This window comes from Mustela erminea, chromosome 17 (assembly GCF_009829155.1).
Source record: "Mustela erminea isolate mMusErm1 chromosome 17, mMusErm1.Pri, whole genome shotgun sequence".
In the NCBI taxonomy this organism is placed as follows: Eukaryota; Metazoa; Chordata; class Mammalia; order Carnivora; family Mustelidae; genus Mustela; species Mustela erminea.
In genome coordinates this window covers 42,639,125-42,759,980 of record NC_045630.1, presented here as the reverse complement: position 1 = coordinate 42,759,980, position 120,856 = coordinate 42,639,125, and the positions used below count along the sequence as shown (strand labels likewise).

The window sequence follows — 120,856 nt, the reverse complement described above, 5'->3', positions numbered from 1 at the left end:
TCCGTTATCCTGCCCCTTAGACATCTTTGCCTGTTAGACATCCTTGGATCTCCTGACCCCTTGCGCCGCCCCAAGCCTGTCTCCGCCACCATCACCATCACTCTGGTCTTCACCCCATCAATCTACACCCTCCACCACCCTCACCGTCCTCAACCCCCTTCGCGGGATGTTTTCCTAAAGCAATTACGACTCTGTCATTACATTACCAATACCTCAACCCCCTCCGTGGGTACCATTCCCCTCAGGACCTGACAAAGCATTTCATGGTCTACAAACCCTTGGCTCAATTTTTTTTTTTTTTTTTTTTTTTTGCCACTGCTGCCCGGAATGCTATGCTCACCCTCCTACTCAATCTCCTACCATTCTCTGTACAAACGGGACCACTTTGTGCATCTTTACCTTTGGACGTGATGTTCTCTCAGCCTGGATGAGCCTCATCTCTGTGCCCTGGCAAGTTTCCGCTCATCTTCCCACCCACACCTCATTCCAGATTCCCTGCTCTGCTCTGTGGTTTCAATATCACTTGGTAACTACTTTCATCACACGAGGAATCCCAGTGTGTGGTAAACACCTGCTTACTCATATGACTTCGTGACGGGAGTAGAGCGCCAGCCTTGTCCTTCCTTCCTATCATCAACGTCTGGCACACAGCAGAGTCTTCAGTGAATCATCATTTTTAATGGAGGCGTAATATTCTAGATTGTAAATAGATGAGTCATACTTTAGTGAACTTATCCCAAATATGAGAGGTATTGTTTGTTTTACTTTTTTTTTCGTTACTAATGTTTATTTTTCAAAATAGAAAAGGCAACTGTCTACTTTTTAAAGAGCACTACAAGGGGTGCCTGGGTGGCTCAGTGGGTTAAAGCCTCTGCCTTCAGCTCAGGTCATGATCTCAGGGTCCTGGAATCGAGCCCCGCATCGGGCTCTCTGCTCAGCGGGGAGCCTGCTTCCCCCTGTCTCTCTTTCTGCCTGCCTCTCTACCTGCTTGTGATCTCTGTCTGTCAAATAAATAAATAAAATCTTTTAAAAAAAATTAAAAAAAAATAATAAAGAGCACTACAAGGTTATTGTAAAAGAAAATTCAAAAACAAACAAAATTTGGGTGGTACAGAAAGGCATGGAAACAAAAGGAAAAATCATACCTAATCTAAACATCCATAGATGGCCTTGGTTATCAGGCTCATGTACATCTTTCCAAGCTGTTTTCTATGCATACATACCCTACAGTTATCTTTACATTTAAAAACCAAATTCAAGACATACTGTCCATACTATTTTATAACGAAGTTTCTTTTTTTAAACAATTTTATTAATTTATTTGACAGAGAGTGAGCACAAGAAGGGGGAGCAACAGAGAGAGGGTGTGAGGGAGAAGTAAACTCAATGTAAGTAAAGAAGTAAACTCAGGGGGGCGCCTGGGTGGCTCAGTGGTTTAAGCCGCTGCCTTCGGCTCAGGTCATGATCTTGGGGTCCTGGGATCTAGTCCCGCATCGGGCTCTCTGCTTGGCGGGGAGCCTGTTTCTCTCTCTCTCTCTCTCTCTGCCTGCCTGCCTCTCCATCTACTTGTGATCTCTCTCTGTCAAATAAATAAATAAAATCTTAAAAAAAAAAAAAAAAAAAAAGAAGTAAACTCAGGGAGCTCAATGCAGGGTTCGACCCCAGGACCCTGGGACCATGACCTGAGGCAAAGGCAGATGCTTTACCAGCTGAGCCACCCAGGCACCATTATAATGAACCTTCTTAACAGTTGAACACGAACAAAATGAATGAAATTCCACGTTGTTAAATAGTCATATATCATTTTTGATGACTGCATAGTGTTTCATTATATGCCTATGGCAATTTATTTAACAAATTCCCTTTCTTGGGACATTTTGGTTGTTATCAAGATGCCATGAGCCTCCTTGTAGAAACATCTTTGAACACTTATCTGATGATTTGCTTAAAACATATTCCTTGAAGTTAAATTGTTGTTTGTACCTTTCTAATGCCTTGGCCCGACTGTTCTCCAGGAGGACTGCACAATGTTGTACTTCGACATACAGCTGCTATGTATGGGGATGCCAATCTCCATACCCTGGCCAACAGTGCAGATTACTGTAAGTTTTCTCTGTGTTAACCTGGGATGAGGGGAGAAATGTTTATGTATCTATTCTCTTTGAGAATATTAATCAGCTTTGAAGCCAGGAAATCCCCCAGATAATCACATTGTAGGTGCTCAATAAGTATTTTAGGGTGAAGGAATGGGTGAGTGAAGACGGAGGCATGGAGATAATACCATACAAGATAAGCTCTGGACTTGGATCCAACACACTGGGTTCAAATCCTGATTCTGTTACCTAATATTTGTATAATCACGGACTGGTTACTTAACTTTGTTAAATCTTGCTTTACTCAATTGTGAATTGGAAATCCTAATTCCTACTTCGTAGGACTACTGTAAGGTTAATGAGATACTGTTTTTTTTTTAAGATTTTATTTATTTTATTTGATAGAGATCACAAGTAGGCAGAGAGGCAGTCAGAGAGAGAGGGAGGAGGAAGCAGGCTCCCCGCCAAGCAGAGAGCCGGATGCGGGGCTCGATCCCAGGACCCTGAGATCATGACCCGAGCTGAAGGCAGAGGCTTTAACCCACTGAGCCACTCAGGCACCCCAAGAGATACTGTGTTTTAAAACGATGCTAAAGGGTGCCTCGCTAGCTCAGTCAGAACGACACGTGACTCTTGATCTCTGGTCATGAGTTCAAGCTCCATGTTGGGTGTAGAGATCACTAAAAACAAAATAAACAAAAACAGTGCTAAACACAAAACACTTATATACAATAATGTATTCAAATTGTGCTCAAGAGTACTCAAAAGTATTCAATACTACTCAGTTTTATTTGAGACTTATAAAAAGTCTCCTTCTCATCCATACTGAGTCCCATTCCTATTCTGGAAGTAACACAAGTTACCGGTTCCTTTTGTGTCCTTCTAGAGATTCTTTCTGTCATTCTTTCTTTCTTGCCACCCACCCCCCAACATGTCGGCACATGTGATAACAAATTATGTACGTTGCTATTATCTGCTTTTTCCATGTAATCTGTTTTGGAGATTGGTCTACATACATTTATGCATTCTTTTTAATTCAATTGAGATTATCCAACCAGTACTCTATTACCAGACATTTCGCACACGCTTAAGAGCATCAGCTCCGGAATCAGAGTGCATGGGTGTGAGCACTAGTTTCAAACTGACTGGCTGTGAAACCTCGGAATGGGCCTTTAAGCTCTGCAAGTTTTCTCATCAGTAAACTGGGGGATGATGTAGACGCACCTCAAAAGGTGGTCGTGAAGGTGGAGAGTTTGCACGTGTAGAACACTAACAACACCTGACACGTAATAACCCACTCAAGAAAGCGACTTACATTTTTTCTTTCCAGCATTTTGTTATTCTCCCCCAAATTCTGCAGTGGTTACCCCTGTACCAACAGGAACATTTTTTCTGGAGGATGAGTCATTAAAAATGGGATAAAGATGCTCTTGGGCCCAGAGAAAGATTCACTGGGAGGAGAAATTACACACATGTGTGTATTTGCGGGTGGGGTCAGGGAAAGGATTTTTTTTTTCCTGAAAGCACTCAAAGAAATCTAGAACTACCCCCTCAAAGAACCAATATGCACAGCGTGTAAGAGAGGGCCAGCTCCATGTGGATGAAAAATGAGTGAAGGGTACATTTCCACTCGGGATGTAGCAAGCTGAAAAGGGCGTCACTCCCACCCTAGTAACAGTCAGATGATCTACAAGACCAGAGCTTTCCTTGAGCCTATCAGAGAGCTGCGGGCATGGGGCAACCGAGTAACACAGAACCCGAGGACAGACAGGCCCGTCTAAGGAGAGGTGGGACGCAGGAGCAGGCTGGCCCAAGGCAAGCAAGCGGGAGCACTCAGTAGGCCATACCGGTAGGGAAGAGCTTTGTTGATGTTTTTAACAAATTGCTGAAGGCTGAGTGAGGGCTGGAGTGACAGAGTGACAGAGTGACAGAGCTGCACATTCACAGGTGGACTCAGACCTGCCTGGGGCTCAGGGGTGAGAGTGGGGGCAGGCCGGAGACTGCAGAGAGCCTCCCTCGGTGGTGGAAGGAAGCCTGTTAAAAGCAGCCGTTCTGGGGATGGGGAATTTTGCCTCCCAGGGGACATTTGCTAAGTCTAGAGATGGTTTTGGTTGTCACAGCTGGGGGAAAAGGTTGTGCTCTGTGTATTTGGTAAGTAGAGGTCCAAGATGCTGCTGAACATCTTACAACGCCCAAGACCAGCCCCATCAGCAAAGAATTATCCAACGTACAATGTCAATAGTGTCAACTTGAAGTGGGGCTACTGGTGGGGGTTACAGGTCTCCCACAGCTGAAAGAGTGGCAGGAAAGTCTTCCCCATACAGGATCTGCCATAGACACAAGGCAGTTTGGCTGCCACAGGAAGGAGTGACGATCATTGAAAAATTCCCACCTTCGAGACCCAAACACACAGGGCCTGCCAAAAATGGAGTCTGGACCAGAATAACAGAACCCTCCTGACCCGAGGCCCTGTGCCACCAGGCTAACAAGACTGACATAGCCAGCAATAGCCATCCACCCATAGGGGTGATAGGAGAGCATGGAGAGAACCCTCCTGGGCACAGGCACACAGGGGAGGCAGGACACTGAGGGCAGAGCAGGAGCAGTGAGAAAACCCAGCACCGAGCCCAAGGTGATGCTGTAGGAACAGGAAGCCAGAGGCATCCTGAAGACTAACCAACCACAGCAACAGCAAAGCTGAAGCTAAACCAGGCTCCTCACCAGACTGGCTCCATGCCCCTAGATAGACAGACAGAAAGACACACACACCCTAATGACCTAACAGAGAAGGTTAGGTCAGTCATATGTACTATTTATCTCAATCATTACTCTTCTACACAGATGTCCAGCATTTAATAAAAAATTAGGAGACAGGGTTCCTGGGTGGCTCTGTCGGTTGGGTGTCCAACTCTTGATTTTGGTTCAGGTCGTGATCTCAGAGTCCTTGGATCGGGCCCCAAGTCAGGCTCTGTGCTCAACATGGAGTCTGCTTGTCCTTTTGCCTCCCCTGCTTGTGCTCTCTCTTTCTCTCTCTCTCCTTTTCAAATAAATAAATAAATAGTCTTTTAAAAATAATCAAATGAAAATCATGAGACTTACAAAAATAATCAAAGGGGAAAAAAAGCCCCACTGCCAAGAAACAATGTGACCAGGAGAACCAGAGTCATAATGACCCAAATGTTAAAACCTCTAGCAGAAAAGGTAGACGACACGCAGGAACAGACGGGGAATTTCAGCAGAGGCAGGAAAATTGTAAGAACCAAAGAGGAATGCTGGAATTGAAAAATGGACACAGAAATGAAGAATGGCTTCAACGGGCTCATCAGAAGACAATACAGCTGAGGAAAGAAAGAATCAATAAAAGAGCACCGTAATGTGCTGTGAATCTCTGGACAGTCTTAATCTCTCAGAGCCAAAGTTTTCTCACCATATTGAATGGAATCATTCTTGCCTCTGAGTGACTGAAAGGAAGAAACACCCTGGAGACATTTTTTTTTTAAGATTCTATTTATTTGAGAAAGAGAGATCATGGGGGCGGGGAGCGGGGCGGGGGCGGGGTAGAGGGTGAGAGAGAAGCAGAATCCTGCTGAGAAGGGGGCCTGACCAATGAACTGTGGGGCTCCATCCCAGAACCCTGGGATCATGACCTGAGCCAAAGGCAGACGCTTAACCCACTGAGCCACCCGCAGGCACCCACCACCTTCCCCCACCCTAAGACATTTTTTTTTAATGTCTAAAGAGATGTAAATAACAGCCCCTGAATTCTTTCTCCAATCCCATTGATACCTAAATTTCTTTTTCAAAAGGATAAATGGTTTAAATTCCTTCATAGCAATATATACATAATCTAACTTTTTTCAGAAAACACGAAGTGATTTCTCATCATGCCACCCAGAGAGAGCCATAACATTTTACAAAGGTGAGATCACTCTGTACACGATGAACGTAAACCTGCCTCTTCCCCTCCACTTCATAATATATCCAGGACAAGTCTATATGTCTATAATTATAACTCTGAAACGTCACTTTAATGGCTGCCTAGTATTTGAATTAAATCTCTCTCCTGCTGTTAATTTCGCCGGTCCTCTTTCAAGTGACACTTGGGTCACTGCTGTCTGTCTGCAATTATGACACCATGAGAGTCCTTGTACATATATATCTTTGTGAACCTATCCAGCTATTTTCTTTGGAAAAATTCTCAGACGTGAAATTGCTGTGTGAAGTGGGTAGGCATGTTTTTTTAAGGCTTTTAGACAATTTGTCAAATTGCTCTTCAGAAAGTGTCTCCTAATTCACACCTAGACCAACAGTTCATGGCATGTTTGAGTTTATCTTTACATTGTCCACAGCTCTAGACATCAGGAATGTTCTTATTATTCTTTTTCCAGTTTGTTATGTGAAAGGTAGCATCTCCCATGGTTGTAAGTTTCTCTCATATCAAACCATGGTAGAGAAGAATAGATGCTTCTGTCTGCATTCTCCATAGAGATTTCAGTTTTCTGAACCTCAGTATTGGCCCTGCCTGGACCATTTTGTCTAGCTAGACATCAGCCAAGAACCCAAGCTTGTGCTATAAGGACTCTAAACCCCAGCATGCTTTGCAAACCCTTGTTATAGGTGAGGGATGGACCAAAGGATGCTGGGACTTTCCCCTGAGTGTTGTGGCCTGGGTCACTGAGGCTGGCGCAGGTGTAGAGGTGGGCAGGTGGGGCTGAGTCATGTGGGACACTGGGCATGGTTTCCTGGATCAGCTCCAGAGTTGACACAAAGGTTCCAGTAACGGGCAGCTGAGCTGGGCTAATTGCTGCTGCTGCCCCAGACCAGCCCTTCCTGTAGGAGAAGAGGGAGGAGGGGCCCAAGGGAAGAGGAGGAGAGGGAGAAGGGGCGCAGCACTCCCAAGGGATGGCCCCATGAGGATCTCAAAAACTAAAAACTCACTCTCCATCCTTCCTGTAGGATCAGGAAGTCCCTGAAAAGCATTTTTAAGTGAATCCACGCACCCCCTCATCCCAGGTGGGTTTGTAGATTGTAGAGCCCTTCTTTTTTTTTTTTTTTTTTTTTTAAAGATTTTATTTATTTATTTGACAGACAGAGATCACAAGTAGGCAGAGAGGCAGGCAGAGAGAGAGAGAGAGGGAAGCAGGCTCCCCGCTGAGCAGAGAGCCCGATGCAGGACTTGATCCCAGGACCCTGAGATCATGACCTGAGCCGAAGGCAGTGGCTTAACCCACTGAGCCACCCAGGCACCCTGTAGAGCCCTTCTCAAAGCACACATCTAATGGTGGTATTTCAGGCACTGGTCAGCAACATCGGTGTTGCTTGGTGCCTCTCAAAACAGAGTCGGTTGTGGGGTTGAGAGAAGGTCAGGAAGCCAGGGTTCAAATCCTGATTTCTTCAACTCACTGGCTCTGGAAACTTGAACTGTTTCTGAATCTCTCTAAAGCCTCAGTTTCTCATCTATGAAACGAGGCCTCATCCTACCCTGCAGACTTGCTGGGGCGCTCATGTCCATGACTTTGGAATTTCTTGGGCTCCAGCCCCAGCTCTCTACAATCCCTGGGTGACTTCTTCCCAGCCAGGTCCCCTGCACCCTGCATGGAGCCAGGCACTCAGCAGACCCTCCTTGAACACTCACTGAGAGCGTAAATGAATGTGGTACATTAAGCACTCACTTGGCATATGGCTTGGGGCCAGTTGTCGACATTAATCTCGGGTTCTGCACTGTCATGCTGTGTGACTTTGAGCAAGTCGCCTTCCTTCTCTGAGCCTCCACTTCTTCACCTATAAAATGGGCTTGTTCATCTGGATCTTGTGCTCTATTTTACAAATCACAGGGAGATGGTTATTTTGTAGGGACTAAGGGCATTGTTCTTCCTGAAAAGAGGTGGGTTGAGAGAAGAAATACTAGAGATATAATAATAGATAGTAATAGATAGGTATAATAATAGAGCTATTACATAGATGAATGAGGTCATGCCAACTCTCCTTCCCCCTCAGCAGGGAGAGAGCTACCTAGATGAGTGAGGTTGCTGGGCAGACCTGGTATCTTTGGGCGCTCTGGGTTAGTTAGGCAGCCGTGCCCAGCCCAGAAGGCCATCGCTGATACTCCAGTGTGCACGAGTGCCTATTATATCCATGCGCTTAACTGGACTAAAAAAAAATGTTCTTGGAGGTAAAAAAAAAAATGTGAGACTTCTAGTGAGTATCAGAGAACTCTGGTCCCCATCCCAGACCCTTATAGTAGAAGGAGCTGGCTGGGTTTCTATATTGTTTTTGTTTTTAAAGATTTTATTTATTTATTTTGGGAGAGAGAGAGAGAGAGAGAAAGAATGAGTGTTGGTGGGGGGAGGCAGAGGGAGAGCAAGAATCCTCAAGCAGACTCCCTGCTGAGTGCAGAGCCCAACGCAGGGGCTCTATTTCAAGACCCAGAGATCATGACCTGAGCTGAAATCAAGAGCTGGTTGCCTAACCGACTGAGCCACCCAGATGTCCTGGGTTTCCACACCTGTGAGCACGACTATTCCTTGTGCCCACCCCCCGCCCACACACTGCCGTCATGCATTTACTTACTGACATCCTTAATAACCATCATTTTGCTGGGTGGAAGGGGTACACAATGAGCTCCCAGTCTGGGAGCAGCAGGTAGGGGGTTAGGTGTAGATATTTTCAACCAGCGGTTAAAGGGGTTGAAGACTTCCTGCCTCTGAGGCTACCCAGATTTTCTGTGGCGGCTGGGGAATATACAGGGGACAGCCGGATCTTGCTTTTGCAGACTGTGGTCCAGTTGGAGAGCTGACTCAGTTCTGCCAGATCTTCTGATTTCTGTTTCTTTTTTTCAAAGATTTTATTTATTTATTTGAGAGAAAGAGAGAGCATCCCCGCTGAGCAGGGAGCCTGACGCAGGGCTTGATCCCAGGACCTGAGACCATGACCTGAATTGAAGGCAGATACTTCACCAACTGAGTCACCCAGACACCCCAGCAAGGGCCCAAGTTTTCATTTTGCACGGGCGCTGCAAATTATGCAACTGGCCCGGGGGGAGGGAAAATCTGAGCCCATCTGGTGAGGAGAAAGGGCAGAGCAGAGGGCAGGAAATGCTTCAGAAAGGGGGTCAGCTGGGGAGCCTGGGTGGCTCAGTCAGTCAAGCATCTGACTCTTGATTTCAGCTGAAGTCATGAGATCAAGCCCCAAGATACGCCCAGCTGGGCGTGAGGCCTGCTTAAGATCTCCCCTCCCCTGTGAGCTCCCTCTCTTCCTCTCTAAAGGAAAATGGGGGAGGGGCGCCTGGGTAGCTCAGTGGGTTAAAGCCTCTGCCTTCGGCTCAGGTCATGATCCCAGGGTCCTGGGATGGAGCCCCGCATCAGGCTCTCTGCTCATCGGGGAGCCTGCTTCCTCCTCTCTCTCTGCCTGCCTCTCTGCCTACTTGTGATCTCTCTCTCTGTCAAATAAATAAATAAAATCTTAAAAAAAAAAAAAAAGGAAAGTGGGGGAGGGGGTCAGTTGTTCCAGAGGGAAGAGATGAGCAGTGTGACAGCAGGGCTCAGGCAGGGTGAGCCTGGGGGTTTAATCCACTGGGGGGGATGTTGAGGCTGGGTGTATGAGTGTCACTGACATGTGACTATGACGTGTGTGGGAGTGTGTGTGTAGTTGACATGTGTCAGTTACTGAGTGTGACTAATGAGTGTGTGTGACTGTGATGTGTGTGTGTGATGTGTGTGTGAGAGTGTGTGTACAGTTGACATGTGTCAGTGTGACTAATATGTGAGTGTGTGTGACTGTGATGTGTGAGTGTATGTGATGTGTGAGGGAGTGTGACTGATATGCAACAGTGGGTATGGGTGTGACTGGGATATGTGTGTGTGCACATATGTGGGGTATGGGAGTGGTGTGGCTGTGTGAGACCACGGTGTGTATGAGAATGTGTGGGGTGTGCAACTGTGTATGAGCGTGTGTGAGAATGTGTGTGACGTCTGTGAGTGTGTGGGTGTGAGTGTGTATGTATGTGTGAGTATGTGACAGTGTGTGCCTAGGGGGAGGTGCTGGCCGGGCAGGGAGAGGCAGGGAGAGTCACCGGGCAGTTTAACAAATATTTATTGAGCACCTTCTGTGTGCCAGGTGCTGTGCAAGGTGCTGAGATGAGTAAGCCTGGCCCCTGCCCGGAGGCCCTGTCAGCCCCACAGGGGAGAGAGACTTGGAAACAGGTAAATGGAGTGAAAGAACAGACTGAAATAAATCCTTCACAAAACTACAACAAGTTTACCCAATTCACCCAGGAGGGCAGGGAAAATTAGACTTCCCCAGAACTGGGGGAGGGGTAGGCTGTGGGGAGAATCCGGGAACTCTCTCAGGGAGGCCCAGGGCCAAAGCCTGCCCCCACCACCTGCCCCCAGCAGACACACCCAAACACGGGAGGGGTGACCTCCCTCCGACCTGCCCCGCAGCACACCCGGTTGCAGAAGCAGATAAGAGGTGACCAGCAGCCCCGGGGCAGGACCTAAACAGCCCAGCCCCACCCAAAGAGCCGCACACCCCTGGGCAGAGACGGGGCCCATCTCCGGGGTGGGTGGGTCAACTCTGGTTCCAAGTGGCTCCTGAGCTGGTGAGAGTTGGGGGTGTAGCGGGGGCTGACACCTGACCGAGAGGACAGCAAGGAGGGGGAATGAGAAAGGCCAGGCCTGGGGTCTGTCTGTGTCTGGGCTCTGCAGTGGCCCGAGAGGGAAGAGGGTAGAGAGCGATGCTGGCACAAAAGACATCCTGAATTAGAAACATGTCCCTCAAAAAAAAAAAAAAAAAAAGTCCCTTATAGGGCACAGCAGAGTCCTCTGAGCCTCCCCAAGGCCAGGGCTGCCAGGGCTCCCCAACTGCTCCCAGTTTCCCCTCCCAGAGCCACAGCATGGGGCGACTGCCCTCCGGGCTCCCACAGAGGCAGGAGCCCTCAGATCTGGCTTCCCGCTCACCTGGCGGGGAGGGTGACCTTGGACCAACCACTAGCCTCAACAGGGACACGGGGACGCCCAGTCTCCGCAAAGGGCTATGGTGTGGATAAAAGGAGATAATGGGTGGAGGAAAGCACCTCATAAACAGAAAATGGCAGGACAAAGGTCGGAGTGTAGTGCGGGGCCCAGAGCCATCTCCCAGCCCTTTTCGGCAGAGGATAAAGGGGCCCCGGCCCCAGGGTCCCAGCTCCCCTCCCCCTCAGACCCTCTGGGGCACACCCAGGGCTGGCAATTCCATTTTAGAACTGAAGACACGGACAATGGGGCCGTGTTCTCTGAGTCCCTAAGGTTCGGCCAGCACTCCTGGCTAGGCAACTTCAGGCGACCAGGGTCACCTCTCTTTAGGGTGTAAAGACTCCCCCAAAATAACATGGGCTGGGGCGCCTGGGTGGCTCAGTGGGTTAAGCCGCTGCCTTCGGCTCAGGTCATGATCTCAGGGTCCTGGGATCGAGTCCCGCATTGGGCTCTCTGCTCAGCAGGGAGCCTGCTTCCCTCTCTCTCTGCCTGCCTCTCCATCTACTTGTGATTTCTCTCTGTCAAATAAATATCTTTAAAAAAAAAAAAATAATAACATGGGCTGAGAAATTAGCACAGTGCCTAGCATGTCTTCATTTCCAAGAAATGAGGTCATTCTGAGGCTAAGTCGCCGAAGGCTCCCCGGCTGAGAGGTGGCCTGACGGGCCTGGACGCCAGGGCTGTTTGAGGCTAAACCCTCCCCCCTTATTCTCCTCAACTAACTTGCCAGTACAGCTATACAACACTTTGCCCAAAATGGCTCCAGAAGATTCCAGCATCTGGATGGTAATCCTCTCCAACTTCCCCACTTTCCTTTTTGCCAGTGTTTCTCCAGAGCAAGCCCATCTTCCCCACGTCTGGTTTTCTAAGCTCCCTTCCTTAACCACGTAATCTGCTATTTCTAAGACAATTAAAGAGCATTCCAAACTTAACAACATGCCTTTTTAATGTGCTCTCTGGAATCTGAAGCCTCAAACTTAAGGAGCTTTCCGCTGGAAGATACCCTTCATGAGGAACTGTACACCCCGTTAGCAAAACGTCCTCTCCAAGAACCTGTCTGCAGGGTCACTGGGGAGACAGAGTAATACAGTTCTGGAATGTACTGAGGATTAAGTTGGAAGAGCCCTAACCCTGGGGACACCCTCAGGGAAAAAGCTACTGAGCACCAAGGTGCTGTCCTGGCAGCCTTAGCTGAGTCACTGGCCCTGTTGAACCTCACCTTCTGCATCTGTAGACTGGGAGGGATAAACCTCCCTTTCCCTTTTTGGGAGAAGAGGAGGTGGGCTGAGGGCCCGTCTAGCACAGTGCCTGGTACACTAGGCTGGCAAACGTCTATCCCATCCCCCCTTCTTTCTCACCAAGTACTCATCTCCGTTTATGGCCAACACGACTGGAATCCAAGGTGTCTATTCCACAAGGTTGGGTAGCTAATTCTCGACGTCTTAGAGAGCATCGGATCCAAACCCCAGCCTTACAGCACATAAGCAGGCTGGGAGGGCTGACCTGGCCAAGGTCACAGAGCCAATGTCTGGCGGGAGCAGCAGGGCCGGCCCAGTGTCCGGCTCATGCCCTTGCTTGCACGGAGCCTGGGACACTTTCTCAGTCTCACCTTGTTTCCTTTGCTTGCCCGCCAGCCCCCGGGGCGGCTTGTCTGTGGAGCCAGCTCTCCTGCTCTAGGACACCTGTCCCTACCCTGCAAGCCGGCCTCTGCCTCCCCCCCCCCCAGCCGGGTAACCGGCCTGCTCTGGCCCCTTGCTCCAACCCCGCGGGCCTCATCCAATCTGGAGACCCAAATCTCAGTACACAGGGAACGAAGACGAAGGTTAGAAAAAGTCCCAAAGACACTTTATTGGAGGGTCTCTGCCTCCATTCCCAGGAGAGAGGAGCCAGGAGCCCCATCCTGAGGGTCCCGGCATCTCCCTGCCCCTCACCGGCCCTGCCGAGGGCCTAGAACAGTCTGTTTGACCACGAACACGTGGAGAGGAGCAGGGAGGGGAATGTCTTAGAAAAAATAGATCTCTATGTACATCTGACATATTTATAGCACATAAATTAGGGAGTGCTCCGACCCCTGCCTGCGGAGTCCAAGCACTGAGGTGGAAGCCAGTCCAAGAGCCGGAGGCAGGAGGACCCTGCCCGGCCCCCTCTCTCACGGCGCCTTTGTTGCTTCCCTGGGCCTCCGGGGCTCAGTGCAGGCATCTGGAGGCGGAGGGCACCGTCTGCAGCTGCTGTCTGGGTGGGGTCTGAGGAGGCACCAGGTAAGGGGAGTGACGCTGGCCGCTGTGGTCAGCCGACAAGTCACCTCAAACCCCAGGGCTCGTTATTCCAAGAGCAGGGCGGAGAGTAGAGGCCACCAGCCCCGGATCCCAGGATGACGGCTGAACAAGGTAGCAGAACCTCAGCTTCTCTCTGTGGCCCGGCCCCAGCAATGCCCGAACGGTGAGGGCCTGGTGGTCGTCCCAGGAGGGGCTGCAGGCCTCAAGTCCGTGGGTTCGGTCCCGGGTCCCTTCGGACCCTCAGTTCCGACTCCCAGCAACTTCCTCCTCCTTCCAGCCGCTGGAGTTTTTGCCAAACTTGTAGACCAGCCGCCGGCCATCCACCCGCTCCAGGATCTCCCGTTTGTAGTAGTACCTGCGTGCGGACAGGGGTGGTCAGACGTGCCCAGGTAGGGGGCAGCCCGGACTGCTGACGCCCTCCCCCCACCCCAGCCCCATTATCCTCGCCGGGCCTGGCCCACTGGGTTCCAGCCTGAGCCTGACCCACTTCCGGCAACTTTCCTCTTCTTTCCTCCCGCCCGTCACGGCACCCCAGCCTAGAAGGTGTCCACGGTCCCTGATGCCACCCGTGCTTCTGTGGCGCTTATGGCTCTGCCCTGGGGCTTGATCATGAAACCAAGTGGTTTTAGGGCTGGAAGGGACCTTGGTGATCGTTCAGGGGGACACTGAGGTCAGACAAGCAATCGAATCGATTCAAGAGAGGGAGAGCCAGGTCTCGGTGGAGGCTTTGGCTTACGCTCTTTTCACCACGGAGAACTTTTCTCAGGACAAGCCTTGCAGATAATGCAAAGGAATGTTCTCAGAGGGTCCCCTGTGTTTGCCCTGCCAGCCTACTGCTCTCTCCGTGTCATCCTTCAACCCACGAAGTAGGCAGCCACTGTTCTCAGCAGATGGGACTCAAACCCGTCAGGAGGGCGGCGGTCAGAGGGGGCCGGGGGAACGCGGACGAGCTGTCCCGGCAGCTCCCGTGGGGTCCGGGCGCCCGCTCACCTCATGGCCCTGCTCAGCTTCTCGTAGGTCATGCTGCTGTTCTTCTTCTTTTGGCCCCAAAGCTGGGCCACCGCCTCCGACCGCAGGAACTTGAAGACGCCCTCTTGCCGGTTCTCCCACTTCATGAGGCCTTCATTGAGCTCCGGGTGGATGAGGATGTCCCGGATAAACTCCCACAGGTGGGTGCCTCTGGGGGCTGCAAGGCCGGAGACTTCGGTCAGAGACCAGGGTGGCCGCTCTCTCCTCCGAAGGTGGCGGGGCCCCCGCGGGGCCTAGCACGCGGCCCACGCACAGGTGGCCGTGCCACACCAGGGCTGCTCGCCTCCCGCCTCCCACACCAGACGGGGACTGCCCCTCACACAGCACAGCTGTTTTATGCTCAAATATTGATCCTGTGTCTGGCTGGACTGGACAGTGACTGAGACACACGACTGCCTGAAGGAGCCCATGGTTCGGTGGGTGCCACCGTGAGAAAGCAGACACACCTACAGGTGGTGAGAGCTTGGCAAGTACGGACCAGGGAGCTGGCCCTGGCCTAGGGGACGAGAGGACAGCTTTCTGGAAAAAAGAGCCCCCTGAAGATAAGAAGCAGCCAGGCCCAGTGTTGGGGGGAAGCGAGGCTGCCAGCACAAAACGGAGGCAAGGAGCCGCTCATGACCTGGCGGTTCCCAGTGTCTGGCTGGCGCACACTGGGGCCTGAGGCCTGCCACTGGGGCACGGTCCTCTGCCCAAGCCCCAGCGGCCCCGCAGGCCCTCCCAGCACCCACCAGCTTCCCCCTCACACCACTAAGGGTATCCCAGCAGGCAATACAGAGCAAGTGCAGAGAGTGGGTGGGCTGGGCACCTGGGCTCTAGCCCCTCGGGCCTTCTTCCAGGGCCTCAGTTTCCCCTCATCTCCAGGACCACCGACCCAGGCTCTGCAAGGAGGTGGGTGACCAGTACCACACAGCCTCGGGCCCCATGCGCAGCTGTGATGGCGGGAGGGAGCAGCAGTGTGGACAGCCCGCGAACACAGGAGGAGAAAGCATCAGCGGCGCCCCCAGGAACCCGCCAGGCCTCAGAGTAAAGGGGGTGACCCCAGGAGCTCACCATGTTTGCTCTTCTTGCCCTCCAGACACTCCCGAGACTCTTTGCTCAGTTTTCGGGGCCGACCCCGTTTCCGCTTCCCATGCTTAGGATCCCCCTTCTTATAGTCGGGAAAGCCATCTAAGACAGGGGAGGGGCAAGGTCAGGAAGGGAAGGAATGGGGCAGGGGGGACTCAAGGGGGCAGCTCCTACCCAGGAGGAAAACCCTGCAGGGGAACAGGGATGAGGGGAAGGACCAGCGCCATGGACACTGCCCACTGGGACAACCCACGGGACCAGGAGGCTCCCTGCACTCACCCCTAGAGAAGAGTTTGCTGTCACTGGAATCCAGGTCCACGTCACTTCCACCGGAATCTGAGGAGTGGGGGCTCTGGGAAGTACCGGTCCCTAGGGGATGTGGGGTCCGAGTGAGTCCCCCTGCCAACCCACACCTTCTGGGGAATCGGGTGCTGGGGGTCTCAGGACACACTACCCAGTCTGCTCCTGTTCCTCCCAGAAAGCCTGGGCTCTCCTGCAGGGAACCAAGAGCTGCGGGGCATTTGGGGGGGAAGTGAGGCTGTGGTCCAGACGAGGGAGCTCACCTGCAGTGGAGACATCAGAGCTGCCGGGGGAGGGGGCTCCGGGACCGTAGCTGCCCGGGAAGTAGGGGCTGGCCTGCCGGCACTCCTCCAGCATCTCCTGGCTGAAGGGGCTTCCCTGGTCTGGGAAGAGGAGGTAAGGGTTCATATAGGGCTCAGAGGAACAGGCAGGGGCACTAGGCTCCCCAGAGGGCCAGTGACCTGCTGTTTTTCCAGTTGGGGGAAAGTCTGGAGAGAGAGGGTCAGCTCTAGTGCTCTGGGGAGAGGCAGAGATGGGATAGGACAAGCTAGGGAATGATGGAGGAAATGAATTCTCACCAAAAGGGCCGAGGGGCTCCTGTAAGGCCGTACTGTCCTTCTCCAGCAGCTCAATGATCCAGCTGAGTTCATCAGGAAAGCTGGAAGCTGATAAGGAAGCAAGGAGGGGTCAGAGCCCTGGCAGGCGTCCCACTGCCCCCTCCCCTCAGGACTTCTTTCTCTGTCTGTGCTCACTGGCCTGGGGCTCCAGGTCCTTCCCACAGCCATGTGGCCTCGGCAGGGAGTGTGGGCCGGTCCCTAGGCCAGCCACCCTAACTGAGCGGGAGACGGGCAGGAGGCAGGCCTCCCCCTCCAAGTCCTGGGCTCCCAGGGGCGCCGGACTCACTGAGGTCCCACAGCTGGGAATAGAGTTGGTCCCCTAGAGGCCCGAAGACCAGCCGCAGCTCCTCGGGGGCACAGTTGCAGAGCGTGGCCCCGTCCATGTCACACCGCGAGAAGTCAATGGAGCTTGCGTCGTATTTGTTCTTCTCCACTTGGTAGCTGATCCAGTCCAGAACCTGGGCCTTTGACCAGAACTGGGGTTGCTTCCCCGACCAGCTGGCCTTCTCTGCAAGGGACCGCACAAGTGTCAGTTCAGCCGGAGCCACCCGGATCCTCACTGCCCATCTGGGCTTCCATGTACATCCCATCTGCCCCCACCGGCCCAAGTCTCGGCGACCCTGCCCAGCGGTGGGGGGGGGGGGGCAGGGGCGGCAGTCACAGCGCCCTTGCCCAGCACCTCACCGTCGCTTGCTGCCCCTCAGCCTCAGTACCTCAGCCTCTTACAAGTGACCCCAGCCCCTAGTGCTGGAATTTGCTGGGGAGGGGGGACCCTCGTCCCTGCCTGACTTCCCCATTTATCTAACAGGCTCCTAGAGGGCTGTCTTTCCCTTCCCCAAACACCCCGTCCCACCTGCCGAGACCCACCTGTGCCCTCCAGCGGCATCTGGGGGTTGCCCAGGGTCAGCACCAGGTCATCAGCCCCAAAGGTGGCAGCAGGGGGGACAGAAGCCAGAGCGGGGTCCTCTGCGCTGTACATAGTACTGAAGTAGTTGCTGAAAACGTTGCTAATCTCACAGGCTGCAGCCATGAGGCTACCTGGGGACGGAGGCCAAGGCTGGTGAGGGCCAGGGTCCTCCCCTCACCCTCCAGCTCTTCTGTTCCAGCCAAACCTGGGCCAGGAAGAGCCTCAAGGGGTGGGGGCGGGGCGCATGGTGAAGGTCAATATCTCTTCGGATACCCCCTTCTTCATGAAGGGCTCCAAGACCGCAGAGCCTGCTGTGGGCACCAGGCCTCCTGCTGGGCCCCCTCCTCAGTACTCCCCATCCCTGACCCTTTGAGTCAGACTGGCAGAGTTAGGGCCACTCTGTCCCTCCCTGACATCATGCCTCTACGACCTTCAGGGCACTCCCACCGCCCGACACTCCTGCCCCACAGGCAGAGCTGCAGCGGGTAGGTTGAGAGCTATGCGTCCACTCGACCCCTCTCCGGCTTCCCAGGGCCCAGGCTGGGCAGTACGACAGGTGGTGGTCCTACCTGAGGGGCGGAGCGTGGGTGTGGCAGCAGGCAGGACTAAGGGACAGCAGGCAGGCGAGAAATCCAGGAGGCAAAGAGCTGCGCCAGGTAGCCAGCTCCGAGGAGTCTAGCCCGCACTCCCCTCCCGCCCTAAATAGAGGCCTGTGGGAGCTCCTCCCCGAGCCCAGGCCTTTATAGCGCGCCTGGCGGTAACCGGAGCTGGTGGCTCATTGGACAGAGGGGATTTCCTGGCCTTTAGACTGGGCTTCTGGCCCCAGGTGATTTGCATATTTTGTGCCACTTGGCCCGGATCCTGGCAGGCGGTGCTGGGAAATCAGGCCCGGCTGGTTTAATGATTGTCAGAGTCTGTCATCCCGCACCCTCTGGGGTTGGGCACAGGGCACTGGCCTGGGCGGGTGGCAGGAGTCGCGGGGGTAGGCATCTGTACTTTCGGCCACCCTCTGGTGCAGGAAATTCCTCAGGGGGGCCAGGCCGGGGATGGGCTGGAAGGGGGAAGGGAATGGGGTAGAAGCAGGGAGGAGGACTGCTAGTCCCCAAAAAGGTCTGAGGACCAGGGGGCCTAGCAGGGAGAGCAGAGAGTGGGGTTGAGGGAATTTTCCTACATGCCCGATTCCTGCTGGAAGGATCTCCAGACACTAGGCAATATTCATGGGCTTATACGGTCTAGCCTCGGGGCCCTGGTGTCCCCATTGTCCCCAGTGTCCTCTGTAGCCTGCTTGCTGGCATCTACTCGGTGGTAGTCTTGACACGCTTTGCCTGCCCGGACCCCATGCAACCTGCAGCCGGAGAGACCTGGCTCTTCCTCTGCCCCAGCCGGAGCCCTGGGACCCTGGGGGCGGCTGCAGGTGCTGGGATCCACACAGCGGGGTTTGTCTCCCCTAGTTTCCCCGCCCTCGGCCTAGTTGACCTGTACCTGTCTGCTACCCTCTAGTGGCCAGAAGCCCGACTCAAACTGGGTCCTGGCATTCCACGTAGAAAATGGAACACTCAGTGTTCCCCAGGCACATGTAACACAGTCTCCAAAACAAAACATGTAAAGAATGTGTGATTGCCCCACTTTATTTTATTTTTTTTAAAGATTTTATTTACTTATTTGACACAGTGAGAGAGAGATCCCAAGTAGGCAGAGAGGCAGGCAGAGAGAGAGGGGGAAGCAGGCTCCCTGCTGAGCAGAGAGCCCAATGTGGGACTCGATCCCAGGACCCTGGAATCATGACCTGAGCCGAAGGCAGAGGCTTTAACCCACTGAGCCACCCAGGTGCCCCGATTGTCCCCATTTTAAAACAGAACATCCTAGTTCAGGTTGGGGTGGGGAGGGGGTGGTGACCGTGACTTGCCTAGGCCACCAGAGCTGGTTAAGTGGCGGGGCTGGTGCTCTTTCCTGATAGCAGGCGTGTCCTGGCTTCAGGGTCCTCCCGCTCAGCCACTCAGCCAGCCCCTTGCCCTCCCTCCCCTTGGGCACAGTGAGTCCTTTGTGTGTGAGCACAGACCCCACTGGAGACAGGCAGCCGAGGACGGGGGAAAAGGAGGCAGGAGACCTGTGTTCAGGTGACTCCCCAGCTACGTGATTCTGCTTTTTTCCCCATGGGTAAAAACAAGGTTGTTTGGACCTAATATCCCTAAGGTCTCTTCCAGATCTAGTTTTTTATGCATCTAAGATGTAGGATCTGAGTGTCTCCTTCCACATCTCCTTTGTTAATGCCACAACCCTGGGTGGTTCGTGGCCAGGCTTAGCCTTGGTGGGTGAAATGGCTCCAAACCAAACCAAACAAAATGACTCCCCCTCCAGAGCTGCCCCTTCTTTATCCTCTAGAGCCAGATGACCAAGACGACCATCTCCCGGAACCTTCTCTTTGTCCCTGAAAGTGCTGGGCACCTAAGAGAGGGACTCAGGGTCAGGGCCCCCTCCACTGGGCCAGGGGTGGCCGAAGAGCCTGGGGCTCTGGCGGTAGGATTTTCCCCAGCCCTTCAGGGGGCCTCCCCCAAGGAGCCTGAGGCGGGCACACCCTCCACCCAGTCACTCACCCTGGAATGTGGGAGAACCGGCTTCTAGCCCCAGGACGGCTCACATGCTCCCCTGCCCTGGGGGACACCTGGCTCAGGCTCCAGAGGGTGGGATGAGAAGGATGTTTGCCTTCACGGGGGCTTCACCGAAGAAATGGGGCTGAGATAAGGAATCCCTATATGCTAGCACCTTATCTCTAAATATTAAGGTCCTCAATAGCCCAATAATGGGCGATTTTATGGAGGGTAAGCGGGAAAGATGTCAGTCTGAGGTCAGTGCCTTGGAGGTGGAGTGGGGAGTCCTAGGACAGTGGTAGAGGAGCTGTGGAGTAAGTGTTCCCAATACCCTGCCAATGGCAGGAAGAGCCCGTTGGCCCTCCCCATGAAGCTTGCCCAGACAATGGCGCAGCCTCATCCCTGGGATATGGGATGGCAAGAGCACGGTCTCCCAACCCTATACAGGGACAGGCATACCCAGCAGGACTGTTGGGTGGCAAAGGTGGTGAGCAGGGCAGGCACCACAACTGCAGATACCCAGGCTGTGCACGGTGAGAGGTCCCGAAGTTAGTGGGCTCCGAGAGCAGCGGCCAGAGGAAGAGCTTCCATGGTGACCCTGCGCCATCACCATGACTATTATGCCACAGGTTTTCGTGCAAACAAGGCAAGACAGCCCCTGGTGTCAGAGCTGATAAGCCAGACACCGAGTTGGGGAGTCGGTGAGGCATCTGGGTAGCCCTAAAATCAGCCTTGCATATAGCATATTGACAAAAACATCCCTGAAAGATCTATGGAGACAGTCTGCCATCAAATTGCAAGATGAGATCCTACAACCCTGGGCCTCCAAATCCCTCTCCTCAGACCCCAAGTTCCCTCGCTGCTAGTGAAGCTCCTGGCGTGGCAGGGGATGGAGGCCCTCACCAGCCTGCCACCCGCTCACGGCCGTTCCCTAACTCTTGCTGAGTAAGAGCGAGAACAGATCTATCGAAGCCCCGGTGTGGGGAAGGCAGGAGGCCTGAATGCATAACCTCAAAGCCAAGGACATGGCCACACATGGAGACTTAGTCGGGAGTGCCTTGTACTGAAGAAAGGCAACTTAAATATATTGAAATATCTCTTGGTGACCCTTCCCTCAAATCCAAGCTGCTAACTGCTGAGATTCCCATGCTGAAACCAGGAAATCAGAACGCAGTGCCAAGTTCTAAACCCAGTCTATTCCTTATCCAGGATCAAAAGTAGGTGGGGCCCAGTGAAGGATGGTGAGAAGGGCAGAGAAAAAAACATTAAAGTACACATTTTTAAAGCAATGGAACACATGAAGAGGAATGGCACTACAGGCAGGGAACGTAGCTGCCTTCACAGAACACTGGAATGAGGTTCATTTGCTATAAGTGGGCTTCGACAATGCTGCCCTGTATTTTCCCATCTGCAGGTGTGGGACCCCCATCTCCTATGTCTGGGAGTTCCCTGCAGACAGAGAAGACTGTCAGGGGCACCCCCCGCCCCTTGTAACCTTCTTAGAACATCTGTCCGCACAGAGGACACTTGTGGAAGTGGAAATTTCATGGCCACTCAGGTCGTAACTCCAACTTAAATACTTTTCACTTAAAAATATTTATTAAAATAAAGATTAAACCTGAAAAACATGAGTTACCAGAATACAGCCCTTTGCATAGTACTTCAAGAATCAGGGATGGGGATGAGAGGGGAGGGGAGGGGAAGGAAGAGTAGGAGAGAGTAGGGGAGGGAAGGGGAGGGAAGAGATAAGAAAGTCCTCTCTGCTCTTCCCAGACAACTGGGAGGAGGGAGAAGACTGTTCGCCTCCACCAAAGCTGGCAGCCTATACTGAGAGAGCTGTGGAAGGTTCTCTGGTCTCAGGACTTACTGATCCAGAGAAGTTTCCACCAGAGCAGAGGCCCAAGAGTCACAGACACCATGCCCTGAGAACAGATTTTCTGAAGGGTGTGTAAACTTGAGGAATTTGATCAGAGAACTGGAATTTGGGAACAGTATTCTGAAAGCCTGAAAAGTCAGAAGAGGCAGAAGCCATGCCCAGGAGCCTCTAACTGCCCTTGGGCGCCACGATCTGCTGGACGTAGTTGACAACATTGCTGTGGAGCTGGGGGGCAGTGGCCGCGAAGGTCTCCTTGGCAAGGGTCTGGGCTACCTTGCTGCCAGCCATCATCGCGTGGTACAGCGGAAGAGTGTACTTCTGCTTCCCCTACAAGAGACACACATACCCGCGGCCTGAGCGGCCTGCTCAGTGAGTCGGCACAGCCCCAAACCCAGGGTCGCCCTAACAGCCGGCCTGCTCAGGAGCCAGTTATCAGGGCTAGAACGAGGAGGGCCCCAGACAGGCGAGCTCTTGCTCTGGTACCTTCTTTGGGGCCAAAGATCCCTGCAGGTAGATCTTGGTATCCACTCCAATCCATGCTAGCACAGGGCAGGGGTGTCTACACTTGTCTACACTTTTTTTTTTTTTTTTTAAAGTAGGCTTCTTAGCATGGAGCCCAGCACAGGGCCTAAACTCACGACCGAGATCAAGGCCTGAGCTGACAGCACATTAAAACAGAGGGCCGCGTAAGGCCCAACTGCAGGCAAGCACCGGAAAACCCACAAGTCAAATTTGCACCAGTGTGAGAATGCCATGTCGCAAAGCTCCTCAAGTCCAGAGACTTGGAGAAGACTGAGGAGGGCTCGGAACTCCTCCAGACGGGAACGCAGCTCCCAGCGCCAATAGAGGGGGGCATCTGAGTGCTGCTTTAGGAGCAGCCCTGTCCTGCCCCAGGTTCGGAGGCGCTCCGGCCCTTCCCCAGCAGGACCACTGCTGGCCTCGGAGCCCTCCCGGGTGGTGGGCTTCCCCAGGAAGCAGGCACCTATGGTCTTACCCTCCACTCACCTCTCTTGTCCTTGGGCCCCTCTCCCCAGGTCCAGCCCTCAAGGCCCGCTTTACCCTTCTTCCCAGTGTGGGGTTAGCTCTGACCAGCTTGGGGCCTTCCGGCCTCACCAGGTCATCCGCAAAATGCTTCCAACCCTGGAGGCTTCTCCCTGCCATGGCAATGCCTTCCCTGGCCACACTCAGGAATACGACTGCTGAGTGGGGTCCTCTCCCTTCCCCTCCGCCCACAGGACTATGCCTTACAGGCGGGGTGGCCCACTGTGTGAGCCTGAAGGGGTCGAGGAGCTCGGGGTTCCCTACCTGGCTCTGCAGGAATTCCTTCACCTTCCAGAAATCTTCCTGGTAGTCATTCTTAAGGACGATGTGGCCCCAGCGTAGCCGGAGCTCTGCATTCTGGGAGTTTGAGATCTTTGGGTATGTCTCTCCAAGTTTTTTCACATTCCCTGAAAAAAGAAAATGGGTTTTTAAAGGCTGTGTCATCAGAGCCAAAAGCGCGTGGCTACAGGCCTACAGGCCCTCCCGAAAGCCCCCGCGATGACATCAGGGAGGTTCCCGACCCCCCACTTGACACTTCTCCTGCTCACCTTATGCTCGGGAAGGGAACCACTGCCTGACCCGCAAGTTCACCTTCACGTCTAAGGCTCTTCCACACAACTTGCCTGAATGTGATTACAGACCTCCTGTCGTCATCCCACTTACCTTCCAGGTTATCTCCCTAAAACACGCTGTGACCCCTTTTTCTCCCATCACCGCCCAGCTGCTGAGAACTATCTGGACTCTCACTTTTTCTCTTTCCAGCACCCCTGGAGGAAGGTTATTTCTGGCTGAGCGGCCACACAGCAGTAGTGGTTGAGACCGTCCAGATCCCAAGCCCGCCATCCACTGGCTCTGGGACCTATTTCATCTCCTGTTACCTGCAGGGTCACCGTCACAGCTCCCAGGCATGAGCGGTTAGGAGGACTCAAGACTTCAGAATCATGTGCAGAGCCGGAGGGCACAGTGAGCACTGGGCTGCGGGATTCCCTTCCCCCCACCCGTGTGTGGGACTCCCAGCAGCCGTCGAGGTGCTCCCCGTGACGTGCTTGTGACCACCTGCCAACACCTGGCAGTCGCCTGGGAGTGAGCATTGCAATGGCTTCCTCTGGGTCTCCCTCTCGCCCCGATATCAAGCTCTGTACACACGGAACCTTGATATGCTGCATTCATTTGCCCCACTTTTTCTTACCAGGGGGGAGAGGAGATTTCTGGAGGATCTTATCGAGGAAATAGACCAGCTGGTATGTCTTCCAGGTGGAAATGGCCACAGCTTCAATGGCCTTCATGTCCAGCTCCTTGGTCTCCCACAGCTGGGCCAGCTCTTCAGCGGGCTTCATAAGTGAGTCGCCAGGGGAAAGGTCAGGGAGGTAGGGGGGCCAGCCCGGGACATTCAACCACCGATCAAACTCAAAACCTGTTTGGTGGAAGGAGAGAGGGGGCCATCGGAATTCTCTGGCAGCGTCAAGGTCAACTTGGCTCCAGCAACACCCATACCTCAAGGTCCTGTCTGCCTCTCTTGATCCCAAACTGCTTCTCTGATTTTAACATCCCTTTCCCACATGACTACCTGCTCCAGCCAGGTCCCACTTTCACGGAGGCCCACAGACTGTTAACAGTCAGAGTGGACGGCCCGGCCCCTTTTCCTACTGTGATAGTAGTTCACAGTCCAAATTAACACTGTGCTGCCAGAACCAAGTGGATAAAGGCTTTCCTAGCTTCAGTCAAGTTCATGTTCTCCTTCAGATGAGCAGAACAGCGTGGTGCCAAGGCTCCTGGGCCCTGGGACTGGGCTACCTAGGCTCCTATCCCAGCCTTGCCATTAACTAGCTAGGAGGCCACTGGCACATTACTTCGCCTCCCTGCGCCTCCCTTTTATCTGTAAAATGATAAAAGGCACGGTGAGAGGCCCTGCATTTGTTGGCAGTGGTGAGGATTAAATAAGCAAATACACAGGGTGAGTTTAGCAGGCTGCCTGGTGCGAAGGGAGCACTCAGTAATTATTAACTTTCATCAGCCACGGAGTCTCATGACCTTGAAGTGGGAGCCTCCAAGCAGAGAGTAGGTGCTCCAGGCCTGACCAGCCCCGGCTGTCAGGGGAAGTGACTTTACCAGACGAACTGTGGCCTGACTCAGACTGCCCAGCACGGATCGGGTGTCTCCAGCAGGCAGCCTCGTCCACGACAGGCCACTGTCTACTCTTAGGGAGCAGGGCCTCCCAAGCTGAAATCAGGGCAGCCACGGGGCTTCTCTGGCACTCTGAAGGCCACAGAGGCAACTCCACGCTTGCAAGCTGGGGCGGCTGCTGGTCCTGCGGCCCTGGGTCATAGCTGGGGCGGCTGCAGCTCCCGGGGCAGAGGTGGGGGTTTGGTCGTGTGTGTGTAGGTTTGAGAAAAATGGGGACAGAGAGGAGACACTGAGAGGAGAACAGTGGAGAAAAGGAGGCTGGAAGGAGCTGAGAGAAATCACTCTTGTGGAACAAGGCCTGGGACCCTGAGCGGGTCTGGGCCCCTAGCTGCCACTTAATGGAGGACTCAGATTTCAGGTTTCCGGCCCTGATCTTCGTCTTCCTGGATGGAAATTAGACAGAATTCTCTACTATCTCCTAGTACCCTGTAGGCCAGCTCCTCTGCTCACCTGGAATGGACTCCACTCTCTTTTTCTTCAGCTCGGGGAAGTATTCCAAGTAGAATTCTAGAAAGTCCTCAGCTACGATACTTTGGAATTTGAATTCATTAACATAGGCCTGCAGGGAGGGAGGTATTTTTCAGTCATTCTGGATCCTATGGGGAGAACAGTCCCTCTGTGCCTCGGGTTCTCCTCCAACCCCCTGCCTCTACCCCTGTACTCTGGCCCGGCTGGCTTCTCTGCACCGCCTCCTTCCCCCCTCATCTCTGAGTTGACTATACCTTGAGAAAACTGTCAAACTGATCCTGATCACCCACCAAGTGGGCCAGGTATGAGACAAAGCAGAAGCCTTTCTCGTAGGGAGTCTCGTTATAGGTATCATCCGGGTCGACACCTACAGAGAAAGCAGACACTTGTAACTTGTCACCGTCATTGTTCCTCTCCAGCTCCAGATTCTACAAGTAATTATGGAAGAGATCAGACTTCAGCTTCCTTGGGTTTGGCAAAGGCCAGGAAAGTCTCCAGATCGACCATGGCCTCTCTCAAGCGACTTCAAAGTTGATCTTAAAGGGTCATTAACTATGGACCTAATAAGAGGACAAAGAACCAGCCTTCCAGGGGAACTGGCAAGTTTCCTTATTCCTGGGGTTGCTTTGCTCCAGTGGGTTCCATGGACTCTTAGGACTGAGCACAGGGCTTGGTGCCTCTTCCAGGCCAGTCGGTCACCACCTACACTCAAGCGCCCCTCCCAGAACAACTGGTTGTTTCTACGAATGTTCTAGACCAAAATAAACTAATGACCAGGCTACAAGAAGTTCATTTTCATGGTCATTGGCATCAAGGAACGTAAGTTTAAATCACACAGACAGGTTTTAGATTAGTCATACGTGGAACTAAAGAAAAATGTCAGAAAATAAAAACACGTGACCTTGGACAAGTCAATTGACTTGTTGGGCACTCACTCACGTCTTCTGTAAAATAAGGCTAATGCTCGAGCTACACGACTACAGTTCTCACTTGATAGAAAAATCACGGCAAAGAGTCCTGGAAAACGACAGGGGCCCGTACATGAAACTGGAAGGAACTCCTATCAGACTGGAATGGCTTCGGTTGAGTCTGCCTAGAGGTCAGGGAATGGCTAAAAGGGCTCTGGAGGGCTCCTCCTTCCCAAGGAGAGTACTCAGGGAGTACACTGATTAACTTGAAGCTCAAATAACTTGGGGCTCCAAGCTCAGTGCTGGGAAGTAGGTATTAAGAGAGAGGAGTTTCCCGGACCTGGTTCGATCTTCACGCGGAGCTTGTTGAGTGGGTTCTCCTCGCCAGTGATGTCCATGTGCTGCCGAAGCAGAGCCCGCCCAGTTGCAGCTTCCAAGCAGGTATAAGCAGAGCCTAGGGCAAAAAGAATCCTTAGGCCTCAACTCAAGAACACCACCCCCAAAAATAATTTCCAGACAAAAGAGGGTGTGCTGCCCCCTTGTGGCCACAAGAACCATGACAGATAACTGAAGATTCATATCCTCACCCCCCTGGGGACGCCAGGGCAACCTGGCCACAGAGAACCTGACTCAGCCCCTAGCTTCTGGTTGCTCTGGACTACAAATGACTCACTTTGCTCTGGCTGTCGGTCTCGCCCAGACATGATGAGGGAATCTCACCTTTTCCCATGACTGTTATCTTTCCCTATCTGTATATTTTTATTTTTAGAGATAGTAATTTGATCTATAAAAGCAAACTATTTTTCATTTGATCGTTCCAGCCAGACAAGAGAAACTGTCACCCCAAATTTTTCTAGTGGTCTCTACATCTCATTCTGGCTCTAAAAATGACCGAGGGCATGGTGGAGGGAAGGGGACCAGGTTTTGAACCAGCCACCTCTGCCGCTCATAGGGAGTTCTGCCTCTGGGTGAGGTACTCAATCTCTCTCAGCCTCAACTTCTTCATCTGCACAGTGGGCTGACAACATCTGCTTCGAGGATTCTTAGTGCCTGGGTAAGATATTCACAAACGGTCTCTTGTTCCATATACTCTGGATGAAAGCGTCCACTTGTACCAACTTTCTGGGAGGCAATGGACAATGTGTGCTAAAAAGCCTTTAAAATCTTCCCTAACATTGTCTTAGATATGCATGAACATTTATATGTAAAAATATTTGTCAAAACATTCTCTGATTAGAAAACTGAAACTAACGGGGGCGCCTGAGTGGCTCAGTGGGTTAAGCATCCGACTCCTGATTCCGGATCAGGTCATGATCTCAGGGTCATGAGATGGAGCCCCCGGTTGGGCTCCACGCTGAGCATCGAGCAGGGAGTCTGCTTGAGATTCTCTCTCCCTCTCCCTTAGCCCCTTCCCCTGCTCACACATTCTCTCTCTAAAAAAAAAAGTAAAGAAAAACTAAAGATAACCTAACAACTAGAAACTGAATACGTTAAGAAACATCCATACTATGCAGCTATAGAAGAAAATTTAATGACTTGGGAAAATGTTCATTAACTTCATTAAGTTTTTTTAAAAAAATGCAGCTGGAAGGTTTGAGGATTCACACACATAGGAAAATGTCGGAAAAGACAGACATCGATGATCTCTGAACAGCGAGATTGTGGATAAACCTACTGTGTGTTCTTTCTCAGAGAGATCAAAATAGATTTTCATGTGAGAAATAATAAAAATAATACCTGTTACATTTTTAAAGTCCTGATATATAGCAGGTTTTCAATGACACAATGTTGAGGAAATATTTTAAAAACACACCTGGGCTCCATGTGGGGTTCTGTCCCCACCTGCTAAGTGGCTTGGGCAAATTTCTTGTGCTTTTTGAGTCACGGTGAACTCATACATAAAATGGAAATCCTATCTGTTTCATAGGGCTACTGAGAAATTGTTAAATGAGGTATTTTTAATAAGGTGCCTGTACAAAGCTGGCAGGTAGGTGTTCAAGAGAAGGTAATGATTATAATGATCTTATGATTCATTTGTAAAATTAACTAGCCGTGTGGGTGAATGACCCTGGGCAGCTCTCCCCGAGGGGCTGCCCGGCTGAGCATCGAGTGAGGTTTCAGCTTAGCTGAGGGGTCCTTTCACTGGCGGGCCCCCTATCGGTTCATGCCACCAATACGCAGTTTCTGGGACACCCCCCCCGCCCCGCCACTCACCACCAACGACTCGGTGCCATGTCACTCCGTGAGGATCATCCATTCAGAAGGGACTCGTCTAGAGTCGGTCCTTGCTGGCCTCTCACCAGAGCTTTCTGCACCACTGCCCCATCCTTCATGCCCACCTGTGTCCCACACAGCCTCACAGATGAAAGAATGGGGCGCGGGGTCCCTAGGAGAAGGCCGGCACCGGAGAGCTGGCTTACCAAAGAGGACAGTGGAGATCCTCCTCTGGGCATACATGGTGAAACCTTCATTGAGCCAGAATTCACCCCAGTTGGCATTAGTGACCAGGTTCCCGAACCAACTGTGGGAGATCTCGTGGATGATGACGTCGGCCAAGGAGCGGTCCCCTGCCAGCAGGCAGGGGGTGACAAAGGTCAGACAAGGGTTCTCCATTCCTCCAAATGGAAAGGACGGTGGCATGAAGAGCAGGTCATACCTGCCAAGAGAGCAGGAGGTCACAGACAAGTCTCGGCTCCCCAGGGCAGAGACCCTGCCTCACTTCCTTAGGCAGGGCCCTCAGCCCTGAGAGACACAGCCACTGAAGAGGTGGCACCCAACCCTGGGCCCAGCGCTGAAATGACACTCAGCCTTCCCTATCCTCCAGCCAGGTCGCTGGGACCTCCTTTTCGCCAGGTTTTGCTCTCTCGGAGGCGGCTCTTGGAAAGCTGCTCCCTGTTCTCCTTCCAAGCAGGGTATGGCCGTATCATCAGTTCTGTCACGGTTAGCTCGCTGACGGCTCGCTTGGGGTCGCCAAGATCTAACAGAGCCTTTGATCTGAGGAGGCTAACATGGGAGTGTGTGGCTGCCTCCAGCAATCAGGAAAAGTAAGTCACAAAGGTCCCCTGACAGCGTTTCCCCATCTCCACACTCAGCAGGTAGAAGGCCCATTTTTAACACTTCAAGAACCTTCTCTCAGGGTCCCCTCCTCAGCAACAATGAAGGAGGCCTGGCTTCGCCCTTCCTCCTCTCCTCTACTTCTGGGATTGGGGAACTTGGCTCTAAGAGACAGAGGAGGAGAAGCAACTCCAGAAGGAAGAAGAGGAGGAAACCAGGGACTCAGTTTAGCCAATGACATTGGAGTCAATGTGATACCACACCTTCCCCAAACGTAGGGTCCGAAAAGTTTCTCTCCTGTGGCCAGAAATTCTTCTATCACCCCGTTGTACTCCTCCTTGGCAGCGTCAATCAGGCAGGGCTCGGCCCACACGCGGCTCCTAAAGGCAAGAGCACAGAAAAAGCAGGCTGGTGTTTGGAGACCTATCATGGAGACTCGAGCCCAGAAGCACCTGGAGAAATGTGGCGGTCTCATATTTGAGCCACATGAATGTGACAGCGTGGCCAGAGACAGGAGGTGCAAGGTCAGGTCGCCTGCACGGGTCCGAGGCTGCTCGCCACACCTGATGAATGAGATCCCAGCGCCGTGTCGTGGCGGAGCTGGCTCCCGTGCACAGCAGGCTCTAACTCACAGCACTGTCCTGTTCTGCCTCCAGCAATGAATGTGACCTTGCAAAAGTCACTGACCTGGGCCTCAGTGTGCCCATCTGTAAAGCGGGTGGGGAAGATGAAAGAAAACAGCATGTAAGATAGCAAAGGGGACGGGGTCCAGGTGAGGAGGAGGGAAGGCTTCCTCTCTGCCCCTGTGGAAGCTCAGGAACTGTTCTAGCAGGAGAAGGAGCAGAAGCAGGGGCCTCGGAGTGGAAACTGTACACGCAGGGGAGGAACCACCAAGAGTCTGGACTACTGGCGTGCTCACCGTCAGATCGGGGCTGGGGGCAGGGAGGCAAGGGAGGGTACAGAGCCCTCGACACTCCAGTCACAAAGGGCCCAATACGCCATGTGACACAGCTGGCCCTTCAGAGCCATGACAGTATTTTATTTAAGATTTTTATTTATTTATTTGACAGAGAGAGACACAGCAAAAGAGGGAACACACGCAGGGGGCGTGGGAGAGGGAGAAGCAGGCTTCCTGCCCACAGGGAGCCTTGATGCGGGGCTCGATCCCAGGACCCTGGGACCACAACCGGAGTCAAAGGCAGACGTCTAATGACTGAGCCACCCAGGCCCCCCATGTCAGCATTTTAAACCAATAAGTGGTGGGAGCCTGGGTGGCTCAGTGGGTTAAGCATCTGCCTTCAGCTCAGGTCATGATTCCAGTGTCCTGGGATCGAGTCTCACATTGGACTCCTTGCTCAGCGGGGAGTCTGCTTCTCCCTCTCCCTCTCCCCCTCCCCCCTGCTTGTGCTCTCTCTCTCTCTGTAATAAATAAATAAGTAAACCACTAAGCGGTATTATCAGAGTGAGTCCTGAGAGATTAAATTACAAAAGCGAGTGCATATCCCCAAGAAGAGTACGGAGGAGAGAAGAATGGGCCCAAAACAGAGTCCTGGACAGCACCAGCACACGGGGGCTGCTGGGCAGAGCAAAGCCCACAGAGGAGACCAGAGAGGATGAGCCGAGGTCCTAGAACCAGGACAGAATCGTGTCATGGAAGCCAGAGGAGGGTCGAGAGGCAGAAGGAAAGTGCAGAACACCAAGACAAGGACGGAGGAGAGGGCAACATGCTACACATGTTGAGGCCAGTGGCCTCTCTCACTGCAGGAGGTTCTGTGGCACAACGGGGAAGGTGCTGGATTCCCACAGGTCCAAGCAGTACATGGAGGGTGCGCAGGAGAAATGCTACTCTTGTAAGAAACTCGGCTAAGTAGGGAAGCAGAAGATCCTGTGCTAGGAGGGAGCGTGGAGTCAATGAGCATGTTTTCTGCTTTGTTTTTTTTTAAAGATTTTTATTTATTTCTTTGACAGAGATTACAAGTCAGCAGAGAGGCAGGCAGAAAGAGAGAGAGGAGGAATCAGGCTCCCCGCTGAGCAGAGAGTCCAATGCGGGGCTCGATCCCAGGACGCTGGGCCTCTGACTGAGCCAGGGCATAGGCTTTAACCCACTGAGCCACCCAGGCGCCCCTTCTGCTTTGTTTTTGAACTACGAGAGACAGGAACATGGTTAGGGTTGGAAGGAAAGAGCCAACGGGGGAGATGGCTGCACATCTGAAGAATGAGGGGTAAACAACGAGACAAAGCTCCACCAGATTTGGGGAGGGACCGAACCAATGATGGCTCAAAGGCAGAGATGTGGTTCCAACAGAAGCGCGGACACCCCTCTCTGGAGTTCAGAGGGAGAAAGGGAAGGACGACAGCCGATGAAGGTGACTTTCTACATGGAAAACAGGAAGCTGACATAAGTATCTGACGAATTAAATATTCTCAATAAAGTAGGAGACAAGATCATCTGCTTGGAGGAAGGGTCTGGTGTCCGAATAGGAAATTTGAAGGCAAAAGTCTTCCTTTAAAAAGAGGGAGCCAGGAAGATCAATGAAACGACTAGTGACCAATACTGAAGGCGACCAATACTGAAGGCCTATCTGTAGTTGAAGACAACATTTGTTCTATTTTTTTTGAAAACCACATGAATGTCTATTTCAACTTTTTTGTTTTGTTTTGTTTTGTTTTTTAAAGATTTTACTTATTTATTTGTCAGAGAGAGAGCGAGCGAGAGTGAGCACAGGCAGACAGAGAGGCAGGCAGAGTCAGAGGGAGAAGCAGACTCCCTGCGGAGCAAGGAGCCCGATGTGGGACTCGATCCCAGGACGCTGGGATCATGACCTGAGCCGAAGGCAGCTGCTCAACCAACTGAGCCACCCAGGCGTCCCTATTTCAACTTTTTTTTTAAGATTTTATTTATTTGAGAGAGAGAGCATGAGAGGGGTGAAGGGCAGAGGAAGAAGCAGGCTCGCCGATAAGCAGGGAGCCCAAAGCAGGGCTCTATCCCAGGACCCTGGGATCATGACCTGAGCCCAAGGCAGAGGCTTAACCCACTGAGCCACCCAGGCGCCCCAAGCTACTTTAGCTTGCTACAACTAGAAGGCAAAGCCTAGGCTAGATGGATGGCATCCAAGATACTTCCTCTAGCACAGAGATTTCTCTCAAAAGAAACTGGGATATTCTCAGGCAAGCTGGTATTTTATCACCAGCAGTCTAGCATGGTAAGGACTGGATATGCAATGGAAAAGCCTGGGTTGGCGTTTCAGTTCTGCCAGCGACGTGACTTTGTACAAGCAATGCGACCAGAAGCCTCAGTTTGCTTATCTGCGACACGGAGACAACAGTAACCCCCTCAGTGAGGTTATGTGAGGGTTAGAAGAGATTATACATAAATCAGGACTAGAACATGCCCACTAGCTCTTGTGCCCGGGATTTTCCTCCTGTGTTAACAGGGACTGGGATTGGTGGCCAAGTTTGCCAGAAGAGCCTCTCATCTAACACAGCTTCACAAGACCCTAAGATATTCCCTGTGAGGCGAGGACTGTCTACCTGGGAGGGGGAAGAAGACATCATCACCAGTTAAATGGATTCTATCGCATGGACTAGTATACCGTATTGTCTTTTTATTACAGAAGGCTCAGAAAAAATCAGTATTTTCTGGTGCATTTAGAATATTTTTTTCTTTCATTTCTCATTAATAGGTCACACTCTTGGGCGTCTGGGTGGCTCAATTGGTTGAGCATCTGCCTTCAGCTCAGGTCATGATCCTGGGGTCCTGGGATTGAGTCCCACATCAGACTCCCTGCTTCTCCCTCTGCCCCTCCCCCTGCTCCTGATCTCTCTCTCTCTCAAATAAATAAAAAATAAATAAAATAAATAGTTCATTCTCTTACTAACAGAACCTTAGCAAGAGTAAGTACTCTAAAATCACTTTCCTTTACTTATCTATTTTCCGTCAACGGCAACAATGACGCTCCTCTGCTTCCCTACTCCCCTCTCTATCAGAAAGACTGACTTTCGGGGCACCTGGGTGGCTCAGAGGGTTAAAGCCTCTGCCTTTGGCTCAGGTCATGATCCCAGGGTCCTGGGATCGAGCCCCGCATCGGGCTCTCTGCTCGGCGGGAAGCCTGCTTCCTCCTCTCTCTCTCTGCCTGCCTCTCTGCCTGCTTGTGATCTCTATCTGTCAAATAAATAAATAAATAAATCTTTAAAAAAAAAAAAAAAAAGAAAGAAAGAAAGACTGACTTTCATGACGGAGAGGTCTTTCAGGACAGGTACCATTCTGAGTGTGTGAGCTGGAGGCAGATGCCAGTGGCATCCCATCTCTCATTCTCGATGAAGCCCAGGAATGAAGATTCATGATCTGAGCAGGGCTACGGAGCCCAGCTATGAGGTCTGATACCCGTAACCAATGCGGTCAAGGTCAGCACCGCCTCCAGGACTGGAGAGCAGGGTGGCAGCAACAGAGCCGGGCAAAGTGCCACAGCTTTACTGCCCAGCCTTTGGGCATTTTACCACAGGATTACACCGTACGGGCAGATGATAAGAGAGCCGGAGAAACTGATACTCCCGGTCAAGTTTCTGTTTGCAGGAAACCTTACAAAATCCTTATTCATCTCCATTAAACTCATCTAACTTCGTGGAGGTATCTCTGCCACCATGGGTTCAGGTGTATGTATCTGCGGAGGAGAAGGAACTCCCACTTTCCTCTCCAGAGGCCAACAACGAGATCAGAGTGTACATTTCCGGGAACTACGTGCTAGAGAAAATGGGGAGATTTGGTACAAAGATTAAAAAGCAAATATAATTGCTAGAGGGGAATTCAGAACTAAAAGATCCTAACAAAGATGAGTCTTCTAGAACTGCTGCCTCGGTGCCAACCACAGGCTACGAGGTGGCCCAGGACAGGAGCTCCTGCCTCTAGTAGGACTGACAACCTCATTCCAGACAGCAGGACGAGAAGCGGAGCAGGGCAGAGCGGGGACAGCCCATCCTCCCTCTGCACTCATGCCACACGCTACTGGGCTGCGAACAGGCTGTCCATTCAGAGCAGTTGCGAGAGTGTCCCAAGAACCATCCCAGCTGGGCCAGTGGTCAGTCAGTCTGACCTTGTCTGTGGGGGTCTTTGTCTCCTACCTGGGTCCAACTTCCGCCGACACCAGATCTCCGATGGCCAAAGCTATCAGATAGGAGGGAATGGGATGACACATCTCAAAGAAGAACTTATTTGGGCCTTTCTTCTCCCAAGTGTTAGCACTCATCACAGCTGTGAAGCCATCTGGAACCTGACAACAGAGGAAGCTTAGGAGATTTTATTGGAGAGAGTGTCCTTTTGATTCGCTGGAAGAACAGCATGGCTGGCAACCTGCATGGTGCCAGCCACCACCAGGAGCCTGTCTTGGAGAACACAAAGGTTTCCAGAGACTGAACTTGTGCTAGGCTGATGGGATTTGGCAAAGATAAAATATTTGTAGATGATGGAATTTTGCAGACGTACCACTGGATGGATGTTAACAACTGAGCAGTTGAAATGTGACGAGATAGATCTAAAATTTTCAATCCCAAGGGCAGGTTCGCTTAACTTTAATCCTCTTACCTCAACAAGAGCTGAATATGTGCATTTCACTGCAGGAGTGTCGAAGCAAGGGAAGAAGGCCCTGTTCAGCACAGCCTGACCCTGGGTGTAGACAAAAGGCTTCTTCTTTCCTGCGGTCTGCTCGGGAGACAACCAGCAAACCTAAGAGAACAGAACATTTCAAAATTGACACCCTCTATGTGAGCTCAGTCCAGCCAGAGAAAAGGAGCTGGCTAGCAGGGGAGAACGTTAGGTAATCTTTACAATCCTGCCAGCAGTTTGGTCCTGACTAGGAACTTCTCTCCTACTGTGTATTTAATCCACCCTGGAACCCACGCCAAGGTATTGACATCCACCTCCCATAGTAGAAACACCACAAAGGCTTTATTTCTCACTGTATCCCACTGGGTATCTTAAGAATTCCAGACACGGCCTCTGACCCTGGCATCCTGTCTTCCTCCCCTGAGTCCTTCACGGTATAGTAGTTTCTCATTAAAAATCAAACAAAAACCAATTGAGCAGCAGTTCTATTTCAACTTGAGATAAGAGCCACAGAAAAGCAGAAGGAAAGTCGGAGGAGTCTCCATTCTGAACAATGTTCTCCATTCCTGAAACTTACCCTTTCAGAATAAATGTATTTTTCTATCATAGACATTGGCTATGTTATTTAAATTTCTTTTGAAGATTTTATTCTTCAGCAATCTCTACTCCCAACATGGGGCTCAAACTTACAACCCCAAGATCAAGAGTTGCATGCTCTACCGACTGCGCCAGCCGGGCCCCCCAAACAATACATACTTCCTACATCGCTCTAACTTGAGGGAGCAGAGGCTATGTCAGCACCAAATGCCACTTAGAATTTAGAAACGGATTCCATAATTCTGGCAAGGTTTTAAAGGGGAAGAAAACTTTCTGGTTTAAAGGTGAGTAAGACTGAGATGGTCAAAAAGGAAAGGAGAAGACATTCTCAAGGAGGTAGACAGCAACATGAAGAAGGGAAGAATGGGCCATCCTTGGGAACTGGAGGTATGTCAGATACAGAGGTGGGAGGCATGCCTTGGCAGGCGGACTGAAAGGCTTTGAACATGGGTATTGGAGACCTACTTTAAAGAGGCATAAGGACACCACGTGGAGATGTTGGGTTTTTCTTTGCTTGAGTTTCTTGTGTGTGTGTGTGTGAAAATTTAATGAGCCTCCTTCCAAAGGGTATAGTACAAATGGAAAGGAGAAGAACGGAATACCACAGTGGAAAAACCAGCACTACTTCGGCCAGATGAGTGAGGTCATGATGAAACAGTCACAAATCATGGTGATACCATGTACTCGGAAGGCAATGTGAAGACAGCACTTTACCTTTGTGACATTCCACTAAATTTTGCAGTGAACCTAAAGCTGCTGTAAAAAATAAACTTCTTAAAATTTTTTAACAACTCTAGTCTGATCATGGGGAAAAAAAAATTCCAATAGAGAGGCATCCTATACAATACTCCTCAAAACTGCCAAGGTCATCAAAAACAAGGAAAGTCTGAGAAATTGTCATAGCCAAGGGGAGCCTTAGGATATATGAAAGCTAAATACACTGTAGTATTCTGGATGGGATCCTGGAACAGAAAATGATACTAAGTAAAGCCTAGGAAAAAACTGAAAACAAACAAACAAAAAACTAAACTTCAGGGGCGCCTGGGTGGCTCAGTTGGCTCAGGTCATGATCCCGAGGTCTTGGGATCAAGTCCCAGATCAGGCTTCCTGCTCAGTGGAGAGACTGCTTCTCCCTCTGAAGCTACTTTCTCTCTCTGTCAAATATAAAAAATCCTTAAAACAAACAAACAAACAAAAAACCCAACTATGAACTTTAGTTAATAATACTGTATCAGTACTGGTTCATTAATTTTAACAGATTGTATCATACTTACAAAATGCTAATAGAGCAATCTGTGTATGGAAGGGTATAGGAAAACTCCATTACTATCAGCTCACTTTTTTTGTTAATCTAAATTGTTTTTAATTTAGATTAAATTTGCAGGGGGAGGGGCAGATGGAGAGGATGAGAAAGAATCTCAAGCAGGCTCCACATCCAGCACGGAGCCCACTGCGGGCGCAGGGCTCAATCTCACAACTCTGAGATCATGACCTAAGCTGAAATCAAGAGTCAGCCACTTAGCCGACTAAACCACTCAGCACCCCTAAACTGCCTTTAATCATATTATTGAAAAAAATTTAACGAGTTAACAGTAAGACTAACACACATATTCACTAGGTACTAGGCACTATATTAGGCACTTCTATAAAGACAACTGATTTAACTTTTGTCAAGTTCATAAGTACTGGTCATTCCCTCTAGCGTACCATAATTCTTTATTCTTCATCTTCGAGGTTTTTGGGGGGTTTTGTTTATAATGACATAGAGGACATATAATGACATGAAGGAGCCTGGTAATACAAGTATTTCCACTATGTAAGAAAGAGTCTCAACTTAGGGTGGGGCTGTAATGTACAGTGAGTGATTAAGGTGAGTGTCCTCCCTCGGGATGGTGGCAATGAGAAGGAGGAATAAATGCGGGTTTCTTTAACGTAGATCTTCACAGTGCAAAGTGCGGGTGTCTGCTCTTACATCTCTAATGAAAGCTATTTAGTACAATCTGAGGTGCCATTTTCAGTAAGCGATTTCAGAGACTGCTTGACGTTTCCAGTTCCCCTGTTCAGTTGCTAGTTCCTGCCCCAAACCAGAAGCTAGCACATAACAGGGCAACCAAACGCATTTACCAATGCTATGTTATCCCCAGAGGGCACTGGGTTTTTCCTTTGCCTTAGAGGTCAATTTACATTGCTTTGGACTTTTCATTTTTTAAACAAGTTCTATCATGGGTTCCTTTATTCCCTGAATAAAGACGGAAACAGAACAGTCCTTTTGGCCAGCTCTAAGAGTGAAAGGAACTGCTAGCTAGATAAGTAAACTTTGATTGTAGGCAAGCAGCCTACCCCTGGAACTTGTAACTCACTCTGCCTGAGACATGACTTGCAACCACGGCCTCAGGACTCTTTATGAAGGAGCTCCAAACTCTTACAACTGTAGGCCACATAACCACCCATCCTTTTAGTTCCAGTATTTGTCCCACACCCCCAAAATTTAATATTTAAGAGTCTATCAATATTTAAGAATCAACCAAGAATAAGAACAGGACCAACTTACTACAAAGCCTAGAACACTCTAATTTCAGTTCTCATTTTTACTCAAATTCTTCCACTACACCGATCTAGGACTTCTCATAAGAAAACAAAATAACTCTCTGGGGTTCAGAGTTACTTCAGCCTGTGGCACCGCAAGAGCACGCGGACAAAGGGCTGAGTCGGCACTCAGAGCTAATTAACTGGCTTTGTCCCCGGCTGCTAGAAAGGAAAAACGAAGTAACTCATTATCAGGGACCTAGGCCCCAAAGCCCGGTGACACGTTAAATTCGATTTATAAAGAGTCGGTGATCCAGAAAGCCGCACAGGATAGGATTTCCTCTGCATGCAGAACCGGCAGCCAGACAGGGCGGTGTGTGAGAAGGAAGCAGAACCGTTGGGGAGGCAGGAAGGGCGGAAAAGACGGAGGTGCACAGCTCGGAGGCTGGCCCGAAGCCAGAAGACGGAGATCTGGGCAGCCCGGGAGGAAGAGAGGGCGCGGAGGGTGGGAGGGCGTGCACCGGAGAGCTCCGGGACCCCTCCCGGCAACGGCGGAAGCATCTTCTCTCTCTTTGAGGGTGGGCATGAGTGCGGGTCGGGAGACCAGCAACGAGGGGGAAGGGCGGGCAGGAAGGGGCCGAGTGAGGCCGCGGCGGGGCAGGGACCCGGGGTCGAACTCACCCCGGGTCCCTCCCCGACGCGGTAGGTGAGCAGAACCTGGAAGCGCTCGCCGGCCAGGCAGGGCTGCGGGAGGGCCACGCACAGGGCCTGGCCGTAGTGCGAGAAGGGCTGCGTGTGGAAGGGCACGGGCTCCGCGGGCGGCTCCTTCGAGCCGGGCCGCAGTCGCCGCAGCGCCGCCGCCGTCACCTCGAGGCACGGGTGCGAGTCGAGCCGCAGCTCGGTGGCGCCCTCGGGCACCAGGCAGCGCAGCTCCAGGACCGCGGTGCCGCTCAAGCCCCGGCTCCCGGGGCCCGGCCCCGGAGGCCCAAACTCGGCCCGCAGGTCCAGGTGCAAGTGCAGCATCTGGAAAGCCCGGAAATTGGAGGCCGAGGCCACGTCCACCGCCTGCGCCGAGTGCAGCGGCCGCGGGGGCGCGCAGCCGTCGCTCGGAGGCCCGTCGCTCCCCATGATCCCGCAGCGCCGCCGTTGAACGACTGTGCTGGGAGCCCACCAGCTCGCGGACTGCCGCCGGGAAGCCACGCCCCGAGCGCGCCGGGCCGCCGCAGGCCAGGCCTCGCCCCTCCCCGCCCCGCCGGCCACGCCCCCAGAGAGGCCCGAGCTGGGTCGCGCCCCTCTCCAAAAACCTGAGACCTGACCACACCTCTCCATTGCTCTCCAGATCACCCAATTTCCAGCTTTATACGAAGTACCTCAGGACCTTGGACAAAAAGGTATTTTGTGGGATATTTTGGTCCACATTTGTCCCTACTCATCCTACTGCGATGCTTCAGTACTCCTTGTGGCGCACCTTTCTCTGCTGACGTTGCGTTCCCTAATCTTGCAGGAAGGTAGCAGGATGTACATTGACCCCTGAATTGGAAGTGTCTGAGTTCGGGATCTCACATTCTGCGCTTAACCAATCAGTAGGACTGTGTGTGTCCTTGGGCATATCACCTCCAACAAAGATGGATCTCTCCAAACCCCTTTCTGCACCTGTAAGGTAGGAGTAATATCTCACGAGTTAATGGTGATAACACAATTGGGTAATTTGTCTAAACACACTTGGTAAACACAGAGTTCCACACCAGATCAAGGTTCATCCATTCCCAGGGGCTCAGAACACACTTATCTTTCCGTTCTTCTGCCAAGGAATAGTCAGCCCAGTGAAGAGTAACGCTAGGCTGTCTGGTGCGTGCGTTTTGTTTACCACAAAGCCTATGGAGCTAGGGGCACCTCTACCTTATACTTTCTTTTCTGTATGAATAGGTTTGCAATAGCCCTTCCGTCAATAAGGAGCCAGTCAATGATACTTTCACTGATCAGGTGGGAAATGAGATTTTTAAAAAGATAACGTAGGGAGTCTTTCACAAAAGATAATAGTATTCTATCATGTGTCACCTACTTTTATAGTGTTAAAATTTTATGAAATGCTTATGGTAGTTTTTCTTAAGATTTTATTTATTCATTTGAGATAGATACAAAGAAAGAGCATGAGCAGGGGGAAAGGCAGAAGCAGACACCCTATCCTCACTGGAGGCTGGATCCCAGGACCGAAGATCATGACCCCAGCAGAAGGCAGTCGCTTAACCATCTGAGCCAACCAGGCACCCTGCTATGGTAATTTTAAAAAATTCTGTAAAGGATCAATGTTTTAACTTGTTAGTGAAATCCAAAAACTGGAAAAGCACTTTTCTGTGGCATTGAACACAGAAAAGGTAACAGTTAGACATTCAATACATCTGCCTCTAAATTATTCACTCTCTGAAGCAATGCATTTTTATTGGGCATCTACTATACACCAGCCATTAGGCTGGGTGCGGGGGATACGATTTTAACAAATCTGTCATAGTACTTGTCCTGGTGGTATTCGCAGTCCAGTTTATATTTTAACTTACAGCAAAACAAAACAGGTCAGGACAATTCCAGGTGCTGTGCTACTCTCTGGGAGGAACAGTATGCTATGGGAACACAAGAACACAAGTATGCTATGGGAACACAGTTAAATATTGCTGGAGTGAGAAGATCTATTGACTATGGGAGAAAACATTCATGAAGCTAGGTTTCTCCTGTTAGCCTTAACTGCTTCCTGGGAATATTCCCGTCGTTCCCATTTCTGCTTCCCCGCATGCCTGCCAGTGTCTGCTTTACCTCTAGATGGTACTTGTAACAACTCACAGCAGATACAGGTAGGCCTTCTACTCTGTAGAAGGACACTGCAGACACAACCCACCTCTCTCCCAAACTGCTTCCACTGTCTATTTATTTATTTTTTAATGTTTAGAATGCAACATCGCTTGCATATTTCAAAATAATAGCTTAAAAACTTCTAAAATTGATGAAAAATGTGGTTTTATAGGTTTAAAGGTCACAACAAGCCCCAAATAAAAAAAATCTATGTATAGATGTATTTTTAGTAAAGTTGAGTAATTCCAAGGCATAAAGGAGATCTCAAGATCTGTTAAGATCTGTTAAGGCTGTTAAGAACAGCCAAAGAGGGGTGCCTGGGTGGCTCAGTGGGCTAAAGCCTCTGCCTTCAGCTCAGGTCATGATCCCAGGGTCCTGGGATCGAGCCCCACATCGGGCTCTCTGCTCAGCAGGGAGCCTGCTTCCTCCTGCCTCTCTGCCTACTTGTGATCTCTGTCTGTCAAATAAATAAATAAAATCTTTAAAAAAAAAAAAAAGAACAGCCAAAGAAAAAAGACCGATTACTTATAAAAAAAAAAATGATGATTAGAAATTAGACAAATAGCAGGGCTTTCATTAGTAACAATGGAAGCCAGAGCTATTATCTCCAAAATACTGAGAAAAAAACAACTGTCAACTGAGAATTGTTGACTAAATTACTCGGAAGAAAGAAAATGATCATACAAGGAAGGAATGAGATACAGAATCACGGGCAAAAAATGTGGGTGATCTTAAACAAACACTATGTAAAACAATAATATATTAATAACGTTTGCATGAGAGAATCAAAACTAAACAAGAATATTAGCAGAAAAGAACATAAGAACAGAAGCGGTGGTTGGAGTTAAACATTCGAAGCCACTTGTATTATTGGGAAAACAGTAGTTTTTTTTTTTAAAAACATTTTTTTAAATTTATTTGACAGAGATAGTGAGAGACAGAGAAAGAGTACAAGCAGGGGGAGCAGCAGGCAGGGAGAGAGAGAAGCGGGGTCCCTAGTGAGCAGGGAGCCCTATGTTGGGCTCGATCCTAGAATCCCGTGATCATGACCTGAGCCAAAGGCAGACGCTTAACCAACTGAGCCACCCAGGCACCTGAAGAGTAGATTTTTTAAAAATATTTTATTTATTTATTTGACACATGAAAGAGAGAGCACGCACCCAAGCCGGGCAAAAGGGAGAAACAGGCTCCCTGCTGAGCAGGGCACTGGGATCATGACCTGAGCTGAAAGCAGATGCTTAACTGACTGAGCCACCCAGGTGCCCCAGGAGGAGAGTAGGTTTAAGGATAAATATGGTATTTTCTTAAGTACGTGTATTAAGAATTGAAAGGAAACCACCTAAAGAATATAAATTCAAATATAACTCACAAAGCAACAAATGGGGGAAATACGGAATATTAAAAAAAAAAAAAATTAGGGAAAAAGTAAAAAGAGCAGGACAGGACAGTAGCTATCCCAGTTGGAGAAGGCAGAAGCCAGGACAGGAAAGAGCTCACAAACACCTGAAGTAAATTACCTGTCAGTGTTCTAGCTCTTGAATTGGGGGATGTACCTACTGATATAGCCTCAAAATATATAATACAAAATCAACAGAATTACAAGGGGAAATGGACAAATTGGCCAACAGAAAGGGCTTACATACCACTCTTAGTAATTAGCAGCTCAAACAGAGAAGTTATACAGGCACAAAAGATCTATATGGAATTGTCATGATCTTGACCTGATCAACATACACCAAAATTTGCACCTAACAATTAGAGAAAACACACTGTCTTCAAGCACATATAAGACAATTACAAAAACTAGCCGCAGATGGGCCATGAACAAGTCTCAACAAATCATATAATCCATGGCATATGGAGCAGTCCTCTAACCACAGTGCCATTAAGTTAAAACCAATGTTGGGAGACAAAGGTTGTCCATGGATCACATGCATTTCTGCACATCTTGCAAAAGGAGGCACTGACTGCTCTTTGTTCTAGGCTATCTTTTAAAGATTGTATAGCAAACTTTGCAAGATAGCGACTCCCTCTGGAGCCAAGGGTAAGTTTGCTTACCATAGTAGTTCTCAAATCCGGGCGGGTTTGCCCACGAGAAGGTATTTGACAATGTCCAGAGACAAACTTAGTGGACACAGCTGAGAGGAGAGGAACTACTGGCACGCAGCGGGCAAAGGCCAGGGATGCTCCTAAACACCCTACAATGACAGGGCAGGTCCCCCCAACCCCAAATGTCCATAGTGGCAACGTTGATCAACTGTAGCTTATAACCTGAGAAGATCTAGTGTCTTCCTTTGGACCAAAGGGAAGTAATACATATCGCCTATTATAATAAAGGAAATGCCTCCCTTAAAGCAAAGAACAGGTTTGCTACTGCCTACTCTAACAGTTGCAGATTTCCTAAGCTCGGGTCCTTCTCCTCTAATGCAACCCATTCCATAGGCAGGCGTCCATCTCGATCCACCCATGGGACTTGGGGGCAAGGGGAAGCAGTTCAAATGATGATCTTCTGGATATTGCTATTGCTATAATAATTTGTCCTTTGTTTCTGAACACAAATATCATGTTGAGTGGAAAGCAAAACTGCAAGAATACATGCAGCATACCATTTACATTCTTTTATATATGGGTTAGTAATAGCTGCAGATATAGTAGAAATACAGACAGCTGACTTCCACTAGGGGATGTAGGGGAATATTTTACACACACACACACACACACTCACCCTCTCAAAGAAAAAACTAGGTAAACTACAATCTATAATATTTCTAAACCAATCAGAGAATTGCAGTCCCAGGATAACCTACTGGCCAAGAATCTAAAGAGAGGAAGGCACCAGAAGGATAAGCAGAGTAGGGCCTCTTACCTGGAGTAGACACAACCAGACATATGTAATAGTTCAGTTAGGATGGTTAAGGAATTGGTGAAGGCCAGACATGGGCTGGTGAGCTCCTTGAGGACTGCAGAAATTGGGAGTCTGTGCCCTCTTACAGGTTTTTCTCTCAAAGTTCATAAAAGAGATCAGAAAGAGCCCCAACAAAGTGTGTGTTGTGGTGCAGACCTGGCGAGAGGGTACAACAACCACAGCTGTACAGGCACAAATCCACTGGGATGCCTTCCCCTTAAACAGCATAATATTTAATCTGTAGAGGAAGGGAATGAGAAAAAGAAAATCTATTCAAAAGGGAAAGGCAGGAATATTTGCTGACTCCAGAACTACAAGGGAGGAGGAACAGGAAAAATGAGAAGGCTACCCTCCTGAGATCCTAAGGCCTAACCAGAACCAGGAACACACCACCACCCACCTCCCAAGCTAACAAGCTTCTATAAACCAGTCAGCGTAGAATATCAATGGGAGAGGGACAGGAGGAGAACAAGAAAAAGCATGCAGAGACCTCCTCTTTAGTGCAATGCAGAGAAGTTCTAAAGGTGAAGGCAGACATTGCCTGGCAAACAAGCATCTACCCAGATATGACTACAGAATTTGGTACCTTTGGTATACCCTAGATAACCTTAGCAACAGACCTCAGACCAAGACCAGACCCCAACTAGCTTAACTTATCCCTTACCTCCACTAAAGGCATAGCAAGAGGAAATGTATTTCCATTTCCAGATACAGATTTTATATACCTCAGTGTCTGCTATACCTACACTAGGTCGGGTTTGGAAAAAAAAAATTGAAATACACGAAAACATCAGAACTAGACACAAATGTGATCCAGATGTTGGGACAGGGAATTCAAAATAATTATGATTAATACGTTAAAGACTGATGGAAAAGATGAATAATATGCAAGATAAGATGGGTAATTTCTGCAAAAAAATCAAGTGAGGGATGCCTGGATGGCTCAGTCAGTTAAGTGTCTGCCTTTGGGTCCTGGGATCGAGTCCCACATTGGGCTCCTTGCTCAGTGAGGAGCCTGCTTCTTCCTTTGCCTGCCTCTCCCCCTGCTTGTGCTCTCTCTCTCTCTGACAAATAAATAAAATATTAAAAACAAAACAAAAAAAAAATCAAGTGAAAATGTCAGAAATGCAAAAGACAATAGCAGAGATGAGAAATGTCTTCACCTAGCTTCACCTAGCTCATCAGTAGACTCAACACAGCCAAAGAAGAGAATTGGATAAGTCAGTAGGAATTACCCAACTTAATATAAAGGAAAAACAACAGAGGATGGGAAACATAATAAGACATCCAAGAGCTGCTGGACAATATCAAATAGTCTAACCCCATAACTGGGATCCCAGGAAGAGGAGAGTACAATATGAAGAAATAATCCCAAGAATTTTCCAAAAGTAAGGACAGACATGAAACCACAAAGAAGCTCAAAGGCCACCAAGAAGGATGAATGCCAGACAAATAAAGAATACCTCGGCATATCATATTTTTAAAAACATGAAGAGAAAATCTTAAAGACAGAGAATAAAAGGCATGCAGGGGAACAAAGATAATTAGTTAACTTCTAGTCAGAAATGATATAAGCCAGGGGCACCTGAGTGGCTCAGTGGATTAAGCCACTGCCTTCAACTTGGGTTGTGATCTCAGGGTCTTGGGATCGAGTCCCGCATCAGGCTCTCTGCTCAGTGGGGAGCCTGCTTCCCCCTCTCTCTCTGCCTGACTCTCTGCCTACTTGTGATCTCTCTCTCTCTCTGTCAAATAAATAAATAAATAAATAAATCTTTAAAAAAATAAAAAAATGATACAAAGAGAGAAATGATACAAGCCAGACACCAATGAAGTGCCTAAAGCACTAAAAGAAAAAAACAAACCTGTTAACCTACAGAAAATAATTTTTTAAATAAAGAGGAAATAGACTTTCTTAGACAAAAACTGAAGGAATTAAGGGCTAGCCGATTTAGTCTATAAAAAAAAGTTGAAGGAAGTTCTTCAGACAGAAGGAATATGGTATCAGACAGAAACCTGGGTTTGCACAAAGAACAGTGCTAGAAATGGAATAACTGTAGGTAAAATAAAATTAACCTTTTTCTTGGGGCGCCTGGGTGGCTCAGCGGGTTAAAGCCTCTGCCTTTGGCTCCAGTCATGATCCCAGGGTCCTGGGATTGAGCCCCACATCGGGCTCTCTGCTCATCAGGGAGCCTGCTTCCTCCTCTCTCTCTGCCTGCGTCTCTGCCTACTTGTGATCTCTGTCTGCAAATAAATAAATAAAATCTTTTAAAAAAATTAATCTTTTTCTTATTTTTAATTGCTCTAAAGCAGAGGGTGGCAAAAAGTTTTTTCTGTAAAAGGCAAATATTTTAGGCTTTACGGGCCTTATGGTCTCTGCTGCAACCACTTAACTGCCTTTAAGTATGAAATCAGACATTGGCAAAACATAAAGAAATGAGTGTAGCTATATTCCAATAAAACTTTATTTGGTGGCACTGAAATTTCAGTTTCATGTAATTCTCACACATCATCATTTTTTTTTCTTTTGATTTTTTCCAAGCATTAAAAAGTTTTTAAAACTATTCCTCATTTGCAGGCCATACAAAAAGAGGTGGCAGGGTGAGTTTGGCCAATGGGCCTTGGTTTGCTGACTTCTGCTCTGAAAGTCTGCTGTACAAAGCGAAAGCAGCTGCAATGTGCTGTGTGTCTCTGGCGTGTATAAAAGCAACTGTAGGGCACCTAAGTGGCTCAGTGGGTTAAGCTTCTGCTATCCTATCACTTTAAATATAAAGAGATAGGAGCACCTGGGGGGCTCAGTTGGTTAAGCCACTGCCTTCAGCTCAGGTCATGATCCCGGAGTCCCGGGGATCAAGTTCCACATCAGGCTCCCAGCTCTATGGGGAGTCTGCTTCTACCTGTGACCTTCTCCCCTCTCATGCTCTCTCTCGCTCTCTCTCAAATGAATCCACAACTATAACTGGAGATTTCACTACTCATCTCAGTAATTGATAGAACACGTGAACAGATAGTCATTAAGGATATGTAAAGTCTGAACAACACTGTCAGCCCACCAACTGGCCTTCATAGAACAGTATCAGAGTGTACATCCTTTTCAAGAACACATGGAACATTCACCAAATAGACCCTAGTCTGGGCCATAAAGCAAACCTTCACATATTAAAAAGAACAGAAATCATACAAAGTGTTCTCAAACAGTATTAAATTAGAAATCATTTAACAGAAAGATATCTGAAAAATACCCATTGATTTGGAAATTGAAAAACACACTTTTAGATAATCCATGGTTCAAAGAGGATGGGTCAGTGTAAATTTAAAATTATTCCGAACTAGGGGCACCTGGGTGGCTCATTCAGTTAAGTATCTTGAGCTCAGGTTTTGATCTCAGGGTCATGAGTTCAAGTCCCATATTGGGCTCCATGCTGGATGTGGAGACTATTTATAAGTAAATAAATAATAAAATAAAAATATCTGAAATTTATAGCATTAAATGATTATATTAGAAAAGAAGGTTCTCAAATCAATCATCTAAGCTTTATTCTTTTTTTATATATATATATATTTTTTTAAAGATTTTATTTATTTATTTGACAGAGAGAAATCACAAGTAGATGGAGAGGCAGGCAAAGAGAGAGAGAGAGGGAAGCAGGCTCCCTGCCGAGCAGAGAGCCCGATGCGGGACTCGATCCCAGGACCCTGAGATCATGACCTGAGCTGAAGGCAGCGGCTTAACCCACTGAGCCACCCAGGCGCCCATTTTATATTTTATTTTTATGTATTTTTTTAATTTTTTTTTTTTTTTTTTTTTTTTTAAAGATTATTTATTTATTTATTTGACAGAGAGAGATCACAAGTAGGCAGAGAGGCAGGCAGAGAGAGAGAGAGAGAGGGGAAAGCAGGCTCTCTGCTCAGCAGAGAGCCCGATGCGGGACTCGATCCCAGGACCCTGAGATCATGACCTGAGCTGAAGGCAGCGGCTTAACCCACTGAGCCACCCAGGCGCCCATTTTATATTTTATTTTTATGTATTTTTTTAAAAGATTTTATTTATTTGACAGACAGAGATCACAGGTAGGCAGAGAGGCAGGCAGAGAGAGAGGAGGAGGGGAAGCAGGCTCCCTGCTGAGCACAGAACCAGATGAGGGGCTCAATCCCAGGACCCTGGGATTATGACCCAAACCGAAGGCAGAGGCCCAACCCACCGAGCCACCCAGGCGCCCCTCTAAGCTTCATTCTTAAGAAACTAGATTGGAGTAGATTAAACTCAAAGCAAGCAGAATAATGAAGGCATAAATCAATGAAATTGAAAACAAAAACAACAGAGAAAATAATTGAAACCAAAAGTTGTTTTTTGGAGAAAATCAATGCAATTGATAAACATCTATTTAAACTGACCAACAAAAAAGAGAAAAGATACAAACTGTATCAAGAACAAAAGAAGGTATCCATATGATCTCCTGAACATTAAAAAGGACAACAAAAAGAAATACTGCAGACAACACTATGTTCATAAATTTGACAACACAGGGGTGCCTGGGTGGCTCAGTGGGTTAAAGTCTCTGCCCTCGGCTCAGGTCATGATCCCAGGCTCCTGGGATCAAGCCCCACATCAAGCCTCGCATCGGGCTCTCTGCTCAGCAGGGAGTCTGCTTCCTCCTCTCTCTCTCTCTGCCTGCCTCTCTGTCTACTTGTGATCTCTGTCTATCAAATACATAAATAAAATCTTAAAAAAAAATTTCGACAACACAGATGAAATAGATCAAGTCTTCAAATGACACAAACTACCAAGTCACCCAAGAAGGAATTTATAATCTAAAAGTCCTGTATCTAGTAAAGAAATTGAATTTGGGGGCGCCTGGGTGGCTCAGTGGGTTAAGCCTCTGCCTTCGGCTCAGGTCATGATCTCAGGATGGTGGGATTGAGCCCTGTGTTGGGCTCTCCGCTCAGCGGAGAGCCTGCTTTCCCCCTCTGTCTCTGCCTGCTGCTCTGCCTACTTGTGATCTCTCTCTCTCTGTGTCAAATAAATAAATAAACTCTTAAAAAAAAAAAAAAAGAGGGACGCCTGGGTGGCTCAGTTGGACGACTGCCTTCGGCTCAGGTCATGATCCTGGATTCCAGGGATCGAGTCCCGCATCGGGCTCCCAGCTCCATGGGGAGTCTGCTTCTCTCTCTGACCTTCTCCTTGTTCATGCTCTCTCTGTCTCTCTCTCAAAAAAAAAAAAAAAGAAAGAAAGAAAGAAAGAAAGAAATTGAATTTGTAGTTTAAAAACCTTCCACCAGGGGCGCCTGAGTGGCTCGGTAGGTTAAGCTTCCGACTCTTGATTCCTGCTCAGGACATCATGATCTCAGTCAGGGTCACAGGCTTGAACCTGCGACAGAGCCTGGCATCGGGTTCTGCACTCAGCACAGAGTCAGCTGGGGATGCTTTCTCTCCTAGCTCTGTCCCTTTCCCCACTCACACGGGGTCTCTTTCTCTCTCTCTCTAAATAGGTAAATAAAATCACTAAAAAAACCAAAACCTTCCAACAAAGAAAACTCCAGGACCAGATGGTTTCTATCAAATGTCTGAATTCTATCAAACATTTAAGGGAAAAAATACCAATTCTATACAATGTCTTTCAGAAAACAGAAAAGGTAGAAATAATTCCGAACTCATTTTCAGATCTCCATTACTCTAATGCCAAATCCAGACAAAGACCTCATGGAAAAAATAATAGACTAATATTCCTCATGAATGTCAATGTAAAACTCATCACCTAAACATTAACAAATCAATCCAGAAATACATAAAAAAGCATAACACACCATAGCTTAGTAGGGTTTATCTTGGCAGTATAAACCTGGTTCACATTTGAAAATTAATCAATGTAATCCACTACAAGAAGAGACTAAAGAGAAGCCATGAGATCATCTCAGTGGATGCAGAAAAAGCATTTGACAAAATCCATTCATGACCAAAACAGAGAAGCAAACAAAAACTCAGTAAACTAGGAATAGAAAGGAACTTCCTTAACCTTACAAAGAGAATCACAAAAATTCTACTGAATGCTTCTCCTCCAAGATGAGGAATAAGGCAAGATGTGCTCTCTTACTACTACTATCCAATATTACACTGTGCAATAAGTCAAAAGAGAGAGAGAGAAGAAAGATAAAAAAAAGCCACACAGATGGAAAATACAGAACTGCTTCTATTCCAGACAACATGACTGTTTACAGAAAAAATCTCAAAGAATCTACAAAAAGGATCCTAGAACTAGTAACGGTTCATCACGTTTATAAGATACAAGGTCAATAGATAAAAATCGACTGTATTTCCACTACTGGTAATGAATGATGGAATTTGAAATTTTAAAAGCAATACCATTTAAATAACATCCCAAAATGAAATGGTTAGGGTTTTTTTTTTTTAATTTTTTATTAACATATAATGTATTATTAACCCCAGGGGTACAGGTCTGTGAATTGCCAGGTTTACACACTTCACAGCACTCACCATAGCACACACCTTCCCCAGTGTCCATAAGCCCCCCAACTTCTCCCTACCCCCTCCCCCAAAATGGTTAGGTTTAAATCTAACAAAATCTATGCAGGATCTGTATGCTTAAAATTACAGAACACTAGGGGCACCTGGGTGGCTCAGTGGGTTAAAGCCTCTGCCTTCAGCTCAGGTCACACTATCCCAGGGTCCTGGGATCAAGCCCCACACCCCGCTCTCTGCTCAGCGGGAAGCCTGCTTCCTCCTCTCTCTCTGCCTGCCTCTCTGCCTACCCGTGATCTCTGTCAAATAAATAAATAAAAATACTTTTAAAAAATTATAGAACACTAATGAAACTCAATCCCAATAAACATTCCAGCAGGGGTTTTTGTAGATATCAACAAGCTCACTGTAAAATGTATAGGGATAAGTAAAAGAACTAGAATAGCCAAAGCAATTTTGAGAAAGATGAACAAAGCTGGGGGACTCACACTATCCAATTTCTAAACAATTTAAAACTGTTGTGTAATACCAGTGGAAGGTAGAGATGTAGAAGAATGGAAAAGAACAGAGAGCCCAGAAACAGATCTACACAACGAATTTTTGACAAAGGTGCAAAAAACACTTACAAATACAATGTTTGACAAAGGGCTTGTATCCACAATATAGAAAGAACACTCAAAACCAAATAATAAGAAAAATAATAGGTGGAGATTTGAACCACTTTTCTAAAAAGATACAAAGATGGCAAATAAACATACAAAAAGCTGTCCAACACCTTTGTCATGAGAGAAATGCAAATTAAAACAAGATGTACCTAGAATTGCTAAACTGAAAAAACAAGAACAAAAATTGGTACTGCCAAGTGCTGGTGAGGATGCAGAACGACCAGCACTCTCCTATGTTCCTGATGCATGTACAAAATGGTAGTCAGGGGTACCTGGGTGGCTCAGTGGGTTATGCCGCTGCCTTCGGCTCAGGTCATGATCTCAGGGTCCTGGCATGGAGCCCCACATTGGGCTCTCTGCTCAGCAGGGAGCCTGCTTCTCTCTCTCTCTCTCTCTTTCTCTCTCTCTGCCTACTTGTGCTCTCTCTGTCAAATAAATAAATAAAATTTTTAAACAAAACAAAACAAAATGGTAGTCAGTTTGGAAAACATTTTGGGAATTTCTTGTAAATTTAAATATATACCTACCTTATGACCCAGTAATCCTAGGTGTTTACCAAAAGAAATGAAAACATGTTCACACAAAAATCAGTAAGCAAATGTTTACAGCACTTTTATTCATAATTGCTAAAAAAATGGAAACCACCCAATGTCCTTCAGCTAGTAAATAAATGAATAATGGTACATCTGCACAGTGGAATACTACTCAGCAATAAAAAGGAGCAAACTTGATTCACACATCATAGACAAATCTTCAGTGCCCTTCAGTAAATGAAAGAAACCAGACCCAAGACTACATATTGTAGAATTCCATTTATATGAAATTCTTGAAAAGAAAAACTCAGAGTCAGAAAACATATGAGCAGTTGCCATGGGTTGGAGGGAATGATTAACAACAAAAGGACAGCATGAGAAAATCTGGGGATGATGTAACTGTTGTATGTCAAACTGTGGCAGTGGATACCTGTCAACATTTATCAAAACCACAGAACTGCACACCACAAAGAGAGAATTCTACTGAATGTAAATTTAAAACAAACAAAAAATCCACCAGGATGTGAAAGATGGAACACATACTACAGCAAGTATGACTGTATTACCAATGAATCACATGACCATACTGAAGAAGGTGGGTAAGAAAGAAGTGGACCTAATTGGCTTTGGAAAATGTCTTGAATAAATACTGAACACTAAAAAGAACTACGAACAAACGCTGTACTCTAGCTGGCAAATTTGTTTCTCACAGAGGTATTGGTTAAGCCATTCTGAAATCACCTTTTATGTAGCTAGGATTGAATAAGCAAGTTATTGTGGATAACAAGAGTCAGGTTTCTTTCTTTATTTCTCTTAGAAATAGAGAGAGAAGGCTAGAATGAATCCTATGATGCTGGACTGGAGTTGGAAAGACTCACAGTTTTTGTCTTATGGATGTGAAACAAAGATGTGTAATGTGCATTGGTTAGTATACTTCATACATTTCCTAGCTTTTTTGCTCTGAAAGAAACTAACAGCAGTAACATCCAAGTAGCAATGAGCACACCTACCAACCAGAAGTTTGGTTTCTAAATACCATTATCCAGTGAAGGGAACTAGAGCTCCTTGGGAAAAAAAGGTTAATTCCAGGGCTTGGGCAAGGAAACAGAAGATGAACCTGGAGCATCTTGTAGTGCTAGGAAGAAATTAAGGACTAACAAAAAAACCAAAAAGCAATGTTCAAAGGGCCTAAAAGCCAACATGAAAGAGCTCCCAAGGGCCAAAGTTAGAACCACCTCAGTAAATAAATAGTAATACTGCATTATAGCCCCCAAATAAGACCCATGAATCTATACTAACATAAATAAGTAAATAGACAAATAAATGAGAGAAAAGAGGCAGCTCTTACAGCAGACTCCCAATTAATGTATGTGGAAGGTAAGAGAAAAGCAGAAAATCACTACTACATGGCAAAGTTAGTGGGCAAATGCTTAAAAAAAATGACATTTGCAAAACATGACATATGCAAAGTATCCTCCCCCCAAGATATTTATTGCAAAGGGAAAAATCGTAATTTTACAGTGGAGGAAGCCAGCAGATACCACCTTAATCAATTGATCAAGGTCAACATCACCAGTAGTAAGTATAGACATCACGTATCCCCTGATATGATATACCAAGAAGTGCAGATCTGTGTGTTGTCCTTTCCAATAATGCAGAACTTTGAGAAAGCACTGGACAAACCCAAACTGGGGTTCCTTCAAAATAACAGACTATTACTCCTCAAAAGTATCAAGGTCATAAACAAGGAAAGACTGAGATATTGTCACAAATTGCAAGAGATTAAGGAGACTTGACAACTAATAAAATTTGGGATTGTGTATTAGATCCTGAAACAGAAAAAGAGTATTACAGGAAAAACTCAAGAGATTCAAATTATGTCTGTAATTTAGTTAATGTAAGCAATATGAATGTCTTAGTTTTGATCATTATCTTATGGTTATGCAAGATGCTAACATAAAGCAAAGCTGCCTGCAAGGTATACTGAAACTATTTTTGCAATTTTTCTGTAAATCTAAAATTATCTCAAATTAAAATGGCCAATTAAAAATAAGAGATGCCTTGGGACGCCTGGGTGGCTCAGTTGGTTAAGCAGCTGCCTTCGGCTCAGGTCATGATCCCAGTGTCCTGGGATCGAGTCCCACATCGGGCTCCTTGCTCGGCAGGGAGCCTGCTTCTCTCTCTGCCTCTGCCTGCCTCTCTGTCTGCCTGTGCTCGCTCGCGCTCTCTCCCTCTGTCTCTGAAAAATAAAAAAAATCTTTAAAAAAAAAAAAAAAAAAGAGATGCCTGGGTGGCTCAGTTGGTTAAGTGTCTGCCTTTGGCTCAGGCCATGTTCCCAGGGTCCTAGGATTGAGCCCCGCATTGGGCTCCCTGCTCAGCAGGGTGTCTGCTTCTCCCTCTACACCTCCCCCTCTACCCACTCATGCTTGCCCTCGTGATCTTTTTCTCTCTGAAATAAAATCTTTTTATAAATAAATACAGACATTCATACATACATACATGGCGGGGCGCCTGGGTGGCTCAGTCAGTTAAGCATCTATCTTCAGCTCAGGTCATGATCCCAGTGTCCTGGGATTGAAGCCCACAAAGGGCTTCCTGCTCAGTGGGGAGCCTGCTTCTCCTTCTCCCTTTGCCACCTTCCCACCCCCAGCTTGTGCTCTAATAAATAAAATCTTAAATACATACATACAAACAGATACCTGACAATGCCAAGAATCAAATTCAGGATCACAGCTAATTCTTGTGCAGAGGCAGGTGAAGGAAATCCAGGCTTCAACTGTTTGAGGCAGGTTTCTTTCTTCGGCTATGTGGATGGTACATGGATATTTTTAAAATTACGTTTGTATGCCTGAAATAGCTTATAACTTCTTTAAAATGTTTCAGACTTTTAAATTGGGTACAGACACATCTGCTTATAATTAATCCATTCACTCAATATTTAACACGTAACTATTATAAAATGTATTCCTGTCCTCAAATCCAATTTCAACATCTACTGAGACTCAATCCTGCTTCTCCTGTGCTGGTTGTAGGTCAGTCTTTCTTACAACTACTCTAGTCTGATATTGTAGCAAGAAAGCAGCCAAAGGGGCGCCTGGGTGGCTCAGTGGGTTAAAGCCTCTGCCTTCGGCTAAGGTCTGGGATCAAGCCCCAGATAGGGCTCTCTGCTCAGGGAACCTGCTTCCCCCTCTCTCTCTGCCTGCCTCTCTTGTGATCTCTGTCAAATACATAAATTAAAAAAAAAGAAAAGAAAAGAAAAGAAATGCTTAAAAAAAAGAAAGCAGCCACAGACAGCACATACATGAAAGGATGTGTCTGTGTTCCAATGAGATATTTACAAACATAAGCTACATGTAGCTTGCTGACCCATAATTAACAGACTGAGAATTTAGACAGCTTGAACTCAAATGAAGACACCACAGGGTGGAGCTATGCCCATGTTTTCAGTTTGCAGACATTTCATATACGAAAACAGATGCACTTTCAATGGTAGATGCAGCCATACCCACACGTCTTCCAATCTCTTGACTCAGAAATGATTACGTGCCAATTTCACACCAAGTGTCAGATGCTCATCAAAAACAGGAGAAGCAGATGGGATCTTTCAGATGGGCATTTCAACCTTGAACCTGAGCAACTCACTCCACTATTCCAGGAAAGACCTAGGAAAAACCTCCTGTCTGCTTGTTCCTCCAATTATTTGTTAAAACAATTTGCTTATTTTAGCTTTGATATTCTGGGCTCTATTTTAGTATGCCAAAAATTAGTTTTAAAATACTTATTACAGACTTCAAGTCAGTATTTTTAAGACGTTTATTAAAATCTAAACCGCCTTTTCTCTTATTTGCTAAACTTGGAAAAAAAATAACAGAAACTAGGCGGCGTGTGTATGGGTGTTCCTTGTAAAACTCCGCTGACAATCACCTCCTGCTGTGCTGGTGTGATGACAGATGGGCAAAGAAGACCTGGTTCAGTCCAAGCACTCCCGGTCGGCTGCAGAGAAGCCATCTGAGCTGGGTCTTCGAAGACTACCAGGAATGACCCAGCAAAGATGAGGGCAGGCAGAGGAAACAGCACAGAAGCTCCTGGTGGTTATGAAACACCTGTTAGGGGAAACCTGGGTGGCTCAGTCATTATGTGTCTGCCTTCAGCTCAGGCCATGATCTCAGGATGCTGGGACTGGTGCCACATGGGGCTCCCTGCTCAGTGGAAAGTCTGCTTCTCCCTCTCCCACTTCCCCTGCTTGTTTCCCTCTCTCACTGTGTTTCTGTCAAATAAAACCGTTAAAAAAAAAAAAGAAAAAGAACACCTGTGAAAACACCTGTGCCAGGACGGCACCCATGCTCCACAGGGTTTTCAGAAGAAACATAAAGGAATCGTTGGTTTTCCCCCTTTTACACCTTCTTCCTCTAGCTCCCATCTCTAGGTAAGTTTGAACCACTGTCTGCAAGCTGGCTCTAGCATTAAAGGTAGAAAGCCTTTCCCTAAGAGCAAAGCCTCACTGGGCGGCTCAGTGGGTTAAGCCTCTGCCTTCAGCTCAGGTCATGATCTCAGGGTCCTGGCATCAAGCTCTCTGCTGAGCGGAGTCTGCTTCCCCCTCTCTCCGCCTGCCTCTCTTCCTACTTGTGATCTCTCTCTCTCTGTCAAATACATAAATCTTGAAGGAAAAAAAAAAAAAGAAGAAAGAAAGCGAAGCCTCTCCTAACTGCACGATGTAAAGAGTAAGGAGAGTATCAACCAAGTAGGAGAGGCAGGAAGCCTGGGAAACATGCTAGCAAGGTTTTTTGTTTCTTTGTTTTAAAGATGTTATTTATTTATTTGACAGAGATATCACAAGTAGGCAGAGAGGCAGGCAGAGAGAGAGGGAAGCAGGCTCCCCGCTGAGCAGAGAGCCTGACTCGGGGCTCCATCCCAGGACGCTGAGATCATAACCTGAGCTGAAGGCAGAGGCTTAACCCACTGAGCCACCCAGGCGCCCCGCAAGGTTTTATTCTATCAGGTGTCCTGCATATGGTGGAAATTTAAAATTCTTCTCTTTGGGGCGCCTGGATAGCTCAGTCAGTTAAGTGTCCAACCCCTGATTTCTGCTCAGGTCATGATCTCCAGGTCATGAGATCAGGCCCTGCATTGGGCTCTGTGTTGGGTGTGGAACCAGCTTAAGATTCTCCCTCTGCCCCTCCCCATTCTAAAAATAGTAATAGAAATACTATCCAAAAAGAACTGGTTTTCCATCTTTTTCAAACTTTTTCTCTTCTACTCTACTCCTAATTCCAGAAATCTCATCTGTAACCAAGGATTGCTTCAGAATGCTGAGTTTAAGATACCAGAGTTAACCAATAAAATGGCAAAAACACCGGGGGCCTGAGTGGCTCAGTGGGCTAAAGCCTCTGCCTTCAGCTCAGGTCACGATCCCAGGGTCCTAGGATCAGGCCCTGCATCAGGCTCTCTGCTCTGCGGGGAGCCTGTTTCCTCCTCTCCCTCTCTGCCTGCCTCTCTACTTGTGATCTGTCAGATAAATAACAAAAATATTTTTTAAAAATAAAAAAAAATAAATAAAATGGCAAAAACATATCAACATCACATAATACCCAATATTTAAAGAATCAGAACTCATAAGAAAGGAACTTACTTTCCAAACTGATATACCATTTAAGAGAAGGAATTCAGATCTTGAGAACTGTATGCAATTAAACATTTTCTCAGCTTTGAACTGCTCTTCCAATAGCCATCCCCTTGTGTTTGTGGCTGAAAGTTAGAGTTCTCTTAAGAACAAATCTCCAAAGATGACACACAAATGGCCAATAAGCACAGTCTCATTTGTCATTAGAATTTTTTTTTTTTTTTTAAATTTGACAGACAGAGATCACAAGTAGGCAGAGAGGCTGGCAGAGAGAAGGAGGAAGCAGGCTCCCGGCTGAGCAGAGCCCAATGTGGGGCTTGATCCCAGGACCCTGGGATCATGACCTGAGCCGAAGGCAGAGGCTTTAACCCACTGAGCCACCCAGATGCCCCATCATTAGGAGAATGTAAATCAAACCCATGAGGTAAGACCTTACACTTACTAGAATGACTATAATTTTTTTGAAAAGGAAAATAATTGGGGTAAGGGAGGATGTGGAGAAATTGGAACCCTTGTGCACTGCTGGGGGAGCATAAAATGGTGCAGCTGCTGTGGAGAAGTCTGGCGGTTCCTCATGAAGTTAAACACAGAACTACCAGAAGCCCCAGTATCTGCTCCCAGGTATGTATCCTAAAGAACAGTAAGCAGGGATGCAAGCAGGGACTAACCCACGCTCACAGCAGCATTCTTCACAATAGTCAAAAGGTGGAAGTGACCCAAGTATCCGTCAGTGGATGAATATATAAATAAAATGTGGTATATACATACAATGGAATATTTAATCAGCTATCAAAAGAAATGAAATTTTGGTATATGTGACAAAATAGATGGAGCTTCCGGACACCTGGGTGGCTCAATCAGGTAAGCATCTGCCTTTTGCTTGGGTCACAATCCCAGGGTCCTGGGATGGAGTCCTGTGCTGGGCTCCCAGCTCTGCGGGGTGTCTGCTTCTTCTCCTTCTGCCCCTCCTCCCACTCGTTCTCTCAAATAAATAAATAAAATCTTTAAAAAGAAAAACCAGATGGACATTCAAACACTATGCTAAATGAAATAAGACAAAGGACAAACACTGTATGAGTCCACTTATAGAGGTACCTCATAGGCTTGTTCAGAGACAGGAAGTAGCACTGTGGTTACAGGGAAGGGGGGAGGCACAGGGATGGGAAGTTATTGTTCAATGGGTACAGAATTGATGTTGGTGATAATGAGAAGTTTTGGATATACATAATTGTGATGATTATGCAACACTGAATTATATTTAAATGCCAGTGAACTCTACACTTACAAATGGTTAAAATGATAAATAGTATTTTATATATATCCTACCAAGCAGAAAAAAGATGAAACCACAATTAGTAATTAAATGCTTACTATGTGTATGGCATTGGGCCAAAAGAGAACTATGTGTTCGCCATAGCCACACGGCTTTGTTCTCCATCTTGCACAGATGTAGGAAAATGGGTAACAGCATCATGCCTTCTGTAAGGCCACATGTCATTTCCAATATTAACAGTAAAATGGCCTATTCTGAAATGCTAATCCATTTTCCAGGCTCAATCAGACCCCAAAATACACCCTTTAGGAAGATTAGTTTCAGGGGACTTGGAACACATTAAAACCAGCATACATTTTATTTTCAAGCACACAGTAAATACCGAACTTTTCCAGGGCTACTATACCCTGCATGAATTCTTCTTGTATAGAATTAGGTAGAATTGGAAGGAAGTTGTTTTTGGTGAGGCTGCTGATTATCAAGAATCAAGACACGGGAGGGACACCTGGGTGGCTGAGTCAGTTGAGCGTCTGACTCTTGATATCAGCTTGGGCCATGATCTCAGAGTCCTGGGATCAAGCCCTAAGTCGGGCTCCACGCTCAGCATGGATTCGACTTGGGATTCTCTCTTTCCTTCTGCTCCTCACCCCGTCCCCCCAAACCCGCTCTAAATAAATAAATAAAAACCTTTATATATATATAAAAAAAGAATCAAGACACAGGAGCCTCAAAGGTAAAGGAAGTTTTACATCTGACATCTTCAAAACCAAAAAATCACATATTTTACTTTCAAAGTAAAGGGTATTTCATCTCACCCTTCAATCTACACAGTATCTACTGTGAGACAATCCGTGTTAACTCTGCATAATTATTCTCATACATAATTTACTTCAAGTGAGATGAGAGCCTAACTATAAATCATGCAATTTTCAACACAATTTGCATTATCTGAAGTATTCGAGGTTGAAAAGTAGAACTCTACAACTTATCTTAAAAGAAAGAGCGAATTCCAGTTTTTTATTGTTTGGCTGACAGAACACACAAAACCAGGCAGAGAAATCCCCAAAGAAATGATGGTCACGTCTCACTGTTGTTTGCCCTGTAGTCCTTCATCTTCTAAGCATTTATTATATTTTCTTTTAAAGGTATTAGACATTTATTTTGATCACAAATGCAATCCAACTGTGAATAAATAAATGTATTATCTTTTAATGTATGTGCCCCACCCCTGCAATGTTCCTTTAAATAGAAAAAAGAGCTAAATGTCTCTTCAAAGCCTATTTGGCCATAGCTGTCCCACCTGTGGCTTTAAAAACAGACTATAACTTATCTTCTGAAATTCCTTCTTGAACTACAGCTCATTCTGTTACAGAAATCCTGGGAAAGAAGTCCTACTGATATTGTCGATAGTCTCCAAAAGGTGAGGATGGTAACTGGGCTGAAGGCAGCTGAGAAGGGTCTTCAGTGAACTGAGGACCTGCAGTTAAGAAAGAAAAGAATCTTAAAACCACCTTACTATTACACAATTAAAAAGAACAAGTCTCTGTAGAGAGCAAATCAATCAACTCAGTAAAAATAACGTGCTCCCTTAGAGCTGTCCTCTGAATTTCTACTGCCTAAATTTTCATGAGAGTGCCTCCAAATGGTAAAACACGACAGCCTGGCTTCCCTTATGCTCCAGAATGAACAGCTCTCAATGGGTATGCCAGGAAAGTCCGATGGGTTAATTATAGCAAGAAGTGAATTCAAGTTTTTAAAGCAATTGCTGTAACAGGCTGCTATAAAGATGGCAAAAATCTCGCACATCTTGACATATTTTTCAGTAGCTATTTAAAATTATTTTCACAAAGTTTAAGTATCTTAGTCATGTTTTAAGAGCAATCAGTAACCCGGTTTATACAACCAGTTAGAGAATGAGTTCCGAAATGGGAAGACATCCCCTAGTTTGCTGTAGAACAAAGTCTTGTAATATTTAGTTTTCAAAGGATGGGAGGGCCTGTGAACTGAGGGGAAAAAAGTGTTTTGTTTTGTTTAAGATTTATTTGAGAGAGAAGAGCAAGTGTGAAGGGTGTGAGTTGGGGAGGTGGGGGGCGGCAGAGGCAAAGGGAGAGGGAGAAATGTAAGCCTGGGCTGGGCACGACGCAGATGGACACAGGCTCAATATTACAACCCTGAGATCAAGACCAGATCCAAAACCAAAGTCAGATGCTTAACAGGATGAGCCACCCATTGCACTCCCCAAAAATGTGGCTCTTAAAAAAAAAAAAAAGGGGGGGACGCCTGGGTGGCTCAGTTGGTTAAGCGGCTGCCTTCGGCTCAGGTCATGATCCCAGCGTCCTGGGATCGAGTCCCACATCGGGCTCCTTGCTCAGCAGGGAGCCTGCTTCTCCCTCTGCCTCTGCCTGCCTGTGCTTGCTTTCTCGCTCTCCCTCTCTCTGACAAATAAATAAATAAAATCTTTAAAAAAAAAAATGACTTTTATGGGCATAATCACAATTATTTTCCTCAGGGAAACTAAAGCAGACTAAAACATAACTGTACAGAAGAGACAAAGAGGGCAGTGATAAAATTCCCTAAAGCTTTCCAATGCTTCAATCCAATGATACATTTTTTTCCCCCACTATAAAAGCATTATCTGTTCATTTCAGAAAACTAGAGAAACAGATAAACCAAAGATAATCATTATTACTTAGATAGTTTTACTTCATTTATTTCCCACTGTTTTAAAAACTTTTTCACATCAGTTAATTCGAAAAATATGATTAACTCTTCAAAGATTTCCCAACACGGCTTTTCAGAAACGCATCTCCTATCTCAAATAAAATACAGTTCTTTTAAGGATTTCCTCTGAGGAAAAAAGGCTAAAGCAAAGTAACCTAGACTAATTTCTATAACACAATGTAACTTGGGACACCTGGCTGGCTCAGTCAGTAGAGCATGAGACTCTTGATCGGAGTCATGAGTTTGAGCCCCCAGGGTAAAGAACCTACTTAAAAAAAACAAAGAAAGAAAGACAACATAACTGACGTTTTGTTACACGTTTCTGAATTTCTGAAAAAAAGTAAACTTTTCTGATGTTTTATGTGAAGCCTTTCACACCAAAGTGATAAAAACAAACTATGAAGCAAAATTAGAATGTGTCCATCATAACAGATTATTAACTCAGAAGGAATGATTAAAAAGCAGGAACAGAAGGTGAGAGGATCTAGGAGGTCCCTAGAACACCCCTGGCATCTACTGAGCAGTGTTTACCAACGGTGCCAAAGAGACACTGAATCCCTTGCTAGGCGCCTCAGGGAAATCAAATCAAACTGGGAACTATGATCTATTCCTAACTCTATGCTGAATCTTTTCCAGGCTCCAAAAATAATTTTCAACATGTGTCGCTATTCTGTATATTTCCTTCCCCAAATGCCAGGTCAAATTTTTCCTACTAAAACCCTCATGATTATCTTTATTCTTCCTTCCAATGTCAAGGAACACTGGCCCTTTACAGACAACTGAAGTTTTCTGCGGTTACCAGAAGGTACACAATTTAACAGCTGAGCAAATACTACGTGACCATGTAATGATCACTCAGCCCATGATTTAACTTTTCCCTATATATCAGATAAAAGGAACAATCAGCAACAAATTATTTTACCAACTTCTCAAAAAAATTTCCCCTGCCAACTGTTAAGTGACCCTCCCAAACATAGCTACTTTCTATCACTCTATTTCATCCTCTTCAAAGCAAGCAAAACAATCAAATCTCATTTATCTGTTAACATGTTAGCTGGTCTCCTCCCACCTGAATTTAAGTGCTTGGTTCCCACTATATCCCAGCATCTAGAACAGTGCCTGGCACATACATACATGTACAGTAAGAGGTTGTGGATGGACTACCATTACTGTCACACATCTGCAAGGACCTTTCTTCAAACACCTCTAAAATGACTGGCAATTTCTTAGAAATATGCACACAAGCACTGACAAAACCTGAGAACTATAAGAAGGATCAACAGCAAACCATCTAACCAAAGCATTTTGGTTACTGTGGTTAAACACAATAACCACAACCACATCTACCATTTCAAATAGAATCAGGGCCTATTATTGAAATCCTCATGATCAATGGCAAATGCAGAAATCACAAACTACCATATTTTACAAGACAGGTTCGCTCTGAGTATCAAGAGGCCATTCCAGCATCTGAGCTATGGTAGCAAGCAGGAAGAAGACTCACCATTGGGAAACTGGGCAGAGGCAAATCTTGTCAACAAGATACCAGCTCCTTCAATTAAAGCTAGGAGAATGCCACCCATCGCTGCTGACCCAACCATGGCCACTGGTCCATCTGGATACATTAATAACAAAGAGATTACTTTAATAGAAAAATATAAGACTCAGTAAAGGAAAGAGCTGTCCGCAGGGTTCATGCTACCCTCATTCCCAACCCTCCTTTCTCACTGGCTAGAAAACCAGGTGTCAACAAACTAAGGTCCATAGGTCAAATCCAGTTCATTGCCTGTTTACGTAAAGTTTTATTAGCACAGTCATGCTCATTCATTTATATATCATCCGTGGCTGTTTTCATGTTATTATCATAGAGCTAAGCATCTGTTGGCAAAGACCCCCACAGCCCTACAAAGTCTAAAATATTTACCATCTGGCTCTTTACAGAAAAAGTTTACAGATCCTTGCCTAAACCACTAAACCCCCACCCCCAAATTCTGTATTTGCTTTCTGACCCGAAGATCCAGAAGATGGTTCTAAGTTCCTCATTCATAACAATATATGGCAGGTATGATTATTAACTCCAGAGTGCCAATGAGGAAACTATGGTTGTCATAAAAAGTTTGGCAAAATGCCCAGTCACACGTTACTAAATGGCAGAACTGGAACTTGAACTGCTCTTAACCACTGCATAGGTTAGAACCCCATGCTCTCATTCTTAAATGTTCCAAATAAATACTCTTAATTTTCTTCCCCAAAATTGCCATATACAGTCATGCTATGCTGAGTTAAGCAATGCTTTTTGATTTATTAGAGATCACTAAATTAAGACAGATAAGGTTTTCCAAATAGTCTTGCTTTTACGAGTGTGTCTGTAATGACGGCTTACTTTTCCCTCTTTTTTAGATAATGATTGCTTACTTCTGGCTGCCAGTATGGCTCCTGTTAAGGCACCACTTGTAATGGAGTTCCAGGGATCTTCTTTCCCCCTGACTTGAACCATACTGCAGTCAATCATGGAAAATAAACCTCCCCAAACTGCAAAGCTACCTGTTTTATTTAAAAACAAAAGAAATTTCGTTTTTTCATCTTATATCTAAAATATAGCAGTCGAAAATAACTTTAAATAACAACACTATATTCTTAAAAACTCTCACACTCCAAACAAATACATGCAAACACAAGTTTGGATAAGCACTGAACCAACAGTCCGAATACTTTTCTTTTCTTTTCTTTCTTTCTTTTTTTTTTTTTTTTAAGATTTTTATTTATTTATTTGACAGAGATCACAAGTAGGCAGAGAGGCAGGCACAGAGAGAGAGAGGGAAGGAGGCTCCCCACTGAGCAGAGAGCCCAATGTGGGGCTCGATCCCAGGACCCTGGGATCATGACCTGAGCCGAAGGCAGAGGCTTAACCCACTGAGCCACCCAGGCGCCCCCAATACTTATCTTTTCAATAAAGCGTGGATTGTATGGTATCAGCTTGAAAATTAGCAATGGCCCAAAGCCTAAAAGAAATAAGCCAAGCCTAGAAGAGTCAGGCTAAACACATTCAAATCTTCCTTTCAGAACCAAATATCTCTGTTTAAAAAGCAATAAACACAACAAAGCCACCCTGCTTCTTCCTTCTTTCTCCTTTTATAGCTCTACCTTACCTCTATTTTTTCTTTTCTTCAGTAAGTATCACTGAGCATATATAATACTCTTTAAAAAAATCACCAACAGAGATACAAAAGAACTCCAGCTATCCTGGAATGTATTAGAGGTGTAGGCCAATACATGCTAAGGTGGCTAATGGATGATACAAATAGTTAGAATTATGGAACATCAAGGGGAGAGAAATTACCTAGCCTCTCTCCTTTCTATCCTTTATTCCTCGAGCATGAAACTAAAAACCACACCAAATCAAATTACTTGGCACTTAAACTTTTCCTAAACACAGTTAACAATTTTGTCAAATAAAAAACAAATACCCACACATACACATATACAAGCACACAAAAAACTTTGGACAACACAAAGATTTTAACTGTCAGCATCTCTGGGTGATGTGACACATGACTTAATTTCTTCATGCCTGTCTAACATCCTAATTCTCTATCATGAGTGCACATGACTTGCACTGTATAAAGAGTGGTTATATTTATTATGATTAAAGAAGAAAAACTGCCCAAAAGGGGACCTAATCAATTTATTTTTTACCCTGTGAAATCTCAAAATAGTAGGGATATGTTAGTAAGGGCAACACACTGGGTTCCTCCAAATGTCAGAACCAGATCATCACCAGAATCCTTTTTCGGTTTTCACATTATCCATTAAATCTAGTAGATAACCAGTTTCAGTATACCATAAGCCCTCATTTCTGGTCCAATACTAGATACCACATACACAAAAATAAACTAATAAACTAGTTCTTTCCTCTAACTCAGTAATTCTACGTCCTGGGAGAGATATGATGCCTTGGTATATTAGAATTACCTCACTAAATTCCTCAAACAAGACTCTCCCAATCCCTCACAAGAGTCTGAAACCTGCCCATCCTCCAAAAATAATTGCCAGAATAAGCTATGGTTATGAGAATAAGACTGAGTGCAAGCAGGGTGAGAAGGCTGTCTACCAGAAGGGTGGCCCAGTGTGAGGAGCCAGAGCCAAAGCAGGATAAGGTAGGGACCTCAGCCTGGCATGGAGTTTCATGTATCCATGTGGAAGGGCAGCCTCTGGGTGGGGTGCCACTGCCCAGGCAGGACAAAGATGGAGGTATTCATATAAAAAGGGAGAAAGTAAGAATAAACCTTATGCGGCTGGATTGGAACTGAGGTTCTGGTGTGAAGTCATGATTTTCAACATGTATGTACAAATATAGATGTAGATATAGATATAGATTTGTGTTGTGTGTGTTTACATATATACATATATACTCCCAAGTTCTATTACAAAGAAGCCTGGGAACAACAACCCCCCAATAAGCAATGATACACTTCATACTCAGATCTTGGCTTCTAAACACCATTCTCAACTGAAAGGAACCAGAGCTTCGTGGCGGAATGGCTGACTCTATGGCTGGGGAGGGAAAATACAAGACGAGACTGGGGTATCTTGTTCCAAAATGTAAAAGATTCTTGACGAATAGCAGGGATGTGTCAAAAGCCCCCATGAAATTTCCTCTATGAAAATCTAAGTCTTGGGGTGCCTGGGTGGCTCAGTGGGTTAAAGCCTCTGCCTTCGGCTCAGGTCATGATCCCAGAGTCCTGGGATCAAGCCCCGCATTGGGCTCTCTGCTCAGTAGAGCCTACTTCCTCCTCTCTCTCTGCCTGCCTCTCTGCCTACTTGTGTCAAATACATAAATAAAATATTTTAAAAAAAGAAAAAGAAAATATAAGTCTCTTCAGGACACAACTATGATTTTCCATGTTGCTTTGTCCCCTGGATTTTGACTAGAAAAACTCAGTAGGGCACCTGGGTGGCTCAGTGGGTTGAGCCTCTGCCTTTGGCTCGGGTCATGATCTTGGGGTCCTGAGATCGAGCCCCGAGTTGGTCTCTCTGCTTGGTGGGGAACCTGCTTCCCTTCTCTCTCTGCCTGCCTCTCTGCCTACTTGTGATCTCTCTCTGTCAAATAAATAAATAAAATCTTGGGGGAAAAAAAAAAAAAAGAAAAACTCAGTAAATGCTCACTGAATTAAATTGAAAATGTCGGGCGCCTGGGTGGCTCAGTGGGTTAAGCCGCTGCCTTCGGCTCAGGTCATGATCTCAGGGTCCTGGGATCGAGTCCCGCATCGGGCTCTCTGCTCAGCAGGGAGCCTGCTTCCTTCTCTCTCTCTCTCTGCCTGCCTCTCAGTGTACTTGTAATTTCTCTCTGTCAAATAAATAAAATCTTAAAAAAAAAAAAAAAAAAAAAAAATAAATTGAAAATGTCACCCAGTATTTTTTTTTTTTTTTTAAGATTTTATTTATCCGTCAGAGAGTGATCACAAGTAGGCAGAGAGGCAGGCAGGGCAGGGGCAGGGAGCAGGCTCCCTACTGAGCAGAGAGCCTATGCGAGGCTCGATCCCCTGAGATCATGACTTGAGCTGAAGACAGAGGCTTAACCCACTGAGCCACCCAGGTGCCCATGTCATTCCAGTATTTTTAAAAAGCAAAACACCATAAAGATTTCTCAATAGTTTCCTTAAAAAAAAAAAAAAAAAAAAAGCCAATCTCGGGGATCTGAAATAAACAATCCCAATTCACTCATACCACAACTTAGTCTAGTTGGGTTTTACAATTTCTAACATCTTACATTTCCATGGTGCATCTGCACAATTAATGACCCAGTATCAACACAATGTTAAGTCCACATTTAACTCAGATTTCTTTAGTTTTTATGTCCTTCTGTTCCAGGATCCCAAATTACATTTAGTGGTCATGTCTCCTTAAGTTCCCTCTTGGCTATAACCTTACCTGATTGTTTTTTTATACATTGAAAAAGCATAATATGATAAAAGCAGCCTCTTAAAAGACATACAAAAACCTGTATGTCTTCTGCATATATTAGGAGTTCAGGGTTGGTGTGTGCTTTAATACTACTTACCCTTCCTGACAACATAAGTAACCATTAAAGCACAGGAAAATCAGTCACTATTTACTTTCCAGAGGGTATCATTTTACAGAGGAAAGAAAAGGAAAAAGATATATCATCACTCAGCCTCAATTTCCTCATCTGGAAAATGGGGATAATTATACTTACCTCTTGTGGTGTTGTGAGGATTAAAATAATGCTATAAAACCCGTAGGAAAGTGCTTAGCACACAGCAAGCACCCGATAAATGGCAGCTCTCAGCCAGTCTTTCCAAAGAAAAATATACTAAAAACAAAGACAGGACTATTTCTTCTGTCACACAAAATTACTTAGGAATGACTAAAAGTATTTAGTCTTTTCATGTGTTCCACATGGTCTCCTCAACCTGACTTTATCTTTGTAAATGAATATAGCCTCCAAGCTTTTATTTATTTATTTATTAGAGAGAGAGAGAGAGAGAGAGAGCATGAGATGAGGGAGGCTCTGAGTGAGAAGCAGACTTCCCACTCAGCAGGGAGCGGGATGTGGGGCTCATTCCTGGGACTCCAGGATCATGACCTGAGGTGAAGGCAGATGCTTCACTGAACCACCCAAGTGCCCCGCTCCAGCTTTTTTATCATCTCTCTTCTCCCATCTTCTGAATAACCAAGTTTAAAAAGTGTAATGAATTCTTTTCACATTCTGCATCGACCTCTGCATGACATCCAAAACCTAACCTTGGAGAGGAGCCGGAGCAGCAGCATCACACTCTCTCTCATGAAACCCAATCCTTCCGATCACATTCTCTTCTGCTTTCTATTACCCCAGAAGCTATCACTCCTGACTCACAAACCTAAGCTTTACACACACAGTCTTCCTTTTGGATAAGAGGAAAAAAACCAAAAATACCAAAACCAAAATACCACTGATCGTTTGAAGGACAGAGACAAAATTTTCCAATGAATGGATGCAGCAATTCCAGTTAATTTTCTGAATAAACCGTAAATCCAGAGGAACTTACAGAGACAGTAATTCCTGTAAGACTGAACTAAGCTTCATCTTCAACCGAACAAGAAAAGATATTGTGAAGTACAAATGGAAAATTCTGCTTACCTCCCAACTGCGGAGCCCTGGTTTTAATAGCAGTCAAACTCCCTCGTAGTCTGTGGTTTACGCCCTATAAAGAAGCAACCAAAAATACAGAAGTACAATACATTTCCAGCCTACTGATAGGGCCATCAGTGATATTAGCAAATCCAGATTTTAAGTGATGATAAAATAAGACCATTCACCTACTTACCACTGGAGAATTTCGAAAACCTTTTATTGCCTGAAAGACACCACCGCCTATGGTACCCATCGTAAAGGCCCCACCGCAATCATCGACAATTCGCCAAGGGCTAAGAACGGAGAGAAAAAAAGATGACTGTATTTCTCCTTCATAAACCATAAAAGCTTTCTTTCCTAACACAGTAAGGGATGCAACAGATTCCAATGCAGGGCCCACCGCAACCAGTAAAATAAACATTTAGACAAAAGAATTCTGAACATATCCGCATCTATTCAGCTCCAAGCCATAGGGAATGGTACCGGCTTTAACCCCCTATTGTTAGCAGTGCTTCATTCTCGTTTAATAATCAGCACATCTATGCACAGCTGGGCACTGAGCAACAGTGACTCAACAACTATGTAGGAAATTACATCATATTCAATGCTGATCCAATCTCCGAGGGATCGAAGTAAGCTCTCCAGCTGCAGTAGAAGTTAAAGTTGAGACCCCCAAAATGAAGATTCAATAGGGGCAGAGGGAAACCAATTTAAACAGTTTTTAAAGTTTGAAATTCTTTCTGGGTTCACTGAGTCGCATTAGCACTTGGAACTTTGGTCTGTATTACGTCCACTTAACACACCAGAATACTCTCTACTCTCATGTCCAGTATTTAGAGGTTATATTTGTAAACCCAGTTTCCAAATGCAGCGACCTGACTTATACAACACGATGAAACCTGAATAATGTAATCTGAACAGAACTACTATTCTAGGGATCTGGCTTATAAAAAAAGTCTGTGAATGGTTAAATTCAGTTTTTTAAAAATATTTTATTTATTTATTTGTCAGAGGGGGAGAACAAGCAGGAAGAGCAGCAGGCAGAGGGAGAAGCAGGCTCCCAGCTGAGAAAGGAGCCCGCTGTGGAACTTGACCTGAGGTGATCTGAGCCAAAGGCAGATGCTTAACCAACTGAGCCACTCAGGTGTCCCTGGTTAAATTCATTTTAAGGGCGCCTGGGTGACTCAGAGGGTTAAAGCCTCTGCCTTTGGCTCAGGTCATGATCCCAGGGTCCTGGGGTTGAGCCCCACATCAGGCTCTCTGCTCAGCGGGGAGCCTGCTTCCTCCTCTCTCTCTGCCTGCCTCTCTGCCTACTTGTGATCTGTCAAATAAATAAAACTTCTTAAAAAATTCATTTTAGACTCACTGTAAATAAAAGCAATTTCTTTGATCTAGTCTCAAGGGTCAAATGCTACATAATGAACCTATGGGCAATCCCCTTTGCTCAGGTAAACTTGTGAATTGAGAGCAGTTGCTCCCAGAGAATTTGAATGAGTAATTTATGCCTTTGGTGGACAAGAATACAAAACCTTGCAGTCAAAACATCATATTCTTTTTCAAGTATAATACAAATCAGGACCTTGTACAGAATGATATCTCATGCAGCACATACTCCATCAGCAGGATGTTTCGGGCCTTGCTAATAACCAAGGCTTGCTTTTGTGATCCTAAAAGCAAAATCAGCAACACCTAGGAGTTTGTCAGATGTGCAGACTGCAAAACTTTACCCAGGACCTACTGAATCAGAGTCTACAGTTCAACATGATCCCAGGTGACCTGGTTTCACTTTAATAGTTTAAGAAGCAGTGCTTGAAACTAAAAAGGATTAGGAAATTGTGTTAAAATGGTAGAAAGACTAACGGGAAGTATAGAGAAAAGACAAAGGAGAATGCATTAGTGGCTCCCTCAGAGTGGTGCGCCAGTAACTTTAAAAAGAACTAGTCCAAATGATCTTATTAGTTGAGGATTAAAAAAAATCAGTAAAGAACAGCAGGGTTCAGATCAGAGAGCAGCCAGAGTATTCCAGGAGAGATATATAAAACAAAGGCAAGATGGAAATAGTTTCTGAACTCTAGCTAAATCAAAATGTTCCTACAGAGAAGTGATGGGCTACACAGAAGGAAAAGTTGAAGCTAGACTCTAAAATAATGGAAATACTAGACAAATGCAGGGGACAGAGAAAAAGTAACATAACACGAGTAAGTTATCATTTGTTAAGTATCAACTATGTTTTAGATGTCTTCGATGCAAATAAGACCTATGATTTTCAAGAAAGTTAGGTTATTCTCCAATAGAATTTCTAAACTTTTAACTTCGTGAAGAAGAGTATTCCTGTCTCCTCTCCATTTTACGGTGGACAGAGGCTCAGACAGAGATTAAGTAATCTGCCCAAGATCATATAGGTTGTAACCAGTACAATTCAAATGCAAAAGCTAGGACTCCAAAGCTCCGAATCATTTCCATTATATCACTGGGAATATAGGTTTTTGAAAAAAAATAAATGGTAAAATGAAGGATTTAGGATGATTAAGTCCATATGATGTATTAAAATGGGCTGGATGTAATGAGGGCAATTAAGAAGCTGTTGCAAAAGGCTTTAAGGATGCCACGTAAGATTGTGATAATAGGCATGGAAAGGCAGAGTTATGAAAGAATTCAGACAGCATATGGTGTATATGTTTGGAGGTGGGGTGGTGTGGAGGGAGGACGAAGATTCTTACAGTTTGAGGTTGGAGGATTTGAAAAAATGCTCTTACCAAACAGGGTAATACAGAAGATCAAAAGCAGATCTGACTACAAAACCAACTAGACAACTGACTGTGTTGCTTCAGGACATAGGCATTAAGAGAAAGCAAAAGGACCACCTCATCAAGTAGTAGATAAAAACTCCTTATTCTTATATCTTTAATTCAACAAAGTTAAAAAAAAAATTACCCTCCTGCCAGCCTGTGTCATTATACTACACCCAATAGCAGCTGTTTAACAGTCTACAATGTGCTGAATTCTGTGCACTTTAGAAAGGGGGATAATTACATTTGATAATTTTAAAGAGCCGGGAGATGCTGAAACATGCCCCGTATCCCATTTGAGTGACTTAAAAAAAAAAAAAAAAAGGTACAAAGCAGGTAACATGGCTACTGCTGGCAAGGTAATATAAAATCGTGGGCATTTTCACAAGTTGAGGATGACGCTGGCTTTTGCTCTAACCCAATAAACAGGTGATTAACGCAGTAACCAGATTTGATTCCCCTCTTAACACCCCCAGAAGCCTTAAATTTAGGCAATCTGAGACCTGACAGCAATTAACCTGTTCTATAACTATGTATGTGCCTGATTTATTCACGCTGTTACTCTTTAAACCTGTAGTGGTGCGCACAGAGACCTCACTCAAATACTGAATACATGAATTTCTGTTCATGGTTTCTCAAAAAACTCATGCTACTATCTCTATTTTCCAGATAATCCCGGTCTCTCTTCTCCCTTAAGGCAGAATTCAAAGGGTAAAAACGAGGCTCCTGTCTACAGGAGCTTACCCAGGCCCTTTAGGTAAAACCTCTGTTCCATACACTTGAAAATGCTTCGCCCTGCGGACACAGGTCACGATACAAATAATGCCTTAAGAATGGCATCCCTTTCAGCGGCCTCCTGCCCATTCCTCAACACAGGAACTGAGCAAAGCGAGACGTGGGGACGCGTCCAAGGTCACCTCAGTAGACAGAGGGGATTTATTACGGACCCCGCCCAAGATCGACTACGCCCCGGGTTGGGAGCTGGTTCCGAGGCTCCGTCAAGCTTAAGCGTGGGCCTCCTCATCCAATGCAAGGTCATCGGGGTGCCGGGTTGTTGGAGGCGAGGCTGCCACACGCGGCCCGGGGAGTACAGGGCTGAGAAGCTGGCTGGCTGCTCTAAGACGGCGCTGCCTACGTTTATCAAACCCAGGTCAACAAGCCCGCGACTGAGTTCAATTCGCACCTCCGCGTACTGGGCAAGAGGAGGACCGTGGGTAGAGGGGCAGGAGGAAAGCAGTAACAGTGGTAAAGCTCACCAAGGTTCTCTCGCGTACTCCTCCATCTTGACTCCACCTGCGCGAGTGATGCCGGGCAACTTGGGTGGAGCCTGACCCTAGAGGCGGAAGTGATCTCGAGAGGAGGGCGTTAAGGTCTATGTGGATTGGTTCTCCTTTTCCTCCCGCAACCAATGGGAACCTGGACTTCAGGGCAGCGTGGGGGCGGGGCAGAGGCGCTGCGTAGCAGCCGTGGCCCCGCCCAGGTCCTCGAAGGCTACGAGTCTGGGCTGCGTGGACTGGTAGCTTCTCAGTCGCGGGGAGTTCAAGTTACACGGTCACTGAAGGTTTCGTGGACTGAGATAAACCTGGCCTTATTCCGCTAGGGTTCACCAAATTTCCTAAATACATTTCTTTGTTTGTTTGTTTGTTTCTAGTACCTTGGCTGCTACTTGGGAATTAACGTTAGCTAAATCGCGATGGTTTGTGAAACTCAACCAACTGTAAGGAGCAGGAGCAGGGTTAGCACCGACAGTGTCATAGTCCTTATAATTACCGTGCTTGGAATGTGATAGCTGTTCCATAAATGCTTTTGAAGTGAACTTACCTGGGCCATCTTGAGTGTTGTGACCAACTTGGGGCCCTCAAATGAAGGGACAACAGAACCTCGTCCAGTCCACCCTCCAAAAGATCACCAGATGTGAGGGGTGTTTCCCTCAAAAAAGAGGAGACCAAAAGGTTGGGAACCCATTGACCTCTTTTAGCTTACAGTCAACAAAACTTCAGTCATGTGATGTCTGTTAAAGGAACACTTCTCCATTCCTTTTGAGATTGACTTTAAAATAGTATATAGGGGAACCTGGGTGGGGGCGGGGGGGGGGGGTTCAATTGGTTAAGCATCTGCCTTTGGCTCAGGTCATGATCACTGGGTCCTGGAATTGAGCCCCATGTTCGGCTTCCTCCTCAGCAGAAAATCTGCTTCTCCCTCTACCCCTCTGCCCTGCTCAAGATCTCTTTCTCTCTCTCTCTCTCTCTCTTTCTCAAATAATTTTTTAAAATATGTGGAAATTTTATGGAAAAAATTAGTGCAGTTTGTACGGATCTGCAGTGAAGAGTGAGGTACCCACCATATCTTGAAAATAAGGTAAGCAGATAAACTGAACACTCCACAGAACTGGATATGTCAGCAACATATATCTTTATGTGAAAAGAACAGTTCACACTAGTCATCTGATTATATGTAAAGACCAAGAAGTCTTTTTTTGCAATGTGACTATAATTAAGAACCTTTAAGTCTAATTAATTGCACAAGCTGAAGAGAGAATGTGGGAGATGGGCAACAAGAGGAGCCAGAGAGCAAGAATTTGATATTTGCTCAGCACCCCAGACCTAGTGGGTATGAATATTTCAGTACCTAGAGACTGGCATTCTCATGGGGCAAGGATATTTTTTTCTGTTCTCACCAGGACCCAAGTGAAATATTCCTTAGGTCTAACTACCTCCCCTTGCTCTTAGTCCATATTCATTATGCAGTTTTCTGATTGTTAGTTGGTTTCTTTTTTATTTTTTTAAGATTTTATTTATTCACTTGAGAGAGAGACAGTGAGAGAGAGCATGAACGAGGAGAAGGTCAGAGAGAGAAGCAGACTCCCCATGGAGCTGGGAGTCCGATGCGGGACTCGATCCCGGGACTCCAGGATCATGACCTGAGCCGAAGGCAGTCGTCCAACCAACTGAGCCACCCAGGCGTCCCTGTTAGTTGGTTTCTTAATAGATTTTCCTTTAGGAAAGAATTCCCTGGCTTGTGCTCAAAACTATTCTTGTGCATTTGGTAGTTATACTAGTTTATGCATCTGCCTCTTGTGAACTGGGTTCTTTTGAATCAAGTCAGTTACCAGGGATGGTGATAATATTAAGTTTGTGAGTTTACAAAACAGAGGGCCAGACTCTTGGCTGTGGTTACGCAGCTCACTCCATTCCAATAGTCCCTATCCAAAAGAACCTTACTGTTCTGGGAGGCCCTTCTCAGATGGCCAACAAGTATTCTTATACTTCTCACTCTGCTTTCTTTTAACTGCGACAGATAAATAGGGCGTAACAGGACATTTTTGGCTGGGTAGGGCCTTGTACTTAGCCTTTGTTGGCTAGAGGAGGAAGACGTCACCCCTCCTTCAAAAATATTCATTTTCATCTGAGTGCAGAAATGTCTCAGAAGAAAAGAACTAGCACTTTAATCTCCTCCTAGTGAGTCTGAAAGAAGTCTAAGGAACTGTCATGGCCCTCACTGAAAGAATGGCCAAAGACACGGAGGAACGATGGAAGAAAGGAGTGGGGGTCCTTGGGAGAAAACTTACAGTAAAGGTGAGGGGAGTTTGAACCGGTGATTCAAGACAGCAGGGCCATGTTGGAGACTACTGCTGGAACCCCCTGTGATCCAAGTCCTCTGCGTATTGCTTTGGCGAAAATAGCTTCACATGTGAACTAAAAGAAATGGGACTCTGGGGCCTATCTTGCTGTGAGAATTCCCTAGAAGGGGAAAGGATGGTGAGATCAAGGTGAGGAAGAAGGTAAAGAAAGGGAGATCATCCTCAGGAAACCACCTGAATGGTTGAGCTCTATGAAGTAACCAAGTCTGGCAATGGCACTGGTGTCTTCTTCCCCACTCTGAAGCGATTATCCACCCCTGCCACCCCCCCCATTAGCTTTTATTCATCTTCCACTCTTGGAAGGTGAATGGAAGGAATGGTGGTCATCTTCCACCATTCTTGGGGAAGGGGTCACCGACAAGGCCTAAGATTGGCGAGAGATGACCATTTGATAGATATCAAGGTTGCACAGGTAATGCTGAACCAAGAGAGGACCTAGAGGGAGTATAACCCAAGTCAATTAGAAGACCCTTACTGGCTACTCAGGATTGTCCTTAGTTTTAGGATTAGGGTGGAAAGAGTACAAAAATATTGGTACGGTTGCTACCCCCTCAGGGTCCTCAAAATGTGCTTGGGGAGAACAAATGCAACCTTGAGAAATAGTTGGGTCAAGTTTATAAAATTGCCAAAATGTGTGACATAGAACATGGTAAGTGCTAGAGGCCCTGAGAGGGGAGAGGGAGACCTGGGGGCCTGAGTGTGTTCACAAAATGTGCGTGATAAACGCATTTAAGCCACAGTCTGAAGAGTGGTCAGATTTTGATCGGTGGAGAGGAGAAATGTATTTGAAGTAGAGGGAATGATAGCACAAAAGTGTGGGCAGAGGGGCGCCTGAGTGGCTCAGTGGGTTAAGCTGCTGCCTTCAGCTCGGGTCATGATCTCGGGGTCCTAGGATCGAGCCCCGCATCGGCCTCTCTGCTCAGCAGGGAGCCTGCTTCCCCCTCTCTCTCTGCCTGTCTCTCTGCCTGCTTGTGATCTCTCTCTGTCAAATAAATAAATAAAATCTTTTTTTAAAAAAAAAAGTGTGGGTAGGAAGGAACATGGTGTTGTCACTGGATAGGTTGCTGGTCCTACAGGAGGACAGAAAGACTAAAGTAGCGACAGCAAAGCTATATCAAGTGATAAAGTTCTAGGGCAGAAGATACGGAGAATGACCAACAAGTAAGACTGGAAGAATCAGCTGTGTCAGGAGGATCTCTCCTGTATCTACGCATTTAAGCATGAAGAAATAACTTCCTTCCAGTTCTCTTCTCAAGAATGTATCTGGAAGCCAAATGACCTTGGATGGGCTCAGTCAATTAAGTGTCTGCCTTTGGCTCAGGTCGTGATCCCAGGGTCGTGTAATTGAAGCCTGCATTGGGCTCCTTGTTCAGCAGGCTCCTTGCTCAGTGGGGAGCCTTCTTCTCCCTCTGCCTGCCGCTTCCCCTGGTTGTGTGTTCTCTCTTTCTCTCTGACAAACAAAATCTTTTTAAAAAGAAGAAGAAGAGAAAGAAGAAGGAGGAGGAGGGGGAGGAGGGGGAAGAGGAAGAAGAAGAAGAAGCCAATGGCCTTGGGAAGCTAGAGAGAGGGACCTCCTTCCCTGGAACAGATTTAATTACAGGATAGTAAAGGCAGAGATATCTCCCTTCTCTCCTTGGACCAGATTGGTTTCCTTTCCAGGGTAATGAAGATATATTAGAGTTTTATCTCCTGTATTAATATAGCTAAAGGCGTTCATTCTAGAAGGATACAGAGAGGTCATAGGGTAAGGAGGAGGCCTGAAATAGCTTCTGTGGGGAGTGAGCAAGAGAATAAACCCCAAATGAGTAAAAGAAGCAAGAATACTTCTTTTTACACAGACCCGACCTATGGAGGAAGGGAAATGGCCATTTTCAGAATCTGCCCCTTCCAACCACTCAGTACCTTCAAGGGTCCCAGACCTACGCAGGCTGAGCTCCGTTGAGCCGGAGGCTGTGGGATTCCTAAAGAGCTTTGTCTACCAAGAGGTCACAGGCATGTGTGAAGCTTCAAACCCCCCAATCCTGCCTGGTCCAGTCCCTGAGACACTCACATTGGCATGGACAAGTGAGGCCCTCACCAGAGCCGAACCTTGGGTCTGGGGAACCAGTCTGTGCCTGGCACCTGTTTGGTGGGCAGAGAGGTTTTAGTCAGGATGAGGGTGCGGGAGGCAATCTGTTGTGTCTACCCTCTTGCTCTCCCCCTTGCTCTCCTTCCAGGGGGACATTAGTCTGGCATGTGCTGTCTCCACCCAAGTCCACTGACCTCAGGAGTACTGGACCAGGCCCGTGGCTTGCTTCCAGAGACAAAGTCTGCTGCTCTCAAGAAACTTCCAGTATCCTCCCCCCCACCCCCCACAAGAAGAGAACCAGTGTGATCCTATATGGACAAACAGTATATTGAGGTCTGACAGTGGGTCTGATGCTGTGATGCACTTAGCACACATTATCCTATTTAATCTTATTTTACGACTCCTTATTTAATAATTCCATAACCCTGTGCAGCAGGTACTTTTTTTCCCCTTCGGATGGTTACTTCTAATGCCCTCATATTCTGCTTGGGGCCCATAAGGCTCAGAGAGGACAAATAACTTACTCAAGGTCACACATCTCAGATTTGAGCCCACATCATTTGACTCCAGAGCCTGTGATCTTATCTGCTATCCTATCCTGTCACCCTAGCTTCCTGAAAATGTGCCTTTCCTGCTCATCCAGCCTAAGTGAGAACCACCTCTAAGCATCAGTTAAATCGGTTCCGGTTCCCTCTGTCCACTGCCCCTGCCACCATGTATTTGGTTATGAGACCGGAGGTCTCTCTTTCTTCCTTTCTCTCCCTTTTATTCTAGCACAGTAGTACTTGTTTTTATCTGGGACCGGAGAATCCCCTGACACTCAAGATGTGTGTTTCAAGTGAAAGTGGATTCTGAACTTGGATAATTAATGCCCCTACAGAGTCGGGGGCCAGTGGTCCCTCATTGCAGGGGCTGGAGGAGACTGTGCTCATGGGCTCTGTGTTCCTGAATCTTCCGGCCCCCCACTGTGATGACTTTCAAGGGAAAACTTTCAGAGTCTGTGAGCCCACAGTCTCTGGGGCCTTAGGTAGTGAAAAGCTTTAGACTGAGTCATATCAGAAGAGCAGGCTACTTGGAATGACAGGACCCAAGGCAGAGAAGACACAGTGGTTTGTGGGTAGAAACATTGGTTAGGAGGCCACAAGTCCTGCCTTGAAGTTTGGAAGCTGTGGATTTATTCTCAGAGTGTGTTCCTTAAGCAGAGACCACTGGACCCGGAGAGAAGGCCATTGAGACCAGGTAGTACAAAGGCTGCCCCTGGGCCTGGAGGACTGGACATCATTGGTAAAAAGCCTAAGAAGGAAAAATCCTTGGAGGCCGGAGAAAGAGCTGCTTTTGGCGGACTGGGGGCTCGAGGTTGGTCATGGTGGCTCTGGTCAGAGCCAGAGATTACTGGACATAATGCCTCTTCCAGAAATCTCCTTTGAGGAAAGAGCGAGAGTAGAGACTGAGTGACCCAAGGCGGAGCCGGAGTAGGCGTGGGGTTGGGCTAGAGGCTTTGCTGTCAGTGCAGGAAGCGTCCTTTCCACCCAACAGATGAAACTAAAGCCCACCTCAGGCTAGCTCAAGCCCTTCATTATACCCTCTGGGCTGCTCACCCTGACTGCTTCCTACAAAATTATTGTGTCTTCCGCTGGACTTTTCACAATTGCTTCCACCTGTCTTGTTTTACTTTGCCTTATAGTATAATTAGGTTTTGCCCCCCAACGTATACATTTTTAAAAAGAATAAGCGGGTTGTAGTTATTTTTGTATCTCTCATCCTATAGTGCCTGGTAGACACATAGTCAGACACATAGTCAGCACTCCATAAATACATGCTTCCCGACTCACCGACAGAATGATGACTGCCTTTTAAAAATGACAACCCCCGGGATTCTCTAAGCCCATCTTCCACCTTGCCTCTCAGGTCTACCTGATTCACCTCTGCACTCCAGTCCCCCCGCGTCAGTCCTGGCCCCACCTCAGCCTTAACCTAAAGCTGGACTAGTAGACATTAAACGCAGGGCCAAGTTTTTGACCCAGACGATTTCTGGACTCAGCAAATGCTGATCAGGTGACTGTCTCTTTCTGGCTTGGGATGGAAAGAGGCCAGGAAAGATCGAAGCATCTACCCCGATGGGTTACACCAGGGCTTCTAGAAGGGATTTGGTGGCAGGAGGCGGGGGGAGCAGGAGATTGAGTGTCTCTGTGACTTGTGCAGGCAGCATGATGGATGAGCAGTGGAAAGCCCTTTTATGAAACATGCCAGGCCTGCTGCAATAGTATCCCTCCCAACAGCCCAGAATTATATTTCCCTGAAGACACACTCAATAGTGCTTTGGATTTGCATGTGGAGGGTCCTGAAGGAGGTCTGTCTACAGGTGCCCCTGCAGAGGAAGAAGCAGCTGAGAGCAGAGGGAGGTTTGAACCCTCTTCCCAAAACCCTTGGCGCTTCCTAGAAATGGACAGTCCTTTAAGAGTTCTCTGACTTGTGCGGGTCATACTCTCCCACCCCCCCCCACCCCCAACAGCCTACCAGTTTTCAGTTTGGGTACACAGTGAAGATTTATTTTCTCTCTCTCTCTCTCAAGTAGTAGCTAAGCCTCTGATGCTTGGCACATAGGTTCTTCTGGGCAGAGAGAATGGGTGGGCGGGTAGTTGGGGGTATCTGGAATCACCTATCTTTCCTGTAGCTGGAAACAGCCGGGAGTCCCCCAGCACATTACCAAATACAGTAGAAAGGAGTCAGTGGACCACGCACGGATCACGACAACAACCAGCCGGGATGCAGACGTCAGATATGTGCTTGAGCCCGGCATGCCTGGGGCTGGCCTGTTCCTGACCACCCCCCCGCCCCCACCCACCCTGGCCCCGTCTCTGCTTTTCTGGCTCTCCTGTGGCTCTGATCAGTTTCTGCCAGCCTCTGCATTTTTGTATCTTTTTCTCATTGCGTGGCCCCCTTGTCTTTAAAAGGCTAAATGCTCTGTACTAAATTTGGTCACACAGAGCTCCAAGATTCCCTGGAATGTCCTCAAGTTTCAAACGGCTCTGACAGCGAGGCGGGACCCGCCCCCTGCGTGGGGATTGGCTTCTCCTTTCAGGGCCGGGCAGTTGTCAAGTCTTATTGGCCCCCGGCGAGACCAGCCCGGGTCCACTAGCCCGGGGCTTCCCAGCGAGCTTGCAGTTAACGCTTGGGCACCTGTGGCACTGCGGGGCAGGGCGGAAGAGCCACGTCCTCAATCAGTTGGGGGGGTCTGTTCCCAAGCCCACTCTGCGCATCCAGACCAGCTTGTGCCTCCCCCTCACGGCCCCCTGCCCCCAGGACCCCCGTAGCTTCCCCCCAACACCCCGCAAGAGCCACAGCCCACTTTGCCAAGATGTCCAAGGTAGCCAAGTATCGCCGGCAAGTGAGTGAAGACCCCGACATCGACAGCCTGCTGTCCACCCTGTCTCCCGAGGAGATGGAGGAGCTGGAGAAGGAGCTGGACGTGGTGGACCCCGACGGGAGCATCCCCGTGGGCCTGCGGCAGAGAAACCAGACCGATAAGCAGTCCGTGGGCACGTACAACCGGGAAGCCATGCTCAACTTCTGTGAAAAGGAGAGCAAGAAGCTTATTCAGAGGGAGCTGTCCATGGACGTGAGTGAGCAATACGTGCGAGGGAAGGGGGGAGGGCGGGGAGGGCAGGGGGACCCGCACTCGTGACTAGGATGCTTCTCTCCTCCGAGAAACGGTCTCGTTGGCAAGAGATGGAACGCTTCAGCACCGATTACCATCTGCTGAGCGCGCAGCGTGAACCTCTTACCCCTAATTTCTGTTATAAAGCACAAGTTGGCTCTGGTGGGAGAACTCAGCATCCCGCAGTGGCAGATAGAGCTGCTGGTAGGTTGGGAGCTGGAGAACGTCCTTGAAGCGTTCATTGTCAAGTTGATTCCATCCTTGTCCCCCTGCACATTCACTCTACCCGTTGTGGGGGAGAAGGCAGGGGATAGAATGATGCGTGCTGTCTCTTGGCAGTCACCCCAGAAAAGAAAGTCAGGCCTCCTTGCAGAACTGCTTGTCTTCAAGCCCTCTGGCCCCATGGGCAACTCGTGGCACATGGATGATTTGAGGAAGCTCAGGAGCACGTGAGCTTCCCAAAGCAATGGTCAGGAGTCAGGGGTCAAGGGTCGGGGGTCTGTGAGGTAGAAAATGCTCTTCACCTGGTGGCTTCAGTTACCCTCACAGGAAAGTTGGGGTTTGTACTTCCTAAAGGAACATCTTGAGGGAACATCCTTTCCTTTTAGTCGTAAGTCCTTTTACAAGCCAGCAAGTCCCCTTTGCCGGGGGATAAAGATAGTTCCCAGCAGGGTTGTGCCTTGAGGAGGGGACAGTGGAAGGACAAGGGCAAGGAGGGCCATTTTGGAAACATCTGCCAATGTCTAGGATGGGCTGAAGCAAAACCTGTTTTTGTTTTCCCGGCTTGGCCTGGAGGAGTTCTTTATTTGCCATGTGTTTGTATGTGAGTTTTCTTGGGACAAACTAGACTAGCCTCCCCCTGAGTGTGACTCATAGAGCCCCTCATCCGCTGTAGAGAGGGGTTAGTGGGAAAACTGTCTTCTCTTTGTGAGCTGGTTCTTACTGGCCACGTCTCTTGTCCTTGTGGATTCTTGCATGAGAAAGTTCAGTGTCAGTTCTTGTCCTTTGTTTTACTTCTATGGAAACCAAGACCCAGAGGTTCACATGACATGTTCATTCTCCCAGAGGGAATGAGAAAGGCAACAGTATCTCCCGGAACTTCTGTGACATGTCTGGCTGGGTAGGAGTTTGTGCTGGACACTAGTCACAGAGCACGTTTGCGGACAGAGCCCTGGCTCCTTGAGTGTAGGGCTGGGGGAGGGAGGGATGAGGGAAAATGAGATAGGGGAACTGGACCTCGCTCTCTGTCCCGACCACCTTGGGCCCATGTTTAAGGCTTCACTAAGAAGCTAGGAGCGAGGGGAGTCCGAGGCTCAGAAATTCATTACCCTGTGGACAAGGGGATTGTCTTTGATGCCGCCACTCGGATAATGATGAACAAACACTAGAACATTCATGGAAAGGATGAGAGGATATAGGGGACCCCCTGTGAGGGCCTGGTCCTTCAAGACAGCTATCGGGACATGTAGGGAGAGCCAGGCAGCACACCCAAGGCTTTGGCCTCTCTGTAAATCTCCCACTTGGACCCCCGACTTCCACTCTGAAGCCCGACCCTCCTCTTCCCTCCCTCCTAGTCCCCAGACTCTGTGCCCAGTGGCTTCTGGTATATAGAAAGATACTCCTGAGGCTAAAGTCAAATGCAGAATATTCTTTTTTTTTTTTTAAGATTTTATTTATTTATTTGACAGACAGAGATCACAAGTAGGCAGAGAGGCAGAGAGAGAGAGAGAAGGAAGCAGGCTTCCCGCTAAGCAGAGAGCCCGATGCGGGGCTCGATCCCAGGACCCTGGGATCACGACCTGAGCTGAAGGCAGAGGCTTTAACCCACTGAGCCACCCAGGCGCCCCATTGCAGAACATTCTTAATCCCAAAGCAGGATGCTTAGGCTATGGAGAGTGTGAGGGGCTCTGGGACTCCTGGAAATTGCATTTGCAAAAGGCTTTTTTCTTTTTGCAAATGCAATTTGCTGAAAGCCTGGCGAACCTCACCTCCCCAGCCCCACTTCCCTCACCCCTGCCAGTGGTACCTTTGTTTCTGCCAACAGAGTCCGAGTCAAGGAATGGAGGGAAGTGTGTGTATGTGTGTGTATCTTCAGTATGAGAAGATGGCTTCGGGGCCCATTTTTCCCTTGGAGGGAGAGGCTGTCCCCATTCTTCCTCATCCAGTCCAAAGGCATGTGTCGCCAGAGTGGCTGAGTGGAGTTGTGGGTGCATCACGAGCCGTGAGCAGAAGTCATCTCTGTAAGTTGAGATGAATGGCAATGAACCCAACCAAGTGACTTCTTCGGCACCATTAGCAAGCTAGTAAGTACGGGCTTAAGAACTTGGATTTAGGTGCCAGAAAAGCCTGGTTTGAGTACCAACCTCTCTTCCTAAGAGCATAACTAAGTAACTTACAAGTTATCCAGTCTGCCGCCCTCCCCTCAGCTACACAGTATCCAGCCTGCAGGATTGTTGTAAGAACCGAGAGGACAATAGTGGAAAGCACTTAGCACAGGGCTTGGCATATAATAAGTGTGTGATAAATGACAGCTATGCAATTGTTAATTCACTGATGTCTACCCCTGCCCAGCTCCTCCTTCCGTTAAAGCCAAGCCCGACTGCTCAGCTAGGGGCCAAAGTAAGCAATAAACAAGCAAGTCCCGGGTGGGTGCTCGGGCTGGGGGCCTTGGACAGTGCAGACACGGAGCGGCTCCCGGTTGGGCTCCAGGCTGCTGGACTGGCTGGCTGTAGCTCTTCCTGCTAGTGGCCTTTGCTCCCGTGAGGAACTTACTAGAAGTTAGTCAAAACAGAGTAACTTGCCTCTGGGAAGTGCAGCAAAGTGAGCATTTACTTACTGAGAATCTTCAATAGGCGAACATCTTCACCTTTTCCTTTATTTAAGCCTCGCACTTCTTGGGAGATAGGTATGTTCATCCTCATGATACAGATCAGAAAATTGAGGCTCAGAGAAGCTGAGTAAGGGCCCTAAGTTCACACAGCAACAAGTACCCAGCCGTGCTTCCTTCTCTCTGCCTCACCCGGGTACAAAAAAGAGCAATCATGCCAGTCCCTGTTCTGAGGAATTTATCATCTAATTAGGATCACAAAACACACACATACAGACCCCCACAGTGGTGTGACAGGGCTTATACTACCAATTCATATGTTGTTGTGGGATCCCAGGGCTATCACACTGGTCTTGTCTGGCTGAATGCTCATCCCTGCCCCCAGGACTGGGAACATAAACAGTAAAACCAAGTGTGGCCTCTGGATTCAAAGTGTTAGAACTGAGTGTGGGTTAGGGAAGTAAATCCTGCCTAGATATTGGATGGCATTAGGAATTTTTGTTAATTCCTTTTAGGTGGGATAATGGTATTATGGATATACTTTTTATTTTTTATTCTTATTTTATTTTTTTTAAGATTTATTTATTTATTTATTTGACAGATAGATCACAAGTAGGCAGAGAGGCAAGCGGGAGGGCGGGAAGCAAGCTTCCCGCTGAACAGAGAGCCTGATGTGGGGCTCGATCCCAGGACCCTGAGATCATGACCTGAGACAAAGGCAGAGGCTTAACCCACTGAGCCACCTAGGCACCCCCATGGATACACTTTTTAAAGGATCTTTGCCTTTTAAAGACACAAATCCTGAAATATTTATAGGAAAAACTGATAGGATTAGGGCATTTGCTTTAAAGTAATGTGGGCAAGGGGAGTGGGAAGGGGTCGGGTGAACTGATGTTGTCCATCAGTTGATAACGTTGGGTCCACATGCCTGCCTGTTAAACAGCTCTCTCTACTTTCATATGCTGGACATTTTCCGTAACAAAAGGTTGGTTTGTTTTTTTTTTTAGACAGACACTGAGAGTGGAAGCCTGGCCCAGTTTGGGTCTTAAGTTTTGATTTCTCCAGGGGAAGAGGAGGCCCAAGATTCATACTCTGGCTATACTGTTGGGTGGGTGGCTTCGCAGGTGACGTCTCGGGCAGGCTTCTCCTTCAGTGGATAGAACACTCCAGGCCTGTCCTGGGTTGGTTTACCCCCCTGCTTCATCAATATTCTTCTCTCTACCCCACCCCTGTGCCTCCTTCGGGTCTCAGGCACCACTTCCTCCAGGGAGTCTTCCCTGAATGCCAGGCAGGTGTCGGCGTCATGTCTGATCTGAGCACTCCGGGCCGCTGTGGACCAAAGCCATCCTGTTTTCTTATCTCTCTTCCTTACCGGCTTCTGTGATTCTGGTGGACAAGGGCTAACACTGGGCCTGGCATAGAGGTGGGCCCTTAACCTCTGTTTATTGAATGAATGTTAGGAGTAGGAGGTGGGGCTTGGCAGAGCTGACCCCTGGCTTGCTTCCCTCCCTTTAAAAGGACAGACCTCTCAGCCTGTGCATTCTCCCCTAGTCCTTCTGGGGGGCTCTCCTTCTGTCCAGGTGGAAGACAAAACCCCTGGGCAGGTGTGTGGCCAAGAGCTCAGGGAAACCCGTGTGCTTGGCTCAAGTTTCAGGAACCTGATCCCAGCAGGTCAACTCATGTGTTCTCTTTCCTTCCCAAGTGGGAAGGAAAGGGGGTAAACCAACCCAGGACAGGCCTGCCTCCCCTGTCCTTCTCCCTGGCATTACCAGGGAATGGGGATTAGCACCTGTACCCAGCCAGGAGCAGAGGCAGCTGACCTGGGGGGTGGAGGAAGCTCTTTCAGGTTCTTCCTTGAGAAGCTAACCAGAAGTACCCCACTAGCCAGTCACCCAGCCTTCCGACCTTCCCTGTGGGTTTCTGGCTCACACAGCTTAGTGGTTCCCCTCCCCTACCAGGCCCAGTTCATGGCCCAGAGTCCTCGGCTTCTCTATAGGGATGGGGACGCCAGGAAGGCCCGAGGCCGGCAGCACAACCCTCAGATTGCCCTTTGCAGAGGGCTGAGCCCTATCAAGAGTGGCCTGGGCGGCACGGCTCAACGATTAAGGAGATTAACCCCGACTGGTACACACCCAAAATAGCCCTGGGGTGGAGAGGGCAGAAGAGGTGATGGGGGCCTGTGGACCTGGGGAGGCGACCACAGACACCCGGGGGGGTTAGACACGTTTAAATCTCTCTCCCTGGAGTCTGAAAAGTGTCTCCCTCCAGTTTGAAAGAGTAGTTACTCAATTTCTTAGACTGGGTGGTGGGATCCCCAGGTGTTTGTTTTCATTGTTGCTCCTACCCATAGTTGATATATTTTCTTCTTCATGTATCGACTCTCTGATTGATGAATTTTAAGCTGTAAAGCCCCAGCAGCTGGTCCACACACAGTCCCCCGACCCCTGTCGCTCACCTTTTCTGAGCAGGACCGCGGGGAGAAGAGCGTGGGAGAATAGGACACGTGGCAGGAGGGAGGCAGGCCAGGCAGGACCCAGGAGGAGATGCAAACATGAAACATGAGCGGAGAGAGGCAGATGGTCCGGGGAGGAGGATGAGCCCCACTGACCAAGGGCATCCGATAGGCTGGGGGCTTTGGGTCCCCACATCGAGGCAGGAAGAGGCAGATGTGAGCAGACACCCAGAGTGGAGACAAAATCCTCCTGTAACCTGGCTACCCTCCCTTGGCCTCTCTTTCTCCCCCAAGAGACTCTGGAGTACCTGTAGGGGACCATGTCAGCCTGCCAGAGCTGGCTCATGGCGCGCAAAGCCTAGGTGAAGTGCACTGGGAGACCTATAGAAGACAGAGGGGTCAAGAGCGCTGTCCTTGGATGGAGATCCAGTCCACCCGCCTGAAGTCTATACACACACACACACACACACACACACACACACACACTCTGCAGTCACTGCAACAAAGCACAATGACTAGGGGGCGGGGGAGGAGAAGTTGATATTCCTCTCTCTGCCAAGTTGGATAAACAAGAATATCCTGGACTGTAGTACACAGTCCTTTCCAGATCAGGCTGTGCTTTCTTGTTTATTGGATCTCTTTTGGCATAACCAGCAAGGAAAGAAGGGGTTTCAGAGACTCATTTCCCCTAAAGGGCCCCCTTAGCCCAGGGCAGTGTGGGGAATAGAAAGCCCATGGGGGTTTGGAACCAGATGGGACCAGGTGGGGTTCTGCTTCTGCCCCCCACACCGCCACCATCACTCATGACCTGAGGAAGAGCCTCAACTTTCCTGAGTACCTTCTAGACTCAGAGGTGTTATTAACGCTATTTCATTAACATATAGCTGGTGGAGGCCCATTGCTTTACTGTCAAGAGGGAGGGTGACATCAGTCTGGAAGGGTTATCATGAGGATTAAATTGGCTAAGGCACCCACAAAGTGTCTAGCGGGTGAGCCGGTGAGCAACTTCTCCTCCCCTAAATTCCTCAGACTTTATACAGGTGTGTGCCAAATCAACCTTTGTTTTGTTAATCTTTCATGACATTAAAAGACAATCTGTCAGCAGGAGGGAGGGAAGGGAAGAAAGGGAGAACTTGGAGGCAGAGAGTCAAGGAGCTAGCTTAAGGAAAAAGGCAAGCTTGCTTAACGACTTCCTGCCTGGCCCCCTTCTCTCCGTGTCTTTGAGCCTAATTTATTTTATGCCCCAGGCTCAAGGGCCCCGCACTGGGTGGCTGGGTTGGAAACAGGGCAGACGCAGGGTAAATGGGCACTGGTGGGGAGGGCTGGGGACTAGTGAATTCTTGTCTGCAACATCCGGGAGCTCAGAAAAGCGTAGGCTGTTTTGGAACAGTTTGGCTTCGCTTGTGTCTGGGGTCTGCTGTTGAAACGACCAGTGGGCTTGGCAGGGTGCTGCTTAGGAGAGGATAAGGTGGGGCTGCTCCCACATACTTCTACCCCCTCCCCTGCCTTCCCTCAAGGGAAGGACCCACTGGGTGATCACATCCTCAGCCCTGACTTGCAGATCAGGTCAGCAGCCTCCCTCCTCCCCACCGATGCAGGACTGTGGGGGAACCCCCTCCCCAGGTGGAACATCCTGGGGGCAGAACTTCCGTGAAGCCCTGGGTATAGAATGTATTGAGTTCGTGTTGAGCTTAGCGTCTTCAGAGTCTGGCTAGACCTGGAAGCAGGTCCTCTCTGCTGGCGGCTGGCTGTGTGGCCCAAACAAATTACTTTACCTCTCTGAGCCTGAGTTTCCCCATCTTTAAAATGGAAACAACACCTTGTCATAGGATAGTTGTGAGGTTTAAAGCAAAATAACAGGGGGGCACCTGGGTGGCTCAGTGGGTTAAAGCCTCAGCCTTCGGCTCAGGTCGTGATTCCAGGGTCCTGGTATCGAACCCCATATCAGGCTCTCTGCTCAGCGGGAAGCCTGCTTCTCCCTCTTTTTCTCTGCCCGCCTCTCTGCCTACTTGTGATCTCTGTCTGTCAAATAAATAAATAAAATCTTTTTTAAAAAAAAAAAGCAAAATAACATTCATAAAGCTGGGAGCAGAGTGCTGGGTTGGAAACTTAGTAGTGAGGGCTAACCCCTGAACTTGAGTTTCCTCTCTTGCCTTCACTGCTCTTCCCTCCACCCTTTCCAGGTCTCAGCATCCTTTTCCAAGGCAGGATTTAAGAATTCTATTCTGTACCTACCAAGAGGGAGGACAACTCACGACTCCACTAAATCATTAATTCTCCAACTATTTAGGACGTTTCTGTTATATTAGGCGCTTCTGAAGGCTGGCATAGAGTACGGAGTCAGACAGACCAGTTGCCTGCTCTTGGGGTGCTTCTAATGGGTGAGACAGAGAATACACGTTCTTCAATATACAGATCCCATAGAACATATGCACATCCCATAGAACATATACATGGCACATACACGTAAAGGAGAAGAATGCACTTTCAGGAAAGGGTCTGTGATGATTTCCTATAAAGTGGTCAGGGAAGATACCGCCTAAGACGTGACTCAGGCTCAGACCCTGCAAAGGACCCACAGAGCCAGCCAACGGGAAGGTCTGGAGAAAGCTTTCCAAGTGGAGGGAACAGCACCTAGAAAGACTTGGGTAGGGGAGGAGGTTTAGTATGTCCAAGGAAAAGCCAGGCCAGTATAACTGGACCAGGGCGAGCAAGTAGGGGGGTCAGGGGCTTGGAGGAGATAAAGGCCTGGAAGTCAGGAGGATTCACATAATGCAGGACCTTACAGCTCAGTAGAGGGATTTTTGGATTTTTATTCCAAGGGTGGTGAGACGTCACTGGAGCGTTTGAAGCAAGGGAGAGATGTGATCTGATCTAGGTTTTTCTTGTTTTGTTTTGTTTTTTAAAGATTTTATTTATTTATTTGACAGAGATCACAAGTAAGCAGAGAGGCAGGCAGAGAGAGAGAGGAAGGGAAGCAGGCTCCCTGCTGAGCAAAGAGCCCAATGCGGGGCTCCATCCCAGGACCCCGAGACCATGACCTGAGCTGAAGGCAGAGGCCCAACCCACTGAGCCACCCAGGTGCCCCCTGATCTAGGTTTTTAAAAGGATCTGTCACTCTGCCAGCTTTCAGATAGATGGTAGGAAGGCAAGCCTGGGGGAGAAGGGAGCCCCGCTAGAAAGGTGTGCAGTAGCTCAGGCAAGAGGCCGAGGATGGCTGGAGGAGAAGTGGTCAGATTCAGGAAACACCTCAAAGGTAGCACAGACAGGACTGGCTAACTCACTGGGGCAAAGAGAGGGGTGGGGGGCCCAGGCCTGCCTGAGCTCTGGGCTAGGTTTGATGCCATTTACTGAGGTAGGAGACAGCGGAAGAGGAGTGGTTTGGGGGAGATCAAGAACTCTGATCTGAATGAGTTAAGTTCGTGGCGCTTGGTAGATGTCAAAGAGCAAGCATTGGGTTGGTTGAACACGTACCAGTCTGGAGCTCAGCGGCCGGTGGAGCTGAAGTCTCCATCTGGGGGCCATTAGCGTCTAGATGACACTATAAACCAGGAGCGTGGAAGAGGCCACGTGGGGAGGACGTGTGGATGAAGAGCCGAGGGCCAAGGACCATGCCCTCTGTTACCCAGCATTTAGGCACTGGAAGTAGAGAAGGGGCCCATGAAGGAAGGAGACTGAGAGAGGTGGGCGGGAGCTCGGAGCGGCTTCACAAAAGCAAGTGGGCAGGGGGCTTCTAGGAGGAGCCTCTAATGTGTCCGTTCTTGCTGAGAGGTCTAATAAGATGAGAACAGAGAATCGACTGTCGTCACTGGAAAGATGGAAGCCGCTGAGACCTTGACAAGATGGGGGTCACTGCAGCGAAGCGTGGGCTCGAGAGGGACAATGGTCAGTGAGGACTAGAGGTAAAGAATACAGACCAGTCTCTTCGATTTGTTCCCCCAATTTTGTTCTAATGAGAAACAGGGACGTAGGGTGGCTGTGGGAAGTAAATGTGGAGTTAAAGGGGGATTTTTTTTTCTTTTTAAGACGGAATACAATAGCATGTTTATATGTTAGGGGGGTTGGTTCAGTAGAGCGGGGACCCTCAATGGTGCTGGAAAAGGCTGGAAAAGGGATGGAATGCACTGGAGTGGAGGGGTTGGCCTTGGCAGCGGGCAGTCACCTTTTCTGTGGGGAGGGAAGGCAGCGGAGACCGGCAAGGAGGGACGCAGGGTGCTAAGTGGTCAGGGAATGATGAGGTTGGTCTGCTCTGTGGGGACGCAGGCAAGGTGCTGCTCTGGGAGGGACCCCCTGGCGGCTGGACACGGGCTGGACTGAAGCGGGGAGAAACTGACGAGGCCGTGACGGTAGTCAGAGGTTAAACGTCAGGTCACAAGAAAAATGCTTCCGTGCTCCCTGGGTGGGGTAGAGAAAACACCGAAATGCTTCCAGAGCTGACATCTGGCACGTGACCAGTCAACAGACAGCAGCCAGCTCCAGAGCAGCCTGAAAATCCAGCAGATTTTCACCTCCAATGCCTCCTTCTTCTGTCCCCAAGGCCACCCGTGCCCAAGGAGAAGGAAGGAGCACACAGGTCCCTTCCCAGCACACAGCGGACAGCCTTGGGTTTACAAGGCAAGCAGGGGGGTGGGGAGGGTCTGGGGCTCACTCCCGGCTTGACTGTCTCATAGCTACGTGGCCTTAGACAGGAACTGAACGTGTCTAAGCTTTACTTTCTTTTCTTTGTGTTCTTTAATGCCTTTTCTGTGTCTCATTTTATGTTTGACAATAGCGGATTTTTTCTAACACTTTCTTTTTATCGAAATATAAAACACATATAGAAAAGTATCCAAAACACAAATGTAGAGTGTCATGAATTCTCACAAAGGCAATAAGAAAGAGAACATTGTGGGCCCTGCGGGACCCCCACCCACTCTCTGGCTCTACCCCCTTCCTCCCTGCCATAGGAACCTCTATCCTGACTCTCCGATCTCATAGGTTAGTCTTGCCGGTTTTTAATTTTATATATATATACACATACACACACACATATATATATATATTTACATTACATATATAACATCCATACACATTTATAATCATACAGTAGGTGTTCTTTTGTATTCTGCTTTTTTTAAAAAAAAAATAAGATTTTATTTATTTGACAGAGAGAAAGTGAGAGAGAGCATGAGTGGGGGGAGTGGCAGGCAGAGGGAGAGGGAGAAGCAGGCTCCCCGATGAGCAGAGAGCCCCATGTGGGACTTGATTCCAGCACCCTGAGATCATGACCTGAGCTGAAGGCAGACACTAAACCGACTGAACCACCCAGGTTCCCCCGTATTCTGCTTCCTTTTTCTTTTCTTTTCTTTTTTTTTTTTTTTAAGATTTTATTTATTTATTTGACAGAGAGAGATAGATCACAAGCAGGCAGAGAGGCAGGCATCTGGGGAGGGGGAAGCAGGCTCCCTGCCGAGCAGAGACTCGGATGCGGGTCTCGATCCCAGGACCCTGAGATCATAACGCAAGCCAAAGGCAAATGCTTATCCCGCTGAGCCACCCACACACCCGTATTCTGCTTCTTTCAAGGAGCTTTATGTTAGTGACATTGCGTTGTCTGCAGCCTTTTTCCCCCGCTCTCACTGCTGTAGAGTATTTCCATGTGTGTTTCATTGTAGGGACGTGCATCATCTGTGTATTCATTTCACTGTTAATGGACATTTCGGTTGTTTTACGGTTTGGGGCTATTACAAACAATGCTCCTGTGAACATTTTTGTACATCTTTTGGGGGCACTTATGACTTCATTTGTGCTGGATATATACCTAGGAGTAGAATTGTTGGGTCAGAGAAAAAATGCCCAGTGAACTTTTAATCTCCTCACCTGTAAATAATAATGATGCTACCTCCTCTGAAGAGCATGAAAGTTGGAAGAAGTGAATGACAGTGATTTGCAAACAGTAGGCACTTAATAAAGTGGGAGCCACCATCATCTTTTCTAACGGTGTCCATCTTTGAGAGCAACTGGAGTGTTGTCGAGTCCTTGGGCCACGTCCTGCCTGCTGTCTTCTTGAACCCTACTATTAAGATTTGCATTTCGGGGTCCCTGGGTGCCTCAGTGGGTGAAGCATCTGACTTCAGCTCAGGTCATGATCCCCGGGTCCCGGGATAGGGCCCCACACCTGCTCCCTGCTCAGCGGGGCGCCCTTCTCTCTCATCTCATGGAAAGATGTCCCCCCTCCTGCCCCAGCCTAGTGCCCCCCACCCACTTTTCTCTCCTGTCTCCACAGGGACCTTTGCTCCTTTAATCATCTGTTTTCTTTCAACCTCTCTCTCTCTCTCCCTCTCTGTGTCGCTCCCCTCCAACATTCCTTCCCACTGGCTCTTTCTCTCCAGTTCCCTGGCTCTTTCTCTCCTTTCCTTCACAGCCAAGCTGTAAGAAATCGTATCTACACTCACTCTCACACGCCCCGCCTCTGCGCTGACCTCAGTCCTGGTAAGGTCTCCACGGGCCTCCTTGTTGCTCACCCAGGGGATGCTTTCTTAGTCCTTGCCCTGTTTGTTTACTCTGTGGTATTCCACTATTCTCTCCTTCTCAAAATACTTCCCTTGGGGCCAAGACACACCACGCTCGCACACCTGGCTTCCTTTTTCTCTCTCTAGCTGTTCCCTCCTTGTCTCCTCTGAGAGCAGCCTTTCCTTCCAACACCTCGCTGTTGTTTCCAGGGCCCTGCCCTCCCGAGGCCGTCTCCGTGGGTACCCTCAGCCAACCCCACGGGGTTCAGCTACCACCCAGGTGCTTTGTCTCGATCTCTGGCCTAGATCTCTATTTTGAGTTCTAGATCATTCACTTGCTTCTTGGACTCCTCAAATGTCTCAGATTCAACTAGTCTAAAAATAAATTAATCATAGTCACCTCACCCCACCTCGCAGCCTGCCTTTCTTCCTGCACTCTACAGTGGGGTAGAACTAGGTGGACCTAGGCACACCTAGGTCAGAACTCTGGGGCCTGTCAGTGTTCTCAAACTCTCCCAGTGACGGAACCCTATTGCTTCTACCTGGGCCACCTCCCTCGCCTCCAGTCCTCCTCTCTGTGGCGCTTCTGCTTTCCCCCGTATCACTTATCAGCCGTAGGAATGGCGTGACCTCCCAAGGGATCTCCCTGTCTCTCTTCTCCCCCCATTGCAATCCATCCTCCCCGCAGCTGACAGTGTCTGATTATAAAATAGAATCATGATCTTGACACTCTCCTGCGTAAAAGCCTTCAGTTGCTCAACATAGCTTCCATGATCAAATTCACACGCCTTGGTGTGGCTTGGGAGGCCCCGGGCAGCCCAACGCCTCTCTATCTCTGTAGCTACTAATATTCTTCTCCTTGACTTTTACCCTTTGCTACAGTTACACTTGACCACGGGTTCTCCAACAGTGCCACGCTTTGTCTTGCTTCCTCTGTACCTTTGCACCAGCCGACGCCTCTCACTGGGATGCGGGCCCCACCCTGGGCCTGCTAACCTGGATTCTTTCAAGGCTCCGCTCAAGTGACAGCTTTCTACTTCTCCCTCTCCGTCCAGCCTGGGCTGTGTGCTCCACCCCTGCACTCACAAAACACCCTCTGTGTGCAGCTCCTGTCACTTTAGGCAACACACACATACCTAAAACCTTTGTTTCAGCACTTGTCTGTTTCTCTGCCTTCTTTTTTTTTTTTTAATATTTTATTTGTTTATTTGACAGACAAGAGATCACAAGTAGACAGAGAGGCAGGCAGAGAGAGAGAGAGGAGGAAGCAGGCTCCCTGCTGAGCAGAGAGCCCGATGCGGGGCTCTATCTCAGGACCCTGGGATCATGACCTGAGCCAAAGGCAGAGGTCATGATCTCAGGACCCTGGGATCATGACCTGAGCCAAAGGCAGAGGCTTAACCCACTGAGCCACCCAGGCGCCCCCTTCCCCTGACTTCTTAAGAGCAAGGCCTGACTCTTACTCCTCTCTATGTCCCCAGCAGTGAGCACGGTGCCTGGCTGCGCGAACGAGGGACAAATGTTTTGCAAATTCCATTCTTGTCACACTTGATTGAATCTGCAGGAGTTAGGAATTCATCTAGGAATTCATCATTCATCTGAGACAATTTGAAAATACGGTGTTGGGGTGCCTGGCTGGCTTGGTTGGTAGAACATACGACTCTCGATTTTGGGTCAGGGAGTTCAAGCCCCATGTTGGGTGTAGAGCTTACTTTAAAAAAAAATAGTAATAATAAAAAGAAAATATGATTTTTATGTCCAAATCATCAAATGAAAAGCAATTTGGCAGGGATTCTTTTTTCCCAGTTTCTGTAAACAAGCAATTAAATCAGCCCAAAAGTTTACACTCTGGAATCTGAGCTGTTGGGATGGGTCATTGCCTTATTTTCCTTTTAGTGTGTTCTGGACAGAATGACTCTCAAGGACTCATTTTTAACTTTTTCCATTTTTTTTTTTTCCTTCCTTGCTCTTCTCATTCCCAGCTCTCTAGGGATCTGAGATTATAGGCTGACATTTTTAGCTTGACCCAATCAAGTTTGCCCATGATCTCTGGGGCCACAGATATACCCTACAGAGGACAGTAAGACTTGGTCTGCATACAGCTAGCCTAGGCTGGCAGCTCCCATTATGTGAGTGCTTCCCTAGACTATCTGGAGTTCAACCTCTTTGCCTCTAGATCTAGAAAAAGGTAATATGGCTTCTCTAGAGAACTTGCTATAAGCAGATTATCTCTTTGGATCTCACACATGTCTTGGGATTCATAGAGCCTGCCCTTTTGGGAGGCCCAATGTTTGGATATGTGGGTATGATGACCCTGGGTATATTGGTTCCGTGGCCATGTAGACGCAGCCTTCCCCTACTGAAGTCAGAACTGCGAGGCTGGACCAGAGGTGGAACAGAACTGGGACTGGGTCCTTGTAGACAAACAATCGGCTTTTCTCAGCCAGGGTTTGTTTTTGTTTTTAATTAATTTTTTTTTAAAAAGAATTTGTTTATTTATTTGACAGAGAGAGATCATAAGTAGGCAGAGAGGCAGGCAGAAAAATTGAGGAGGAAGCAGGATCCCTGCCGAGCAGAGAGCCAGATGCGGAACTCAATCCCAGGACCCTGGGATCATGACTTGAACCGAAGGTAGAAGCTTAACCCACTGAGCCACCCAGGTGCCCTCTCAGCCAGGGTTTTGCAAGAGAATTAGGCCCTACAGAAAATTAATGGAGCGATTATTTCCTCAATTCTCCCAAAGATGCTAAATAGCAGGTCGCATTCTAGATATATGGGAAAGAAATGAAGTCACTACATACAATGGAACCTTCAGACATTAAGGACTTAATTTTTCTCCTGGAATCCCAGGTGACAAAGGATGACATTGAGCCCACTTGCTTCTACCCAGTCTCCCCAAGATGGGTCATCTCACCTTCAACAATAGCATCTCTCGCACTTGCCACTTAGCGATAACCAGAGCGTCTCTGTCTCTGTTCCTTCACTGCCTGAAAAATATAATGTATTTGAAATCACCAAGATGTTTAGTAATGACCTCAGAGTACTGAAGACTCCAGTGGTCAAGGAGATTTTCCCCTCCAGTCTGCAGTCCTGGCCTTAAAGGCGGGAATAGCGATGCATAAGCATAGGGTTGCTATTTCTAGATGACTTTCTTCAAAAAATAACTTAAGCTTATGGGTTTCCCCCACGATCAGAAAGCAGGGCTTTCCTATGAAACCTTTGGCAAGCAGAAATGGCATAAAACAAAGAAGCACTGACAACGAATTTATATGGGCAATTTTTTGAGTATTCCCAGACCCCCAAAATAACCTCTCTTAGGCTTTTCTGATACCCCAGCACACATCTGTGCTATTGAATACACAGAATAAAAGGGGATAAAGCGCCGATGCTTACAGACACCGTTCAGGGCTCTGGCGGCTGGACGCTGAGGGGCTGAGTGTAGTTGGGGTGAGGGAAGGAGCTTCGGGGAGTGCAGGGGGCCCCTCCTCTTGCTGCCACTCGGTGTGCGCTGCTTCTGAGAGGGCTCCCACAAAACCAACGCTGAGCGCTATTTTTGCTTTTCCCCATTTTTTTTGGTAGAAGCAGAAATCCACTTCAGATTTCTTTTAGTGAAAACAGTCGTCCTGTCAGTCCTGTGAAAGCAAAGTGGCACCAATGCACCCTTTCGTGAAGGGAGGGATACCTGTATAATGTAATAAGGCTCATTATAGACAATGTACAAAACATAGGGAAATCAATAATTCTGTCTCATTAATTATGTTTCATAGTAGGCACTGGCTGTTTTGGGGGGTGTATGCATCTCTTTGTACTTTTCCTTTTGTGGCTGAGGTCACGGTTTACACTTACACACAGGCACATAAAGTATGTTTCCTGGCTTTTTTTTTTTCCTAGTGTAGACATTTTCCCACATCCCTGAAAATTCTTCCTAAACACCATTTTCAGTGGATGTTAGCACAGTCCATCGTATGGCCGGGTTGAGCCACATGTCTATATTTGGACATATTTACATGGTTTCTAATAAATATATTTTCCAAGGGCCCAAACAGATCCCTAGAGCACAGGCTCCTTCCTTTGGCCCTTGGCCCCCATGGTGTCTGTCGCCAGCCAAACAGGATGATATATAGAACCGTTCACACACTGTCCCTCAGCTGAAACGCACAGCCAGCTGGGGAAACAAAACTCAGAAAGGAGAGGAGAGACTCCCTGGATGCTGGAAAGGACACCGATGTTCACTCCCAGGACACACTCCACAGCCTGGGCGAACATGAGGCCACACACACTGTTTTCTAGAGGATCAAGTTCCTGATGTTGGGATATCTGCTGAATGGGGCTAACCTCCAGATTCTCCTCACTGTGGCTCCCAGGAATGGATCCGTTCCTATGCACTGTGCACCTGGCTTCCTTTTGTCTTGAGACAAAGAAATTATTACCACTTAAAAAGAGAATCAAGCCTCCAGCCTTGGAAAATTCCAGATGTAGTGAAGATGTCAAGGAGGGAAGTACAGTGAGTCCCTTCTCCTGCTTCCAGGGGCCCCAAAGCCGCTCAAAGTACCATAGCCAAAACCTAGTACCTGGTCATGAGGCAGTCACTTTCCCTTCCCAGAAGAAATCGAAGAGTCTCGTACACCGAGTAGCCTGTAGGTAGGCACTCAGCTGTTTCCAACCACACTATCTCACTTCATCCCACCCCCAGCCTCCCTAAAGTAGGCTTTGACCTGTCTGACAGATGAAGAAATTAAGACTTAAAGAGGTTTCCCAGCTGGTGACTGAGGAAGGTCATGAACTTTCTTCTAACTTTAGGTTGCAACAAACTGCGTAACTTAGAAGAAAAAAAATCTGTGTTTTGGGCTTTCCCTTTGGACCTCCACTTGAATAGGAGATGCATTTATTCCCTCCGCATTGCTGGAACATGTCCCATGCGCCCCTTGCCCTCAATAGGTTCAGTCCTGGTGGCCATCTTGGCGGCAGCTTTCTTGCCACTCTGTCTCATACTGCAAACACGGCCAGCAGATCTTCCCCGCCCTCAGGGAGACCTCAGGGAAGGTGGTCAGGAAGCACTCCTGGCTGTTCTGGGGTGATTCCTTCTGCTGCAGGACCCTCGTGCTCCGGTTTCCTTCACCCTTCTGCCCAGTGCAGAACCTTCCTTGAGGTTCTTCTTCCCAAGACTGACCGTGGAAGAGGCTGTGGTCTTCCCAGCTTGCCTCTTCCTAATGACTCTGGTGCCAGTCACACAAAACCCTTTACTATTTAAGTTTTTTTAAAATTGCTCATCATAGTGGTGCCTGGGTGGCTCAGTGGGTTAAAGCCTCTGCCTTCCCTCGGGTCATGATCCCAGGGACCTGGAATCGAGACCCACATCAGGCTCTCTGCAGGGAGAGCCTGCTTCCTCCTCTCTCTGCCTACTTGTGATCTCTGTCAGATACATAAATAAAATCTTTTTTAAAAATTGCTCATCATACATGCAAATATGCAGAGGAAAATACAACTGGCCCAATGAGAAGTGACAACCATTCTAGATCTGACCTGTCCAATAGGGTACCATTTGCTACGTGTGACTCTCAAGCACTCGAAAGGGAACCAGTCCGAATTGGGGTGTGCTGGACGTGTAAAATGCACATCAGAGTTTAGAGTTAGCAAGAAGGAAAGAATGTAAAATCTTATAAATAATTTTATATTGATTATGTGTTGAAAAGATATTTTGTATGTCTTCAAAACTTTGAAGTTAGTTTCACTTGTTTCTTTTTACTTTAGAATGTTTAAAATTGTGTATACAGCTCACGTTATATTTCCACTGGATAGTGCTGGTCTGCAATGTAGTGTCTCTGGCGCATCGGTTTTGGGGGATTTTTCTGTTTTTCTTTTTGTACTATCAATTCTTTATTTAATCGTTATCCTTTAGAAAGTAAAGCAAGAGAAGATAAGCATAATATGTAAAATAAGGTTTTGTTTAATATAACTCTTCTATCATTCATTGTACAATTGAGACCAAAATCTCCCTTCATTATCTTTAAGTTGTTTATATTAAGATATAATTCACATGCCACAAAATTGACCCTTTTATTTTTTTAATATTTATTTATTTATTATTAAAAGATTTTATTTATTTATTTGACAGGGAGACAGCAAGAGAGGGAACACAAGCAGGAGGAGTGGAGAGGGAGGAGCAGGCTTCCCGCTGAGCAAAACGCCTGATGCAGGGCTCGATCTCAGGACCCCGGGAACATGACCTGAGTGAAGGCAGAGGCCCAATGACTGAGCCGCCCAGGTGCCCCAGATTCACCCTTTTAAAGTGTGCAGTTCAGGGGCTCCTGGCTGCTTCAGTCAGTGGAGCACGTGACTCTTGATCTCAGGGTTGTAAGTTTGAGTCCCACATTGGGTGTAGAGATTACTTAAAAATAAAATCTTAGGGGTGCCTGCGTGACTCAGTCAGTTGAGCGTCTGACTGTTGGTTCCGGCTCAAGTCATGATCTCATAAATCAGGAGATTGAGCCCCATATCAGGACTGCACTCAGCAGGAAGTCGGCTTGAGATTCTCTCTCTCTCCCTCCCCCTCTGCCCCTCCCCCCTACACTCACTCTTTCAAAAATAAATAAATAAATCTTTAAAAAATACTCAAATAAAACCTTAAAAAATAATAACAATGAGGTGTGCAATTCAGTAGTTTTTTAGTGCATTCACTAAATCGTGCAATCAACACCACCACTTAATTCCAAAACATTTTCATCACCCCAAAAAGGAAACCCCATACAGGTTAGCAATTACTTCCAGTTCCTCTCCCCCTTCCCTAGGCCCTGCAACCTCAAATCTACTTTCTGTCTCTATGGTTTTCTTATTCTGGACATTTCACAAATGGAGTCACACAATATGTGGTCTTTGGGGTCTGTCTTCTTTCGTATGCTATCTATGCATTCTTTCTTATGGCTGAATAACATTCCTTTGTAGAGATCACATTTTGGTGACCCACTCAGCAGTTGATGGATTGTGAGTTTTTTCCACATTTGGCTATTGTGAATAATGTTGCTGTGAACACTCATGTGTAAGTTTTGTGTAGACCTATGTGTATAGTTCTTTTGGGTATAGACATAGGTGTGAATTTCCTGGCTTGTATGAAAACTCTATGTTTAACTTTTTGAGGAACTGCCGCAATGTTTTTCAATGTTGCTACACCATTTTGCATTCCCACCAGGAATGTATGAGAGTTCCATTTTCTCCATATCCTCTCTAACATGTATTTTTTAAAAAGATTTTCTTTATTTATTTGACAGAAATCACAAGTAGGCAGAGAGAGAAGGAAAGGCAGGCTCCCTGCTGAGCAGAGAGCCGGATGAGGGGCTGGATCCCAGGACCCTGAGATCATTACCTGAGCCAAAGGGAGAGGCTTAACCCACTGAGCCACCCAGACACCCCTCTAACATGTATTATTGTCTTTCCTTTTATAATAGCCAGCCTAGTTGGTGTGAAGTGTATCTCATTATGGTTTTGCTAACCTCAAAGGATAAGATATTTATTTTATTAAATAATGTGGCTGTCTCCCCTGCACTTATTTTTTAAATCCCTTTCCTCTTCTTGATGGTTTTTGTTATTACTTACACACCTGTGACTCCCCAATCCACACAGCTCAAACCCAGATCTCTTTCCTGAGCCAAAGATGCTTATTAAGGCCAACTTGTTAGCCATTTAAGTTCTTTCATGGCCAAAACAATTCATCGTCTCAATTCCCATCCTCACCTTCCATGGTCCTTGTTAAGCATCACAGTCCATCAGGTTGACCAAACTGGGAGTCTTGACAACCATCTTCCACTCTTCCTGCCATTCCTCACGTCACTGAATCATGTTCAGAAGTGTCTAGAGAATTCATCTCCTCTTCCTGGTGCTCACTGCTCAGCCTCGACCCAGGATCTCACCACTTCGTGCCTGCACTTTTGTGTTCGCTTCCTACCTGGTCTCTTTCCCTCCAGTTCCTCCCAGCCTCAGCTCCATTCTCCAAACCCCTGCCAGGGCTGTCTTTCGAAACCAGAAATCTGATGGTCATGTCTCTGGTGAAAGATCTGAATGTTTCTCCATCGCCCACTGGGTGAAACCCACATCCTGTAACGTGATGTACGAAATCTGTCGTGATCTGGCTCAGGGTCCAGTTCTGGTCTCCTCTCTTGCTCCCACTTCCTCAGCCCCCCTCCAGTTACAAAGAACTTCCCAACCATTCCTGGAGGTGTGGTGCTCCAGGAATCACACGTTTTGCCTGTCTTATTCCTTCTGCTAAGAAAGTCTTCCCTTGTCTCCTGTGCCCAAATGTCTCCTCTGAAACTTTACTCCTGTCTCCTCCCGCCTCTCCCCTCCCCTTGCATATTCACTGGGTCCTGGACTGTGCAGCGGCCACGTGACAGCCCTGATTTAATGCACTGGCACCCTTATTTGCTGCCTCTTTTTCCCCCTACATCTTGACTTCCCTTTCTTTCCCCCCAGTGGAATGACCAGCCTCATCTCCCAGTTCTCCTGGAGCTTCAAGATTCAGCTTAAGGCTCAGGCTATTCTCTAACTCCGACAGACTCCCCAGTGTGCTTTTTCTCTCAGCCAATAAGGGGGATCCCCCTCTCTGTGGCCTTGGCACACAGAGAACCTGGGCATCCTCAGGCCTCAGCTGCTGGAAGGGAGATGCATTTGGGGGTTGAAGTGACCATGTAGCACAAAAGGAGGAAGTTTTCAGAACAACGAGCAAGTGTCTGAAACCTGGAAAATGGTGGCTCAAGGTGAGTCATTTTACTAGGGTAAAAATCCCCCAGAAAAGTCAGCAGTGAGTGGAGGTAGTATTAAAGCCAACAGTTCCCTCTCCTTTCTGCACTCCTGTCCCCTCCGGAGACTTCAGAAGACTCTAGAAAAGACCTCTCCTAATAGCTTAGGGCCAGGATGCACAGATGTGGACTGCAAGGTGGGATGTGAGTGGTGGCTCCCTACAGGTTTCTGGCAGGGTGCTAGAGAGCTCTGTCCTCCGCGATGCCCTGTTCCAGTGGGCATAAAGATCTAGAAGGCACACCTACCATGTTTGTAAATTATTTGAACCTGAGAGGGAATGAGCTGTAAGCAGCAGAACCAAGATCACCCAGAAAGTTCTAGTCAGATCAGAATGCTGTGGGCTCAGTCTAACAAATGAACTCATTTAGCCTGGAGAAGGGCAGCCTTTCCAGGAGAGAGATGCAGATCTCTCCATCTTCTGGAGAAGATGCCAGAAACTCACATACATATCCAGCACCCGTACAAAGGAGAAGAGGGTAGTGTTGTTCCATAGGACCCCAGGGATATAACTGGAACCAGAAGGGCTTTCCGCATCAGCTTTTTAAAAGAAGGAGGCTTGGCTTCTTCAGGAAGAATTGAGCTCCCTGGTATGGGAAATATGCAAGTACAACCTATTTGGTAGGGACACTGGAGGGAGGATGGACATATTTTCTTTTCATTCCAGCAAATCTTTATTAAGTGCAAAGCGTTCTGCCAGGCCAGGTTCTGGGGACAGAAATAAAGGTCTGGTCCTGGCCCTCAAGTTACTCACCATGTAGTCCAGGGACCATCGAGGAAGCCGTGAAAAGTGCAGGGATAGCGGGCAACTCTGCCTGCAAGGGGGGAGGGCGTGTCCTAACCCAGGGCCTGGACAAGGGCCATTGAGAGGGCCCTTGTGCTGAGTGTTGGCGGGCCATGACGGTGAATTACCCGTCTTCATTTTTTGGTAACAGAATGGTATTCTAGCTTTTAAAAACATTTTCTGTCTTTTGAGGATATGCACTGAAGTATTTATGAATGAAATGACATACCCGGGATTTGCCTCCAGGTCACCTGAGGATGGGAGAAATGCGGGTGGCCATATCGATGAAGCGAGACCGGCCCGATGTCGGTAACTGCGGAAGCCTGGCGATGGGCACCTTGAGACTCCTTATGCTGTTCTCTCTCGCTCTGTGTACGATTGAAGTTTCCCGTAATGAGTGACAAAGGAAGAGGAGGAAGAGGAAGGGAGGAGGAAGAGAAGAGGAACAGGGAGGGTTAGCCAGGCAGAGAAGACGAGCGGGGGTTCTGAGTGGCAGGAACTGCCTTCACGGGCAGCAAGTCGAGGGAGGCACACTCGCTCTTCCCCATGACCCCGGTGTGGGCACAGGGCACCCAGGGCGCAGAGGCAGACACAGGCCAGATCCTGAAGGGCCTGGCGTGCCAGGTTAAGAAGTCTGGACTTCCTCCCGAAAGCCTGGGAGCCACCGATCAGATTTCCATGTCGGAAAGATCTCTCTGGTTACAGTGTGCAGATGTCTTGAAGAGAGGAGTAGTAAAACGGGAGGCAAGGAAGCCAGTTGCGAGGCACGAGATGGTGGTGGCCCCAGCACCGCAGGGGCAGACGGATGGGGAGGGGCTCATCAGAGATTTATTAGGAAGGTGGGATGAAGGAAATGTGGTGCGGGAGCAGGGAGAGTCTAGACCGATGTCCCGGGGCGGGGGGTGGTCTGTGGAAATGGAGGTGCCATTCCTGAACACGGTTGAAGGCAGGAAGGCAGGGATCCACTCTACCCCGACATCCTCTGCTCCTGGGTTTCTATTAGGCCCAGGACTGGCTACAGGATTTTCAAGACCCGCTGTAAAATTGAAACATAGGACTCCTTGTTCGATAATTACTAAAACTTTCAAGATGGTGACAGCAGAGCCTTCAACAGACCAGGCTCATGAAGCCACTGTAGCCTTTTATGTTTCGAGCAGGCCAGAGGGTGGCTGTGCGCGAGCCAGGGCTGCAGCTCTTGGCCCCAGGAGCCAAGAGGACAGCATGTTCCTCTTGCTCCCCCCTGGGACCTCGGTGGGACCCAGTACTCTGGGACAAATAGCTCACATTTAAGTAGCTCTTCACAATGTTTTCCAAACTCGCTGGGGTTTCTGTCTGTGCTGAGATGAAGTGAAGAAAGTAGGCATTTCAGAGAGTGGAGTGCTAAAGGGCCGTGTTTGTTTCTACAGAGAGATTTTCCGGCTTCTCCAAAAATGGGGTTTGCTACAAGCCTCCCAGTATGAGTCACCAGACCAATTGGCAAAACACATAGGTCTGAGGGAGCACTGGAGCTGGTCCTTCATCACAGAGAAGCTCCACAATAGGGTTCCAGAAAGAAACCCAAACAGTGCTTCCTGTGAAGGTCTGGCCAGCACAAGCCATAAAGCAACCCCTTCACCTTGAACCCTGGCCCCCACCCCACCTTCCCACCTCTCCCTACTGACCGTAAAATGCAGACACCCTCGGTGGGAGGAGTAAGGGTCTTGGTGAAAAGTAGACATTCTCGCCCTCCCTTGCTTGCCAGTACCTTTTGGCACTGGGCTCCTTGGGCTCCTTGGAGGGGATTAAGAACCGAAGAGCCACTCCTCACTGTCCCAACTGCTTCTCCTATTTACTGTCCCTTTCACAAGACATCCTCACCCTTAAAGACAGAGCCGTGAAGCAGCACCATACCCTCTGGCAGAGTCTCGTGGAACATTCAGTGCAAAAGCCCAAACACCCAGGTTTGCACATCCCTCTCTTTTCCAGAATATTCCGTCCCTCCCATTCACTTATAAGGGCAATGCAGAAACTACAATGGATGGCATTAGCTCCCCCATGTGAAGCCTGGTCCTGAGCTGGACTGCATCAGAAGATGTTATTTCCCAGGTTCCCAAACACACTATCCTTTTCTTAGCCACCACTCCACTCCGCCAGAGCGCGTCCTGGGAGGTAAAAATGAACTGTGTTTATGTTTACACTGGAGTGGGAGGCAGTGCCTGAGACTCTTCTGGCCCTTCTGCTCGGCATAATATTTATCATCAGGCTAACTTCGAAATCGCTGGAACTGAACCGGGTGAGGTCAGGCTCCATGGCAGATCTTGGAACAGCCCAGCTGGGCTGCATGGGGGGAGTCACCACCCATCTCTCTGTCACCTTCCATCCTTTCCACGCCTTCCTCCTGCCACTAGCCTACGGGGTCTTGGTCTCCCTCCCTCCCTCCCTTTCTCCCCTCCTTTCTTTCTTTCCTTCCTTCCTTCCCCACCTACCCTCCCCCCTCCCCCCTCCCCCTCCTTCTTCTTATTCTTGCTATGAAATTGAATTATTTAAAGAAAATTTTCTTTTTTTTAATAAAACAACTTTTGGGATTTTTTTCATCATAAATGTAATTCAGACATTCGATATCTGTTTCAAGAACAGATTACTATCTCACATCACCCTCCGAAATAAAACCCAGATGAATTAAAGATCTAAGCTAAAGAGTCTCCAGGTTAAGAATTGGGGTAAGGATTTAGGAGAAATGAAGGAAGACAAGCTTTCCAAGCAGAGGCCATCACTGCAAACGCCGAGGAACTGGCTGGGTGGCAGAACCAAGAGCACAGAGCAGGACTGAGCCGGCAGGAAGGGTGAGACAGAGCAGTCAGCAGCCGGGTGAGGATGGGCTGGTGGGTCAGAATAGCACTGGAGAACCACTGGAAGGTTTGGGCAAGGAAGTGAAATGCCAGATCTGTGCTTCAGCAGAGTCGCTGTGGTGTGGGGATTGTCCTGGAGGAAAGCAGCAAAGCCAGCATGAAAGGGGCTGCAGTAAGCCCAGAGAGCGGTGACAGCTGCGGGGACGCATCGGTGAGGTCAGAGCAGGGACTGGTCAGAGTGGTGGTGAGGAGCAGCGTCATCTGTGTGTAGGAGGTAAGGGGATAAAACCGTCTTTTATCAGTTAGATGGATTGCGCAGCCTCCCCATCCCACCGCAAGCCCTTGGGTTGGAGGAGAAGGGATGCATGAGTATAGAGGGGTCCACCTCGCCTCTCCCCACATGCTCCTTCTACCCTCTTCCCAGCAGGATTTCTGATCTGAGCCACCACCAAGACAGGGAACGGAGCAGGAATGGGCGTGGCGGTGGGAAGAAGGGGTGGGGGGGAGCTCAGTTTTTGAGACTCGTGGGGACACACACACACCAGGATGTTTGAGGACAGTTGGATACAAGGGTCTGAGTGTCCACAGTGGTGTCCAGCCCAGGAAAACAGCTTCCAGCGATAGCATAACACAGAACACAACTCATGCCCTCGGAGTAGATCAGGTCACCCCAAGAGTGGGTCTAAAAATGAAAGCAAAGGAGGCTTCAAAGACCGTGAAAGCACCCACATTTACGAGGCATGCGATTCCCAAGCATTCCCAAGCAATTAGGCAGGATGAAGAACACAAGATACAAATCTGATTTAGCAATCAGGGGGTCAGTAAGGAGCTGGATGAAACTAATTTCCATGGAATGTTGTGGCTGAGGTGAGATTGTGTTGGATCCGGGAATGAGTAGGGATTTTACAAGAACTCTTTGGGGGAAGTTTGGGTATAAAAGGCTATCGGGCGCCTGGTGGCTCAGCTGGTTAAGTATCTGCCTTTGGCTCAAGTCAAAGGTCCTGGGATTGAGTCCTGTGTTGGGCTCCCTGCTCGTGGGGGAGTCTGCTTCTCCTTCTTGCTCTGTCCCTCTCCCCATCCCACTCATGTACTCGGTCTCTCTCTCTCTCTCTCTCTCTCTCATGCTTTCCCTATCTCTCTTAAATAAATAAAATCTTTTAAAAAAAAAAAAAAGGCCATCCACAGCAGTAGCACCCAGAGGCACTGTGGGGTCGAGGCACAGATTTGATTGACCTGGGAGAGATGTGGGCGTGTGAGGGCCATGGAAGAGAGTGCGGGAGCCAGAACCCATATCAGGGTGAGCCTGGGACAGAAAGAGAGGTGCTTCATCCTTCCTGGGACTAGGGTGAGGGAGAGGGGGGAGAGGGGCGGAGGCAAACATGGTGGAGAAATGGTAGGAGGGATGGTGGGAAGTTGAATTCCCACGGTTGGTTTCTGTTGGTTCCAGGGAAGGAAGTAGGGAAGATGGTCTGCTGAGAGTGGGGTGGAGTGGGGTGAGAACTGAGAGCTTCAAATGGATGCTGTGGAAGAACCAAGACAGAGCTGTAACTCGGGGAAACTAGACCATGACAGCTAACTTTTCCTGCAGACTTCCAGCACATTCGGCACTGCTGCAAATGCCTCCCACATAGCACTTCACTGGAGTTTCAGAACCTTGAGAAGGGTTATCATTCCCACGTTGCATAAGAGCAAAGACTAGAACCTTGGCCTTCTAACTCTAGAGTAAGGGCTCGGCATTGATGTCACCCAGGAGGCAAGGCTGCGGGAGTGGAGGGCAGTGGTCCTGCTCTGGGGGAGGGGGTGGTGGGCTGATTGCCATGCATGACCCAGCAGCCTGTAAGGTGGTGTGGCACGGGCATGGAGTTGGTCAAGTTCAACGTTGGGGCTTTGGCCAGTGGGCGTGACCCCGGTGAAGGATTTGCAAGAATGTGGTTAACACGCCGGATAGGACTGGAAGTGAAGCAGCCAAGGTGGGTGGTGCAGAGAAGTCAGAATTCGGGTCACATTCCAACAATGCCACTTCCGGTTAGAGACCCAAGAGAACTGAAAGCCCGGATTTGAACAGATATTTGCACACACATGCTCATAGCAAGTGTTGTGCAGAATAGCAAAAAAGGTGGGAATACATCCAGGGTCTCTCCGTGGCTGAATAAATAAACCAAATGTGGTATATAGCTACAGCGGAGTATTATTCAGCCTTGAAAAGGAAGGCAATTCTGAATTTAAATTTTTTTTGGTGTCCCCCCCCCCCCCTTAGTAGGTAACATTTAGCAGCTGTGAAGTCTCACTCTTGCTCAGCAGCAAGAGGCTCGGCGGTGGGTCTGGATGAGAACTGAGTTATTAAGGGGACTCTAGCCTTGTCCTGAAAAATCGGGTTTCCAGTAGTGGCCCAGAGAGGTCACTAAAGAAACTAGCTAATGGATGACAGTTCTGAGGGCAGCTCCTTAGCCTAAAGTGAGAACATCTCCGGTTTGGTAAAACAAACTTGACCTCTCCCCAGCTGCCCCGTCCTTTGGGATAAAGTGGTGAAGATGAAGAAGAAAATGGCTGTCACCGCTCTCCACTCCCACCCCTAGCCTCCCACCTCTGGCCCCGCGGGGGCTGGGCTTCTGCTTGTTTACTGCATTCCTTTAAGGAATGTCACTGGCGGGCAGGCCCTGGGTGCTAGCCTGGCTGGCCTAGCTGCCTCTCGGCTCCTACCTCCTTCCCCTCCAGCTCTGGAGATCCTCAAGGCTGCAGGCCAAGGCAGCTGCAGATCCAAGAGGCCTTCCGGGTGTGGACTCCAGGAAGCGTAACATACACAGGGGTGCGCCCTATGGTCAAACCTGGCTTTGGGTCAGCCTGATCCAGACCCAGTGCTGGGAGGGAAGGGACAGGGAGCTGGAAGAGGCACAAGCAGAGGACGCAGACTGAACAGAGGGCCATGCAGCCCTGGGGCCTGACCGAGAACCTGTCTCAGGCCTGGCCTCCTAGGATATGATATGAGTAGTCTTGAAATGCTCCACGGCTATCCCTGCTGAGTGGCAGGGCCCTGGGTTGTCTTTCCAGAAGTTGGGGGGAATCACATGCATTCACTGTCCCAGTACCCCAGCCCCTTGTCGGACCCCTGACTCAGCCTGCTCTGGTCCTCGGAATGGGTCCTCTGCTCAAGGAGGCCGTCCTCCCCCACACCCCGGTACTGGGATACAGGCTTGGAGCTTTCTAGATCTTCATCCTTCCAAAACTAACATTTGGCTCCCTTTGGTGGCCTCATTTACTCATCCACTTGTTCATTCCACAGCTCTGTCCCAAACATCTAATGGGCTCCATGCTCCATGCTATCTGTGGGGGACCCAGTGGCTCAGAAGGCCCACTTCCTGGCCGCGGTCCTGTAGGAGAGACGGACAAAGGGACAGAGTGATAGTAGCCAAGACCGGGAGTTGGGGCTGGGGCTGGGACACCCGGGGTGACTTCCAAGAGCAGAGCATGTGGCGTGCTTCATTGTTTCAGAGGTGAACCAGCTGAGAATGGGGTGTGGAACCTCGGTGAAGGTTCCGAGCTGGAGGGTGGGTCTTGGGAGGCAGGGCAGAGGCAAGGCAGAGGTTGCAGAAGGGAGCAGAGCCTCTTCCTTGGGCTGCAAGTCTCCTTCCCTGCTTCGCAAACTCCTCCTCCTTCAGGAGCAGCTCAGGTGTCTGTCTCCTGGCATAGGGAAGCTTCCTTAGTGCGACGGCCTGGCTCTGCAGTCCACATGCATTCTCGCCGTGAGGACTTGCTCAGACCTCATGCTCGCCTCTGTTGGCAAAGCCGGGTGGTTCCTTCTCCCATGCAGCCGGCCCTCCTCCGCAGCCCTCCTCCCAGGCTTCTAGTTGTCGCCACCTTCCTCATACCCTTTGGGTTTCTTCTTCCAATCCTGACCGATGGTTTCCCCATCTCGGCACCTTGATTGTTATTCTCACGAAGCTGTCTTCCACTTAACTCTGCCTTAGCGAGAGCCATGGGCCCTTCCTGCCCACTGGTTCCTCCTTCTAGCCTGGACATGAAATCCAAGAATGCCAGGTGCCTCTCCCAGCTCTGGGAGATGCCTGCCCAGCCATCTCTGCGTCCCCAGAGCTGAGCCCAGCACCTGGCAGAGTTGTCACTCCTCGAGCATGCGTAGGACCCAATGATCAGATGGCCAGGGGGCAAACTCCAGGTCTGTGTCAGATGCTTTTCCAGGGGCACCTGGCAGGAGCCTGGCATTCATTCATTCTTTAGTGTCTGACTGTGGGGAGTGTAACATGGGAGTTAAGAGCATGATCTCTTTAGAACCCAGGAGATCTAAGCTTGAACTCCAGTAACTTGTTTAAGAATGACACCATCTGCAAAATGGAGAAAATGTTACCACTGACCCCCAGAAGCCTTAACTGCTCCTGAGCAATACCGTCCAAAAGTAGGTGAATTTTCTGTGGTGTCTTTCTAGGACGCTAACATAATGTGATGGTCATGAAGACTGTGAGCAAAAGTCTTCGAGAACAGTGGGAAAGGAAGACCTTTCTGATTATGAGAGCTCCGACTCCTACCCGCCAGCCAGATGAGAGTCTCCACCCCTGCAGGGCTCCCCTCACGCTTCCTCCCCAGGAAGCTGAGACCTCTCCAAGCTGTGCCCTCCTCTGGTGGCAGCGCAGAGGAGTGAATTCGATGGGTGACTTAGGTCAAGCACTTAGCACAGCGTCTCCCACCTTGTAAACGCTAAATAAATGGTGGCCACGGTTATTGTTATTTATGTTATTTCGGTGCTGGGCTATCTCTGCACAAGGCATCTGGCTGAAAGAATGGCTTGGCGTGCAGCCCACTCTCGCACGTAAGAAGTTCAGACTCTAGAACCTGAGTCCTGGCTTCCTTGCGTAATAGCCATATGATCTTGGGCTTGCGTTTCTTCTCCTGCGAACCAGGGATCTGGCAGCAGCTCACATGCAGAGCGGCACAGGACTGCAGGAGTTCTGAACTCCATGGGAAGCATGGCCAATAGCACGTCGATGAGCCCACGTTACTACAGCGATGGCTTTGCTGGAGAGGAAAGCTGTTGTGGGCTAAGAATTTGGGGAAGAGGACTGAACCTGACTAGGATTGAACTTGACTTCTCCAGCTGACTGGCCGCCAGGGGTGGGGAACATGCCCTTTAGCAACCTAGAGCTCAAAACCATGAAGCGAGCTCCTTCAGTGTTGGGGGTATAGTTTCTTCGCTGGGTAAAGGGACAGCCCGAGTTTGCCTTGCCCTTCCCCAGCAAGCTTGCTGCCATTCCCACACCCTTGGTGTAACCAGCTGTGAGCACCCCACCAGGGGGTCTGGAGTCTGCCTACTACTCTGAGAGTTGATTCACATGCCCCCAGCAGCCTGGTCCTGGAGGGCTGGGCAAGCCAGAGAGAGAGACCAAGCAGGGTGGGGACAGGGAAGCAAGGGGCATCTGGGATGCCTGCAGGGAACAGCTTTTCTTAGCTCTGTGACTGCATGAGCCTGGGCTTCTCAGCTCAGAGCTAGCCAGGTGCACACGTTCCCCTAGGGAGGTGCCCTAGATGACCCTTCTGGAGCCCTGGTCAGGATGGAGGCTCTTTTTGGCCCACATTCTTTTGGGGGACCAAGGGGCCCAAGCCTCCAACATTGCTTGCCAGGTCGATTAGGTGTGGATTAGCTCTCACACTGTCAAGCCACAGGCTGGGAGCAAAAGAGGGCTGAGCCATCTGTTGGTCCCTGGCACTGAGGGGTCCGACCGGGATCACGTGGAGGGGTTCTCTCCAAGCCTGACACCTGCCCGTTTCTGCTGTCCTCCTGGCAGTTTATTTGGGGCTGGTCTACTCAGTCCTCACCTCAACAAGCACTTACAGAGGCGCCTGGGATGGGCAGGCCCCCATGCCGGGCATTGTCACCCTCCCTCTGGCCCTGCTCAGGGACTGAGGCCTCCAGACATGCAGTCACCAGAGTCCCAGACGGCCTGGTGAGAAGACGGCGCTGCAGCCCCCATATTAGATGGTCTAACCCTCACCCCAAAATTAGGAATTTCATTTGGGGAGCAGTTTTGTTTTAAATATTTTATTTATTTATTTATTTATTAGAGAGAGAGAGAGAGAAGAGAGCACAGGCAGAGGGAGTGGCAGGCAGAGGGAGAGGCAGGCTCCCTGCTGAGCAAGGAGCCCGATGTGGTGCTGATCCTAGGACCCTGGGATCATGACCTGAGCCGAAGGCAGACCCTGACTGAACCACCCAGATGTCCCCTTAGCAGATTAACTATATTCCAGTTATGGGCAGGAACTGAGTGTACACATGGGTCTTTGTGTGTAAAGCCTTGAACACCCCAAAATTATGTTCCCAGAGGTGTGAACCCAAGAGGGTGAGGTTAAAACCCTTCTCTGTCCCATTCCCCATTGTCTTCCTCCTTCTTGAGCTCATCCTCTGGGGTCCCAGTCTCCCCACAGACCCCTGAACAGCTACAAAGGATGAATAGAAGGGGATTCCTCGGAGCGCATTCGGCAAGGGCCCGTGGAGACAATGTTTCCCTACACTGGGGGCTTTGAAATAGGGGAAGCAGACCTGGAATGATCTGAAAAGGGCCAGGGCTGGGATAACCAAAAAAGGGGGTTTCTGGGAGATGCCAAGACCTTGTCCCTGAGCCATGGCCAGAACAGGAGCCAGGGAACTTCTGTCTGGGAATGGTTGAGAAAGGGGCTGCCAGGCCTTTTTAGGGAGGCTGCAGCCTCGGGCCAGCCTGAAGGGATGGTGTCGGTTGAAGCAGTAACTCTCTGCCATCAGGGTCCCCTGCCTCAGCACCATCTGCCCCAGGCACGTTGACATCAGATCGTCGCCCTGCCTGCCATCCCTCTAAGCTGTGTGGGCGGGACTGGCTTCTGTAGCATCTGTCCCCAAGATGGCGGTGACCTACACCTCCTGATGGGTGAAGTCAGGACGGGTGAATGAGTGGGGTCGCAGGAGGAGTTTGGAGGGGCTGGCTCTCGAGAACCCTCAGGCCCACACAGGCCCCAGTGCTTGTAGGACCCTGGTGCTGGTGGTCCCCTGTGGGGCTGGTGACACCTGTCCCCAGGCCACTCCACCCCTGCCTCTGTCACCACGGGATTGGAGGGAGGCGTGGGGGAGAACTCCCCAAGCGACCTGGTGCCTTCCCAGCTTCTAGTTCTCTAGGGTTTGAGACACGGTCATTTCACTTCCAACGGAGAAGTACGAAATGCAGTGCCACTGACCACTGGGTGAGTGCTTCATCTCGCCCTTCTAAATAACACAAAGATACTAAGGAAGGAGGCGGGGGGCAGGACGAACCCTCCTGCCTGCTGTGGGGCTTAAGCACTTCTCATAGTGAGAGCTGGGCTTCCCCGCAGCTGATCTCCACTTCAAGCCCTTTTTGGGACCAGGCAGGCACCTTGTGGAAGTCTCCTTGCAACCACTCGCAAGCTAATGACGAGCTCCAGATGGGTCAGTTTCATGCAGCATATAAGACTACAGGTTCGCAGGAGGTCTGTAACCGTCCAAGACCATGCAGCTAGCCGAGGGCACGGTTGGGATGTGCACACAGGCCAGCTGCCTGCAGAGCCCATCAGTTCCCCGACCACCATCGGGAGGATGCGTTAGGAGAAATCCCAGCTTTCCGGACAGCTCTGGAGGGAACCTACAGCTTTCTAGGGGCAGTATCAGTGGTTTCAGAATCTGGAGCCCTACTGCGTAATGTACAGAATTATCAAACCGCCGTGTGTGCATCGGGAGCTGCTGTAACATCGTGTGTCCACTAGGCTTCCGTTAAAAAAAAAAGAAGGAAGGAAGATCAGGGGAGGTTGGTTGGCTCAGTCGGCAGAGCATGTGACTCTTGACCTTGGGGTCATGAGTTCAAGCCCCACATTGGGCACAGAACCTACTCAAACAAAACAAAACAAAAGGACAACAAAAAAAACCCCGAAGCTCTGTTTCAGGAGCTGGCTTAAGCCCCCAGGGGACGACTCCTGGCCCACAGACCACCAAGGGAAATGGGCCTTGCTGTTCTTCCCCAGGACTGCCCCCTCCAGGAATGATACTTACCCCCAAATAGCAGCTGACTTTCCTGAAACTTCTTGTCAGGACAATCTAGAATCTTTCTTCTTGGGGGAGAGTTACAAAAGAGTTGCTGTTCCATGTGGAATGAGGCAGGAGGCTACAGGGAGGGAAGCTTCTTGGTCCCCACAAGCCCTAGGCCCCCACTACCTGCCCTGCCCTTGACCCCAGCCACGTCAGGGGCGGTTCTCCCAGGGGACCTCTGACTCACTCTCCGGCCTGCGGCCAGCCCCTCCGCACCCTCCCCTTGCAGACGGATGACCCTGGAAGCTGTGGTGCCTGATACCAGGTCTCCAGATGGCTGGAGTGAGTGGGGCTGGGGCCCCAGAGCCCTGAGGGGCCAGCTTCGTGGGAGAAGCAGGGGAACATGATCTTGGGCTCAGAGGCAGGCTGAGGGTTGGTGGGGAGCACTGGTGCAGGACCAGGAGGGAGACACGGTGGGAAGTTGGAGCACTGGGGGGACTAGGAAGCACCGCAGATTTCCCCCATGCTCTCCTACAAAATATAAGCTGATCCACGGGAGACAAGAGGCAGGCTGCAGATCAGAGCCAAGTGAAAAATGCCGGTTCTCATGAACTCGGACCCTGAGGCCTCTGTGTCTTCAGGACTTCAGCTCAGGCCTGGAAGAGAGTCTACTGAAAGCAGAGCTGCAGACCCCAGAGTCCCTGCCCTGAGCCCAGAGCCTGAGCCGCAGCACTGTCGATGCTTCCAGACGGAAGGTCTGAGGCTGTCTGTCTCATCTGAATTGACATCACCTCGGACTTGCTTTGGGGGTGGAGCAAATATGCTGGATCCATGGCAGTGGGGTCCAATGTGAGGGGCGCAGCCACTGCCAGTCACCCCTGCCCTCCTTGGCTCTGCCCCAGCCTGGGCCAGGGGCTGGAGCGAACTCGACAGACCCAGACCTTTCTGTGTCCTGTTTGAGAAGTTCTCCCCAGGTTCATCTGGTCTTGGTGCTGGACCCCAGGGAGGTCTGCAGACTCCCTGCCTTGCATCGGCCTCAGGCAGGGTCACCCTGCAGGCGATGCGTCAGAGGAAGGAAAGACAGGGCCTCAGTGGTGGTCTAATGAGCTAATAGGCACCAGTGGGCCGAGGGCTCAGCACAGCACACACTGGGGGTTTGGCCTTCCCTCGGCAAGTTCTCATTTTCTAGGGACTTCCCAATAGACAAATCTTTTCCTCTCCCACTTTGGCAATGAAGGTGGTAAAATGTTCTCTTCTCTGGTCAATCGACGAGACTTCTAGGGGAAGTTGTACCTGAAGGCCCAAGGTAAGGGAAATGACGCCATGTTGAACCTGTCAAAGGCATTTAACTGGGATCCCAACCCAAGTGGCCGACAGAGCAACACCATGAGGCCATAGGTCTGGAGCTGATGCGGGGAGAGAGATGCTTCTCACCGCTGAGTCTGATTGCTAGGTCCCTGCAAAGTCTCACAGGTTGTTAGAGGTTTACAGACGTCATCGTCCCCACTCCCCTGCCTCTGTGAAGGATTACGAAATCACCCCTGGGCCTTCCCCTAACCCTAAAGCTTTTCCCAAAGAGGAAAACAATTTTTTTTTAAAGATTTTATTTATTTATTTGACAGACAGAGCTCACAAGTAGGCAGAGAGGCAGGCAGAGAGAGAGGAGGAAAGAGGCTCCCTGCCAAGCAGAGAGCCCAATGCAGGGCTCGATCCCAGGACGCTGAGATCATGACCTGAGCCGAAGGCAGAGGCTTTAACCCACTGAGCCACCTGGGCACCCTGGGGAAAACAATTATTGCTGCTTAGATCTCTCACCTGTGGACTTTTGCTCTATGGAAGTTCTTTGTTATATCTAACCTAAACCCCTCCCGCTATAAGGGATGAACAGAGGCGCAGAGACAGAAAGACAAGGAAAGATAACCTCAGGAAGATCGCCAGGAGGCACCACCAGTTCTAGAAGCAAAAGAAGTTGGCTTGGACTCCCTTTCAGATAAGCAAGAAGGAGGCAGCTCTGCTATGTGCTGAGGAGCTCGCTCACCAGAAATCTCAGCCCTGGGAGGACGCTGGGCTCCTTCTCCTTTTAAGGCAACGTCTGAGCTCTCGGGGCTGCACAAGCGGCAACAAGCCCCAGCCCCACTCATTCCTGGCTATTTGGAGGAAACCCATGATTAATCAGCTCTCCCCCTCCCCCGCCCAGCCTGTTTTTCATTAGGTTCTTTTTAAAGGGCTGGAACACCTCCTTAAGAGCAGACATATGACAGATCCAAGCCAACTAGGACCCCAGAGTAGGGGGAGTACCCTAACAGGGAGTGGGGAGTAGTCCTGGATGAAGACCAAGGGTGTAGGTCAGAATCTAGGGTATCAGGGCAGAGGGAGGGTTAAAATGCTGGAAAAGGAGTCCTGATGGGAGAGCAGAGGATGGCTCTGAATGCGAGCCCTGGTCAGAAAGCTGGATGGGTTTGATTAGGAGGAGGGAGCTGCGGAGCGAGGGTGGGGGCAGCAGGGCCGCCCAGGCATACCTGGAGGGTATGGGGGAGAAGAGCACCTTGCCCCTGATGGGCAAGGTTGGAGAAGGTTGCATTGACTTGGCTGCTGCTGGCGAGACAGTCAGACCTGAAACCCAGTTTTTCCTGAACTTGCTGGTTAGTGTCTCTCTGGTTAGTGTCTCTCTGGTTAGTGTCTCTACAGTTTCCCTGTAAGTGAGGCCTGTGGGAGGCATGGGATCTGTGCAGAGGGCAGCTGGGCGCTGCACCGTGGGCACTGAGAAATCCCCAAGGGCGCGTGCATTTGGAAGGGGAGGGCAGGAGTCCCTGGCTTGGGGGCCTGACCTCTGAAGCTTGGGCTGGACTCCTGGAGAGGCCACAGCACCCAGCTCTCACTTCCATGCTCCCGAAGTGGCTGGAATTTGAGATGAAACCACTGTGAGCTGGGGTGGGCTGGAATTTCCTGGCTGAGCTGTGGACAGATGTTAGGAGTGTCCTAAAGGGGCTGACCCATTGGATCTCCCCGTTTACCTTCTGTTTGCCTACTCCAAGCTCCCTCTTCCTTTCAAATCAAGGTACAGTAAAGTCACCATCAGGGACAGGGTGATACCAAGGGTCACATCCAGAGAAGGTGTGAGAAGGCATCCTCCGGCCCTTGCCCCACCACTGAAGCCCCAGGGAGCTCCCCCCGCACAACTGCCCCCACAGGGCAGGAGGAGAGAAGGGGCACATTCCTCAGCCCTGCCTCACCAGGCCCTGTGCCCCTTGGCTGCGTGTTGTGATTCTAGCAGAGAAGCCAAGGACTTTTGCTGCTAAATAAACCCTGGGGCTGGTCCCCAGTGGCATGTGTTTGTGGCGCAGGTACAAACTGTTTCCATAGGACCAACCAGCTCCCCATTCCGTCCGGGCAGGGTGGGGGTGCACTCCTGAAAGAAAGAAAACCTTTCTAATAATCAGGCCGTAGTCTCTTCCTCTTAAAAACAAAACAAGGGGCAGCTGGGTGGCTCAGTGGGTTGAAGCCTCTGCCTTCGGCTCAGGTCATGATCCCAGAGTTCTGGGATCGAACCCCATATCAGGCTCTTTGCTCGGCAGGGAGCCTGCTTCCCTCTCTCTCTCTGCCTGTCTCTCTGCCTACTTGTGATCTCTGTCTGTCAAATAAATAAATAAAGTCTAAAAAAAAAAAAACAACAAAAACCAAAACAAAGCCTTTAGGAAGGACATTCCTTGAGGTCCCAGTTGCTCCAGGGTATCTATCATAGTCAAACAGTTTAATATCTAATCGTAGGCAATCCTGATGCTTCTTTTTTTTTTTTTTTTAATCCTGATGCTTCTTTAGCCCTCCTGAAGGGGGTAGGAAGCAAGTATTCTCACAGTAAGGCTCAGACTTTCTGCAACTTCACGGAAGTAGACACACGGCCCCATGGAAGTGCAGGGTGGCCCATGCTGTGTGTACAACTTAAGCCTTTCATGTAGCTCAGCTGACTCCCTTCCAGAACCCCTGAACAATTTCTCCTTGTCTATGTGGTCCACGCAGAGTCCAGGAATCCTAGATCCGGAATCTGGCAGAGTCCTCTTGAGGTCAGCTCACTGAGTGGACTCCAGGACCCCTTATAGAGAGCTGCTGGTCCTTAGCAAAGTTTTTTCTAAAAAAAATAAGGACGATACTGTGGGCTCTTGGAAAAGCTACACATACCTGACGTAAACGTATGGGCTTTATTCTATTAATGTCTACCTTCTTTATCGTAGGCTCCTTTTTATTTCAGTGAGAGAATGATGGGAGATCAAATTTATAAATATCTTTAACTGGTAAGATTAAATGTTAGCAACCTTATGTTGGTCCCTCCAACTTTTTTATTCCTTTGAAAAGGCATTAGCTGTGAAATTCCAGCATCTGAGGACCACCGACCCACCTCCCCTTTGGAAGCAGGGTCAGCGCTGGGGTGAGGCACGCGAGGCACTAGCCGAGCCCAAAGAATGCAAGGGGGCACCCAAAAGCGCAGTGAGCTGATATTTTTAAAAATTGAATTTAATGCCAAGAAAAAAAATCCATGACAACCAAAAATTCAAAATTTTAAATAAAGGCAGGAGCAGCATAAGTGATTTTTCCTCTTGCCTCCGGTTCCAACATGGCTCAGCAAAGTACCACTTGGAAAGATTCCTGCTAAATCACCCATGACAGAAAAGGGCAGCTCTGGGTCTGAGAACACCCCTCGGGAAAGGACCTGCCGCAACCTCCCAGGTCTTCCCCTAGGCCCCTGGCGACCCTGAGGTTTGCTTGAGTCTGACATCAGCCTGTTCTCTGCAGCTTGAATCCCGGACCCTCTCAGGGTGTTCTCAATGGACTTTGCCCTTTGGACGCTCCAGGGCAGTTATATAAATGCTCCCCGCACTTGTCCCCACACTCTCTCCTCTCCCCGTGCAGCCAGATCTTCATGTTTCTTTCTCTTTTCTGAACTCTTAGGAAAGCAAGCAAGTGGAGACCAAGACAGATGCCAAGAACGGAGAGGAAAGGGGCAGAGACGCCAGCAAAAGAACCCTGGGCCCCAGACGGGACTCAGAGCTGGGGAAGGAGCCAAAGAAGGGTGGTTTAAAGAAAAGCTTCTCAAGAGACAAAGAGGAAGCTGATGGGAAAGGCGGAGAGAAGCCCAAGGAGGAGAAGCTCATCAGGGGCATTGACAAGGGCCGGGTCAGGGCTGCTGTGGACAAGAAGGAGGCAGGGAAAGATGAGAAGGGAGAGGAGAAGGCAGCAGCCCCGAGGGAGAAGGACGAGAAGAAAGGCAGTGACAGGGGCGCAGGGTCGAGCAGAGACAAGGACAAGAAAAGAGAGGGGAAGGACATACGCAACGGCGGGCACGCAAGAGGGGAGAGCGGGAACGCAGATAGCAAGAAGGAAGACGAGCGGGTGAAGAGAGGAAGCGGGAGCGTAGACACAAAAAGGCAGGACGAGAAGGGGAAAAGAGAGGAGTCCGTCAGTGACAAGGAACCCAAAGAAGAGAACAAGACCCAGGCGCGGGAGAAACCAGCCCCGGCTTGCCCCCCCAAGCCCTCCGAAGGGCCCGCCAAGGCAGAGGAGGAGGCGGCCCCCAGCATATTTGATGAGCCCCTGGAGAGGGTGAAGAACAATGACCCAGAGATGACCGAGGTGAACGTCAACAACTCAGACTGTATCACAAATGAGATCTTGGTCCGGTTCACCGAGGCTCTGGAGTTCAACACGGTGGTCAAGGTGTTTGCCCTGGCCAACACACGCGCGGACGACCACGTGGCCTTTGCCATCGCCATCATGCTCAAGGCCAACAAGACCATCACCAGCCTGAACCTGGACTCTAACCACATCACGGGCAAAGGCATCCTGGCCATCTTCCGGGCCCTCCTCCAGAACAACACGCTGACGGAACTCCGCTTCCACAACCAGCGGCACATCTGCGGCGGCAAGACCGAGATGGAGATCGCCAAGCTGCTCAAGGAGAACACCACGCTGCTCAAGCTGGGCTACCATTTCGAGCTGGCCGGGCCCCGGATGACGGTCACCAACCTGCTCAGCCGCAACATGGACAAACAGCGGCAAAAGCGGCTCCAGGAGCAGCGGCAGGCGCAGGAGGCCAGCGGCGAGAAGAAGGATCTACTGGAGGTGCCCAAGTTCGGGGCCCTGGCCAAGGGCTCCCCCAAACCCTCCCCCCAGCCATCTCCAAAGGCCTCGCCCAAGAACTCGCCCAAGAAAGGGGGCGCCCCAGCTGCTCCGCCGCCGCCTCCGCCTCCCTTGGCCCCGCCCCTTATCATGGAGAACCTGAAGAACTCCTTGTCCCCAGCCACCCAGAGGAAGATGGGAGACAAAGTCCTGCCCGTCCAGGAGAAGAACTCCCGCGACCAGCTACTGGCCGCCATTCGCTCCAGCAACCTCAAGCAGCTCAAGAAGGTAAGTAGTCGCAGGCCTGGGCCTGAAGGGCTGGAGGGGAGGGCGAGCCTGCCGGGGGAACCGGGACAGAGCAGGCTGTCGGGCTGCTGTGCCTGTGTGGCACGTCCGGCCATCACAGCCATCCCCCTGCCTCTGGACAGGCCATGGTGTCTCCCTTAGAGGGGGGCTCTCTCCTTCCTGTAAGGAGCTTCCTTTAGCCTCTCACTCCGTGCCTCCAACTTTGCTACCCTGCAGCTTAACCAGGGTCTCCCAGAAATGGAGAAACAGTCTCTACCTAGTAGTTCCGCCTCGGGTCCTGCATTAAGTCTTCTCTCCTTCCTTTGCAAAACAAAAATGATCTCCCTTTTACGAATTCCCTCTCAGGACCAGCCAAGTCCTAGTGATCAGTGTATCCCAAAGGTCTTTGGGAGATTCAGCCCTCAGGAGGGTCTCCCCTGTGACTAATCAGTGCCACAGACACATGAGCCATCCCTAGAGACCCCCCTGCTCCTCCAGGTTTCACCTCCCTGCACCTCAGGCGACAGAGGCCATGGTCATGTGCTGATCTGACGGGATGGCGGCAGCGAACCCTAGCCCCACAGCATCATCGGGGGATAGGCACCAAGACAGAAAGGACAACCTCAGCTGTGATGCTAGTGGTCACTGGATGACATCCGGTTTTTACAGACAGGGAAAATGCCCACTTACTCATTCTATAGACACCTGTAGGGGGGCTCTGGTTGCCGGAAGGAAGGGAGGCCAGATGAATTCTAGAGGCTCCTCTGCTGAGCTCCTTTCTCTAAACGGTCTCTGCTTTGCCCTTACAGGTGGAGGTGCCCAAACTGCTTCAGTAGGACCAGACTGCCAGGGGGCACTGTCTGCCGATGCCAAGACTGCCCCGGCCTCGCCTCCCAGGGCCGCACAGACCCCGCCCCACACTCCACCCCCGGCTGCCCTGCTGTGGATGTCCCTACTCTGCCATGGGAGAGCATGAGGCCTGGCCACACTCCAGGAAGGATGCCTTCTCTCTTCTCACTTTCCTTTTCTCGTCTCTGAGGCTCTCCAAAAATTTCTTTTATACCTGGAGCTGAGGTTGCTGGACAAGAAGAGTCCTTTTAGCGTGTCACCGAGAAGATGGCATGACTAGGGCTCAAGTAGCTGGCAAGTTACGAAAGGCCTGTGGTCCAGGAAAGATGTCCCACCAGGACCACATAACCAGCCCAGTCCCACTGCCCTCCAGGGCCAGGATTCAGGCCTCTGAGGAGCCCTTGGGGCAAAGCTGCTGGGCCCATGGCCCTCTGTGTGGGACAATGGCAGAAGATTGAGAAGGGCACAAGAGCCCAAGGGAAGAAGGAGGAGGGGCCGAGGATACCCTCAGACCCCTCCTGGGCTGATCAGAGGACACGGCAGGGGCAGCTGGCCTGGTGGGAAGTGGGCTTCAGCTGGGAGGAGAGGGACAGACAGCAGCTGGTCCTGAAGGTTTGATGCCAAAGCAGACATTTCCCTCACACCCACCTGCTGTTGTATAAATAGCCGTGTATCTGTTTTTCCATAAGATTTTGATAATATATACAAGCCTTTAGTTGTGAATGACCGTGCCCCTGCCCCCTGTACTGTCCTGAGGGGTCCTGATGGTCACCCTAGGCCCCATGGAGGACTCTAGAGGCTCAGGGTCCTGACATGCCAGCCCAGGTTGACCATATAACAGGTTCATATCTGCGGAAAGTCCAGTGCGAGGGAAAGACTCAAGCGTGGGTCGAGGGCTCCCCACTGACTGGGTTGACCAGGCCAAGGAAACTAGGCCTTAGCCAGGGTCTGCTCCTGACCATTGCT

The 120,856-nt window shown here is 48.6% G+C and overlaps 4 protein-coding genes across 4 annotated transcripts; 1 reads left to right on the top strand and 3 right to left on the bottom strand.

Moving 5' to 3' along the window:
• Positions 1-12,927: 12,927 nt before the first annotated feature.
• ELF3 (E74 like ETS transcription factor 3) lies at positions 12,928-18,032 on the bottom strand. The gene is made up of 9 exons (XM_032318650.1): positions 17,868-18,032; positions 17,259-17,429; positions 16,678-16,899; positions 16,353-16,439; positions 16,038-16,157; positions 15,754-15,843; positions 15,460-15,576; positions 14,371-14,566; positions 12,928-13,735 (listed from the first exon to the last, which is right to left on the bottom strand). Exons 2-9 carry the CDS (start codon positions 17,419-17,421, stop codon positions 13,621-13,623), a joined length of 1,110 nt encoding a protein of 369 aa, XP_032174541.1. The 5' UTR covers positions 17,422-17,429; positions 17,868-18,032; the 3' UTR covers positions 12,928-13,620.
• A 3,431-nt stretch (positions 18,033-21,463) lies between these two features.
• Positions 21,464-39,352, bottom strand: RNPEP (arginyl aminopeptidase). The gene is made up of 11 exons (XM_032318352.1): positions 38,821-39,352; positions 34,996-35,136; positions 34,536-34,684; positions 29,681-29,797; positions 28,784-29,019; positions 26,704-26,817; positions 25,710-25,822; positions 25,438-25,546; positions 23,993-24,217; positions 23,068-23,210; positions 21,464-22,089 (listed from the first exon to the last, which is right to left on the bottom strand). The coding sequence occupies exons 1-11, from the start codon at positions 39,265-39,267 to the stop codon at positions 21,931-21,933; spliced, it is 1,953 nt and encodes a 650-aa protein (XP_032174243.1). The 5' UTR covers positions 39,268-39,352; the 3' UTR covers positions 21,464-21,930.
• Positions 39,353-59,444: 20,092 nt separating this feature from the next.
• On the bottom strand, positions 59,445-72,444 carry TIMM17A (translocase of inner mitochondrial membrane 17A). The gene is made up of 6 exons (XM_032318656.1): positions 72,356-72,444; positions 68,504-68,603; positions 68,317-68,380; positions 63,591-63,719; positions 62,680-62,790; positions 59,445-59,931 (listed from the first exon to the last, which is right to left on the bottom strand). The coding sequence occupies exons 1-6, from the start codon at positions 72,379-72,381 to the stop codon at positions 59,846-59,848; spliced, it is 516 nt and encodes a 171-aa protein (XP_032174547.1). The 5' UTR covers positions 72,382-72,444; the 3' UTR covers positions 59,445-59,845.
• A 7,466-nt stretch (positions 72,445-79,910) lies between these two features.
• On the top strand, positions 79,911-120,593 carry LMOD1 (leiomodin 1). Its single transcript, XM_032317510.1, has 3 exons — positions 79,911-80,426; positions 117,590-119,044; positions 119,851-120,593. The coding sequence occupies exons 1-3, from the start codon at positions 80,166-80,168 to the stop codon at positions 119,875-119,877; spliced, it is 1,743 nt and encodes a 580-aa protein (XP_032173401.1). The 5' UTR covers positions 79,911-80,165; the 3' UTR covers positions 119,878-120,593.
• The last annotated feature ends 263 nt before the right edge of the window (positions 120,594-120,856 follow it).

What these genes read in the sequence shown, in the direction of transcription:
- ELF3 (XM_032318650.1), bottom strand. Translation starts at nt 17,421, where the DNA reads ATGGCTGCAGCCTGTGAGATTAGCAACGTTTTCAGCAACTACTTCAGT. An exon ending in GGAGCCCCTCGGCCCTTTTG is followed by an intron (nt 16,158 to 16,352) that starts GTGAGAATTCAT and finishes TCCTCTTCCCAG; the next exon opens with ACCAGGGAAGCCCCTTCAGC. An exon ending in CTCTGATGTCTCCACTGCAG is followed by an intron (nt 15,844 to 16,037) that starts GTGAGCTCCCTC and finishes CACATCCCCTAG; the next exon opens with GGACCGGTACTTCCCAGAGC.
- RNPEP (XM_032318352.1), bottom strand. Translation starts at nt 39,267, where the DNA reads ATGGGGAGCGACGGGCCTCCGAGCGACGGCTGCGCGCCCCCGCGGCCG. An exon ending in GATCTCCACTGTCCTCTTTG is followed by an intron (nt 26,818 to 28,783) that starts GTAAGCCAGCTC and finishes TTTTTGCCCTAG; the next exon opens with GCTCTGCTTATACCTGCTTG. An exon ending in GAGAGTGGAGTCCATTCCAG is followed by an intron (nt 24,218 to 25,437) that starts GTGAGCAGAGGA and finishes TCCACCAAACAG; the next exon opens with GTTTTGAGTTTGATCGGTGG.
- TIMM17A (XM_032318656.1), bottom strand. Translation starts at nt 72,381, where the DNA reads ATGGAGGAGTACGCGAGAGAACCTTG. An exon ending in GTTTTCGAAATTCTCCAGTG is followed by an intron (nt 68,381 to 68,503) that starts GTAAGTAGGTGA and finishes GCTTCTTTATAG; the next exon opens with GGCGTAAACCACAGACTACG. An exon ending in CAGGGCTCCGCAGTTGGGAG is followed by an intron (nt 63,720 to 68,316) that starts GTAAGCAGAATT and finishes TAAATAAAACAG; the next exon opens with GTAGCTTTGCAGTTTGGGGA.
- LMOD1 (XM_032317510.1), top strand. Translation starts at nt 80,166, where the DNA reads ATGTCCAAGGTAGCCAAGTATCGCCGGCAAGTGAGTGAAGACCCCGAC. An exon ending in AGAGGGAGCTGTCCATGGAC is followed by an intron (nt 80,427 to 117,589) that starts GTGAGTGAGCAA and finishes CTGAACTCTTAG; the next exon opens with GAAAGCAAGCAAGTGGAGAC. An exon ending in ACCTCAAGCAGCTCAAGAAG is followed by an intron (nt 119,045 to 119,850) that starts GTAAGTAGTCGC and finishes TTGCCCTTACAG; the next exon opens with GTGGAGGTGCCCAAACTGCT.